This window comes from Monodon monoceros, unplaced genomic scaffold (assembly GCF_005190385.1).
Source record: "Monodon monoceros isolate NGI ecotype Baffin Bay Population unplaced genomic scaffold, NGI_Narwhal_1 Super_Scaffold_16, whole genome shotgun sequence".
NCBI classification, from domain to species: Eukaryota; Metazoa; Chordata; class Mammalia; order Artiodactyla; family Monodontidae; genus Monodon; species Monodon monoceros.
The window spans coordinates 87173991-87318169 of record NW_021703772.1 but is presented as its reverse complement, the minus strand read 5'-3'; the positions used below and the strand labels follow the sequence as shown (position 1 = coordinate 87318169).

General features: G+C 35.6%; 1 long non-coding RNA gene across 2 annotated transcripts; it reads right to left on the bottom strand.

Annotated features, from left to right (window-relative positions):
- Positions 1-43475: 43475 nt before the first annotated feature.
- Positions 43476-116244, bottom strand: LOC114897274. 2 transcript variants are annotated; one of them, XR_003794041.1, is made up of 9 exons: positions 115822-116244; positions 108656-108750; positions 93187-93268; positions 69697-69848; positions 58854-58899; positions 57393-57524; positions 50245-50431; positions 44114-44292; positions 43476-43618 (listed from the first exon to the last, which is right to left on the bottom strand). It is a non-coding gene; the product is annotated as an uncharacterized LOC114897274 (long non-coding RNA). The 2 variants fall into 2 exon arrangements; XR_003794042.1 differs by lacking the exon at positions 108656-108750.
- Positions 116245-144179: the final 27935 nt, after the last annotated feature.

The following is a 144179-nucleotide window of genomic DNA, read 5'->3' as shown; positions in this document are numbered from 1 at the left end:
TCTTAGTACTAATCAAGAGAACATTTAAAATATAAGGGCAAGTTAGACATACAGATGGCCAATAGGCACATGAAAAGATGTCCATCATCGTTAATTCTTAGAGAAATGCAAACCAAAACTGCAGTGAGGTACCACCTTACACTGGTCAGAATGGTCATCATTAAAAGTCTACAAATGACAAATGCTGGAGAGGGTGTGGAGAAAAGGGAACCCTCCTACACTGTTGGTGGGAATCTAAATTGGTGCAGTCATTATAGAGAACAGTATGAATATTCCTCAAAAAATTAAAAATAGAGTTGCTATATGATCCTGACATCCCAATCCTGGGCATATATCTGGACAAAACTATAATTCAAAAAGATACATGCACCTCTATGTTCATAGCAGCACTATTTGCAATAGCCAAGACATGAAAACAACCTAAACGTCCATCGACGGATGCTCAGATAAAGATGTGGGGGGTGTGTGTGTGTGTATACACACACACACACACACATATATATATATATATACAATGGAATACTACTCAGCAATAAAAACGAATGAAACTGCCATTTTCAGCAACACAGATAGTCCTACAGATTATCATGCTAAGTGAAGTAAGTCAGAAAGAGAAAGACAAATACCATATGATATCACTTATGTGTGGAATATAAAAAATATGACACAAATGAACTTATCTATGGAACAAAAACAGACTCACAGATATAGAGAACAGACTTTTGGTTGCCAAGGGGGAAGGGGTTTGGGGGAGGGATGAAGTGGGAGTTTGGGATTAGCAGATGCAAACTATTATATATAGAATGGATAAACAACAAGGTCCTACTGTATAGCACAGGGAACTATACTCAATATCCTGTAATAAGCCATAATGGAAAAGAATATGGAAAAGAATGTATGTATGTTTAACTGAATCACTTTGCTGTACAGCAGAAATTGACATTGTAAATCAACTATACTTCAATAATAAAATAAAATAAAATATAAGGGCAAGTTATATGTAAACTACATTTCACTTGGAATCTCTAGTCCTCATTACATGGCTACCAAATTTGCTCAAACCCCCAGTTTCATGGCTTATTAAATCCGGAGCTTGACTATCACTATTGTACATCTGCGACCTTCCTCCGATGCCTCATCTTCCTACACTGTCGCCCACGCCTATTGCTTAAATTTTGTTCCACAAGATGTAGTATAAGCTTTTTGCTTTCACGAGATACAATACAAATAAGAAGAAGAGCAACAAAAAACCCCCAAAATATCCAAGCCATGCATTTTATAAGTTTAACTTATCTGATGATTTTGAGTGTCACAAAACTATGAAATTATGCACTGCCAACATTTCATCCCTGAAACAATTCTTCCTCCTTTACTCCTGACAATTGATATCTCCGGCCAAAAGCAGTTCCATGAGAGCCTACATCAAATCTTTATGCCAACTTCCATATTATTCTGTTATTACTGCTAAAATTCTAGTATGTATAATTTTTTCTCTGCCATCCCTGTTAGGAATTTGATCTTCAGTCGTCAAGTCATTACTGAGTAATCCCAGCCCTGTCAGCATGTTTCTGGTTAAAACTACCCTGTTAGATCTCATTCCCTTATAGAAGCTGAAGCACCTCCCTTTCTACTTCCTACCAAAGTTGCTTGACTAACAGCCACAGTTTGGAGCCAGATGGTGGAAAGAGAGTGGCCTTAGCCCTCTGTTTTCCCTTAAGAGTTATGCTGTTCTCATAGCAGCCACTTGTTCTCACTGGCCTCATTTTTTGGCATATGGTGGTATACTATCTTGCTTTTTGAATTCCTATGAAAGTGTCTTGAGTCTTTATATTTAAACATAAAACTTTTCTTTCTCCTGTTAATGTTAACTCATCTTCATGTGCACAACAGTCCACAAAATAAAAGCTGTTGTCTCTCAACCTCTTCTTTTTCCCATTCCAAAGTTGCCTTAATTTATAGAGCATAAAGTTTGGTCTTAATGTGTTCATGGCAAATGTCTTCTATGGCTCCTCTGGGTTTGAAAGTCTCCCTACAGCTGCTGTTGGGAACTGGAGAATCTGTGTTGCCTTGCACCCAGAGCTGCCACCATGTGTTCTCTTTCAGAGCCCAATATGATATGAGGCTGGCAAAAATCATTCTTTGTATAATTTGGTGATACACAATAGATTGTGATACTTATGTGGAATTATTTGTTGGAACTGTAGTCCAGTCTTAGAAGAGGACTACAATATAAAGAGAACAAAGTTGCAAGTTCAAGCTAATTTTTACTTTTTTTTTCAGTACATAAGAGAAGACATTTCAAGACCTGAGTTTGCACTAGGGACTCTGTCCATAGTTTCCTTGCCTCTTTCCTGCCTTCAAGAGTGTGCATTTACTCATATCTAGTTTACATGTAAATCTCTAGTTGAAATTATTGCAGAAGGAAACAATGTACAAGTTGAAGGCTAAGTTGAAAAAAGAAAGGATGACTTTGGTAAGTGATCTATAGCAGAGAGACAAAAGTGAAATTTGAATTTAAACTTTATTATGGATATGTCATAGAAGAGGTGATATATATGCTTAAGTGGTTGGTGATCAAATTCTATGCTCTGGTCTTAAGGTGATGGTGGCAAGAAGGCAGCTGACACCTGGGGAAAGAATGTTTTAGTGAATATGATCAAGGGAAAATAGACCCTGCTCAGACCAGTACTGATACAAGGCCTCCAAAAGACATCCATTCAGTCCACAGGAAATATCTTTGCCAAAGATATCAAGTCCTTCTTGTAAGAAGTTTACAAGTATTTAGGCAAAACTACTAGAATGCCACCCCTATTGTCAAGAGGTTTATATGTTTATAAAAACAGATGGCCTTAAATTTCTGCAGTTAACAGAAAACAAAATAATTACACAAAGAACATGGGAAAAGTATTATGAATTAAAAGGTATATAGTGAAAAAAAAAAAAGGTAGATAAGTAGGGCTCTTATGCAGGGATTGCACAGACTGGAAATAGGTTATAAGTTAGGTAATAAGTGACAAAAGCAGAGTTTCTCTAATCTCAGCAAGATGTTAGTGTGACTAATTTAATCTTTTCAGATTGACCTCTGTTGCCATAACCTAAATGGTTATGCTGTGATCCATTTTGGTCAGTTAAATGAGAAAGCCAAAGTCATCCCATCAACTGTGTCAAGATGGAGAAATATAATCAGATAAGGTTTATTATAAATATACTTGGAGAGAAATTTGAAAACAAGAAGATATTTTGGGCACAGAGGCTGTAATTTGAATAAATCAACAAAAGAAGGTACAGTGGATCATCTTTGGAGTATTTATTCTACTCAGGGTGATTCTCATTTGACCTCAGATACCAAATGGGGGAACCCCAAGTCATGTTTGTATTTTTTGAGCACTTGATCACATTAATTGGGCCAAGAGTTGGAAATCTGAGTAAAACAAGAAAATTGGTGTTCATTTTCAAGAAAACTGAACTTAGTAGTAAAAATATCTGTCCCTTTATGCTGTTTCTTTAGTGACGTAAAAACGTGGTACCGTTGCATGACCATCTTCTGCTTGCCAGGTGGGCTGAATAGCAGAAAAAGTTCACCGATAAAGAGTGAGTCAGAATCATAGAAAGCAGTGGAGGTGAGAGATTAGTACTAATCCAAGTGCCTGACACCTATGCATTTTGAGGTTTCATTCTTCTGGTAACGGACCGCTTTCCTTCCTTTGTTTCCTGAAGAACAACTAAGTTTACTTCTTGCAACAAAAAGTCCTAACATAGATGAAGCAAATGAATTAGATGGTTAAAGGAGGTAGGCCAGGAATAAGTAGAAAAAAGTGCATAATACATTCCAAGCTATAGGTCCTATATTTATTTCTCATTTACTTGCAAAATGACTCTTTCTTAAAATGCCACAGCAGTGTGGTTCTACCTTTATAACTATATTGGATATACGAAAATATTGGATTGAGGAAATCAAAGCTCTCTTTCACTATATATAGATAGATATGGCAAAGACACATTTTACTTAGCATTTCACCCTCCGTAGTGTGATACAATTAGACTTTGCAAACAACAGCAAATAAATGATTTGGCAAGGAATACACATTCTCATGTGTTTGATGATTAGCCTCAGAATCAGCTCTGGCTCCTGTCCTCCTCATCTACTGCTCTATTAGTATGATCACTGCATGGCGTTTCTGAAGACTAAAACCTTTTGATTGTTTCTCTTTGCAGCAGATTACCTCTTGCTGTACTTTTAGTATTCTCTCTTGCTTGTACCAACAAACAGTGTGCAGAACATCAAATAGATGGTTTACAGGCACTCAGTGATGAACAAACTCTCTAATCAGGATGAAGAGTAAAAATCTCACAGAAGTCATAGGAAAAGCTTCGGCTATGGAATTTAACAGACTTGGATTCGATGTTTACCAGCGATGTGACACTGTGGGAGTTTATGTAACCTTTCCGATCCTCAGCTGTCCCACCTGTAAGTGGGGATAATAATGTTCATATGATAGGGCTGTTAGGATTATAATGAGTTGGCATGTGTTAAGTATAGGACAGGAACTCTGTCACATCAGACACAAGTACAATGAATACTATTATTGCTCATTAGAGGGAAATCCCCTAAACCCTGATTCTGAACTTAGCCACATTATTGATGAGTCAAATCCACTTGTATTCCTTATGCATGCAGAAGCTTTCAAACTTTATTTCCAGCTACAGAGCTCCACTCAGGTAATAACTCAGCTAAAGAGACTTTTTTCTCTTGAATGAATTATGCTTCTGCTATGCTAAATTTTCTCAAGGCAGTCAACCATAAAAATTATATTATGTATTTCTCTTGTGTAACTTGTGTGAAAGTAGAGTTTGTCAAAACTGGCTGCTCAGCATTTAATGAGACCCTCCACTGCATTTGATCCAGAGGTCAAGCTGTATGTAAAAGAGGGTAAACAGGAAGGTCGCAGAGGGAAGTTAAAAGTAACAAAATAAGGCAATAAATAATAAGGGGAGACTTTTTAAAAATTTAAAATGAAGAAATTACTGGAGAAAGTCAACAAAGTGTCACCACCGTATTTTATAAATGAAAGGTGAATTTGCTTTTGCCTGCCAAGACCTAAAATTAGGGAACTTCATTTTCATTGAAGACCTTAATACTCACTGGTGAAACATGAAGCAGATGTCTCCCTGACCTCTACCTAATTGAACAGCAATGTCAGAGGGAGGTGAGTCATCAGTCTCCAGGTTGTCTTAGAGAAGGTCCTGAGGATTTTCAAGAAATGATTCCATTATATATAGACTGTGAAAGAAGATTATAAAAATTGGGAAAAAATACTATAGCACCCCTGCCTTTTATAAATCTAGATTTAGAGCCTATGGGTTTCACTATTGAAAACATAAGGAAGTTACACTCCTTGTCACTAATCTATTGCAATGTTAAATGTTATATCCTAACATTTATTAAAAGGTAATTCAAGATTCTGAGCTCATCTTATTTTCCAGCCACCTTGCTTTGGGGGCCAAATGCTTATCCACAGTCCCTCCAATGCTTGCTCTGAGATAGAGCTGTGATGCATATCAGAATGTTTCTGAGTGGGTTGCTGCCTCCTGCAATCACTGTAACTCGTAAATACCAGTACCACAGAACATGCTGCACTGCACTGGGATGACCATCTGCTTGTCTACCTCACCTACTAAACAATGAGAAATTATGCCTCTCAGCGCTTGTTGTGTCCTGAGCACGCAGAACCATCTTCAGTCCTACTCTTTAGCACATTAACCAACCATCACCCACCTGGGTTGTTGCAACAGACTCCCGAAGCATTGTCTCACCCTTATCTCACCCTCTTCATACCAAACAATCTTTATAATCAGCAATAAATGGTGTCACTTTTTTGCACACATTTCTCTAATGGTTACCTGTTGTTTGGAGAAAACAAAATTAAACCTTGCACTGAACATTCATATAAGTTTGTTAATAAGAATAATAAGAATGTTCGGAGAAAACAAAATCAAACCTTGCACTGAACATTCATATAAGTTTGTTAATAAGAATGATATTATATTCCAATTTTTGCATTTCTTTTAACTACATTCCAGTAATGTGAGGCCTATACCCCTCACTGTGAGTATCTCTCACAGTTTTGGAGCACATACTGGTTTGTTGAATAACTAATAGCACAATAGTAGATCAATGACAATGTAAAATCCGTGGGATAGCTTGGGACTATAGCCCTGAAGCAGTGTTCTTCAGCACGGCCAGAGAATCACCATGTCCACCTTACTTGTTAAAACCAAGTTCCTAATCCCCAGCTCATAATCAAGCCCAAAATAAAGGTCTCTGTGATGTACCATGATATTGCCAACTTTAACATGCTCCATGGTGATGTTCATGCTCCATTCAGTCTGAGAACCACAGCCTCATGCCATAGATAAATATTCAGTGTGAGAGGCAGGTTGCAGGAGTGAAAGCCTATGATGTTGAACTTCAGTAGCACCTAAAGTCCCTACATGTAGTATTCTGAAGGCTAGTAAGAAACATTGAAACGCTTTATGAAACCTTTGTCCCAGTTATATATGATCTGTGTACTGAGTGGCATTGTAAAATTCATTTCTTACTGTGGGTTGTAGTAAAAAAATACTTGAAATCCCTTGCTCTAGTGAAACAAGAAAGATAAAGCAATATAATAGTAATATCTGCATACAGGTATTTATTTATAACAACCTGATTATAATATCTGTATGCAAATATTTATGCATGCTTCTGAAAAGGGTGAACACAGAAAAATTCAGATGGGTCAATACGCAGCTACATCTCTTTTGCACTAAGTCAAGACCTGGGGAGTTGTACATATGCTCCCAATGCTGAATCACATGAAGCTGTGGACCAAGGTCATGTCCCACATAAATTAGATCTCTCAGTGTGTACTATTTCCCAACTGCTAAATCTTTAGCTTCAACAAATCAATATAGTGAAGGAAGGTGGAGTAGTAGGGTGACCAACCTCATTTTTCTAGGATTTCCCCTATTACAGCACTGAAATTCTTGTGTCCTGGAAACCTCCTTAGTTCTAAGTTCTTAGTTCTAAGGCAAACCAGGATGGTTGATCACCTTATGTGTTGTGCAGTACATTTCTAAGCTACTTATCTTTTATTCAAACAAATTTTTACTTAAAATTACAACATAAATCAGTTGCACACAAAGTTGCTTTGCTCTAAATGAGAGATGCTAAAGCTTTGCCCAATCAACCCAACCTCATCATTTCTAGCTCTTTCCAAGGACTCTGTGAGGCCTTGTGATTGCATCATAGCCTTCCTGCCTTGCTTACCTTATTCATTAGATTTCATTGAATATGATAATTTCTCTGATCTTTGATTTCCTCATCTGGAGTATGGAAATAATATTTTTTGTAGGTTGGTCATTATATCCAAATTTCTCCCACTTCGGGCCAATTTGATTTCCAGACTTCTTATACAACAGTATGCATCATAGACTGAAATTCCTTTAGTGCTTTTCTATGGAAAGAAATTGCAAAGGACAATCACACCTGCTGAGTCACTTGCCTTGCATGGACAGATTTATACAATAGTATTTAAAGACTGAAATTTAAGTAGCAAATGTAATAGAATTAAAATGTCAAAAACAATCGTAGTAGATGCCTGAATTTTAATGTGTGGATGCTGCAAAGTCACCAACAGAAAGATCAGCAATCTCTGTATCATACAATTATGGAAATTAAAGATTATTGGCCAAGCAAACTTTTGGGCAAATCATAGACTAGTAAAGTGCCCTATATCACTCATAAGGTTGAGCATTCGTGGTTCTGGTGTTGATATGTGTTTGTTACTCCTCAGGGTTGGGCTCCCATGGGGCAAATGGTCATTTTACTTCTACTACTCCTTCAAAAATGAATCTATTTTTAGTTGGTATCACAAACTTACACTTTGAAATATCATTGGAAATAAAGATTTAGCAATAAGTTTAAATGCAAGAAAAATTCCAGGGACTTCCCTGGCGGTCCAGTGGTTAAGAATCCACCCCCAATGCAGGGGACGCAAGTTCGATCCCTGGTTGGGGAACTAAGATTCCACATGCCGCAGGGCAGCTAAGTCTGCCCGCCACAACTAGTGAGCCCGTGCGCGCTACAGCCTGCGTGCCACAACTACAGAGAAGCCTGCAGACCGCAGTGAAGAGCCCGAGTGCTGCAACTAAGACCCGACGCAGCCAAATACATAAATAAATATTAAAAGAGAGAAAAATTCCAAATTCTTAGTGATCACAAGTTTAAAAAATTCTTAAATTAACTGTAATGGTCATAATTCCAGAGTATACACCATCATCTTTCCATAAATAAATATAATTTTATTAACCTCAATGTTGTACATAAGTCCATATCAAGCTTATGTTCGCCCCAAATTCTTTTTACACACATGAAGATTTGTTTTAGATTAACGTGTTTTAAAACAATCTTCTCAGAAATCTATAATACAGAAGGGTGGTGTGTCTTGACTCTTCAAGGTGGAATGTGAGAATTGTGAGGAAAATATTCACCATGGGATTAGAAACCATTTTAATCACCCTCTTCTCAGGAACATCTGGCTGAAGCTCAGACACTTTAGGCTTACTTTTAAAATGGGAATTGATTCCTGGAGAGAAACCAACTCCATCCACAATAAAATCCAGTGCTTTGTGGATGAATTCAATTAGTCTCCTTGAATACAAAGAGAAAAAGATAAACTCATGGTTATGTATAAGGTCCTACAGTCTCATAGTTTTGCCTACTGCAATCAAATGGTTTAATAGCCTTCCCAATTAAATAAACTGTCAGCTGCAGGAACATGCTAGAGCTTGTTTAAAACCGTTTCTAGTGATGTAATCTTGGATCAGATAAATGTTACTTACGGGTGTTCTAGTTGTGTGGCACTTGTAATTCATGCATGCCTATGTATCATCTTTCAACTCTATTCTCAACGTTTAATCTGAAAATGACTTTCTGCAGCTCTCCAGTATTCCATCAGGATCTGGACAAAGAACCGTTAATCTGTGTCAATTTGCAGACAGTCACCTGTGTTACTTTGCTCCCTTTGCTTTCTCTCTCTGCTAATAGTTGCTTAGACAGTGAGTCCTACAGTAATGAGATTTTCCTAGACAACCTGTCTTGCTGGCAAGTCTCAAGGGGTGAGGGGTAGGGAGGAGAGTACAATATTTTGGGTCTTCAGTGTAGGTCACCCTGATGAATTTCAAAAAGTGATCTCACAAAAGCAAAATTTAATTAAGAATTAATGGCCATTCACTTTGTCTTTTTCTTTAAAAAAATTACATCTGGACTTAGAAATGAGAGCAGCATGCCACTTCCTTGAAAAAGAATAAGGATCTGTACAGGACTGAGTAAATTATCATGGTGGTAGGGTATACTAAAGGGAATATAATAGCGTTAGTGGAGAAAGCAAACATGTAGGCAGGGTGATAAATAAGTGGTTTTTACAGTGAATCACATTTGGCTTTTGACACTGACCAAAATTCATTCTTCAAATAGGTCAAGTTTTATTCATCAGTTACCTCTTCCTTTCCTTTTCATAGGCCTCCCTGAGGCCTCCTGTGCAACCTCCCGCACCACACACACACACACACACACACACACACACACACACACTTCCATACACAAGGGACACACAGGATGACTTGAGATCAAATAACAGCACATAGAATGAAGACTAAAAACCACCAGCTGTCTTGACTTATTAGAAAAAATATTTTACGTATAATTTTAGAGCTTCTCTTTTGTTTTTTTTTAAACATCTTTATTGGAGTATAATTGCTTTACAACGGTGTGTTAGTTTCTGCTTTATAATAAAGTGAATCAGCTATACATATACATATGTCCCCATATCTCTTCCCTCTTGTGTCTCCCTCCCTCCCACCCCTCTAGGTGGTCACAAAGCACCGAGCTAATCTCCCCGTGCTATGCGGCTGCTTCCCGCTAGCTATCGGTTTTACATTTTGTAGGGGATATATGTCCATGCCACTCTCTCACTTTGTCCCAGCTTACCCTTACCCTTCCCCGTATCCTCAAGTCCATTCTCTAGTAGGTCTGTGTCTTTATTCCCGTCCTGCCCCTAGGTTCTTCAGAACCCTTTCAATTTTTTTTTTAGATTCCATATATTGTGTTAAAATATGGTATTTGTTTTTCTCTTTCTGAACTACTTCACTCTATATGACTGACTCTAGGTCCATCCACCTCACTACAAATAACTCCATTTCATTTCTTTTTATGGCTGAGTAATATTCCATTGTATATATGTGCCACATCTTCTTTAGCCATTCATCTGTTGATGGACACTTAGGTTGCTTCCATGTCCTGGCTACTGTAAAGAGAGCTGCAATGAACACTGTGGTACATGACTCTATTTGAATTATGGTTTTCTCAGGGTATACACCCAGTAGTGGGACTGCTGGGTCGTATGGTAGTTCTATTTTAGTTTTTTAAGGAGCCTCCATACTGTTCTCCATAGTGACTGTATCAATTTACATTCCCACCAACAGTGCAAGAGGGTTCCCTTTTCTCCACACCCTCCCCAGCATTTATTGTTTGTAGATTTTTTGATGATGGCCATTCTGACTGGTGTGAGATGATACATCATTGTAGTTTTGATTTGCATTTCTCTAATGATTAATGTTGTGCATTCTTTCATATGTTTGCTGGCAATCTGTATATCTTCTTTGGAGAAATGTCTATTTAGGTCTTCTGCCCATTTTTGGATAGGGTTGTTTGTTTTTTTGATACTGAGCTGCATGAGCTGCTTGTAAATTTTGGAGATTAATCCTTTGTCAGTTTCTTCCTTGCAAATATTTTCTCCCATTCTGAGGGTTGTCTTTTCGTCTTCTCTATGGTTTCCTTTGCTGTGCAAAAGCTTTTAAGTTTCATTAGGTCCCATTTGTTTATTTTTGTTTTTATTTCCATTTCTCTAGGAGGTGGTCAAAAAGGATCTTGCTGTGATTTATGTCATAAAGTGACATAAAGTGTTCTGCCTATGTTTTCCCCTAAGAGTTTTATAGTGTCCACTTTTCCCAGCACCATTTACTGAAGAGGCTGTCTTTTCTCCACTGTATATTCTTGCTTCCTTTATGAAAAATAAGGTGATCATATGTACGTGGGTTTATCTCTGAGCTTTCCATCCTGTTCCATTGATCTATATTTCTGCTTTTGCAACTGTCTTGATTACTGTAGCTTTGTAATAAAGTCTGAAGTCAGGGAGCCTGATTCCCCTGGCTCCATTTTTCTTTCTCAAGATTGCTTTGGCTATTTGGGGTCTTTTGTGTTTCCGTACAAATGGTGAAATTTTTTGTTCTAGTTCTGTGAAAAATGCCATTGGTAGTTTGATAGGGATTGCACTGAATCTGTAGATTGCTTTGGGTAGTACAGTCATTTTCAGTCTTGGTTCTTCCAATCCAAGAACATGGTATATATCTCCAACTATTTCTATCATCTTTAATTTCTTTCATCAGTATCTTATAGTTTTCTGCATACAGGTCTTTTGTCTCCTTAGGTAGGTTTATTCCTAGGTATGTTATTCTTTTTGTTGCAATGGTAAATGGGAGTGTTTCCTTAATTTCTCTTTCAGAGTTTTCATCATTAGTGTATAGGAATGGAAGATTTCTGTGCATTAGTTTTTTATCCTGCTACTTTACCAAATTCATTGATTAGCTCCAGTGGTTCTCTGGTAGCATCTTTAGGATTCGCTATGTATAGTATCATGTCATCTGCAAACAGTTACAGCTTTATTTCTTTTCCAATTTGGATTCCTTTTATTTCTTTTTCTTCTCTGATTGCTGTGGCTAAAACTTCCAAAACTATGTTGAATAAGAGTGGTGACAGTGGACAACCTTGTCTTGTTCCTGATATTAGTGGAAATGGTTTCAATTTTTCACCACTGAGGATGATGTTGCCTGTCGGTTTGTCATATGTGGCCTTTATTATGTTGAGGAAAGTTCCCTCTATGTCTACTTTCTGGAGGATTTTTATCATAAATGGGTGTTGAATTTTGTCGAAAGATTTTTCTGCATCTATTGAGATGATCATATGCTTTTTCTCCTTCAATTTGTTAATATGGTGTATCTCATTGATTGATTTCCATATATTGAAGAATCCTTGCATCCCTGGGATAAACCTGACTTGATCATGGTGTATGATCCTTTTAATGTGCTGCAGGATTTTGTTTGCTAGTATTTTGTTGAGGATTTTTCATCTATGTTTGTCGGTGATATTGGTCTGTAGTTTTCTTTTTTGTAACATCTTTGTCTGGTTTTGGTATCACGGTGATGGTGGCCTCATAGAATGAGTTGGAGAGTGTTCCTCTCTCTGCTATATTTTGGAAGATTTTGAGAAGGATCAGTGTTAACTCTTTTCTAAATGTTTGATAGAATTCGCTTGTGAAGCCATCTGTTCCTGGGCTTTTGATTGTTGGAAGATTTTTAATCACAGTCTCAATTTCAGCGCTTGTGATTGGTCTGCTTGTATTTTCTATTTCTTCCTGGTTCAGTGCCAGAAGGTTGTGCTTTTCTAAGAATTTGTTCATTTCTTCCAGGTTGTCCATTTTATTGGCATATATTTGCTTGTAGTAATCTCTCATGATCCTTTATATTTCTGCAGTGTCAGCTGTAACTTCTCCTTTTTCATTTCTAATTCTATTGAGTCTTCTCCCTTTTTTTCTTGATGAGTCTGGACAATGGTTTATCAATTTTGTTTATCTTCTCAAAGAACCAGCATTTAGTTTTATTGATCTTTGCTATTATTTCCTTCATTTCTTTTTTCATTTATTTCTGAACTGATCTTTATGATTTCTTTCCTTCTGCTATCTTTGGTTTTTCTTTGTTCTTCTTTCTCTAATTGCTTTAGGTGTAAGGTTAGGTTGTTTATTTGAGATGTTTCTTGTTTCTTAAGGTAGGATTGTATTGCTTTAAACTTCCCTCTTACAACTGCTTTGCTACATCCCATAGGTTTGGGTCATCATGTTTTCATTGTCCTTTGTTTCCAGGTATTTTTTGATTTCCTCTTTGATTTCTTCAGTGATCTCTTGGTTATTAAGCAGTGTATTGTTTAGACTCCATGTGTTTGTATTTTTTACAGATATTTTCCTGTAATTGATATCTAGGCTCATAGCGTTGTGGTCAGAAAAGATACTTGATACGAGTTCAATTTTCTTAAATTTATGAAGGCTTGATTTGTGAACCAAGATATGAACTATCCTGGAGAATGTTCCATGAGCACATGAGCAGAAAGTGTATTGTGTTGCTTTTGGATGGAATGTCCTATAAATATCAGTTAAGTCCATCTTGTTCAGTGTAGCATTTAAAGCTTGTGTTTCCTTATTTATTTTCGTTTTGGATGCTCTGTCCATTGATGAAATTAGGGTGTTAAAGTCCCCTACTATGATTGTGTTACTGTCAATTTCCCCTTTTATGGCTGTTAGCATTAGCCTTATGTATTGAGGTGCTCCTATGTTGGGGGCATAAATATTTACAATTGTTATATCTTTTTATTGGATTGATCCCTTGATCATTATGTAGTGTCCTTCTTTGTCTCTTGTAGTAGTCTTTATTTTAAAGTCTATTTTGTCTGATATGAGAATTGCTACTCCAGCTTTCTTTTGATTTCCATTTGCATGGAATATCTTTTTCCATCCCCTCACTTTCAGTCTGTATGTGTCCCTACGTCTGAAATGGGTCTCTTGTAGACAGGCTATCTACGGGTCTTGTTTTTGTATCCATTCAGCCAGTCTATATCTTCTGGTGGGAGCATTTAGTGCATTTACATTTAAGGTTATTATCAATATGTATGTTCCTATTACCCTTTTCGTAATTGTATTGGGTTTGTTACTGTAGGTCTTTTCCTTCTTGTGTGTTTCCTGCCTAGAAAAGTTCCTTTAGCATTTGTTGTAAAGCTGGCTCGGTGGTGCTGAACTCTCTCAGCTTTTGCTTGTCTGTAAACGTTTTAATTTCTTCGTCAAATCTGAATGAGATCCTTGCTGGGTAGAGTAATCTTGGTTGCAGATTTTTCCTTTCATCACTTTAAATATGTCCTGTCACTCCCTTCGTGTTTGCAGAGTTCCTGCTGAAAGTTCAGCTGTTAACCTTATGGGGATTTGCTTGTATGTTATCTTTTGTTTTTCCCTTGCTGCTTTTAATATTTTTTATTTGTATTTAATTTTTGATGGTTTGATTAATATGTTTCTTGGCGTGTTTCTCCTTGGATTTATCCTGTATGGGACTCTCTGTGTCTCCTGGACTTGATTAACTATTTCCTTTCTAATATTAGGGAAGTTTTCAACTATAATCTCTTCAAATATCTTCTCAGTCCCTTTCTTTTTCTCTTCTTCTTCTGGGACCCCTACAATTCGAATGTTGGTGTGTTTAATGTTGTCCCAGAGGTCTCTGAGACTGTCCTCAATTTTTTTCATTCTTTTTTCTTTACTCTGCTCTGCAGTAGTTATTTCCACTATTTTATTTTCCAGGTCACTTATCCGTTCTTCTGCCTCAGTTATTCTGCTACTGGTTCCTTCTAGAGAATTTTTAATTTCATTCATTGTGTTGTTCATCATTGTTTGTTTGCTCTTTAGCTCTTCTAGGTCCTTGTTAAATGTTTCTTGTATCTTCTCCATTCTATTTCCAAGATGTTGGATCATCTTTACTAAGATTATTTTGAATTCTTTTTCAGGTAGACTGCTTATTTCCTCTTTGTTTTGTCGGTGGGTTTTTACCTTGCTCCTTCATCTGCTGTGTGTTTCTCTGTCTTCTAATTTTGCTTCACTTACTGTGTTTGGGGTCTCCTTTTCATAGGCTGCAGGTTCGTAGTTCATTGTTTTTGGTGTCTTCCCCCAATGGCTAAGGTTGGTTCAGTGGGTTGTGTAGGCTTCCTGGTGAAGTGGACTAGTGCCTGTGTTCTGGTGGATGAGGCTGATTCTTGTCTTTATGTTGGGCAGGTCCGCATCTATTGGTGTGTTTTGGGGTGTCTGTGACCTTATTATGATTTTAGGCAGCCTCTCTGCTAATGGGTGGGGTTGTGTTCCGGTCTTGCTAGTTTTTTGCCATAGAGTGTCCAGCACTGTAGCTTGCTGGTCGTTGAGTCGAGCATGGTGTTGGTGTTGAGATGGAGATCTCTGGGAGATTTTTGCCATTTGATATTATGTTGAGCTGGGAGGTCTCTGGTGGAACAATGTCCTGAACTCCAGTCTCCCACCTCAGAAGCACAGGCCTGACACCCGGCTACAACACCAAGACCCTGTCATCCACACGGCTCAGAATAAAAGGGAGAAAAAAAGAAAGGAAAAAGAAAAAGTAAAATAAAATAAATCAAAGTTATTAAAATAAAAATAATTATTTAAAATAAAAAATTTAAGAAGTAAAAAAAGAAAGGATAGAGTAACCAAACTAATAAACAAATCCACCAATGATAACAAGTGCTAAAAACTATACTTAAAAAAAGGGGGCAGACAGAACCGTAGGACAAATGGTAAAAGCAAAGCTATACAGAGAAAATCACACACAGAAGCATACATACACACTCACAAAAAGAGAAAAAGGAAAAAACATATATATATCGCTGCTCCCAAAGTCTACCTCCTCAATTTGGGATGATTCGTTGTCTATTCAGTTATTCCACAGATGTAGGGTACATCAAGTTGATTGTAGAGATTTAATCTGCTGCTCCTGAGGCAGCTGGGAGAGATTTCCCTTTCTCTTCTTTGTTCGCACAGCTCCTGGGGTTCAGCTTTGGATTTGGACCCACCTCTGCGTGTAGGTCACCTGAGGGCGCCTGTTCCCGTCCAGATAGGACGGGGTTAAAGAAGCCGCTGATTCGGGGGTTCTGGCTCACTCAGGCCGGGGGGAGGGAGGGGTACGGATGCAGGGCGAGGCTGCAGCGGCAGAGGCCGGCGTGACGTTGCACCAGCCTGAGGCGCGCCGTGCGTTCTCCCGGGGAAGTTGTCCCTGGATCATGGGACCCTGGCAGTGGCGGGCTGCACAGGCTTCCGGGAGGGGCGGTGTGGACAGTGACCTGTGCTCGCACACAGGCTTCTTGGTGGCTGCAGCAGCAGCCTTAGCTTCCCCATGCCCGTCTCTGGGGTCCGCGCTGATAGCCGCGGCTCACACCCGTCTCTGGAGCTCCTTTAAGCGGCGCTCTTAATCCCCTTTCCTCGTGCACCAGGAAACAAAGAGGCAAGAAAAAGTTTCTTGCCTCTTCGGCAGCTCCAGACTTTTTCCCGGACTCCCTTCCAGCTAGCCGTGGTGCACTAACCCCCTGCAGGCTGTGTGCACGTCGCCAACCCCAGTCGTCTCCCTGCGCTCCGACGGAAGCCCGAGCCTCAGCTCCCAGACCCACTCGCCCCGGTGGGTGAGCAGACAAGCCTCTCGGGCTGGTGAGTGCTGGTCTGCACGGATCCTCTGTGCGGGAATCTCTCCGCTTTGCCCTCTGCACCCCTGTTGCTGTGCTCTCCTCCGCAGCTCCGAAGCTTCCCCCCTCCGCCACCCGCAGTCTCCGCCCGCGAAGGGGCTTCCTAGTGTGTGGAAACTTTTCCTCCTTCACGGCTCCCTCCCACTGGTGCGGGTCCTGTCCCTATTCTTCTGTCTCTGTTTTTTCTTTTTTCTTTTGCCCTGCCCAGGTACAAGTGGGGAGTTTCTTGCCTTTTGGGAGGTCTGAGGTCTTCTGCCAGCGTTCAGTAGGTGTTCTGTAGGATGTGTTCCACGTGTAGATGTATTTCTGATGTATTTGTGGGGAGGAAGGTGATTTCCGCGTCTTACTCTTCCGCCATCTTGAAGCTCCTCCTACAGCTTCTCTTTAATTCTCATAGTATTCAAGAGAACATTATATTGTCTTGAAAGTAAAAAAAAAAAAAAAAAAAGAAAATTTAATCTACATTTTATTCTAAGTACCTTATTTTATGCACACATTTGTGTGTTCTGTTGTAATACTGGCTTCTCATTCATAGGACCTTCAAAGTTTCACCTTCAGAATCACTAGCCCAAGACAAATTTGCACAGTAAGAAGTGATAGTTGCTCTGTGTGACTCAAGTGGAAAAATAAACATTATTTCTTTCTAATCTGCTGAAGCACATTTGACTTGATTCCCATGTCGATTTTCATTCTGACAAGATAGATGGGAAGGGAAAGCACAGTTGTATAGATTTGCACAGTTATTCCCATTTTCAAGGCATGAGTGAAGAAATCTTTCCTGGTTGATGACTTAAAGTGTCCTGTCACTCTGTTCTTAGGTATGAAAGTATTTGGAAATCAGGATGCTGTAATATGCCACAGCAATATCCATTAACTCACTGGGCTGAGCAGTACTTTGAAGTGTTAAGGGCAAAGAATTCTAATTCAACTGCCACAGATTTGTTACATACACCAATGAGTCAAGGCACACTAACACTGGGGGGTTAATTTTAAAAACTACCTTCAGGCTCAGGAGGAGAAGAGCTCTTATCATAGGAGGGATGGATTTGTCCAGATCCCCTGCCACTCTCTTCACTAACTGTAGCCAAAGCATGTGCTGACAAGCAAGCTGCTGTTAGAACTGAGAGAGAAGACTGGGACTGGGAAAGATTTTTTCCTTTATGAAGTCACATTTCTTATGTCTTGATGTCTTATGTGATATGATTATTCAGTTATCAGGGAAACTCTGACAACCAAAAGAAGGGAATGGAGTTTTTAAAACTATTTTTTACAAATCCTCCCTTTATTCAGGCTAAGAAATATAAAGTTACCTTTAAAAAGCCTACAGACTATGATCCAGTGTATTTTGAAATAAAATTTAAAAAATCAAGAGTAAAGTTTTACATTTGGGAAGAAACATCCCATTTTTTTTTTTCTGAATTCAAAATCTACATTTCTTGGGTGATGGATACGCATAATTAGTGGATTTTATTCTCCACAATGTCTAACTTCACTGTCGGATTTTTAACATTGTCATGTGTCATAGATTTGGGATCACAGGACTCACTTAGATCTTTTATCTAATAACCACAGACTACAGCTATAAATCTTGCTGGCCATCTTTATATACACTATTGGTGAAAAAAGTGGAGGGAAAGAGGATGACTGGCTATGTGAAAATCTGTCATGACTTTAAAAGTCACTTCCAAATTATCACTCTCAAACTGGAATTGATCCAACACACTTTATTTACACTCTTATTATGAATAAGAAACTATAGTAAAACTTATGGAGGACTCAAACAATTGATAAGACACTATGCTTACCATCATAAAGTTGACAAAGTTGTAGGAAGCAACTTGATTAGACTTGATTCTATAGGCAACAGGCTGTCATTAAAGACTTGGTACCTGCAGGCATGATTTCATAAGGTAGATAGACTTTGTTTGCCATGAAATGGGTGCCTTTGGAAGCATGCTAACTCTCATTAATGGCCCACTGGGGCGATATGTGAAGTGCCAAACATTTTTAGGCTGCATAACAAGATTCCTGGATGAGTAGACAAGTACTGAAGTTACACTCAAGTACTTTTGGAATAAGTTATTCATTGGAGTTTTTAAAAGTAATTTTAGCTCTTGTGCAATAATCACATGAAATATTTTTGGATCAGTTTTCATTTGGAAACCACCCACTTGGTTAATTGTAGATAAGAGGGTGAAAAGCCTCAACAACTTATTGAAAATGTCAGCTATTTTCGTCTATATCCCTGTGGGTTAATATGAGAAATGTTTATCAAGATTTTTATTGGTACTTTTTCAGTCATGACTTTCATATTTATTGTTTTAGGAGCAGGTGTGTTTTAGGAGCAGGTGTTATATTATTGCATATACTCCAAGATTTATTTGTGAATATTCTCCATAGATTCACAGTATAAAATAATTAGAGGGAATAATAATAAGAAATCCTCTGGACTTGGTGTCAAAAAGATCATGTCCTGGTGGTAGGACTTATAAGTTATCAGCCATGTGACTTGGACAAGTCTCAGATTCTTTGGGCTTTATTTCTTCACCTGTCAACTAGAAATGATAATATATAATGCCACTTCTCAAACTTAATATAAAGGTCAAATTAAATGCTGAATGTCGGAGTACTTTGTAAAATGCAAAAACATATGCAAATAACAGTCATTATATTATGATACTCTGACTATTTCAATATGCTATATTTCCCATGTTTGGGATCAAGAGAGGTGAATAATTCATATTTGTAAGTTTCACTGTGCCAAACTCCTTTTAACTGCACTTCCCACCAGTTTGTCGTTTATGTTATAAAAGAGGCATGGAAAAACTGTGAATTTTACTCTGAACACTTTTTTCTCTGTATTGATTTCCAAATAAAGGTGTAAAATAACAAAAGGAGTAAAATCCTGGGAAAAGATGTAAAATTAAAGGATTGATTCATCCAAAAAATGAATCATGGAGGCTTCTTTCCATCAAACTGACTACAATATCTTTCTCTTTACCCTCCAGTTCAAAATATAGCATTCTTTCATAACTCATAAACATTCCCTAATGATGTTCTCAAATGAGAGAAAGGATTATAAATGAGGTAGTGCATATGACCCATGAAAAGAATTGAAGAGCTCTTTAAAAAATGTACTTCTAAAGAAATGGATTCCAGAATCAGGCAGTTGTCCTTAATTCCCAGAAGTTCAAACCCAGAGATTAGCAAGGAAAGCCAGAGGTGAAAAATAGATTTGTAAAACCTCATGGTTTTGGTGAAATTTTTTCAACTGAATAAATGATTAAAATGGCTCAATGAAAATCACACACAAAAGGGTGAAATATAATGACCATCTGATCTGTTAAGAGGAAAAAGCTTTTAAACTAATCAATCTTTTCCACGACAATTTATGATATAGCCTTTTAAGATGATCCCATCTTAAATGGGGCAGTGACAAAGAAATATACATCTAATATACTTGCTCAATGGATAGATTTTCAGTACCCTAAGAAAATGCATTTGAGAGCTTTCATTTTTAAAGGAGACTACACATTAGATTTTTGTGGATGATCTGATGCTTAGTTTTATCCTTGTTATCGCTAAGGGTTAGAAAAGTAGGAAATTGAAACCAAGACTTTTTTTGTCAGGCTTGATGGGCAATCATGTAGCAATCATTTAACCTCCATGTGCTTCATTGTTGGCATCTTTCAAAGGAGTAACACTAATGTGTGTCACACTAATGCTTGCCATCCATCTACTTCATGGATACATTATAAGGGTTAACTAATACGGCTGATAAGCACTTTGCAAATTCAAAGCACAAAGTAGAAGTGCTAAGTAAGCTAAATAGAAAAGAAAAGACCTACCTTATGGTCGACTGATTTGAATTTTCAATGATTATGGATCTCGGGAACACTTTCTTCCACTCTTTCAATAAGGTAAGCCATTTTGGTATTTTTTTAAAACTCACTTTGAAGACATAAGGAATAAACACTGTGTGAATCATTTCTTACATGAAAAAATGTTTCATGTTATTCAGGTTTCAAGATATACTACAGTTGTGCATCACTTTTTTATACAGGAATTATAAGGTGTTTTTGTATTCCTCTGCTGTGATATTATCTTGTGGTAGAATATGTCATAATGACAGAAGAAAAAAGTACTCTAATTGGTCAGAAAACCTGGATAGCAAAGGACAAGTTTCCCTTGGCTTCTGAGGAAAAAATATCTCAAACATGGGAAAGAAAGATAAGCTCTAAGGAAGAGAGCAGTTTCTTCCGTCTTGGTTTAATATTCAGTCCTAGTCATACCTACTTCAGCTGTCAGAGAGGAGACTAATTAGTGCCAGTGTGATGGGAGTTTTTGTGATGCCAACTTTTGTCTTTTAAGAACTGGATTAAACTCAAAATCATTTCCCACACTTCGCAAAATGAAATGCTTTGACTATGTCTCAGCGAAGTGACAGATGAAATCATTTCCATCAGACTTTGACATTAACGTTACAACTAGACATGAACAGTGAAGTGCAAAGCAGGGTAATTATCTAAGGTAATACAGACCAATCACACTTTGCTGTATTGGTCTGCCTGGGCTACCATAACAAGATACTAAAAACTGGATGGTTTAAACAACAGGCATTTATTTTCTCACATTTTGGAGGTTAGAAGTCCGTGATCAAGGTGAAGGCAAATTCAGTTCCAGATGAGAACTCTCTTGCTCATTTGTGGGCAGTTGCCTTCTTGCTGTGTCCTCACATGACCTTTCCTCTGAGCTCATGGAGAGAGAGAGAGAGAGAGAGAGAGAGAGAGAGAGAGAGAGAGAGAGCTCTGCTGTCTCTTTTCTTACAAACAATTCTATCTGACTAGCCCCCTCTCCCCCATGATCTCAGTTAGCCTCAGATACCTCCATGAAGTCCCTATCTCCAAATACACTCACATTGGGGTTTGGGGCTTCAAAATACAATTTTGGGGGAAAAAAATTCAGTGCATAACACTACGACACATTAGATAATTTGATGTTCAAATGTTCTTTACTTCATTGCTCTAGATACTTTCAGAACTATAATATTCCTGTATGCTTTATAAATGCGTAGTCTAAGCATTAAACCAAATTATTCTTCTTGTGTTAATTTCCGTATACAATGTTTGTTCTATATGAATAACAATTACATAGTGAGAAACAATATATTAAAGTTATACTGTCTCCAATCTATAAGCAGTTGTTGAGAGGCAGTAAAAAGGCTCCTCCTTTATCCCTCTCAGGATCAGTCATAAACTTAGTAATATGATTTTAGGAAATTCACTTTTCTCGCTCTGATAAGCAACACATAGTACCTGGTTTTCTTGAAATTCAACCAGAAAGAACATAATTTCAGTCCATAATTATTTCAGTCCATAATTATGGACTCCTCAGACTAAAATAAAACCTTTTTTTGTTGTTTTTGTTTTTTGCGGTACGCGGGCCTCTCACTGTTATGGCCTCTCCCGTTGCGGAGCACAGGCTCCGGACGCGCAGGCTCAGCAGCCATGGCTCGGGCTCAGCCGCTCCGCGGCACGTGGGATCTTCCTGGACCAGGGCACGAACCCGTGTCCCCTGCATCGGCAGGCGGACTCTCAACCACTGCGCCACCAGGGAAGCCCCAAAACCTTTTTTTAATGTAAAAAGTACCGCCCTAAAAACCCTGGTATGGAGTTAAATTATGAAAGATGTAATCATACTATCCATTCTCCAGCTTTCCAGACAAAGCAGCATCAAGGGCCTTTGAAGAGGAAATTAAGTTAAGGATCTTGAGATGGGGTCATTCTGTATTAGACTGGTCCCCGAATCCACTGCCAAGTGACTTTATAAGAAGAGGAGGAGACAGAGAGGAAAAGGTCATGTGCAGATGTAGGCAGAGATTGTAGTGATGAAGCCACAAGCCAAGGAACGCATGGAACCACCAGAAACTGGAAGAAGCAGGGGAGAATTCGTCCCTAGAGCCTTCAGAGGGAGTGCAATTCTGCTAAAACCTTGAGTTTGGATTCCTGGCTTCTAAACTATGAGACAATAAATTCCTGTTGTTTTAAGCCTCCAAGTGTGTGGCAATTTATTACAGCAGCCCTAGGAAAGTAATATAATCAATAAACTAGATAAATGATTTGGTAATAAATACCATGGACATGAGCCATGGATGAAAGAGTCCAGAGGAGAACTGCATCATTCCTGTACCCAGGAGCCAGGCTGGATCAGAATCCTCATTGGCCAGTTAACTAACTGCACAGGTGTCAAGTGTGTGGGAACTCTGGCTTTTGACAAATGGTCTCCATGAGGAATACCCAGGTGGGGCATGCCCTTGTTCCAGATTTTGAACTTTGCTTCACTGCTCTCTATCACCAGAGTATGGATGTTTAGTAGAAGTGTAATCCCAAAGTGTCCTGTTTGCAATGACCACATACTAAACCAGCTTCTCGGAGCTGCTTCAGTACTTACTACAGCAAAAACCAAGAACAGTCTAAGAGATAAAAGTTAAAAGGATATGTACAAGAAGACAATATGAGCTATGGATAGCTACCAAGAAACTGAAACTTACCAGGGGAAATATTGTACAAACCTGTAAAGTATTGATCCTTTGAGGTATCACGACAGGACAGATGGACTGGAACTTGGCTATATGAGCTCAAGAGTGGCAGAGAAGAAGTATCTTTGAATAAATAAAAACATCACTTTAAGGTCAGTGGTAGGGGCATACCCTGGTTATCCAGACCACCAACTCGCTTGTTCCTACATTCTGTGGCTCTGCTTTAAGATAGTAGTTGGGAGGGATGGGGAATAATCTCAAAGGTAATCTGTTAAAGAGGTCTGAGTATTAGAGGACTTTTGCAAAAAATATGTGCCACATTCACATTTACTAACTCAAAAGAATATTTTTGCCCTTCTTTATGTCCTGGAGACCCATTAAGGAATGACACACATGCAGCTGATTTCCTCCTAAAACTGTCTCTACATCTAGACTCCTAAAAAGTTAACTTCTGTTTAAAACCTGTAAAGTTAATCTATTTGTGACCCATGGTTTTTGACTTTGTTTGGTTCTATATAGCTGCTGTTCTGGAGCCTACCGCTCATTTTATGCCTCTTGTATGCCTTCAAAAGGCATAAAAAAGCCATAGGGCTTGTTTTTGTCCAGAAATTATTTTAAAGTCTATGAAATGTCCATGTTGCAGCTCAGCTGTACTCCCAGCACTGCCCTGAGGATGCAAGGAAAAGAGGCTTCTTTGTCCCCAAACTGATTTCACCCAACTCTTAATAACTTCCACCTGTCTATAATATTTTTATCTTTTTAAAGAAACTTTCAGGTTTGTCTCATTTCATACTCACAAAGGGTCAAGTTACAAGGCCAAATTGTTCTGTACACTGCCAGCTGGCTCTTGAATTTCTGGCTTTGACTTCCCTATGTGCCACTAAATATTGAACAGGGAAGTTAAACAGGGACTTCCTGAGACCATATTTCTGTCCCAGGCAATGGCAGCTTGCATTCTCCTACAATTTATTCTCCTCCCATGTGAGAAAAGAAACAACTTTTGCGCATCAAGGGAGTCCTAACTTGGACTTAATATGTCAGATAATCAATCTGATCAAGAAACACAAGTAAATATATAATATGACATTGGGAATGATTCTGCTGTGAGGAACACAGCTTGCCAATTTTCCTATTACTCTCTCTTTTCTAGGGAAAGTCGTGTCTGGGATCTTGACTTGCCATTAGGGTGAATAAAGACAGGCATCATGTATCACATTTTCAGGAAGCAGGTTGCTGTTACATCTTGAAACATGCTTGGATGTCCTGGATATCAGAAGACCAACCAGAAGGTCAGAAACTGAAAATTGTTTTGCTGAATAGTTTGAGTGAATGTCTTAAGGTTATAAAGGTAAAATACTGTTAATATTTTTTTATACAGTTCAACCTTTAGAAGTGAAAATATAATGGAAATGAAAGTAGAGACAGCAGTGAAAGTCTGATTTAGCCTTTGCATTGGTGTGTTTTAAGGACTCTTCTGAAAATCTTAAAACTGATATTCTATAATGTTTCAAATGAAATAAAAGATTTTCAAAGTTTTCTTTTTTTCTTAAAATTACAGATATATGTAAAGATAAAACTTAGCATTTCCCAAGAAGTTGTTTTGTCAAGATAACTGAAATATTATTGATTTATATTGGTATAGAAAACTGCAAGAGTCAGAGTAGATGGTACATATTCAAGACCAAGATACAAAATAACTCAAAGATTTAATAGTTAAAAAAATAAACGGCATAGAAATAACCTTATAAACAGAATATAGAAGACAATATGTTTTTCAAAGTCTTGTGATACAAATGCTATGAAATCTATCTAATCAAATAGATATGCTTTCTCTACACTGGACACTTACTAGGTAAACTCTCCAAAATGTAATTCCATTTAGGATTAAGAAATAGGCCAGAAATGGGAAAATATCTCTCTTCCAATTCTTGGTGAGAGCATAAATAATGACTTTGGAATGAAATTTAGCAACACACATCAAGAGTTCAAAAAATGTTCATGCCTTGACACCCAGGAATTATCCTTCAAGAAGCTAATCACAAAATAATCCAAAATATAATTAGGAACTGAAAGCCTTCTGAATATCCAACATCAGGGAACCACTTAGCACTTTATAGTACATATGATATAATTATATAATTATATATAATGGAATATTAAAAAGTATGAAAAACATGCTTTGAAACTTCTAATAATATGACCAATGCTTATAACATAATATTTACAAAAATATTAGAAAGTGAAATTGCATGAAACGTATGAATTTAGATACAATATTTTCACAATTTATATTTGTGATAATGGTATTAAGAATGACTTTTGGAAACTATTGTTTTTACTTTTATTATTAAAGCTTTCCAATAACTTAATTTGTAAAATACTTTAAAATTGTCTGGAAAAATGAATTTTCATGTAAAGAAATCCTTTGAGAGTTACACTTACTGAATAGTGAGAGTAAAGACAACTCATGTTAACATACATTAAGTAGACTTTTGAAATATTGCTTTAAATCCTATAGAGAATTGAACTCACCAAGGGGATTCTCTCACAGAGTGAAGCAATGGTTCATAGTGGCCTTTTATTTCATATCTCATGTCTTTCAGAAATGGCAAATATGTCAAAATTTGTGGCTATGCCCCCCCCCACAAAGAATCATTACGTCTGAAGAATAATCTTGCTGTGAATATTCAGGAACCTAGTGCTCGCCACAATGCAGGAAAGAACTGCGTTGACTGTTTTCCATTTGCAGTACTTTGCAGTACTTTCCATTTGCAGTACTTTGCAGTACTTTCCATTTGCAGTACTCAAAAACTGTCCTTAGGCTTTTGAACACGAAGCTTTCACAATACAGGAAAAACTATCTGATCTGATATTCCAAATGGATTATTTTACATTATTAAATGACTCATAGATAAACAAAAGACTCACTAAATTGAGCTAGTTAATATTTCCCTTATTAACTAAGTCAGAAAGTTTCCGGGAAGGAAAATAACTATGTGACTGGAAGAAGGTGAGAAGCCAGGAATTAGAGGACCGAGGCTGAGCTCCTTAGCTGTGATGGTGGAGGGACACCACAACATTTCGATCTAGATTGTCATGTCTTTCCTTGCTAAAGTGCTATCATGGGATACATGTGGCTCACTGTAATGGAGAACAGATTGAATCAAAGCTCTTGCTGGAAATAGTTTCCATATCCAAACAAGGAAATTGGGAAGAAATTACAAGGAAAACCAGCAAGAGTTGGTAAAGAACCTAGAGTTAGTAACAATGGGGAACGATTACAAACTCTAAACTTGAAGCCAAGAAGAAGGAGTAATTACTTGGGAATCAGAGAATATAGCTATCAGAGAAGGTCACGTGATAGGAGATAGAAGCTATCACCTGCTGTGATCTGTCCAGGAGGATGGGTAATCTAACCTCACTCTTCCCTGCCTCTCATTGACCAAATCCAAGTCCAAAAGAAAGGTAATTTGTTGATACAATCCACAAAGTTTAGCCTCAAGGGCACAGAATAAGATGGAGAAGGGGTGGAGAGTCAATCTGAAAAATGAAAACTATTCAGCACACATATTTTTAGTGATGATATTCTTTTAATTTAATCCTTACCCTCTTTCCTCAGTATAAGTTATAACTATCAATATGAATAAAAATCAAGTATTTTACCTGGGAAAGAAGGAATATGAGAACATAGGAAGAGAGGGTAAAAAGTGATGTTGTTGATATTTTATCTATCTCAAGAGTCCTGTGGGCAGGTCTGATCTCTATGGTTGGAAGTAAAAGAGCCAGAATCCGGTGGAATCATTGTTTACAGGGATTTGGTGAGATTTTAGACACAAGCAGAATACCTTCAAGGACCAGGTGACAAAGTGTAGCTAAAAGTTGTGGACCAGCGCCTTCTTAACATCTCTTCTTGGAACCCAGACAGTACTTTGGAGGGTTTCATACTCCACATGGATGCTGGGCTTTTCATGGCAAGCAGAGTCAACAGTGAGACTTCACCAGTAGTTTAGACAAGGGGAAGACAAGGCATGGAATGAAGAAAAGGGCAAACAATAATTGATGACTGACTTTGGCAAGAGATACCACTATAAAAGAGCAGCAGCCAAACTGAGTATGTCAGAATAGCAGGAATAGAAGTGACTCAACTGGACTTTTGCAACATGATTGGTTTCTGGAAAAGGTAATTCATTTAAAATAATACTTTAAAAGCATTGATATATGATGGGATATTTGCACAAAATTAATAATTTTAAAAAGTAATTTTAAAAAGTACATAAATGGAAAAACAATGACAAAGATAAAGGAACTTTATTAATGGTGTGCTAATTAGTGAATATGGATCCCAAGCTATAAACAATTCAAGTTTTGAATGCCAAATATATATTGATAGCCAAATCATTATATCTTTCATGTGAATGAGGAAAAATTGTCTTATAGGAGGGAAATGGAATCTAGGTTCCATTTTGTGGTTTCATGTATAAGAGCATGTTTGGGAGCATAATTTAGTTTATTGCTTTGTGGGTGTATGTTTTCAAATGTATATATATTGGGGACTAGGAACTAATAGTTTCCTAAAGAATTTAAAAGACAAAACAAATGGGCTAATATGCTATTATAAAAGCAAGTTTATATTTATCATGATGGAAAGTACTTTGAAATCATTTTTTTAAATATTGCTATGTATGGATCCTCCAGCCACTTGTGTTACAAATCAAGGAATTATATTCTTACCACTGAAGCAGTTTTTATACATAGTATACAGAGATATTCACAAAATATTAACTGATCATTTTTTGTCTTCATTGATCTTGTTTCTCTTTTCCAAGTCTTCAAAAATATTATATACATTGCCAAAGATTTGTTTGGGTGACTGTGTGGGAGGGGGTGGGTAAGTGGTACGTTTTACTCTCATTCAGGTCTGCTGCATTCTTTTTGGCTTATGCAGAGGATGTGTAGTAGCAATACAAAATTATCTTAAAGAACAAATTTTCCTCCATGACATTTAGAAAAAGAGATGAAAAAATTCTGATATTTTAGTAAATTTTGGGATCTTCATAATGTCAAGAACCACTGTACTCAGACAATGGAAAGCAAAATGCTATCAAGGCATCTTGGGCCCTCTGTAAATGTAACCATCTTTGTCAGTCCCTCTATTTCTCTTCCCTTCTGTTCAAATCTTTAGAGAAACTGAAGGATTGGGAGTCTGTAAAGTAGTTCTTCAATACCTAAAAAGTGATAAAATTTATTTACTAAAATCTAACTTTTCTTTTTCTCAAAGTAGCTGAGTCCCTAAAAGTTTGAGAACAAAATAATTGACTGGATACTTCAATATGTTATAAGGTGTTTGACAACTTATAGAGGAGCTGAAAAAAATGTTTATCAAATCTTGGCCTAATAGTCACCTCAAGGGTATATATAAAGGGTGGTGATTATAAAAGAAAGTCTAAAAAGACTATTTCTTAGGATAAAACTGTTTGAGTGCTGTGGAATTTTTCCCTCTCCCCTCCCCGCCCCCCAAATGAAGTGGAAGAAACTACAATGTGATGACTCAGAAAGCTTGGTATATATTGATACCTCCTGGTGTTTGCAGGACACGGAGTCTTGGTTTCTACTCTGTTCAGAGAAGCTTAAAAGCTTAAATGTACAATGCAATGCGTAGACTGTGGCTAACTGTAGAGATAACAGTGGAGTGTGTGCCTGTGCATGAGAGAGAGAGAGGGGGAGACAGAGAGAGAGAAGGAGGAAGAGAGAAGCGAGATTGACCTATGCTTGTGTTATGGGCTGAATTGTTTCCCTTTCAAAATTCATATGTTGAAATTCTAACCCCCAACTCTTTGGAATGTGACTATATTTAGAGATAAGGTCTTTAAAGAGATAATTAAGCATAAATGAGGTTATTAGGATGGGCCCTAATTAAATATGACTGATGTCCTTATAAGAAGAGGAGATTGGAGGGGGGAAGAGGATATTAGGACAGACACAGAGAGGGAAGACTATGTAAGGGCACAGAGAGGTGGCCTCACTCTTTACAAGTGAAGGAGAGAGGTCTCAAAAGAAACATTGACAACCTTGATCTTGGGCTTTCAGCTTTTGTAACTGTGAGGAAATAAATTTCTGTCTTTTAAGTTACCCAGATTTTGGTATCTTGTTATGGCAACCCTAGCAAACTAAAACAACTGGAAATTGGCTAAATTTCTACTTTACATATGAGAAAATAATATGTGGCTATATTTCATGAAGGAATATAAGCCTCATTAAAGAGAACAGACTTCGTTCCACTTTAAATCCTTTTGATGAACCATACCCGAAGGAGCTGAAGGATGAAATCAATTCTACTTGTAACAGTTCAATTCAGTGGGGGTGCTCTCAACGGAGGAATCCTGGAGAAGCAGAAACTATTCCCATGAGAAAAAGAGTCAGCTTAGAAAATCCACCAAACTTAGAGAAAGGTAATGCAAAATGACAGTAGTATATCATTTAGGACATTTCTTGCCCCTTACTTTGCCTTCTTTTCTAACATGTCCTCAAACACTGAAGAAGTCAGAGCCATGGTCAGCAAGTCGGTGGACAGGAGGGGAGAAAGGGATCACTTCTTCCCCAATCTATTGTCTGACTCAGAGGGAAGACAGGAGAGAGCCTTACCTTTGTAGTTGGAAAATTAGATTGTGTAGATTGGATATTTTACCTACTGAACAACTTGTGAAATGAAAGATGAACAAAAATCTATTATTTTATAGAAGTGACTTGAAAAGTGATAGAACCAGAGTGAGATCTTATCCAGTGGTGAATAACTTAGGGGGAAAATAAAATGTTTTTTTACTTACCCTGGGTGAAGTCCCATGTACGCAATGTTAAGATTATGTTCAGTATCTACCTTTATGAAAGTTTATTCCAAACATGATGCACTGCTCTTAATAAGTTCTTGAGAAATTCTTAAGAATTGAACTGACAGAAGATATTAGTCCCTTTAAAATATATATGCCATTAAATTCTCTTAGAAGCTCTGCAAAATCTCTATTTTGTAATTGTATACAATCAAGATAACCCCTCAATTTCTTACAACTTGTAAATAAAAGAGCTTGAAATTTGAACCACGGTATGTCTGCTACTAAAGTCCAGATGCATTCAACTATGCCTGACTAATCCCTCTACCACTTAATAATTTCTCAATAAGCAGTTTTAAAATGAAAGGTCATTTAAAATTACTCCGTAGGTAAGAATATTAATCAAACAAAACATTAACAATTATTAATAAGTTGACTACTTTAATTAATTCAGAAATCAGTGGGCCACCTAGTATAGTTTGTTTAAAGAAGAAAATACAACCATTATCATCAAAGGACTCACAATTTAAGATGAAAGAAATTTTACAATGTGAAACATTTAAAGAACAGCTCAGATAACCCGTAAAACACTTCTTTGAGGAATATTCACAGGCACTAAGACAAGAAAAGGTCTAAACTGGTTAGGAAGGCATGGAAGATTTATCAAAGCACCTGATAAAATATAGAATTGATAATAGAATGTCTAGATATTTGAATATATTGGAAAATATTTTTAAAAAGGAGAATTAAAAGATATATTGGACATTATAAATATCTCAATCAAGCATTTGTATTTGAAAGCTGAATATAGGTTTTGTGCTTTTCAAAAGGTCATTTTCTGTTGAATTAATACATCATTTAGGGATAGAAAAATATTTATTTTTGTCTTTGACCTCTTTCTGCCGTATCTTCTTTAGTTTTCAAAACTATAAAATAAGGCCATGTACATGTCAAATATTACCACACATATAAATATTTACATTCTAATAATATTGAAGCTGAGAAATCACTATATATGCTGTTGTATAGCAATATAACAAATGTGTATTTATAACCTTCAAAACTGTATTTCCTAAATTGTGTTTTGAGAAATCAGTACATATACTGATAGAGGTTAGCAGGTTTTATATACTAAAAATTCACTGAAAGATTTCAGAGTCGGGCTTCCCTGGTGGCGCAGTGGTTGGGAGTCCACCTGCCGATGCAGGGGACACGGGTTCGTGCCCCGGTCTGGGAAGATCCCACGTGCCGCGGAGCGGCTGGGCCCGTGAGCCATGGCCGCTGAGCCTGCGCGTCCGGAGCCTGTGCTCCGCAACCGGAGAGGCCACAACAGTGAGAGGCCCGCGTACCGCAAAAAAAAAAAAAAAGATTTCAGAGTCAATAATTCAGGAGAAATTGAATTAAACAAAGTTAAACAAGTGCATTTCTCACATAAATTTAGAGTACTTAACATACAAGTGTGGACTGTGAACTTCCCTGGGAATGTGTCCTATGCAGCTTTTCAAAACATCATGTGAATATGGATAATATTTTTGTAAGAACTTTTGCTATCATAAGGAGTTTAAATGTACCTTGGATCACAGTTTTGAAAAAAAAAAAATAACTGAAGTAAAGGGTCAGTGTAAAACACATTCTAAACTTAAGTATATTGATCAAAGTGGTAGTCTTGCATTCCACATAAATTATAAAGTAGTTTATCAAACGACATAAAATGTCACTATAATGACATAACTTCCGCTGAGGACACAAGCCTAATTATTTGAAGATCCTTGGGCTAAGATGGCTAACAGTATCATAATGCCCAAGACAAAACAAACCAGAGTTATGGAATTTCATAATACTCTTCACAGTTAGTAATACTTAGAATAGAATTTAATGTAACATATAGAATAAATTTAATCATTCTAATAACCACAATATATCATTCTTTGCAGGCTATGACTACAGTGAAAATGAGGTGCCTGAGGTGAAAAGTTTAAGGAGGTGTCAAAAACTCAATAATCAGAGGAATCATATTTTAATGAAATATTTTAAAAAGTTAATTTGAAAGTCTATAATTAAGAAAATATAAAAATTGTAAATAAAAATAGAACTAGCATTACTGAATTTTCCTTTTGCCTTAGGCTCTAGTATGACTGATAATGGTACTGGTTCTTTGCCATAGTTTCCTCCATAGTTTAGGTAAGAATGACCTAAAATAAATTGTTTTAGTTACAGTTTTAAACATAAAACCAGTTTCATGGAAAATAGCATAAAATTGTGTTGGATTCCTCATTGGTGATCTTATTTATTTTTATTATTATAATATATGGGAAGAATGCAAAACAACAATAAAACTCTCTGAAAGTTTTGGGGAAAAATTGACAAATCAACCATGTCCACTGATTTTTAGAAAGTTTCCTTCACTTTCAAAGACTTCTTTCCCAAAGATATTTGTGTGTTTTCAAACCAATATGCATTAGGGAAATATATTTATATTGGGGGGATAAAAATCTACTTATTATCTAGAATCCATCTTTTGTGGCACAAATTATTACAACCGCTTAAGCGGTTTTGACAGAACATTTAGGCTGTTTGGTAGATAACTAGAGTACATGGAAAATTCCTTCAGCAACATTTGGTAGGTCCCTGGTGGCTTTAAGGAAAAAAAATCTAGAACTTATCAAGGCAGTTATTTGCAATTTGCCTACTAGAAAAATCTGTTTTGTGCAGATTGTGTATTTATTTGAGCAGTATAACAGATGTAGAGTATATTTTGCCTTGCACTATTTTTCTCTATGTTTAATTGTAACTTACAGCCAGAAAGAAGATGTAAAATACAATCAAGAAGGAGAGAAAAACACATTCAGAAAAGCAATTTTGATCATAAGCATGTGGTATCTATAGAAACTGTTATGTTGGAAGAGGGTTTGCCATTTCAGTGATCAAGTTAATGAAGGTATCATTTGATCTCTATTTTAACACAGCAATTTCAGTACATATTACTATGCAGCTTAGCTGCTATACTCTATGCAGCTTAGCTGCTATACTGCTAATGTAGCTTTTCAGACTATTGGAATCAGAAATTCTTTTATTTCATAGGAAACAAAAGGAATTCTTACTATTTGAAATAAACTCTTTTTTTTTTAAATTTAGAAACAAGCTACAGTGTTGTGGAGAGAAATTTTGACGAACAGATTCCTCAGTGAGAGGTGTGTGTTCTACCTCTCCCAGGAAAGGCGAGCATAATCCATAAGTCTAACAGACCTGGCTATAATCTGGAGCAATATACAGGTGTTAAGTTATTTAGAGGAAAGGTTCTTCAGTTCCTGAAAGCTGAGCACCATATGGAATATTACAGTATTTCTTAAACAATCATAAAATCTAAGGGGGGAAAAAAGAAAGAAAAAAACTACATGGTTCAACTCCAAGTTGTTTTCTAACTGTTATTCATAAACTTCCGTATACCATGAGAACAATTTTCTGGGGCTATGGATTAACTAACCCTTTCTTCAATTTGTATGCAAAATTTCCAGAATCTATTATGCATGATCGTCACTGCTATTTAGAGAAGAAGGATTTCCTATGCCACAGCTCTGTGTTTTCTAGGTAGTGGTACTTGAGGGCCTGAGCCCTGATCTACTACTACCCATCTTCCCATCCCACCCTGACTATAATCGGCTAGGTAAAAAGATGATGCTTATTGCATTATTTTATCCTCCCCTTTGGTTTTCCTCAGACCAAACACAAAGAATGATTTTTCTAGAATGCTAAATGTGTTTCTGCCTTCAAATTAAACTCCATTTATATCAATCGCCTTTACCATTTTCTAGGAAACATTTTGGGGTGAGCTGTAGCTCGACCTGCCATTTCAATATAATTGTGCTATCTATCTAATAAGTTACCTATGGTTATCACTGGCCGAAAAAGGAAAAGGATATCTTTTCAAGAATACTGAAGGAATACAGTCGGTTTTCTGTAGCCTTGGCTTCTGCATACTTGGATTCAACCAACAACAGATGGAGAAAAATATTCAAAAAAATAAATTCCAGAAGTTCCCAAAAGCAAAACTTGAATTTGCCACACCAAGTATTTACATAGCATTTACATTGTATTAGATATTATAAGTAATCTAGAGATGATGTAAAATATATGGGGAAATATGCAATAGGTTATATGCAAATACTACACCATTTTATGCAAGGGACTTGAGCATCTTAGAATTTTGGCATCAGTGGGGTATTGTAACTAATCCCCCACAGATACTGAGGGACCAACATACTGAGAAGTATATTTTCCCACCCCTGTCTTCATTTCAAAGGGTCACTATAATCTTTAGAGAGATTTGCATTGTTATATATATTTTTCCTCTAGTTGGCACCTCCCCAAAAGAAGGCATATTCAGCAAGTCATCAAGCTAAAGCATTTACATGAGCACACTGCATGATCTAACTTCAGTAACCCAGGCTACATGTGAATGAGAAACAGAAAAACAAAATAATATGTTTCAAGTTTAAAAGATCCCTTGGGCAATATGTCCCAAGTCAGATTTTCAATCCTCCTGGTGCTATTTCTGTTCCTGCTGTGATCATTTGGTTTTTCCTCTCCCCTTCTCTGTAACATTCAGCTGCTATCTCTTGATTTCCTCTGTTACATCTTCATATGATGGCCCATCTAATGTTCTAGTTGTACAAGATAAAACAGAGCTTCTCACTCCTCAGCAAACTCTATGAACTTTTTATTTAACCCCAAGTTGTCTTTAGGAAACTTTATGTAAGATAGCTACCACAAACAAAGGGTACACATTGTCTGGTGGTCTGATTTATTGTTCTGACTATATAATATATCCCTACTGTGCAAAGAAAAAAACTGTTCTACACTCTTTTCAAAAGAAAATTTGTGGGCACTCTGAATGGCAGACACTGAAATATTTCTAGTCATTATGGACTGAAATTGTAACAATAACAAGAAGAAATAATGAGGACTGAAAATTTAATATATAGAGAAGTATACTTATTGATCTAACCATTTACTGTGCCAGGCACTGCGCTAGGCTATGAAATATAAATTTAATTAAGCCACCCTCAAGGAACTCAGATTTTTAGGGAAAAGACACATACAAAAAGCATGTATTGGTTAGGGTCCTGCTGGAAATAAATGCCACAATCAAAAAAGCAAATGATGAAAGTTTAATGAAGGGACTACTTAAATGGGAACGAACAGAAGAGAGAATAGGTGAGTGCAGCCAATAAAAAGGAAGCAGCTAACACCGTGTACTGGACGGACTGAATAGAGAGTCAACTTGGAGGGGCAAAACGAAAATACCCACGACATCAGAAAATTATATGGTAAGTAAAATAAGAGAAGTCCTAGGGAATCTTGGAGTCACACAGGATTGGTGCGGGGGGGACTGAGGAGGGGATAGAAACAGATGGGAACAATATCATTGTATGATGGTCCCTACTATCATCCATAATACTTTGTAATAACTTCGCTTTTGTTCAGGAATGAGGTGGTAATACTGCTCAAGACTGTGAGTTGCTTTATGTTAGAACAATAGAACAAATAGTATTTGTACTTTTTAGAATATACAGGGTAGTTATTTATAGGTTAGATTGTTTCCTTTGTAATAAACATACCCAAAAGAGTAGATGGAATAGCTTCTCACACAGCTTCCATCTACCAGAGCCCCTGTTGTTCCCTTCTCTGAGCAACCCTCTTCTTTTGCCACCCTGAGGGGAATACTTCTTTGGACAATGTTAAGTGATAGCATGGGGAGTGATTTTAGTTTTAGTTAAATAGTAGTTCACCTCTTTCGTTCTCTGATTCTAAAGGCATTACTTAAATAACCTGTTATGGACTGAATGTTCGTGTCCTCCTCAAATTTATAGGTTGGAGTCCTAACTCCAAATGTGACTGTATTTGGAGATGGAGCCTTTAAGGAAGTATGAAAGTTCAAGGAGGTCATAAGGGTAGGGCCCTCATTTGGTAGCATTAGTGTATTTTTAAGAAGAGGCTCTAGGGAACTTTACCTTTCTCTCCCTCTCCCTCCACCCCCTTCTCTTTCTCTCTTCACCATGTGAGCACACAGTGAGACAACAGCACCTGCAAACTGAAAAGAGAGCTCTAACCAGGAATCAAATCAGCTGGTACTTTGATCTTGGACTTTCCAGCCTCCAGAACTGTGAGAAAATAAATTTATGGAGTTTAAGTCACATAGTCTGTGGTATTTTGTTATGGCAGCCTAACCTAATATAGAACCAAAAAACTCCTTTAATATATTGTCTTACATTCTCGATTATCTTACTAAAAAGGAAAAGATAAGGAAAAAAAAAAGAACCAAAACATAAACCCTTAACTAGAATTTGGATAAAAGTCAAATGTGCTCTGATTAGGGGAAGTTTCCTGGAGCAGGTGATACCCTGAATTTCAAAGAATGAAAAAGAGTTTAGTTAAGCCAAGATAAAAAGGAAAATCATTTCATGAACAAGGGTCACATGAAGAAGACATAGAGGTGAAAACCATGTAATGGCTCATAGAAAACAAGAAGTTGATGAAGGAAAAGGTTTGAAACAAAGATGGATGGGAGATGAGGTCATTTGGGGGCAGATCAAGTGGCTAAAGATTCTCTGAAAAATTGTCATATACATAACTAAGGAAAATCCTCCTTTGAAATATCTGGACCTGTGGGAGTGTTTGCTCTTTGTGTGTGCTCTGATCACAGTTGTTTATTTGGAACCAAGAGGGCTCATTAGGAAATACTATCATATAGTTTCTGTTATTAAAGGGTTATCCTAGGTTGACCTTTGTCACAATTTTTCTGTTCATTTTATAAAACAGAAAAGCCTTGGCACACAAGAAGGTAAGGTTCAGATTTTTCCTGTGTAGTTATTTCAGGAGACATCAAAAACTCTCTGCAGATTAAAACATGGTATATAGAGAAGGGATATATAGGGAGGAGGTATACAGCAGTAGAAAATAAAACTTAATTTAGTCTTAGGCTGGAAAGTTAGCCAAAACTCTGATCTTGGTTTTTATTTTTAAAAAACAGTCCAGGATGATAATTTCCAATGACTGAATTATTTTAACAAATGAAAACAATCCAAAATGTTGTGTTAGGTAATGAACAAACAAAAGTGCCACATACAAGGATGTTTATCTAGAGGTGTGGTTCCTCCTTCAAGAAATTTGTGTGCTTACCTTCCTGGTTAGAAAAAAATTAAATATTTAGTAACGTTTTATTTATACTAATAAACACATATTTTCACATTTAAAGATCTCTGGATTCAAAAGTATTCTTAAAATTGATGATGGCTGACCAGGAAACAGTCACAGTGTAGTTGTCATTGCCTCAGCAAGCCTGAAATGAACCATAGCTGTTCATATTGTCCTCACATCAATTGGATTATGTGCATTATTTGTACTGAATGTGTTGTGCTTAATTGCTCCTTAAAATATCCTTAAAAATATGACACTGTGATTCAGCATGGAAACAAAAATGTGTGTGAGCAGAATAGTATGGCAACACAGCAGGTTAATATATGACTAAAAAAGAACTCCATGGCAAGATAGAAGAAAAGTTCATTAGCAACAGTTGTAGAAAACAAGTTTCGAGTGATTTTTTTAAAAAAGCATTGTATTACATGTGAATTAGCTATATTTCTTCTTTCTCGATGTTACTTAAAATAATGGTGTGTCTTACAGTTGATGATGTCTTAGATGCACTGAAGTACAAGAGAGAGATTTATTTTTTTCCTAAACTGCGTTAATACAAAAAATACTGCCAGCTTTACAATGTCTGGGGCCATGTTTGAAAATTTTAAAATGGATCTTACCCTATGCAGTTGGTCTTAAGAAATAACAGAAAAATATCCAAACCTATTTTTACATTGTAATACAATTCTGGAGCTGCCAAAATAAACATGAATTTAGCAATGATTTTAAAATCAGAGGACTAGTTAAATGGTCTGGTTATGCCATAGAGATGAGCAATGCTTAGAGAAAATAAAATAGTGAAAATTAAGAAACAGTACAAAGAATGAAATTACACTTTAACACATGAATCAACTGATCCTTTTCTTGGTAGACTGATCACCTATACTTGCATTGATTTATGATCATATCTCAGCAATGTGGAATCATAGGATCTAGCCTGAGCAGGTAAATGTCACATGGTTTTTCACTATCTCTACTTTCTCTCATTACAAATCTTAGTTAAAACAGGTATATACACTACCAGATGTAAAATAGATAGCTAGTGGGAAGCAGCCGCATAGCACAGGGAGATCAGCTCAGTGCTTTGTGACCACCTAGAGGGGTGGGATAGGGAGGGTGGGAGGGAGACGCAAGAGGGAGGAGATATGGGTATATATATATATATGTAGAGCTGATTCACTTTGTTATAAAGCAGAAACTAACACACCATTGTGAAGCAATTGTACTCCAATAAAGATGTTTAAAAAAAAAAAAAACAGGTAGAAGAGAGAGTCTGTTACCAATATATAAAAGTGAATACTGGGTCTTCCCACAAATATCAGCTATAAATTCTGGATCGATCCTTATGAAAATAAGAGTTATATACTCTGAACAAAATATATTAAACAAGTACCTAAGGGCTCTGGAATTTTTAAAAATAAAGGTAGTCAAATATTGAAAGTAAGTCAAAATTTGGAGTAACAAAAATATTGAAGTGAATTCCCCAGTTTTATTTTTGTTTCCCTGAGGGTGGCCATAGATATGGCTGTGATGGCAGTGTAGGAGGGGCACAGTTCTGGAAAAAGAGTCTAAATCTATCTTGCTTGAGAAATCAAGGAAAGGAAGTCAGGGCAATAACAGCTCGCTGGTGATTGAGAGGAAAACCCTAAAAGGAGAGACCCCAAAAAGAGGAAAATGTCCACGTATAGACTCAGTCCAGATTTATAGCTGATGCCAACTCTGCATGGGGAAAACCGAAAGCAGCTTTCAGCTAAGGCTGAAAGCACTGAACTGAGATCTGAACTGCTATAGGTCACTGTATGTCATTTTAAAGTTTGAGTCTAAGCAATTTAATTGCCCAATAAAACAAAAACACACATACTTTGAGGGGCAACATTGAGAATTCATGGTCTATATAACATAATATATAAAATGTTCAGGATAAAATTGGCATCCTTAACATATGGGAAGCAAGATCATATTACTCAGTTTTAAGAATAGGCAATAAAGTGGCACCAGTCTTGAGATGACCTAGATATGGAATTATCAGAGGATGGTATAAATGTTTAGAGGTCAGGTAAAGTAAAATATGCTCATTAAAAAATAGATAGGGATATTAGAAGAGAAGCAGAAAATATCAAAAACAACCCAATGCAATAACTAAAGTAAATTTTGGAACTGAAAAATACAGCATTTAAAATAAGAAATCGACTAGTTTTCCTTATTAGCGAAAGGTATACAATAGAAGAAAAAGTAAAATTGAAGGCAGATATATATAAATCAGCCACTTGGAAGAAGAGATAAAAGACTGCAAGATGTACAAAGCTTCAAAGACCTGAAGGTTAATATAAAAAGTTCTCCTCTCTTGAAAGGAGAAGAGAGAGAGACTAGAGATGACAAGACATTTGAAGAAACAGAGGCAGGAAACTATCCACAGGTGATGAAACACCTAAATTCAGACTTAAGAAACTTAATAAAACCCAAATAAGATAAATTTGAAAAAATTCACACCTAGGTACATAAAGTCAAATGCTGAAAACTAAGATGAAGAGAAAAATTTTGTGAAACATAAAAATGCCCAGAGAAAAAATTACATAGTAAATATAGGGAAAATACAATCGAAACTGTTCCAGACTTCTAAACAAAAACATGAAGAATAGAAGACAATAGAAAGCCTTTTAAAGGACTGAAAGGAAAACAAAACAAACAAAAAAAGAAAAACAAAGGTCATCAAATAATTCTATGTTCAGTGAAAATATCCCCCAAGAATAAAGGCTTGGAGGCATTTTTCATATAAACGAAAAACTAAGGGAATTTGCCACCACCATACCCATACAGAAATACAGGCTAAAATAAATTCTTTCGGTTGAAGGAAAATTATAGCAGAGGACACATTCAAGAGTGAATGAAGAACATTAGAAATGGTAAACATGTGGGTAAGTAAAGCTATATTTGCTCCTAGTTTATTTAAACACATATATTTGAATAAAAAAGTTTTAACCTACCGTTTGGAGTTGATCACGTATGAAGGTATACTACGTATGCAAACAGCAAGATAAAGAGAGGCAAGGGAGTGTTAAATGGGCCTAGGTTGAAATGATTCTACATTTAAGTGATAAACCATTATCCTAAGTAGGCTGTGAAAAAAAATAAAGATGGGTATTGTTATTTTTATAATAATCAATAAAAAATGTCAAGAGGAATAGCTAAGCTGCCAAAAAAATTAAAAAGGAATAATTCAGAAGAAGATGAAGGAGGAAACAGAAGAAGAAAAATCAAAGAAACCAAACAGGAAAAAAAATAAATTTCTAGGCTTAAATTGAACAAACAATAATTATGTTAAATGATAATGAGCTAAACACTCCAATTGAAAGTCAGAGATTATGAGAAAGGAATAAATACACAACATACCTATCTGTTGTCTACAAGAAACACATTTTAAATATAGTTAAACAGATAGGTTCAAAGTGCAAATAGTAAGCATAAGAAGGCAGGAATGAACTATAATAATATAAGATAAAATACTTGAAGATAAAAAGTATTACCAAAGATAAAGAGGCACATTCCAGAATCACAAATGTTTATATTTCCTATAAAATAGCCTCAAAATCCATTAATCAAATTTGACAAAATTAAAGGGAGAAATAAAGAACTACTAAATCACAGGAGATTTTGATGCCCGTCTCTCAGCAATTGATAGAACAATTAGTCAAAAAATATATTTAAAAAGATGTAGAGCATTGGAACACCATTCTTAATAAAGACTTGACCTAACTGATATTTATAAAATATCATATGGAAAACTATAGATACACATTTCTAAATTTCTAGTGAAATTTAGTTCAAAGCTAAAAACCTTCCCACAAAACAAACAGAAACAAACAAACAAAAAAACCCCTCTAAACTCAGATGATTTCACTGGCAAATTGTGTAAAATACTTAAGGAAGAAATACTATACAAACAAAAAAGTGTTTTACACAAACTCTTCCAGAGAATAAAAAGGCAGAGGAATATTTTCCAATGAGTTTTATAAGAACAACATTACCAAAAGCAAAGAACTTACAATTAAATAAATCTGTAGATCACCAATATCCTTTATAAACATAGACACAAGTATCCATAATAAAGTATTAGCAAATCAAATACACAAGTATATATGTATATTTGAAAAAAGATAATGGCCAAGTGGGATCTATCCCAGGAATGCAAATATTAGGCCAATTTGAAAATCAATCTAATTTATCATAATAATAGAATAAAAGATAAAAGTCTTCTAATCAATTTAACAGATGTAGTAAAAACCTTTTTTAAAGATGCATTAAAATATCTCTCAGAAGAGTAGTAATTAATATAACTTACTAGTTTGATAAAAAAGAATTTTTAAAAAATACGCAGGCACAGAAACACAGTCATAGAGTTACTATAGTAACACCATTTTGAACTCAAATACTAACGATAGAGATAGAACACTTGAAATACACTCACCTTGTCTCACAGCTTTCCTTTGTGTACTATGTTATGTTAGTCTACTCAGAAGCTAACAATTCAACTAACAAATGCTTATACCTCTGTGTACCCACACTCTACTTCCTTTTCCTCACCTGTAAAAAGATAATAAAAATAAATTTAAAAAATTTAAAAAACAACACTTATGGAGTTTTTGTAGGATGAAATGAGTTAATTTATGTGAGGGGCTTAGAATAGTACCTGACACATAGTGTTTTGTGTGTTATTTATTATTAAAAATATAATATCTTATGAAACTGCTAATTATTTTTGTATCACAGAGTATGGATAAGAATCCCACATATTATGTTTTAGTAAGATTGTTGACATTTTACTGTCTCCAAACCGTTGTTATTTTGTGGGGATTTTTCTTCACTCATATTGGTTTCATTTAAAATGATGACTTTTATTTATTGTAATATGGGGATCTCCTGAATAAAACTTCAGTGTCACCACTTCCCATATTCATAATATTTACATTTAGTTGGTTATCATTTGAGCTGTAACAAACATTTTGTGGAGCCCAATATCATAGTAGTCATACTTTCAACAATGGCTGACAGAGAAGATTTCATAATGGCAACAGACCAATGTTGAATACAAAAACATATTAATGAATTTTCATTTTATTCATCAAAACATGAATTTTTAGATAACAGTAGAGTATTGATCAGTTATAAGAAGTGCTTACTCACCTCATACAACAAGTATGTGATGTAAGGATTGTTTTCTGCATTTTGTGGATGAAAAGATATAAGGTAGGTAAACTTGAATAATGCATCTGGGGCCTAATGAGTTTGAGAGGAAATGGATTCAAACTCAGATCTGCTTGATTCCAAGTACATTAATATGTTGTGTCTCATAGTAATGTGTCAGACATATTACTTAGAAACACTGTGACCAAAACGCGTTGCCTGTGCAGGACCCCTGCAATAACTGCATTCCCCAGGTGCCTGAGTCACATAGTCTGAGAACTGGTGTTTTACACCACTGAGCACTGCATGCTTTACCCGACCATACATTATCCATCACAGCTCTATAATAACACACATGGCTCTCATTTTACTGGCTTCCTGCACATTGGTAAAAGTGATCCCTGAAAGCCTGTTTACCTCTTATTCATTTGAGAAAACCAGAATATTTCCCCCTTCTGAGCTATGCTTACTATTTTCTGTTTCCTCACAACAGTTTTCATAACATATATTATAATGCCCCAGTTCATTAAGTCTATTGCTTGGAAACTAACTGCATCCTAGCAGCAGGTGCATACCTCACCATTGATTATTTCCCTCCCTCTACTTCTCTGTGATTTATTCCAGTCATGCTTGTCTTTAACTAAGATTTTTAAAAATTATTTTAAAAAATTTCTCCTCTCTAGACACACTCTGACAATCAGAGATGCACATTTACTCCCTCTAGCTGACAGAATGCAGTACATGCTTGAAACATGCGACCTTTTTTTTTTCTTTTCAAATTAGAAGTACATTATTTTACTTATAAAAGCAATTCAAGCAACTAATAGAAAAAAATTTAAACTAGAAAACATAATCCCCTCCACTTCTTACTCTCACTCCACAATAAGTGCCCATTTAAAATTGGAGAAATATGACTAAATTTCTATCTCAGAGTTTATATTTATTTCACTAACACACACCATGAATGAGAGTGCCAGATTCTACACATACTTGATTGTATTTGTCAGGGTTCAAACAGGAAAACCAAAAACTCTAAATTTGAAACAGGAAATTTGTGACAGATAACGGAAGAATTCAGAAACCAAATGGGATGGTTAGGTAATCTTGAGATTAGTAACAGCAAAAGTCACTGCTATCATTCCCCAGATGGGACTGATAGCATACCAAGTGTGGAGTGGCGGGAGGAATACATTCGGAATGATGGCCTTGGTGGGAGGAATGTTTCTTTAATGTCACCGACATTGTTTAGAATTGCTAGCACATGGTTATATAAAAAACAGACTGACCTTTAGTTGGTTTCAATCTGGCTTTTAAATTTTCTTCACACAATGTACCCCCTGATTTTCTGCAACCAGTTGTACTGTTGCTGCCATGTTGTCCATTGGGTATGACATGGTGGAGACATGATGGGTGCAAGAGATGTTACCAGAATTAGGAAGCTGGAATTATCACCTGGAATTATGTAGAGATAAGGAGGCAGTGTCACTCAGTGAAGTTACTGCCGTAAGGAGAGACAGGGGGAAGAAATAACCTGAGTCTCCTACCCATTCATTCCTTTGACAAATTCATCTGGAAGGCAACTGACATGGGTATCTTAGAGTCAGTACCCTTACAATGAAGAATGAAGAGAAGAAAGAAAAGGAATGGATTTAAGAGCAAATAGGCAAATAACTAGCACACTTCAGATACGAGATATTACCCAGCCACTCCAGCACGGAAGTAAATACTGTTATCCTTTGATTTGTAGCTCGTTCAAACAATTTAAAATGTTCTTTGGTCGTTTGTTGTTTTTCTTTTTTTCTGGAGTGTCTGCTTATATTATTTCTGAATTTTGTGGGGAAATGTTTGTGGAATCTTTTGAACATTTTTGGTAGAGTTTCCTTATCTACTTTATCCACTTCTTAATAACTCTTTGTCATATATATGTAACAATTTCCCCCATTTTACCTTTAAACTCTGTCATTTCCATTCAGAAGCTTTAACTTTTATCTTGTCATGTATGTCAGTCTTTGCTATTATGTCATTCTTTGAAAGGTCTTCTGCACCCCAATAGTATAAAAACTGTCTTCTTATATTCTTTTTGTACTTTAATGGCTTCATTGTTCCTGCTTAATTCCTTAGTCCTTCTGAAATGGATTTGGGGACAGTGTCAGTTAAAGTTTAAAATCAATGTTTTCTTCAAGTAAGTATCTAATTTTCCCAACAGTATTTATTAATTTATCCTTTCTTCACTTATTTGAAATGATACCATTGACATACTTAAATTATATTTTAAATGTTAAAGGTTAATAAACTTAACCTGCTAATTTCCTTCATTTTATAAAGGTAGTAGCATTAATCTTTGGAGAATTAAAAATAATTCCAAATAAGCCAACATGTCTTCGATATATTGATAATAATGTTAATTTTAGTTTCATATTTCCATTCTTGATAAACTGGCTAGCATTTTTGTCATTAGCTCTGGATTGCTTTGACTGTTTTCTTTCTTTATCTTTTCATTCTTGCATAACTGGACAAAAGTTATACTTAGTGATGCCTTATGACTCAAATATTAATACAATAAAATTCTGATTATGAAAATGACATTAAACAAAATTATTAAAAATTACTATGGTAATTTAAAAGATGTTCACAACAGCTAACATCATACTTAATGGTGAAAGACTGAAAGTTTTCCTCTAAGATTAAGAGCAAGACAGGATGCTAACTTTCACTACTTCTATTCAACATAGTACTGCAAGTCCTAGCCAGAACAATCAGGCAAGAAAATGAAATAACAGGCATCCAAATTGGAAAGGAAAAAGTAAAATTAACCCTGTTTACAGACAACATGATTTTATATGTGGAAAATCCTAATGATTCCACCAAAAACCTGTTAGAACTAACTAATGAATTCAGCAGTTGCAGGACACAAAATCAACACACTAAAATCACTTGTTTCCATACATTAACAAATGAACAATCTGAAAAGGAAGAAAACAATTCCATTTACATTGCAAAAATAGAACATTCCAATTGAATCTACAAACTCAATGCAACACCTATCAAAACTCCAATGACATTTCTTGCAGTTTTAAAAAAAATCCTAAAATTCGTATAGAATTTCAAAGGATACCAAATAGCCAAAACAATCTTGAAAAAGAACAAAGCTGGAGGATTCACACTTCCTTCCTGATTTCAAAACTTATTACAAAGCTATAGTAATCAAAAGATTCTCAAAATCACTAATTGTTAAGAAAATGCAAAAAAAAACTGCAATGAGATACTACCTCACATCCATTAGGATGATAAATAAAACAGAGATAGCAAATGTTGGTGAGGATGTGGAGAAATCGGAACACTTGTGCACTCTTGGTACAAATGTAAAATTGGACAGCTGCTTAGGAAAACAGTACGGCAGTTTCTCAAAAAATAGATAATTAACATATGATCTAGCAATTCCACTCCTTGAAGAGATATTTATACATTCACATTTGTAGTGGCATTATTTGCAATAGCCAAACGTACATAATGTACCTAGAGTAGTCAAATTCATAGAGACAGGAAGTACAATGTGGTTTCTAGGAGCTGGGGGGAAAGGGGAATAAAGGGTTATTTTTAATGTCAAAGAATTTCCATTTTGCATGATGAAAAGAGTTCTGGAGATGGATGGTGGTGATGGTTACACAAAATGTGAATGTAGTTAATGCCCCTGCATTGTACACTTAATATGCCTAAGATGGCAAATTTTATGTTAGATATGTTTACCACAATTAAAAAAATATTAATAAAACCATGTTAACAAATTCTTTGATACTGCTCCTATTAAGAAATGGAGCATCTTTATTCTCCATTTGAAAATATGCTGGCCTTAATGAGTGACTTCTAATATATAGAATGCTGCAGAAATGATGCTGTGTGAGTTGAGACAGACAATCAAGCTTCCATCAGGCTTTATTTTTGAGATACTCACCTTTGGAACTCTGCTGCCATGCTCTGAGAAAGCCCAGGTTACAGGAAGAAATCATGATTAAACATGTTGTCCATGCTCTAGACAACAGCTGGGCCTCTGAGAAACCTTTTGTGATAATACCTGCCTTAGCCACTGTCTGAGTGAAGTCATACGAGAGACCCACAGAGAACCACTTAATTTTGCCTGGTCAACCCCCAGAACCATGAACAGTAATGTTAATAGGTGATTATTGTTGTTTTACACCACTATGTTTGTGGCAGTGTATCATGCAGCATTATACAATCAAAACTGCCAAGAGCAGAGTCTATGGAATCAGAAGGACTAGTATTTGAATTTCAACTCTACCACTTACTAGCTTCGTGTGACTTTAGAATTGTCACTTTATGTGTAATTTGAGAATAAAAGTACTTACTTCATAAAACTGGTTTGTATATAAATGAGATGTATATAAAATATCCCTTACAGTATATGGAGCATAATAAGCCTTCAGTATTTTATAATAATGGTTAATACTGCTCTTATTATAATTACCATAAAACTCTGAGTGAATCCTTGCTAAAATAATTTACATGTGCATTTCTGTTACAACCGCCCTTCCTTAATTAAAGGAATTTAAAATTTCTAATATCAATCATAATTCCCAAATTTAGTCTGGATTCCATTCCAGTTGAAGACAGGATTTTCAAATAATATAATTTTTCTACATTTGCAAGGCACAGAACTAAATTAGGTTTTATAGATTCTCAGTCTCTATTTTCTGCAGGATGTTTAGAAATTCTTGGATGTCTGAATTTTCCAAGAAAGCAATTCACTGCTCTTTGTGGACACCCGGACTTCATTAGCAAAATCTTATTCCTCTTAGCATTAAACTTTGCGATATAATTAGAGTTTCATCCATTTAAAAGTTGGCCATTCATTTAAATTAGGAGCAGGGAGAAGGGAAAGGTTTTCCCTAGAGCAGTTACATCGTTGTAGGCATGGAACATTATCAAGCTCAGATTTTTTGAAGGCTTGTAAACTACAGAGCCACTGAAATTACTGCCAAGTATATAGAAACTGTCTTTGTAAACAAAATCTCTAAAGATTGAGGAGTATCTTTCTGGAACCAATACAATGCAAATGTATCTATTTCCTTCTAGGTTTTCTGTTAAAATATGAGATGGTTTCTACCACTTTCTTTACAAGTGGAGAAAATCATCTATAAGGAGCTCAACTATAAAAAGTATAATCACCAGCAAATTTTTCTTTAGCATAGGAAGCACTATTTTCTAGTTTCCTGCTGATGATAAAAGACTAGAATTGAAACACTACTGTTTCTGTGTGATTATGTAAAATGTTATGCCTAAAAATCCTATTAAAAATGCCTGGGGATTGCATACATTAAATGGGTTTGTGTTGTTCCTTATACTTCTCAGGCTTCCATGTCAAATTTTTAGCACACAAAAGATTCTTTATTATACGATCTCAAAAAAAGGGACCTCAAACGTATTGCACGATAAGTCTATTTTTGTTTTAATATTAGAGTTGAGTCTGTGCCATAGTGAGAGAACAAGGAAGTTCCATTTATATTTCAGAAGTAATATTTACAAACACACAGACATTGAAAAGAGAAAAATGGTTGAGAAGCTGTATTCCTCCTAATAGTGTTTATGTAAGTCTGGTTGAACACATTTACCTTTAAGAGCCACGTAAATGCTTTGCAAACATCTGTAAAATTCAGTAGAAAATCTCAAAGCCCTTGTTATTCTTGTGACAGTGATAGGTGAATGATAAACCTCTTTGCTATGTAAGGAACTCTGAAGCAAGAATAAAGTCTCGACCTTTAAAAAACCATCCTTTGCAGACATCCTTTGCTGTTGCTCATGTGCAAGCTATCACATCTGCCAAATTTGTCCTCAAGGTATGGCAGTCCCATGATTTCGCTGCTCAGTTCATTCACCACTATCTAATTAACAGCCATTCTTCACTTTTCTGGCTTTTTCTTACTGCATCTTGCTTTCTATAGCACAGCCCCACATAGTCAGCGACCCCGTAGCAAAGATCAAGAAAAGGGCTCCAACAGGTAGTGTGAAAGTCCTGAGACCAGTTAGCTCGTGATCCATCCTTCCCCCACCTTTGACCAGAGCAAGGGCTGAAGACTGCTCCCTCCTGCCTTTATTCCACAGTCCTGGTCATGCTTGTGGTCTTTCAGGATACACAAACCACTAATCCCTTTCCATTATGCCTTTAAACTAGGGAGGAGACAGTAGAGAGAGGGATGGAAAAGGCCATGATCAAGAGGAGGTACACATGGTAAGAGATAACTGCTTTCTCGAATCCACTGCAATTATAATCTCTAGCATTGCCTTTAAACATTTAGATTGCTACAATGATTGTTATTCAAATAAGTTTTCAGAAGAATGACTTTGAATATCTCCAATTGTGTATAATAATGGAATCCTCTGGGTTTTTCTTTTTTAATAATAGATTTTGAAAATATCCCTGAAATTCTTTCTAAATTCTAAGAGGGCAAACAAAAACACAGTAAATAATGTGTTTAATGTTTTTGGTGATTAGTAGGTTTGTTTTCTATGGTTTAAATTTATTGTGGGGTTATATTTTTAAGTATACCAATATTTTCATAAATAGGGGCTCCTTATATAACTAATGTTTTTAGTATATTTTGTGTTTACTTGAAACAGAGCTAGAAAAGTCTGTTAATACTGCTAAAGCCCAATCTACCTGCACATCTCTAGGGATTTAGGAGGTTTTTCCTTTTACTACAGGAGTTCTTAGTTGGAGAAACTGTTTCATGATACATGCAGGCTTCTGCAAATCTATATTAAGTGTGACCAAATGGCATAAGGTCAGGTGTCCATCTTCATCTCTCAACAGAGTTAACCTTAATTCTACGTGAATCTCATGAGGTTGGGAAAAAGACACGTGTTCCCTTCCTCTGTACTAGCACTGAGGGGCATGGGGAGGGGTATGCCCTCATTCTCGAACTAGCTGGTGTTACAGTTGCTATCAAAGTGTCTACAAAATAATATATCCTAACTCCCTGATTAGAAGCTTCAAATATGTCATTTTAACGTCTGTTCCTACATTTAGCACATACTTATTAAACATCCCATACAGCAAGATCAATATCATAAGTCCAAGGATTTAGTGGCACAAGGATACATATTTCCCATTGCTAAGCATTTCATGATCTACTGAACTTTCCAATAGTTTTGGTTTCTAGAGTGTAGTTGCTCTCACCTCTTTTTTTTTCAAGTTTGTTGTTGCTTACAGGTATATAAATGATATATGAATATTAATTTTTAAAATTTAAACAAAAGAGAAGTGCAACTTCTAAATGTTCCTTCCTACTTTTACCTTCAGCTACATGTAAGAGAGAACCAACTCAAAATGGATTACATAATGAGAAGAAAATTTATTATGCCCTAGAATAGGGTACACAAGTGAGAGCAACCCTAACGCTGACAGATTTGTCAGCTCACTCACATCCTTAAAGGCCCAGGTTCTTTTCATCTGCCAGCTATGCCATGTTAGCATGACGCATGATGGTATTAGCACCCAAGTCAGCTCCAGCATCACACCTATCACACACACATCCAGACAGACCTGACAATGTTCCCCAGAAAACTGACCCCTCATGTGTATCTTCTTTGTTTAAAGTTCATGAGAGTTTTTACTAGAAGTCCTCATTAGACCTCCCTTCATACCCCATTAACCACTCCTAAACCAATTGCTGTCACACTGAATAGGATTAACATGTTTAGCACAGAGTAATTAGGATTGAGGAAAAGGGTTGCCTTCTCTGAGCAAAGAGCTGTACTTAAGAAGATGGAGGCCTGAAATAAAAAAATGCTGTTACGGATACTGTCAGAAAGGGCATTGGTAATAAATGATTGTTCACTCCAACTGGGTACTTTGAAAACAGAGTTAAATATGGGGACTATTTACAAAGGTATGAATGGGGCTTAAGAAAACAAACAAGGCATAGTGCAGAACCTAGTGGCTCACAGTAGCAGGGAACTGTTAAGACCCCTAAGCCCAAAAAAAGAGGAATAGGAATGGTTACTGGAAACCAGAGGCGGTGTCTGATTGAAACTGTGCCTCTTATTAGAGAGAAGCATCTTACCTCCAGTGACTTGGAAAGGAAGGAGTCAACGTAATAAACATCCCAACACTATTTTAATTTGCCTTTGATCATTTCCTGGCAAGACCCAAAGAGAAGCAAAGTTCCAAGATGAGGTCTGTGGTTGTAGTCCTACCACCTTAGCCTCCCAGGTCCAGAGCAGACTGGAAATGGGTGATGATGAGTGGATCTGGAGGAGAAATGAAGACTACTCAACACAGATATCAATAATGGTAATTATTATTATAATTTTAGTAAATCTCACACAGAACCTACTTTGTATCTTATATAGTGTCTGCTATAGTATTTATGCATCATTTATTCAAAGTTACATTTAATTTTTAACTTTTATAAAAATACGGCAATTATATATGTGAGTCCGTTTTCTTCAGTTTCTTGCTGAAACTTTCAAATATTGCTAGATATTGCCAAATTGCAATTTAAAAATGCTTTTAATTTGCATTAATATTGGTGTTTTTTTTCATATTTTTTATGTAAAGGTTGACCATCTTTTTATTTGGCTGCTTCTGTTTATCCCCAGTCTGCTGTTTATTTTATTTTTTTGTTTATTCTTATTTCTCTTCATGAAATTTTTTTCAGAAATTTTAGTTTATATATGGTCAGATTTGTCAGTCTTTCACTTTCTAGTTGATTTATTGTGTTGCTTACAAAATTTCTTCTCCAAAATTCTATAAAGCTATTCTTCCATATTTGGTTATTTAAAAATAATTTCTTTAAACTTTTGCTCTCTAATCCAAATGGAAGTTACAGCAAATGTAGGTTAATTTTTGTTTTTATGTGTATAATGTAAATTGGACAACTAATGGTTTATTCTGAAAGATAATCAATGTACATCAATGTAATTTTTAATTTCCACACATTAGAAGAGCCACTTTTTCATGATTCTATTTCTTGGCCACTCATTGTTTATTACTAATCTATTTGTTTATTTGTTTGATTAAAAGTTTGATTGCCACAATTTATAGAATATACTCATGTTATATAAAATAACTATGCAATTTTTTGTCATCAATTATTCATAATTTTCTTGGATATTGTTATGAAATTGCACTTTTAGGTTGGACATGAGGATAAAATTTTCAAATATTCTAACAATACCATGAATTTTAAAAAAAGATTGTGTTTAATTAGTTATTTAAAATAGATTTGATACTTTTACATTTGCTTTGCACTTGGTTAGCTTTATAACTAACTTTTTTATTGACTCTACAATGTTTTTAATTGTATTTTATCTGATCCTTTTGGATTTTCTTGAAGAAAATTCTATAATCTTCAAATAATGATGATCCTATTATCTTACATTTTAAAAAATACTTACTAATCTCATTTTTCTTGTCTTAATGCTTATTTTTACCTATATATATTTGGCTATTTTCTGTAGTAAAGTATTACAATGGTGATAGGCAGACATTCCCACTTTTTAGTAAATGACATTTTTTGGTAATTCTCCATCACTATAGATTCTGATTAGAAAAACTTTATTACTCATTAAAAAGATTTTTATTATTCCTTAATCTCAATTGGCTAAAATATAGGTAAGTTTATGTAACTATATTCTCAATCACCCCAAACTGTACTACTTTCAAGAGCAATACAAGCACCTCCATTTCTAGATTTCAATTATTCACAAAAGAGTTGCATAAAAATAATAAAACAGAATAGGAAAATAATTGAAATGGCTAATCTGTATTGAGGTGTTGTTCTAAGAATTTTATATGCATTAGCACGTTGAATCCTTGTTCCATGAAATAGGTACTCTTACTATCTCCATTTTATAGGTAGGAAACAGAAATAGGAAAGCAATACTGCACAAAAATTTTAGAGGTGGGAAATGGTTCCCAGAATTCTGGCTTCACCTACCATATCCTTAGATACCATAATTTGCTGCATAAACTCTAAACTAATTAAAAATTTGAGGCTAGAGCTTTCTCACATTATCTTTTCAAGTTTCTGAACATTAAATTGACCCTTTCATCTCTGTTTGACCAAAGCTCAAAAAAGCTTTCTTTTTTAAGAGCCAGGCTGCATTACCTGGATTAGTTATGTGACTTCCACATTGGAAGGACTTTCCTAGAATCCAGATTAGAAATATAAACTTCTTTTCACCTCCAGCTCTGCATAAGTCTCAGAGCAATCAGGTATTTTCTGGTCACTTGGGAAATCCCCCATAGATTGATCCATGTAAAATTTTCTTTATCTGACCATTTTGATGATTGATACTTCCCTACGTGAATGCACAACCACTGTAAGACTTGGGAATAAGGTCCTTTATGTGAGCTTACTTGATTAAAAAAAAAATCATGTACTCTACCGATGTCTTCTGAAAGAAGATAGCAAACAATGGATCTCTGTTTATGCGTACAACCAGATAATCACATACAGGCTTTGAAGACAGAAAGGATGGAAAATAACCACGATGTATTAAGTGCTAATCTGTTGTGGGAATTGTGACAAGTGCTTCTAGAAATATATGCCTTTTATTTGTGTCCTCACAACTCATTATCTCCATTTTTCACATGAAGAAATTGAGTTTGCAGAGATATCTGAAAACATTTTACCATAAATTACACTTGCCATACCTTCATTCTTAAAATAAATCCCTCTTAACACATCTGTAACTGGAAGTCAACTCACATACTCCCTTTTACCGTGAGGGAGATTCTTACCCAGTATATATTTTACTGGATAATCTGAACTCACAGCTCAAACACACTACCGCTACATTTTCAAATTTTAGTAAATTAGGAAACCCTCTGAATTTAATATAAATCTGGAAATAACAAGTAGGTAACATAATATATCTTGCCAAAAATAAAAATAATAATGCTATGTACATTTGCATAGTGTTATAACAGTCTATCCGATGACTTGATGACTTGGATCAAGATCTTTTTTTTTCTTCCATTTTCTAGATGGTAAGTCTAGACTTGAGACTTCTGAATTCTAGTACACTACTCTGTCTCTTCTAGTACTCTTAAAAGGTTCAAATTTTGGGCCCATGATATCCCTAACCATGAGAAGCCAATCAGCCCAGTTTTAGTATTAACATTAACCTTTTAACCTTAAAAGGTGATATCTAAATCTGACTTTAACTGACCAACAAATCCTGAGGAAGTTTCCACTCCAGGAGCCTGATGGAAAGAAGTAACTGAAGTATCTCCAGAGAGACTAAAGACCAGAGAATATATATAACTCCATATCTCTTCAGGGTCTTTGGTAAAGTGATCCAATTTATGAAGACCAGCGTATTTGAAGAACTATTTCCTACTACTGTGAAGAGTAAAACCTGCTTTTGTATCTCTCTCTTTGAATGTTACAGGATTATATAGTAAGATGCAGTTACAAAGGCACAGTAACTAGAAACCTTCCACACTGAAGACTGAAAAGCAGCAATCTTGTAGGCTTACTATACGTTCCTCACATTATTTACTCTGAAAGCACAGCAACAGTCAATAAATAGTGATGAATTTTTAAAAACTCTTCGTCCCTAATATTAAAACAAGTCCTGCCAATTGTGAGTGTTCCATAAATATCTGTTGAATAAATGAGTGAATTGAAAAACAACAGACAGTTTTGCAAATTCCTAGTTAGATCCACTCTAGTGAGAAATGGACATTCCTCACTTTCCTTTCTAGCAGAATCTGGAATAAAAGTGGTAAATTTCCATTCTTTGAGGCATCTTGTTTATATCTGGCAACTAGTATCTATTTTCTACAAAACGGTTCTCATAATCTAGCTGTACATAAAATTCCTCAAAAATATCTGAGCTCTGCAGGTGCAAGAGCTAACAGAACAGCTGCCAGACATGATATCTGTTCAGACAAACTAACTCACTTGTAAATAACTTCAATTGTTAGATTTTTGTAATGGAGTTTGGTCTAAAGTAATTGGACCATAATTAGTCTGGGAGTACAGAGATTTAGAATCTAGTCTTACATTTATCACTAATTATATAGTTAATATTTGGCAAATAATTAAACTGGGTTCAAATTCCCTCATGTTAAAATTAGGAAACTGAACTCTGATCTTTAGGACAACTGTAGCTTTGAGATACTATGATTACGAGGCCCTGTGCCTTCTATTCAAATAATTTTGTATTTCCAAGGTTGTAGTGTTTTAATTTTATGACATATGTTAGTTCATAGCTATTACAAGAAAAATTTTTGATAAGAGCATAACGTCTACACACAGCCTTGTTTCTGAGGAAATGCAACTGATTTTATGGCCATCTGCTTTATGATGTAGATTTAGGAAATGCAATTTTGCAAAAAGTATAGCTTGCATACGATAGCAAAGCACCACTATGTTTGAAAACTAATACCTTTAAGTGTTTTTTTGTTTTGTTTTTGCCCTACACACTGTGTGGGGTTGCACTGTATTTTCTACTAGGTTGATACACGTGTTATTCACACCTGTTTATACATTCCAGCCATAAGTGCCTGCTATTGTCAATGACTCTCTCTGAAGGTAATAAAAAAATATAAAATGCATCCATCAAATAATCACCTAAGTATGCTATTAAAACTAAATGAGGGGCTTCTCTGGTGGTGCAATGGTTAAAAATCTCCTGCCAATGCAGGGGACACTGGTTCGAGCCCTGGTCTGGGAAGATGCCACATGCTGCGGAGCAACTAAGCCCGTGCACCACAACTATTGAGTCTGAGCTCTAGAGCCCGTGAGCCACGACTACTGAGCCCACACACCACAACTACTGAACCCCGCGTGCCTAGAGCCTGTGCTCTGCAACAAGAGAAGCCACCGCAATGAGAAACCCATGCACCATAACAAAGAGTAGTCCCTGCTCACCACAACTAAAATAAGCCCACACGCAGCAACGAAGACCCAACACAGCCAAAAATACATAAACAAAAATAAAAATAAATTTAAAAAACAACTAAATGAGGTCATCTCTCACTTATACTTAGGAAGACACAAGGCTGTACATTCGTTCTATGCACTGAGGCAATTTGGCAAAATAACATTTCACTGCATGGCCACTATTATATTATCAGAAGAACTTTTAAGTGGGTAAGATATTTTTAAAAACTTGCTATAAGAAAGGATGACCTATTTGGTTTGTTTCCTGGCTTTTACAGGAAGTTTGTAATACTACATTTGGCTAACTGAAGATGAAATGAAGTTGACACACTGAATATAACAAAAGCAAACAAAATGTCAGTAGTCCTCTAAGAGATACATGCTACCACAGCAAAGCAAGAAGTGAGCCTTTCTAACCAGATTCCAAGCATATTCTGTCATATTACTGTAGTTATGAATCTTTATATCTCATGAGAAGGGCATGCAATTTGAAATCTTTTTCTCTGAATAGATGATAGGTTAATTACTACAAAAAAGAGGGAAAATTGAATCTTAGGCAACTACTATTGTTTTAATTGTTGCATGTAAATCTTTTCATCTACTAAAGGAAGTTAGACTAAAGCTTTCACTCCCTTGAAATCAATTCCTTGGTTAATTTTAATACACGTTTTACAAAAGGCTTTTGCTTGTATTTATTTCGACCCTCACAACAGTTAGATAGGTGCAGTATTAATAAACCAATAAAATAAATGAAGAAATTCAAGAGAGTATAGGAGACATGCCAAAACACAACTTGTTAGAGACAGCACTGAGGTGCTCCCATGTGGGAAGAGGAGGAATCCTCATTAAAAATGTCTCCTAAAACTTCTACAGATGTTGTCATGCTGTAATTTGTATGGAGTTAAGCACCATCACTCCATAACTAAAAAACCATGTTTTCTTCAAGCTACATTCTTTTATTCAATTGCCAAACCCTTACTGACCACCTGCTATTTACAAGGTCATACTATAAATCCTGTAGTAATAAAGATGAAAAAAATATAATAATCTGCCAAGAAGCTAAAATAAAAATCTGAATTTATATTATTTCTACATATGTTATTTGATTTTACCTTTCCAACAACACATTGTGCTTATCAGAAAAATGGGAAAACAAAGACTCAGAGAAGATAAATTATCTATTCTCTTTTACCTGTTAAATGCAGAATCAAAAATCACAACTTGAACCTCTATCTTTCTTGTAATTAAATGCACTTTCTACTATGTAATTCAGCTTGCTAGGCTGTTGATGTTACAGATATTTATAGAATATGTTGGTTACATGGTTTTACATATATATATATTTTTTTGTTTGTTTGTTTGTTTGCCATAATTGGCTCTTGTTCCTTAAAAAAAGGAACCATGATTAAATATTCATTACATAAAAGATTAAGAAAATTAATTCAACTAAATAAAATATTTTATTTGGCTTTGGTTTATCAAATTGTAATTAAGAAATCAAATGTCATAAATATTGTTAATAGTTAATAAATATTATTAAATTTTATTGAATATTAATTATGTCTAAGAACTGGGGTATTTGTTGGGGCAGAACAAATGTGAGGGGATTATCAGAAATAATAAGAACTAATACTTTAACTTATAACAGCATTCAACTGAGTATTGTTTGCATGATTCAACAAATCTTAACTTTGATTAGTTGTATTATTATGGCATCAGTAGAAGTAAAATTTCTTAGGAGGACATTTTGGTATGCAAAAATTATTATCATAGAACATTACTTAGTAGACATTATTTTAAAAATGGAAGTGACCTTATCTTTAACCACAGGTATAACTTTCACTGACTGTACCTTTCTCTGATGTTTGAATTTAAATGGATATTAGAGCAAGTAATATACTGTCTGACCTTTTTGATTCCTCTTTTCTTTTAAAATTTTCATGTAAAATGCAATTTGGATATTGTGCAAAAAAGAAATTCCAGTATCTTCACCTTAACTAAAAACTCTTATTATAACAGCAGTAAAATAAATCCAGTGTTGTTGGCATGGTCTTTCTAATGACATATATCTCTCCATGTGGAAGCTACAGTATCTATAGTAAAATATTAGGTTAGATATATCAGTAAATTATGTGTCATCTATTGGAATACTCTAGTTATTGTTAGAATTCATCATGAAATTCAGACAAAAAATTTAATTAAACACTTTTAGAAACCAAGCAGAAATCAAATATTATTTATTAATATTATGTGAGGCACTGTGGGGAATATAAAGAACTATAAAGCCAGGTCTCATCCTTCAAGAAACTTACAGTCAATCTTCCAGGTAATGAAAAAATATCTGAATAACAGTCTTCAAAAGTGGCTGCTACTTCATTGCTGTAAGCCAGTGTCATTCGTTACATTAGGAAGTGGACTTTATTTCTCTTCCTCTTGAACCTTGCCTGGTTTGGATAAAGAAAAAGCAACAGAACTGATATTCTGGAACTATGGAGCCCAAGCCTTAAGAGGATTGGTGGTTCAGCCAATCCTTGGATTCCAGCCCTGCTGCTGGAGGAAAATCCAAGTTAGATTACTGAATGATTAGAGGCTATGCTAGGGCCTGGGGATGAGCCAGACCACCCTCACATTTCTCATCTTCTATTTTCTCTGCTTCAGCTGAGCTTAAATCCCTTCCAAGAGGTGAAATGTTAACCTGCAACTTTTCTAACACTATACAGAAATAAAAACACTGGAAACTGACTTAAAAAACACACTTTTCCACTAATATTATATGATAATAATTTCTGGTTCCTGAGAACTTTTACATTCTATATAAAAGTATCTCTTTAAAATGGGTATATCTTTTTCTCTTTCTAAATAAAATTTCTCTTTAACTTTGTTATCTAGAAAGCTCCAAGTATCAGACATGCAGAGGTCCAAGTCTTTGACATCAATGGTCCAGTCTAATAAAAACTCAAAATGTTAACGTGTATCCTATTTTTAAACCCAACAAAAAATTTGTCTTGAGGAAAGCCAATATATATCCATCTCAACATCATTTAAGAATACAGCTTGTAGTAAAACAATTTAAATATGCAAGAACTCAGGGAGCATTGTACTCACACACTGTGCTTAAGTCTTCTACTAGAAAAAGCACATCATACAACATCCAAGATGACAGGGGAAAATTCAGCCCAATGTGTATAGAAGCATAATAAGATGATATAAAAGGTGGCAGGATAGGTTGTAAATCTTATATGCCTTGGACAAGAAGAAATAATATAACCAAATAAATGGGTTCAAAGAACAGGAAAAAAAATAAGCATTTAAAAAATATTCACAACAGGTTGACATGAAAGGGTATCATTTAAAGCTATTCAATCAAATGATAGATACCAAATGGTACTAATGTCACTATAAAATGTATTACAATGCTAACTACCTAAACAGAAACACAAACCTCTGAAAATACCAAAATAATTTTTTAAACCAAAATGTAAGGAAAACCATACAGGAAATAAAACATAATAAACAGTAAAAATACAAAAGATAATAAGACAGAATTATGGATAAAAATACCAACTAAATAGAAAATATAAATGTGCTTAATTCACATATTAAAAACTTATGAATGCTAAATTAGAGAGTGAAAATTTGATGAGGTATAAGATATATATAGTCACAATACATCTTCTCGCGAAATTTGTCAATTAATAATAGGTGAAAATACTTTGCTTTGCAGAACAACCTGGAAGAAACAAATTTAAACAAATGAATAAAGTTAACATTACCAATAATCAGCCAAAACATCATGTGCCTTCTTCTTTGCAGAACAACCTGGAAGAAACAAATTTAAACAAATGAATAAAGTTAACATTACCAATAATCAGCCAAAACATCATGTGCCTTAACATTACCAATAATCAGCCAAAACATCCTTCTTATAAGAATAAGAGAAAGAGAAAGAAAAATATCACATTTGTGGTATTTTGGCTAAAAATGTAGGTATATAACCATGAGGAAGCACTGAACAAACCTGAGGAACAGCATACAAAACATTGGCTGATACTCTTCAAATACGTCCACATTAAGAAAAACAAAGAAAGGTACAGGAAATATTCCAGGTTAAAGAAACTAAGGAAGCATAAAGAAACTAAGGAAACATACAATGTATGATTTTTGGACCAGAATTTTTTTTTTAATTTCTTTTTCCTCTTCATTACTTTTCCTGTTTCTCATTTTTCCTCCTATTAGTATCCTCCTCCTCTTTCTCTTTCTTTTCCTTTTTCTTCTTTATCTTTACATTTTTTTTCTTCATCTTCTTTTATTATGAAGACATTTTTAAGGTAAATGGCATAACTGGAATAAGATGTATATGTTGTCTATTGGCATTATATCAGTGTTATAGTTCCTGATTTTGATAATAGTACTAGAATATCGTTATCCTTAGTCAATATACACTGGAAGGATAGTCTTTTCAACAAATTGTTTTGGGGAAATTGTGTATTCAAGTGAAAAAGAATAAATCTTGACCTTGACTTCTTTCATTACACAAAAATTAACTCAAAATAAATCATAGATTGAAATTTAAAATATAAAAATATAAGACTTTTAGAAAACAGGTGAAAATCTTTATGACTTATATAGTAAGCAGAGAGTTCTTAGACATGACTAAAAAGGCATGATCCATAAAGGAAAAAAGTAAAAATAGATTGTACATTACCAGCATTTAAAGCTTTTGCTCTGCAAAGGACCCTATTAAGAGAATGAAAAGACAAGCCACAGGCTGAGAGAAAATAACTGCAAATCTCATATTTTCAAGACAAAAGACTTGTATCCAGAATATACAAAGAACTCCCTAAATTCAATAGTAAGAAAGACACTACACCTAGAGGACATGTGGATGGCAAATACAGACATGAAAAAAATGTTTAACATCATTAACCATTAAGGAAATGCAAGTAAAATTTTAGACGAAATATAACTATACATCTATTTGAATGGCTAAAATTAAAACAAATCCCTGACTACACAACGTACTACTGAGGATATGGAGCAACTATACAGATGTCATATATTGCTGGGGGGTATAAAATGTTACAGCCACTCTGGATAACAGTGTGGAAGTTTCGTAAAGTTTCATACTTGCTGATGATCCAGCAAACATAGTGCTGGATGTTTATCCTAGAAAAATAAAAACTTATTTTCACAAAAAATCTATACATGAATGTGCATCGTAGCTTTATTTGTATTAGCCCCAAACAACCCAAATGTCCATCAACAGATTAATGATTAAACATTAATATATTAATATCATGAACGCTATTCAACAATAAAAAACAATGACTGTTGAGACATGCAAACACTTGAATATATCACAAGGGAACATACTGAGTGAAAAAAATAAAAGCCAATCTCAAAGGATTACATTTCATATGATTCCACTTACACTGGGTTGGCCAAAAACGATCGTTCAGGTTTTTCCATAAGATGTTATGGAAAAATCTGAACGAACATTTTTGGCCAACCCAATAGAATAACATTATATTAATGAGAACAACTGTTGCAGGGGATAAAATTAAAGGGAAGATGTAACTATCAAGGGGTAACAGAGGAAGTTTCTATGTGATGATGGAACAATTCTGTACGCCAAATGTGATGATTTGACATTTATACATGCAATAATTTGATCAAATTTATATATGCAATATTTTTTTATAAAACATACAACTCCCTCCAAAAAAAGAGTGCATGTGTAAGCTGGTGAAGTAAAAATACCACCTGTATGTGAGTTACTAATAATTTATTGATGTCAATTCCTTGGTTTTGACAGTGTACCATGGTTATGTAAGATACTATCATTGTGGAAAGGAGTGAAGTACATACAGAAACTCTCTGTATTCTTTTTACAACTTTATGTGAGTCTTAAAACATTTGAAAGTGAAAGATTATGTTAAAAAAGGAAGTAAAAGGTGGGAAATGTCTCTATTGGTACTTGTGCTGCAAAGGCTTTTGATAAAAAAATAAACATTTTTTGATTAAAAAATAATAATATAGTAAGATTGTACACACACACAGCCCTCAGCCCCAAATTTTACTAAATTAAGGAATACTTTACTAAATAAAGGCTATCATTCATAGTCATTATAAAAATGTCCCACTAATTCCATGGTAATTTAATATTTTATTGAATACATTACCCAATGTAATCAGAAAAGAGAAAACAATTAGAGGCATAAAAATTGAATGAAAATTATTTTCACATGTAGGTGATTTGACAGTTTACCTAGATAATCTCGGAAAATCAATGACAAAACTAACACAATGGTAAAACAGTGTTAAAGGATCCAAGTACTTAAAAGGATCTAAAATTAACATGTAGAAGTCAGTAGCTTTCATATGTACAAATAATGGTCAGTTAGAAGATGTAATGGAAAAGAGAACTCCATTATAAAAAAAATAAAGATTAAATACTTGTGAATAAACTTGATAAGGTATTTGAGAATCCTACAACAGGAAACCTTTGAAAACACTAAAAAAAGAAATCCCACAAAAGTACACTTAAATAACATCTCATGTTCTTAGATATGATGACAGAACATTATAAAAATTCCATTATCCCCAAGTTAATATAAAAATCCAATAAAATAATTACTTTTGGAGATATGAATTATATTAAAATAAATATGGAACAAACATTCAACCAAACCTAGGCAGGCTCTAAATAGGATATCAGTGAGAGGAAACTAGGCCTATAAGATAATAAAACATACTTCAAAGCCTCAGGAATCAAAGTAGGATGTAACTGACACATGAATAGGTGGACTAGTGGAAAATACTTGAAAAAAGTTCAAAAATAGATTCCAATATATAATAAAATTTTAGTAATATGAGGAAGGTCACAGCTCACATTAATGAGAGGGAGAAAACACTAAGAAAAGGTGTTGAGACAACTGGACAGAAATTTGGGGAAATATAAACAGGCACCCATAATCCAAATCACTCAACCACAAAGTTCCAAAGGGATCAGAGATCTAGATGTAAATTTTTAGAAAAGTATACCAGAAAGCAGGGAAAAACCTTTCTAATTGTGACTTAAAATCCAGTTGTACTAAAAGAAAAACACATTTATTTGGTTACATATACAATGACAACCAAAAGACCAAAACCAAAAGGCAAATGACAAAATCAAAAGACAAATGACAAGTTAGAAGAAAATATTTGTATTATATATAAAAGATAAAAGACTAATCTCCTTAAGTTATAAAGAACTTGAACATTGCAGAAGACCAAACATCTGAAAAAAAAATGAAAAAAAGACATGTACAAATATTTTGGAAAAAATGTGTTCAAATGGCTCTTAAACATATATAAAATACTCAATTTTATTCATAGTGAGATAAATAAAAATCAAAACTATGCTAAATATTATTTCTTGCCTATCAGATGTAAAAAAAATCAGAATGCTCTATTGCAAAGTCTTTGAGAAAATCTTATTTCTCAAAATATTGAGAAATTAGTATTAACATTTGCTAGATTTAAGTAAACAACATATGGGTTTCTAATGCAATATTCTTTGAAAGTTTTTCTATAAGTTTGAAAATTTCCTAAATTAAAAGTTGGGAAAATTCAAATATAAATAGGTACTGAAACCTTTCAAAATTTTGGGTTGTTTTGATTTTGATATTCACTGGATTTAAGTCAAAGTTATTTCAAATGATAATTGTCATCAAGAAAAATCTAAAATTGGAGATATCATATAATAAAGAATTGTAAGATTCTCCTGATTCAGTTTCAATAGTCTGCAATAGTTTTTTCAAAGTAAACATACATTTTATGAAAATGACATTAGTATTCAGATTGGAATTTTTTAAACTGTAAATTATTAATGTACTTATAAAATGTTATATTTTAATTATATATTGAATTAATTAATATAATTAATTTATTAATTTAGAAAGCATTTTTCATCTGGAATTTTCTAAGTTTTTCTATGCAAAGTTTTGTAAATGTGTGGTTTTCTTAGGAAATAAGAGCCTATTAGTCAAAACACCTAGGGAGTCAATATTGAAATTATAAAGGCAAGTTTTATATACTTTTCAAAGCAAACTGCATTTTATGCAGAATATACTCTACATAATTGAAGGATTTTCAATATTTTCCAAAATCAAGGCCTTTTGTTTTTGTTATATTATGGTACTCTCTATGAAGATTACTTGCTTGTCAATAATTGAGCAAGTCAAAATTTATTTCATCGTAACTCCAAAGTATGAAATTTATTGATTGTTTAACTACTTGTAGAAATATCTAAAGTGCTCAGTGAACATCAATTTGTGTTTTATAATTGTAACATTTTTCTGTAGAGTTAAGTATTTCAGTGTTTCCTGGATATAATATAAATGGGTTTCCATTTCCTATTATTCAAAATTGCCTAGTGTGACAATTTTTTAAATGTTGAGGATTTATTTTTTTTTTAATTATGGACTTATGGAACACACACACACGCGTGCACACACACTGCACAGTACTGTCATATTATCCTACTTTAAATAAGTGAGAATTGTTCCAGACATGTTTTGTTCTCACATGACCTCCTAATCATTGTGTATATTACCTTATGTAGCAAAAGATGTAATAAAGTAAGGTTCTTGAGAGAAGGACATTATCGTGGACTATTTGGGTGGCCCCCAACTACAATCACATGCATCCTTATACCAGACAAGTAGAGAGAATTTTGAGACACACATACAGAAAAAATGGTATGTGAAGATGGAGGTAGAGAATGGAGCAAAGCAACCACAAGCCAAGGAATGTCAACAACAGCTGGAAGAGGCAAAAAAATGTAATCTCTTCTAGATCCTCTGAGGTGAGCACAAATCTATCAACACCTTGATTCAAACTTCTGACCTCTGGAACTGTGAAAGAATAAATTTCTGTTGTTTTAAGCCATCCAGTGTTTAGTAACTTATTATAGCATCCCTGGGAAACTCATATAAATGGGTAACCTAACCAGGATAGCTGAAACAAAATGATACAAAATGTATCAATGAACATGATGATAAACCAACAGAAACTATCCAACCTGGAGAACACAGAGAAAGATAATTGAAGAAAAATATTTACAGGTTATTTGGAAATTATCAAGCATTCTAACATATGTGTAATTTTGGATCCCAGAAAGAGAAAAATAGATAAAGGACAAGACTTTTTGAAGAAATAATGTCTGAAAACTCTCCAAATTTGGTTTAAAAAAATTACAGATTTGGGCTTCCCTGGTGGAGCAGTGGTTAAAGAATCCACCTGCCAATGTAGGGGAGAGGGGTTCAAGCCCTGGTCCAGGACGATCCCACATTCCGCGGAGCAACTAAGCCCGTGTGCCACAACTACTGAGCCTGTGCTCTAGAGCCCGCCAGCCACAACTACTGAGCCTGTGTGCCACAACTACTGAAGCCCGTGCATCTAGAGGCCATGCTCTGCAACAAAAGAAACCACCACAGTGAGAAGTCCGTGCACTGCAACGAGGAGTAGCCCCTGCTTGCTGCAACTAGAGAAAAGCCCATGCACAGCAATGAAGACCCAATGCAGCCAAAAAAAAAAAAAAAAAAAAAATTTTGTTTAAGAAAAACAATACAGATTCAAAAACCTTAATAAACTCCAAGAGGGTAAATATAAAAAGAAAAACTCCTAGACACATTTAAACTATTAAGAGTAAAATCAAAATGAAAAATCTTAAAAGCAGAGAGAAAAATATGATATATTGTATACAGGGAATAATGATTTTTTGACTTTTAACAAAAACAATGAAAGCCAAAAGGCATTGGAATTACATAAAATTCTATCAATCAATAATTCTATATTTAATAAAGCTATCCTTAAAAATTGAAACTGAAAGACATTTCGCTATAAACGAAATTTATCTCAAAATGGATCACAGACCTAAATGTCAAAGTTAAACTATAAAACTTCTAGAGGAAACTGGAGAAAATATATGAACTGTGTATTATACAAAGACTTTTTAGATAGAACACAAACAACTTGAACCGTAGGAAAAAAATATTCAAATCTGACACTGTTAATTTACAATTTTTGTTCTTTGAAAGAAACATTTAAGAAAATGAATAGACAAATCACAGATTGGGTGAAATTAATTGCATACCACAGTTAAACAAAGATTTGTATCCAGAATATACTAAGCACTTACACAACTGAAAAAGGAGAAAATAAACTATCCAATTAAAAGATGGGCAAAAGAGTTAAAGACAATTCACAAAAAAAGGTTATGAATGTAGCAAATAAGTTTATGAAAATATGTTCAGCAATATTGGTCATGAGGAAAATGCTAATTAAAACCACAGTAAGATACCACTACAAACTCACTATCTAGAATTAGAAATAGACAATACCCAAATATTGTCAAGAATGTGGAGGAACTGGAACCCTCATACATTGCTGGTAGGAATATATGTATATAAATTATACAGTCACTTTGGAAAACAGTTTGGCAACTTTTAAAAATAATGAACTTACTCTTATCACATAATATAGAAACGTAATTACTAGGAAATAAGAAACATGCATCCAAAGAAAGATTTTTATGTGGAAATTTACAGCAGCATTATTCCTAACAGCCAAAACCTAAAAACAACCAAAATGTCAAGCAACATGTGATGGATAAGTACAATCTTGTATATCCATACTCATGGTAACAACTGAACAACTGTATAATTGTTCCTTAAACTCATCAAACTATAAATTTATGACATAAATTTTATAACAGGTAACCCAAAAATAAATTTAACTTGATAAACTGTCATAAATATACTCTTCAAATATTCTAAGGTTTTGTAACTAGTAAACTTTCTCACATGGCAATAATCAGTCAACATAATTTAATGAGTACCACAAATATATATGTAAAGAAGTCTTCCTTCTGAACATAAAAGAAAATGTATGATGTTATCCCCTACATCCAAGGCACATAAATATTGTTTTTCCTCTTGGTTTTATTTTAACCCTCTCAAGGAGGAAGGAACTGCTTTTCGTGTGAAACTTTTATATGACAGGTACTGGTTTAGATTCTTTACATGCATTATTAAGTTAACATTGACTTTTAAAAAACGTGCATGTTATAATAAACATTATATGTCTGGTTTCAGAATATCAATGAACCTGTTGATGGTCAGATAGAAAGCAGATAAACTGGAATTTGAATCAGGGCTTCAAAGTATGTGGTTTTCCTTCATTTTGGCTTTTTTTTTTCCCTTACATATGAGACTAAAGATACACTTGTTCACAAAACGTAACTATTAGGACCCAAAATTAAGACCATCTGTATTGACATGGCTTAACTGTTTGCTTCAGGAAATTACTGTAAACCAATTTATCTGGACAAATAGTTTACTTCTGGGCAAAACTCTCTCCTATCAGGACAATATATTGCTCATCTGGTCAAACAACTCACTTTTCAAATACCAATTTACTTATTAGGTCTCACTTTGAATCTTTTGATGCTGTGTATTCAAATACTGAACAGTTATATCACAGATGTTCCCCATCTTATTTACTCATTCTAGCCCAGAACCCAAAATCCTATAAATATTACCAACTGCCCCATTCTAAAACACTTCCAATGCTCTTTCAATGTCATGTTTTCTCTTGCTGTAGTAGGCAGTCCTTAGAAGACAAACTTTGGCTTAGGTCTTCTATTTAAATTATATGAGAATTTTCCTCATTTTTGTTTGTTTGTTTGCTTGTTTGTTTGGTCTCTGAGAGTGTGACTTAGTGATAGATCCTATCACCAAAATTTCCATCCGCTGGATTTGCTGGATCTTAAATTTCAGACAGCTAACCAATAGCATGGGAGCCTAAGCCATGAAGTGTCCCAGCAACATATATATATATATAATCAACCATTGCCATTCTTTCAGGATTGCTTCTAGTTTTAAGTGTATGTCTCCTCCAAGTCAGATGCTGGCTTTTTAAAAAACATGTATTTCACATCTTAACTCCAATTTTTATATTTCTAAGTGACAAAATTTTATCAAAGATAATTTTAAATTACAGTAGGATTTAGGGAACTTTCAATATAAATAAAATTGTTCATTGGAGAAATATCTTAAAACAAAAAGGGAACAAAATTCCAAACGCCTAGTGATCTCCATTTCTTGATTGGTTTGAGGAAGCTCCTAAATAATTTTTTATAACAACACTGCATCCTGAACATCTCCCTTAAACAAAACAAGTAAAATCTGTGAAAATGTAAAACATTATTTGAGACCTTCCACATTGTAACCTGAACGTGACTTTTATCCTACTCTTGCTCTTCCCTTATTATATATATATGTCCCTCCACATACTCTTCCTTTTTTTAATGAATTTATTTATTTATTTTTGGCTGCGTTGGGTCTTCATTGCTGCGCGCGGGCTTTCTCTAGTTGCGGCAAGGGGGGCTACTCTTCAATGCTGTGCACGGGCTTCTCATTGCGGTGGCTTCTCTTGTTGCAGAGCACGGGCTCTAGGTGTGCGGGCTTCAGTAGTTGTGGCTCACGGGCCCTAGAGCGTGGGCTTCAGTAGTTGTAGCACACGGGCTTAGTTGCTCCACAGCATGTGGGATCTTCCTGGATCAGGGCTCGAACCTGTGTCCCCTGCATTGGCAGGTGGATTCTTAACCACTGTGGCACCAGGGAAGTCCCCATGTACTCTTCCTATACTTCTCTTTCTAACCCACTTCCTTTTAGTTCTGGGGGACCAGAAACTCACAAAGATAAATTGTCTCTTAAAGTTAATGCTAGTTCAGAACAGAGCAAGCCCATTATGATTGATTTTAAGCCTTGATCTCAGTCTGAGCTGAAAACCATTGTTAAAGACTCAAAGCCTAGATAAGATAGAAGGAAATTTACAGATCGGTGTAGAATAGATCTGGAAACATATAATCAAGGGTTCCCTGATCTGTATCGATTGGTTCATGTGTTATTAGGAACCTCATATGTGAAAATGTATACAGGAAGGAAATAATGAAGGTGACCTAAGAAACCCAGATTTGATTCTTTATTTTGTACATGAACATCTCATTGTTCTAGCACTGTTTATTGAAAAGACTAGCCATTTTCTTTGATCTTTGTTTAAAAAAAAAAGTTGATTATATTTATGGGAGTCTGTTTCTGTTGCCTTGATCCATGTGTCTATACCTCACCAATACAATGCCATCTTGATTACTGTAGATACATAGCAGAAAACATATTTTTAATCCTAACTTTCCCACAGATTAAAACCCTGTAAGTTTAACTTACTGAAGTTTTCCCACACAATGTTTGCATATTTAATTTTTCCCTGACTGGTTTCCTTAGGTGGAAATTAGTTATTAAGTTTAGCTTGCGTTCCCAGAATGTACTGAATGAAACTGAACCAAGAGGAACCATCCTTCTCTTCGGAAGGTAAGTAGGAACATATTGAAAACATTTGCAAGCAATCATAGGACCATATGGTGGGGGGAAGGGAAGAGGAGAAAAAGAGCCATTGTGGGGCATTGTGAGAAAAGGAGGTAGGTGTAATTTAGCATGTGCAATATGGACAAGAAGAGGAATAGCACTGCGGTAAAATATTTTATTCTCCTGGCATCTTCGCTCTTCCAAGGTTAACCTATTGACGTCTAACCAAGCAAGTTCATAGTGTGGATGAACATAAGACACATAGGATGCAACAAATTCTTAGAGTAACATTTCCAACCAGAGTTTTCTTATGTAAAAAAAGATTCATGAAATATAAAAGCTAAGATTTTAAATGGTGCTTTTTCCACAAACATAGCAACCAGTTTTCAGAGCTAAAGTCCTTCTGTTCCATTGATAAATGTCCCTTTACAGAGATTTGGCTACCAGATGGTCATTCTATCTCCATCACCCACTTCCCCAAAAGAAATAATACTAGCTGCTGATTTTTTTTTCCTCTCTGAATATATTTAGCTTTCTTTTGCAGTACTTCAAACTGAAAGTCTAATTCTGAGTCAAGCTAGAACAGCCTCATCTCATTCATTTTGCCTGAGTCTCATTTTCTTTTTTATTAATCTTAAGGTAATTTGGAAATACTTTTGCAATCATTTCACTTTTATGATAAACAGTTTTGTAATAGTTTTCAAAGAAACAATTACAAACGTCCTTCCCCCCCACCCCTGTTTCTTCTTTTAGCCCTATTCTCTTAAATCAGCATAGCTTGAGTTTGAGCACAGATTCCATTTCTGCTGAGTTAATATCTTCAATTTGGACCAATTTAATCCCTGGACAGTCTTTTTTTCTTACTTATTGTGTAATTATTTTAAAAGACACTAGTTTTTATGATTCTAGGAATTTTCAAATTGTCCTAATTTTGAAATCAATGTATATCTGATAGCCACTGGCTATGGACCCTACTTAAGTGCTGAATCTTAAGTGTGCTGTATGTGTATGTATTTGCTAAGCTTGCATCCTGCTAAGCAGAGTACACGTCTAATCCTACTGATTTTAAAACTCTGTGCAGACATCACAAAATGCCCAAATAAAATAAATCATGTTACTATAAAACTCTAGTAGTCTACAGTTCATAGCTTTTGCAGAGTGTCCCGTTATCATTAGGATTTTAAAAGTTATGAAAGATACAGCCCACCTGAAGTACACAATTGGATCAGGAGATCTTTGTTCGTTTAGATGTTCTCTCTCTTCTGGAGTTTTTTTTCCCTTTATATTTCTTTCTGCTTTCCTTCTTTCATTCCTTCTTTCCTTCTCCCTCCCTCCTTTCTCCTTCCCATGTATCTTTCTCTACAAAAAAGAAAATACAAAAAGCACATTTGTAGTTCTAAATGACGTGTTACCAGCTCTTCCCTTAGAATTACATTGGATGTCACTGTTTCTTCTGTTCTGATGGCCTGTTCACAAATTCAAAACTGTATAAATTGAGCCAGAGATCAACTTAAAGAGTAAATTCAATACCTAGGACAAATGTATGAACACTCACATATACATACACATAGAGAAACGTTAAATTGGACATTCCAACATTGTTCCTAAGAGAATTGTAAACAAAATGAAGATATCTACAATCTTGGATATACCTACTTTAATGATAAAGTTAACTTAGTAAATCTTTCAGAAATATCCATTGTCTGTCAAATTCTGGTTCCACAAATGGAAACTACAGTTGATCTGCTACATTGCCTACCAGAAAAGGATGTTCCATAGCATTGGACTTAGAAGCACTAAAAAATTCTTCCTGGTTTATCATTTCAGTGGTTATGTCATTTTTCTACAATGAAGATATACTTGTATTTCATAACACTGATACATTTTCTTGGACTGTTGTAGCTGTGTTTATGTCTTTGAGGAATCAGTTACCATAATACCTACTATAAAGGCATGTATAAAACAATAGAGGATTCCTGCTCCAATCAGGTATGACAATTCCACAAATACTTCTGTATGAATGTTAGAACTATGCCTTTACAGTTTGTTTTGACCTCAAGCCAATTAAGGCAATTTCTAAAGAATAAGAATACACATTATACTACTGCATAATGTAATTCAGTGCTAAAGTCTTATGCTTCACCTATCGTTTGCCCTCAAGCCCCAGTGAAAATTTTAGTGCCTATGCCCTGAACTCTCTGATCTTGAATTTTCAAAAGAAATTTAAGTGACTCAAATAGAGGTTAAAGAATTTATTCAGCTCTTGTGAAACAGAGCATCTGAAGATGTAGTAGCTTCCTAATTGAAGCAGTCAGTTTTGACAGCATAGGGAGAGCTGAGTAGCTGCCTTTATGGTTTTGATTTAGGCTGTGAGTTTTGACTTTAAGCAAAACTCATGGTTGCAGGTCATGTCTTTTGCTTGGGTTTACAATAACCATCAGAACAGTTTTTCCCAGAATTATTTTTCCAAGCCTTGTGGTTTATAAGCAAGTCACAGTTCCTAAGGCAAGATGTTATCTAACAGAAAGGAAAACAAAGTGAGTATATGGGGGCCGGGTGGGAGAGGGACAAAAGCTAGAAGGCAGGAAGGAAAATGGCGACGCTCTATCTCTTTTGTTTAATTCTTTTACATCTTATATTTTGGCCCTCTGCTGCAAGTGTGGATGGGCAAAGACTCCGTGGCATACCTCCCCATTTTGATCAAATCGTACATTTAAATGTCTGGGATAGTTTACTGATGCAGACCTTTAAACGGATAAGGGGGAAGTGGCCAAAAAAGACACCTCTTAAGTTAAGTATTTCAAAATGTTCCCACAAGTAGTCAGTTGAATTATCTCACTAGAAAAAAAAAAAATTATATGGGGGAATTACTTTGCTATGTAAATTTCACTTGTGTTAGAACCCTCGCCCCAGGACACACAAACAAATTTCAAATTTATAAGCAAACTGTAACCTTTTATAAAAACTGCATTGAAGTTAAGAAAGAGAGGAACACTCAGAGGGAGGTGGGGAACTATTTTTCTTTCTCCAAGATGAAGGCAATTAAAGGAAGCTTCCCAGAACTGGTTTGTGACATGCCAGGATGGAGAGTCCTCATGGTCCTTAGCTAAGGAAGGGAAACTTCATGAGTCTCCGATAGAGGAAATGAGACCTCATAAACTCAGCAGGGGAGGGTACATTGAGTAATATACTTACAAGTTAACCCCACTTCAAAAAGTATATTTTAAAAGGAGTATTAATGATATATAATTAAAATTGATCGTTATATTTATTCTGCTAAATATTAATGATTTATCATATTTTGTCTTTAAATAATGGTAGGTAGCACTCTGTTTTTATGGAAGGGATGATATGTCATGTTATTTATAGCACTTACTACCACTTGATGTATATATATTTATGTATATGTATATAAACATATATATATATATATATATATATATATATATATATAATTTTTGTTTGCTGTTGACTCCTCTGAACTAAAATGTGAGGTCCAGTATTCAGAGGTTTTTTTTTTGTTTATTTCTTTTACTGCTATGTTCCTAGGACCCATTATAGGCATTCAATAAGTACTTTTTTAAATTAATGAATAGCAATCATAATATCTTGATCACACTACATGTATCACATCCAAGATTTATTTTAGTAAAAAGCAAACCATACGCAACACTTTCTTGTGTATGAAAAGATGTGTAGATGCCTTGGATAGGGCTCCAAGTTATTCTTTCAGGATGGATCATTTCAGAAGAAAAATTGTATTGGGACCTCAAAATGTCTCAGAGTGTTGCACGTATTCTCAAAGTACATCAGAAATCTGTTGCACAATCAGACCCTTGCATCAGGTACTGGGAATACAAAGATTCTAAATTAGTATCTATTTCAAACAATGGTCCTAAAATTGCCCCAAAGGGATTAAAATAATCTGTGAAAAAAGAACTATAGGTGAGTTGTTATCATATTTCATCACCCTCAAGCCAACATATTGAAAAACAGATATGGATACAACAAATGACCTAAAGCAGATCTTTGTAAGAAAACGGCTATCAAAATTCCTCTGTTCCACTCAGAGAGAAAGAACTCTCTGGTATCTCCTTCTCTTCTTATAAAGACATCAGTCTTATGGGATTAAGGCCTTGCCCTTATGACTTAACCTTTCTTACCTCTGTATAGGCCCTGTCTCCAAATCCAGTCACAGTGAGGATTAGGGCTTCAACACAGGAATTTTGAGAGAACACAATTTAGTCCACAGCATACTCCGTGGTGAAAAGAAAAGAGTTAAGTGTTTATCTACTTCTGCTCTAAAAAGCTCCTGATATGCATATAGGAGACTGGACTAGTCTTGTCTTTGACATTTGGGTAACCTAACGTTTCTGCTGTAAGTGGTTTTTCCAGCACAAGGCCCAGTAGGGTTACCGTACAACAACCCCACCACAGGCACAGTGGGGAACACACTCATGCTTAACACACCCCAAACTGTCAGACTTTAAAGGAAAATCTGTTTTTAGTTTATGAATCATATGAATGTGTTATCTATTCAAAAAATCTATTCAAACAAGCAAACAAAAAACCCTCCATAGAAGGGTTCAAGCAAGAGCAAGCTCTATGTCCTATTAGTTATTATTAAGAAAAGGGCTACTAACGATGATCAGGAAAATTAGGATGTCAGGCTGTGCTATAGAAACAGATTCTAAATCTCAGTGAATTAACATAGCAAAGTTGTGTTTCTCTCTCAAGATCTTATATGGGTTAGGTAACAATATAGATTAAATGTCCATCTGGTAACTCAAGAATTCAGATGACTTCTATATTTTGATGCTGCCATTATAGGGCATTAAAGAGTTCCTGGGGCAAGGGAACAGAGAACAGGGAAGACTCATTATTCTCAAGCAGTTGAGACCGGAAGTGATACACTTTACTATCTTCTCACAGGCCATTGTCTACAGGCAACTAATTCATAGCCCCACTTTAACTGTAATGGAAGCTAGAATAAATATGGAAGCATACAGAACATTTTGGGCACTCTATAATCTATGCTGAACTGGGTTCCTTATAACTGCAAATACCACACTATATTTAATAAAAGGAGTCATCTCCAGTAAATCATTAATGTAATAAGACTGTGGCTTTTCCTCAATCATTTTAATCAAGACGTTTCCCCCAAAATAAAAGTCACAAAATACATTTGGAAGACTGTTGTTTCCACTTAATCTTTATTCATCCATAACACAAAGTTATTATTTCCTAATAGTGATAGAGTTGAACCAAGGTGAATTCCAGACATTGTAATTGAGGTCTAGGAACCTATCCTTATAAAGTCAGTCTAAATACCCTCATTAACTCAATAGTAATAAGACTTAAAAGGATCCCTCCCAGGGCAACAGACATATCATGTGGAGAGAGCCTTGCGATAAAAAAAACTCCCGTTAGGATGTCAGCAAAGAAAGGAGAGTTTTTTGTTGTTGTTTCGGATTGATTTTCTTTTTGTTTGCTTTTTGTATTTACAATTTATTAGAAGTTTTGTAAAAATATTTTAAAGGATGGGATATTTTAATTAGGTGATTCAATTTTGTTTTTTGTCCAATTTCCTTTAAGAAACAGTTATATACTGCAGTGATATACACACATTTAGTCCAAATTAGTTTTTGCCTTCATAAAGAAAAATTAAAACTAAATTACTACTCTCAAAATTTCCTTCATTATTACCCTTTAAAGGATTGGTGCCCAAACATTAAAGAGCTTCAGAATCATTTGACATCCTGGTCAAATACAGATTGCTGAGATCTACCCTAGAGTTTCTGATTCAGTTGGCCTGGGGTGGCATCTGAGAATTTGCAATGGCAGCAAGTTACCAGGTAATGCTGATACTGCTGGTCTGGGGACCACACTTGGAGAACAACTGTTCTAAATTATAAGCTATTATAATTACATGATATCAGCTCATTATTTAAAGATTCCTGTAAATCAGCTGGCTCCTGTACATGGCATGTCTTTTCAAGAAAGGGCCATTTGTAATTTATTCTTTTAATCTCAGCGCCTAACAGACACACTGGAAACATGATAGATATTGAATAAGTTTTTAATGAATAAATAAAGTATCTATTCTATATCCTCATATCATATTTTAAATATATATGGTTAACATTAAAATTTATTTCAGTTATTCAAAACAATAGATGAGAAAGCAAGGTTCCCACTGCGCTATGGTTTGTTCATCATACTAGACTCAGCTAGTCCCCAACTTTATTCTTTTTCATGAACTGAAGGTGAATTATCTGCATCCTCATCAGGATAATCTATCAACTATAAGCTATTAGGATCAACACTTCCATGAGGGAAAGGATGGAAGCAGTACTGGAAAAAGGAAGGAGTTGGTGGCAATGCAATGTCAACATAGGTCTTAGCCAAAACCACAGGGAGCCCTGAAATTTGGGAAGTCCTTCAGAGGTTTACCGTATTGCATAGAGGGGGCTGAGTACTGTATTAAGCAGTCATTAGATTTAAGCTGCCCCTGAGAAGGGAGAGTGCCTTGGGCAAGGCTGATGTCTCTAATTAAGGGCAATTTCCAGAGAGCTCAGAATAAACACTTCTGTATGTGTGTATATATACATATATTTTTCAGCAATATATATTATTCTTATTTAATATCAAAATAATTATTTAATAATAAAATTTTAACATATGTAATTAGTAATTAATGTTCAGATATATAATTATATTTTAAGTTGAGATATATAACTATACTTTAACTTAAAGGAAGGAAAATGCCTTCTATTACTTACAACTGTGTTTACAAGAAGTATTTTTGTTGATTGACTACTTAAATATTGAAAATTAAAAGCTTGATATATTCCTTTTCAGTGACACAATGGACATTAAAACAGTAACACTGCATTTTTTTACAGCTATTAAAGCTCTCATGCACATGGTGAAAATGTGAAACATTCTCACACTCGTCATATTGTCTGCCAAATCAGTGATGGTTTTATTTGCTATCTAGAGTTACTATTGGCTGGGGATGGATCATGGTGTTAAACAGGAAGTGTCCCGTAGACACTGAGAGAATAAACTATTTTGGGTGCCTACGTTAAGTGGTCAATATGATGGCTTCATACCAAAAGTGGACTCAAACTTCTCTAGCTTAGTCACAATAGACAGAAGAACATGAATAATGGATCATCTTGGGAATAAGAGTTATAGAATTAAGAAGCCTCACTATCAAAGAGAAAGCGGGATGTTGAACATTACAACCTGACTACTTAGGAGACAAGAAGGATTAGATGGACTGTACTTCAGTGTGCCTATTAGTGTAATGAGAAGTATCAAAACAAATGTCTCCATACGGAGGTAGGTGTAAATGTATTCCCTATACTAACACTTAACTCATTTACTTATCACTCAGACTCTTTATTCACTTACCAGCATATGGTTATTGGATGTGTGCTACTTATTGAAAATATTGTGGAAAAAATTTTTATACATAGGTGAACAGAGACATCTCTGGATATAAAAACACTAGAGTGTTTTTAAAAATGTTTTCACATGTCTATTTTTGTTGTTGTTTCTAATCGAAAAGAAATAAATCAAACATTAAAAATCTTCCCTGGTTCAAGTTCTCATCTTATACATGGACTATTGTAACATTCTTTTAACTAACATCTGTCTTCCACTTTAATGTAAGTCTTATGTGGACTCTGGAACACACGTTGTATCTTATGATTATCCATGTTCAAAATGTTCAGTAGATCTTCATTGCCGATGTGATGTTAAAATGTTTCATTTCCAAGTACTTTACGCTCTCGTGTCTCCTCATGCTCCCAACCCTTAATCCCACTTAACCTTCAAGTGTGGTCATTGCAATGTCAAACCATGTCATTCTTTTGCTCTCTTATAGCTCTTTTGCTGTTGTTGTTTGTAATAATTTCTCCGCCAAAAATGTTTCCTCTAACTTTTTCCCCTCCAAGTGAATGGTTACTTATGCTTTCTAAACCCATCTCAAATGTTAACTTCTCACTGTGATATTCCCTTACATCCTTAGGCTTATTCAGTCAGGTCCCACCACTCTGTTGCCATGGCATGCTGTACACATCACTCTTATAACACATGTATGTTTGTTTTGCCCAGTATATCATAAGTTCCTCAAGATCTGGACCATGATTTACCGATCTTCGGATCCTTAGGCCTATAGTTATTGCCACCATGTGCACATTATATATGTCTACTGAATCAAGGTCACGTAAAATACTGAAAGTTTGTGATTTAACACATTTTGATTAATTAAGCTCATATATAGCAATTACAATATTCCTGAGAACTAAAATTGTACATTTGTTCTTGTTATTCTTGATTAAAAACTTTGATTGCCTATGTGTCTCTCTGGGAAGGAGCTTATTTCTAAGTAGCAGGCAGTAATAGAAAACTACAGAGGAAGGTAAAATTGAAATAAAGGAAGGGTAGAGCTTGGGGTTCAATAACAATTCAAAAAATATTCGTTGAGCACCAGTTACGTTCAAGGCATTGTGCTAATTTCTAGTAGAACTTAGTCCCTGCCTTTAATGTGCTTATAAGAGATCTGATAGAGAGTGAAATTAGGCATCTCAAATATAAAAAAGTATATTTTAGGGCTTCCCTGGTGGCGCAGTGGTTAAGAATCCACCTGCCAATGCAGGGGACATGGGTTTGAGCCCTGGTCCGGGAAGATCCTACATGCCACGGAGCAACTAAGCCCGTGTGCCACAAGTACTGAGCCTGCACTCTAGAACCCATGAGCCACAACTACTGAGCCGGTGTGCTACAACTACTGAAGCCTGTGCGCCTACACCCTGTGCTCTGTAACAAGAGAAGCCACTGCAGTAAGAAGCCCCAGCACCGCAACGAAGAGTAGCTTCCACTAGCCACAACTAGAGAAAGCCCACACACAGCAACGAAGACCCAACACAGCCAAAAATAAATAAATTTAAAAAAAAGAAAAAGTGTATTTTAAAAGGCCTGATATTAGCAGGCAATGCAAAACAAAAATGATGCAGAAACCATGAAGAAAATAAGCAATCGTTTAAATATTTTATAATATTTACCCTCATTTATGAAATATTTTAAAATATTAAGTGAATGGGTAGTTGTGACAATTTTAATTTTAAATATAATGATCAAATAAGGCTTTGTATATGCATATATCAGGAAGATAGCATAGGTTAAAGTTAAAAAAGGTTAATTTGTATCAACCTCAGGCATCTCAAATAAAAATATGAAATACCTTCAACTGTATATCTAAAAATATGATAGATCATTATTGTATTCAGCATTAATTATTATGTTTTTCAGCAAAACAAAGAAGCAGCAGACAGGCAATTCTAGACATAAGTACATTCCTTTTCTTTTCATTCTTTTTGAAGCGAGAGTTTAATTATGAAGAGATAACTAGAAGTGTTACGAACTGAATTGAAATTAATATTTGATTAAATTTCATAAGACAGCATGGAGCTATAACTGGAATGAACAGTTTGATGAAATTAAAATTACTTAGTAATAGATATTAAGCTAGGTAACTATTAAACTGTTTATTTCTTAGGGTGTAATAGCAGGTGCCAGAGGAATAGTATAAATTTTCCACAAACACAACCCTGGTAGGCTTTCAGAGACTCGGGACTGTGTGGCTGAACAATTCTTGATCATAATTTATATTAGCTGTACCCCTTCAGACATGTGATGATGTTTTATATACCTCTGCAAGTCACTAATGGTACTGAAAACACAAGTAGTTAATGTTCCTGATCTACATTTTTAAAGGCTAAAGGGATTAAAGTTATACTGAAATCAGTTATGTGCTACAGAAAAACAAAAACAAAAGTATAACCTTTATCATTTGCAAGTGTGAAAGAAACAAATACATGGGAAACAACTGGAAGAGACTCATTCTGGGCCAGAGGGAGGAATCCCTAATCAGCAGATCATAACAGACATCCTTAGCAGAAGGTAACCTTGAGCAGGAGAAAAGAGGCTGGGCTGGGGATTCAATGGTAATTCACACTGTTAGGTTCAAAACACTGTGCCAGTTGCTACAAGAGTGCGGTCCCTTCTTCAGTGTGCTTGTGAGAGAGTAGATAGCTAGAAGTAGGCTGCTAAGTGTAACAGAGAACATGGTGAATGCTCTAACAAAATTACAATCTATAATTTACTTTAAGACATATCTCACTCTATGAGCAAAGGGAAGAGATGAGCAAAACCTCTAAGGAGGGAGGTACCTTTGAGATAGTCCTGGCAGCACTGGTTCAGACATCAGTAGTGATGAACAGGATAAAGGCCAGGAACAAGTCTTTCGGCTAGAACAAGTACTTTGGTTGATGAGTGTGGAAGTAGCCCTGAGAACTTATTCTGGACAGCTAAGTTTTGATCGTCACTCCACCAACTATCTATTGAATTATGGGTGAGTCACTTAGCCCTTCCAGACCTAGTTTTCTCAGTGATGCATACAAGAAATTGACCTGGATAATCATCAAGATCATGCCTGTTCTAAAATGCTCTGATCTAAGAACACATTGGTTGGTTCCTGTTTTGAATGGCTTAGAATGCTAAGTTAATAAATTTCTTTTTAATTTGAAGGCAACTGAAATTTGCCAAAAGTTTTCTGAGCAAGGTAGTAGTATGATTAAGAATATATATTTGGCTTCTTTTTATGGCTGAGTAATATTCCATTGTATATATGTGTCACATCTTCTTTATCCATTCATCCGATGATGGACACTTAGGTTGTTTCCATCTCCGGGCTATTGTAAATAGAGCTACAATGAACATTTTGGTACATGACTCTTTTTGAATTATGGTTTTCTCAGGGTATATGCCCAGTAGTGGGATTGCTGGGTCATATGGTAGTTCTATTTGTAGTTTTTTAAGGAACCTTCATACTGTTCTCCATAGCGGCTGTACCAATTCACATTCCCACCAGCAGTGCAGGAGTGTTCCCTTTTCTCCACACCCTCTCCAGCATTTATTGTTTCTAGATTTTTTGATGATGGCCATTCTGACTGGTGTGAGATGATATCTCATTGTAGTTTTGATTTGCATTTCTCTAATGATTAATGATGTTGAGCATTCTTTCATGTGTTTGTTGGCAGTCTGTATATCTTCTTTGGAGAAATGTCTATTTAGGTCTTCTGCCCATTTTTGGATTGGGTTTTTGTTTTTTTGTTATTGAGCTGCATGAGCTGCTTATAAATTTTGGAGATTAATCCTTTGTCAGCTGACTCATTTGCAAATATTTTCTCCCATTCTGAGGGCTGTCTTTTGGTCTTGTTTATGGTTTCCTTTGCTGTGCAAAAGCTTTGAAGTTTCATTAGGTCCCATTTGTTTATTTTTGTTTTTATTTCCATTTCTCTAGGAGGTGGGTCAAAAAGGATCTTGCTGTGATTTATGTCATAGAGTGTTCTGCCTATGTTTTCCTCTAAGAGTTTGATAGTTTCTGGCCTTACATTTAGGTCTTTAATCCATTTTGAGCTATTTGTAATGAGGTGGATGGACCTAGAGTCTGTCATACAGAGTGAAGTAAGTCAGAAAGAGAAAGACAAATACCGTATGCTAACACATATATATGGAATTTAAGGGAAAAAATATGTCAGAAGAACCTAGGGGTAAGACAGGAATAAAGACACAGACCTACTAGAGAATGGACTTGAGGATACGGGGAGGGGGAAGGGTAAGCTGTGACAAAGCGAGAGAGTGGCATGGACATATATACACTACCAAACGTAAAATAGATAGCTAGTGGGAAGCAGCGCATAGCACAGGGAGATCAGCTCGGTGCTTTGTGACCACCTAGAGGGGTGGGATAGGGAGGGTGGGAGGGAGGGAGGTAGACACAAGAGGCTAGAGATATGGGAACATATGTATATGTATAATTGATTCACTTTGTTATAAAGCAGAAACTAACACACCATTGTAAAGCAATTATACTCCAATAAAGATGTAAAAAAAAAAAACAAAAAACTGAATCACTGTGCTATACATCTGAAACTAACACATTGTAAATCACCTATACCTCAATAAAAAAATTAATTAAATTAAAAAAAGAATATACATTTGGACTGTTAATCTAATGAAGACACATAGGATTAATTCTTGTGGGAGGATCACTTAGAATCTCTGATGTTCGTAGGTAAGAGGTAATGAGGAGCTAGCAGAGGAAATATATTATAGAAGCTGAATCCATAAGACCTGTCCTCACTATTAATCAATGCCAATAGGAGAGAAAAAAATCAAAACCAAAACCAAAACAAGCAAACAAAAAACATAGCTTCCAGCCTTGGTATCTAAGAGCATTTTTACCAGACCAAGTTAGGAAAATTTTATGTGTAAGGATCAATGCAAGACTTTGGAATGAAGCTGTTCAACTGACAGCTGGAAATGAAGGTTTAGATCTTTTGCTCTCAAGATATGGACTAAAAGAGGGCTTGCAGACTCAAATGCTTACAGGGACTACTGAAGTAACAGGCTATGTTCAAAACAATAAAGCCATGGGGAGTGCAGCACCATGAAAGAATGTGTCTTTCTGAAGGAGGTAGCTGCTGCTCAGCTTCAACAGATTGGTGCCCTTGCAATTGTAGACCCTGCTTTTCTAACATAAGCCAGAAATTTACATGGCTTTCCTTTTTAAATTATTGATAAGGAAACTACTCAGTAAAATTAAGTAACTGTGGGGAATAAACAAAACATGACTCTAAGCCACATTGGTATACAGACTGCTGGATATAAGTTTGGGACTACTATATTAACCTTTTCAGAATTAGCAGAAAGATAACAGTGATGAAAATTGTGGGAAAGGGTACACATTTTCAAAAGAACAACTCTAAGGAGAGAAGTCTAAGAAGAAATCCTCAAATAATTTTTATACTTAAAAAGTCAAGTAAAAGAAAATAGTGGTCCCTATATACAATGAGGTTGCCAGATATGAGAAAAATATGAGGATATACTCAAAGAGAATGGAAGGTAAAGAAACAAGGATAGACACAGTTTCCACCAACAGGAGGAATTTAAAGAATACACAATAGAAGAGACACTAGTAGCCTAAGAAGATAGGATGAAAGTGGAAAGGCATAAATTACCTGCATTTTTCTTTACATAATCTCTATATTTTTTCATTTTATGTTTTCGGAAATCTGCTTCATAGCTCAACATACTTATTGGATTGAATAGTATGCTCAATATATCCACTTTTTCATACAAACACCTGGAGATGTTTTTTGTGGTAACTGGCAACTGTGAAGTTACCATCCATTACAAGAAGACAATATGGGAAAAAAGACTTGGAAGATTTAACTGTTCATTTGTATTATCAGGTAGACAAGTCCACAATCGTGGTTGTATTAAAACATGTATAAGAGAAAGTGGAAAATGAGTTTGATTTAATGTTTAGAAGATATTTTAAAGTGTTCCTACAACCATGCTTTCTTCATTGACTCTGAGAATTCATTAGAAGAGCAAGTAGCTGTATCTTGCTGGACACTTCTCAGTCTCTGCTGGTAAGAAATCATGAGTCTCAATTGTTGAGAAGCTTTATGTTTTCCTTGAAAAGAAACAGTTCCTTGAACAGATGGTTGACTGCAAGATTTTGCCACATTTCTCAAATATTCTTTGTAAACCACCAGCAGCCACATTTAATTTTGTCTATGAGGAAGGAGCAGTGAGTGGATGATGAATCAGGCATCATCAACTGTAATTTAAGAAAAATCAAATGCAACAATGTCTTGAATAGCAATAACAAGATATTAGAAAAGCTTCTTTTGAAAAGATTTTCCAAATGTGCAAAGGACTGTCAAGGAAGTATGAGAATATGACAATGAAGAATATTAAGGTGGGTGACAAAAATTGATATATATATGTGAGTGTGTGGGGGAGGGGTAATTTGTATTTGGAACACACTAGGCACTCAATAATTACTTGCTGTTGCATAACTTTTCTACTCTTGCTGGTCACAGAAATTCAGATCCTGAATTTCTTCTGAGAGTCATCTATAGATCCCAAGACACCTTACCAGCAACTTTTTTTTTCTTCCCTGTTTTTCCCACCTTTCTGGTAGACTCTAGAACCATGCTGTTTTCCTTTTCTGGTCTATTATTAATTCATTTTTTATAACTATGTTTTTTTCTCCTTGGCTTATAAAAGAGCTCAATTTTCCTTCATGATTTAATAAGCTTTTTCTTCTAGTTATCTGCTGCTAATTATTAAACAATATCACTCCCAAATTAGTGGTCTAAACAACAATCATATCATTTTGCTCTGGACTTCATGAGTCAGGAATTCAGACAGGGCATAGCAAGCAGACTTGTCTCTGCTCAAGTCTGTCTGGGACCTCAGCAAGGAAGTCCTGATACCTGAGGGTAACTGGAAACTCTGGAGGCTGGAATCGTTTGGGAGGCATTTTTGCTCACCTTACTGATACCCGTCATAACTCAAAGCCAGGGCTCAGCTGAAACTTTTGACTGGAATGCCTACTCTTGTCACCTCCACATGGACTAGGGTTTCTCATAACATAGTGGATGGGACCTGAGAGCGAGTGTCTAGAGAATGACAGTTCAAGAGATGCAGAAAAAGGCTGCATGACTTTTTAGGACCTAGCCTTAGGAGTCACAGGCTACAACTTCTACTGTCTTCCATTGGTTGTAGAAGTCACAACCTAGATTCAAAGGCAGAGACACATATTGCATCTCCTAATGGGTGGATGTATCAAACTTTTTGTGATCTTTTTTTCTAACTTACCATTTTAAATTACCAAATTTTCTAGAGAAGTCATGAAAAATGTCATGGGAGGGTTTGTGAGTCAATAATGTTAGTAAAACAGCATTTGAAGAGGAGAAAACGAGGTATGTAAGAGATGTACGTGAGCATTCCATGTTTGTGAATCTGCAAGTCAATTACTGTTGGATCATATTGTACAAAACATGTGCAAGCAGTGGATTTTAAAGGGCCATTTTTGCCATGTTAAGAAGCTGCTACAATATATATTAAGTAATAGCAATCACTGAAGAACATTAAGCATGGGAAAAACCTCCTCACTACATGTTAGCCCTATTTCTCTTGCAGGACTCTGAAGAAGGAATTTATTATGGGATGAGAATACAGATAAAGTGACTAGCTAGAAAGATACTGCAGCAGTTCAGAGGAACATGAAGACAGCCTGACCTTCTTTTAGAAAGGGGAGAATCAGAACAAGAGAAATTGAGGAAGTTGAATTAAGGCAGTTTAAAAATTGATTAATCGTTCAGATAAAGTTGGTCAAAGTGAAGGAACACTTTTCAGATCACTATCCGTGGGTGGTTGGTCAATGATTATTATGCTATTTAGCCAAAGTACTGATGATGGACAATTATTTTCATAATATATTAGCTTTAAAACATTTCTGAACTCATTATAGACATATCAGTCTCTTTCTGATAAGTCAGTAATATTGATCTACTCAACCACATGAGGCTTTCTTTATTTAACTGATTATGTAGACACTGATGGCCATGCAGAGATTAGTTAATAATGACGAAGAGAAGTGGTGGCTATAAAAGTACTTAAAATGATCCATAGGTAGTTTTTATATCCATCAATGCCAGCAAATGTCCAGTATCATTCAGGTCTTGAACTTAAACCTACTGAAAAGGTAATAAATAAAATAGTCTAACCCATGGTATCTATTAAGTTTCATTAGCTAGTTTGTCAGGCTGGTCTGTGTGCAGGCATATTGAGAGGTTAGAAAATCATTTTTTGTTTCTGCATTTTTTTAGAAACCTGTTCTTGAATACGGCTGGAATAAGTACAACTTTAAAAATGCAAAGGTTGAGGACTTGGATAGGAAAGGAGGGTAACGTTTAGAATGATAAAGTGAAACTGAAACATAAGGTTTACTTTAATGTCAAAGAATTGTGACAAATAGGAAGTCTATGTGTTGTTTTCACATATATTAATTAATTTTTACAGTAACAATGCTGAATTAAAGCATCCTTATATATAAACCAGTGCTTACTGCTCCTGTGCCTATCAGTAATTTTTCCTTATAGGTGAAAGTAAAAGAACCTTTAATTCTTAAGGTAATACCTTGAAAAGGGGGCTTATCATGGAATGTTCAGGTAGTATTTTCATCACGTTGCTTCTAGCCAAGTGCAGCATGAGCTGTTGCTGCATACGTGAATGAACTGTATTGGCAGCAGGACCTCTAGCTGTTTGATGGTTTTATACAAAGCATGAAACTATTAAAAACATTTACTTAAAGTAACATTTTTTACTCTACTATTAGGTATGTCTACAAAGTCAGATTATGCCTAGAAGTGGGAAGCAATATCTGTTTTCTTAATAGTACAAGTGTTTTATATTCATTGTTTTAACTTCTAGATTTTACTATTATTCAGTTATGGTGAGGCCGACAGATATGGAGACTGAAAAGATGGTTTTTTGCTCACAGTTTCCAAGAGGGGGAGGCATGCCACATGATGCAGGGGACATCTGGGGAAGCAAAAAGTTTAGTAAGGAGGCAGAGGGAGCAGGGGGTAGGAAGAAAGCATGGGCAAAGCTTTCTCTGTGGTTTCCCTGAGAAGGAATGGACAAAGCAGGGTAAGCAGGTTTAGGATTGGCTAGTTTGGATAATTTCAGTGGGTTCCAGGTTGCAGCAGCTCTCTAGCCGTCTGGTACCTGGCCATGGGTGATTAGAGGCAGGGAATAATGGCCCAGACTGTAAGAGCCCTGTGAGAGGCTGATACGAGAGGTGGATTGAATATGGGTTCTGGGTTGGTTGGTTTGTATATGAAAGGCGTACTTACAGGCAAGTCCTTTCCTGTCTCTAGGAACTGACTAACCCTGGGAGAAGCAGTCTCTCTAGAGTCAGCAAGGCCCCAGATGTCAAAGTTTCAGAAATACCAAAAATAAAAAGCCATGATTAATATACTCAGCAATGACAGAGCCTCCATCTTTATTCACCCCAAAAAGAAAAAAACAAGAAAATTAAATCTGTTCTTACTAAAAACAAGCCTCAAATCATTGACAGCCTGAGACTTCTGGTCTGGTGCTATTCTTGTTGCTAAAGCTGAGAGAAACTAGACACTAGAAAATTCATAATTGTCTTTTGCTTGTGTTTTCCAAAGACTTTAAAACATGTCATGAATTCAAAAAACGATATTTAAGGTAAAGGAGTATTTCTTTTCCTGATTATCTAGTGGGCTAATAATATAAGCTAGTATTAAAATCATCTGGGAGAAAGGGAATTTAGAAGGAAATTCAGTTTGCCCATTTTGCCTTCAAACAAAGTAACATATAATCTATAAAAAGAGGAAAATCCATTTCACTCTGAAGCATTATTATATTTTTATTGGGAAGACTATGTGAGGTTGTTTTTTTCTATCTTTGATGGTGTGTGTCCAAAAATACAGAAGGGCCATCTATTGGTCGACAAGTTCAGGGTAAAACAGGCCATCTATAGGCTTAATGTTTGCAACCCCCCACAAATCCATATGTTGAAATCTAACCTCCATTGTGATGTTGCTTGGAGGTGTTGCTTTTGGAAAGTGATTGGGTCATAAGGGCAGAGTCCTCAGCAAGATCCTTCATCCCTTCTACCAGGTGAGGTTACAGCAAAAGGAAGGAAGTATGGTTAGGAAGGAGCTTTCATGAGACACTGAATCTGCCAGTGACTTGATCTTGGACTTCTCAGCCTACAGAACTGTGAGAAATAAATGTTTATTGTTTCTAAATCACCCAATCTATGGTATTTCTTTTAGAACCCGAAAAGAATAAGACAAGGCCCTATATTCAATGTTCAGATTGGAGTTTATAGGATCGTTCTATGTATTTTGATAATGCCTTTGGGTTTTGTAATACAATTATCTTTAAAAATCTTCAAGATTAATTTTATTTGTATCTAACTAACAATTTTCTCATTTTTTGTATTCCTGCCAAGAATGCAGTACTTCATTTCTTTTATTTTTTAAGCTCTATTATGGTATTTTTAATACCCAAAATACACAAAACTGTATACAATGTGATGAGTTTGTATATATGAATATACCTATGATACCAAAACCACAATCCATCACTTTCAGAAGTTTCCTTGTGTCCCTTCATTATTTTTTTTTTTCTGGTAAGAAAAATTAACATGAAATTTTCCCTCTTAACACATTTTGAAATGCACAATACTGTGTTGTTAATTATAAGCACTGTGTTCTACAATAGGCCATCTCCTGTAACTCCTGTCTGAACTACATTTCACATCAAGAACATGGCTTTCGTCTTTAGATGAATCAAAATATCTATAAGCATCCGGCCACTCAACAAGTGTCTGCTGAATTTCAAATTATATTATTTTGTAGGCTTAGCTATTACAGGCATAAAATGATCAATGCTCATTACAAGATCTACAATTATCCCTGTAAACATAGAAGACCACTTTTAAATGTACATTTCAATTTGGTTGTCCCTGAGATAAGATTAGTAAGATATCGTCATAGGGTTTTCAGGTCACAAACATACATCTTAACAGTGCACATTACAGCCTAATCCTGGAGCCAATTAATAAATTGGTTGAAATAGCAGTTTGATTAAAATCTCAGATGTGCTAATTCACTTTCTTAGTGCCCTTCAATTAAGGCTTTAATAGAGCCTGCAATTACCTGAAAAGTTTTTTCTTTGTCTTAAATATTTGCGCTTCTTTCCTTAACTTTCAAAGCTCCTTCAACTCACCAAAGCACAAGAACAATCACTCTAAGAAATTAAGTTAAAGCATAAAGAAAAAACAGCTTTTCCTTTAATTGGGTGAACAAGTACTGTATGCCTTTAAAATGTCTGTGGAAATTTAAGTTGCAAATGGGTATATTACTATAAGTTATGATATGTTTTTTGTTGTTTTTGCTATTGTTGTTGTAAAAAACATTAGTTTTGGTGAATGAAGCACTACTCTGTGGACTTTTTCCACGTAAACTATCTTGACCTTAATTGAATTTTAATATAGAATACTTAACACTCAAATTTATGTCTTCTGTGTTAAATTTTGATTTTATTAAAAAATACAACTTTATCTCACCTCGCTTATAACTACTATATTTTGAGCTTTTTTTTCCTGTATCAGGCACTGTTCAAAGTGCTTTACATAAACTTTGTCATTTATTACTCCAATAACTGAACTCAGTAGATGCAGTTGTTATCCACATTTTGAAGATAAGTGAATTAAGAATTACTGCTTTGGGGTAACTGGTCAAAGTTACATGCATGTAAACGGCAGAATTGCAACTGAGCCAGGTGTGTTTGACTCTGAAATTTGTGGTCTTAACTGTACTAAGCTTATCTCAGTTGTTTGAATTTATTGGCTTATTATTAACTATACCAACATTTGTGTAAAGTAAAAGGGCTCATGTTTAAAATCTCTGGTGTGTGATATGACTGTTTCTAACAAACTTCCAAATACAAAGACGAATTCGTATGATTTGTAATGATTACTTATTTTAAATGGAAATATAGATAATATCTTGATATTGTTTTGTGGTGAATCATGCCTCCACTTTGAAAAACTTCACTTTGAAAAAAACCCCAAATCTCTCTTCAGAAACAAACAAATGAGCAAGTACACCACAGACCTCAGTCTCAGGCTTTTTTTCTATAACTAAATATCTACGCATTGAAAACATTGCAGCAAAAAACCCACCCTGGATTTGACTGCCATCCAAAAACAAATCCCCTCCCACCTACCTTCAAAAGTGTTCTTTCAGAGAAGGATTGAGTCTGTTGCTAGTAAACATGTCTAAGATTGATTCAGAAAACCTGAAGAATGCTGTAAAAATATATGCTATGACACATACTGAAAAGTACCAAAGAAATGTAAAAAATGTAGTTCCCAGCTTAGTTTAGAAGTTGTGTAAACTACCAAAGATTCCAAGTTTGGGGAGTCACCACTTGAGAGACATTCTAGCATATTCATTGATTCAGAATAGAAAATGTGTATCTCATATAATATACAGACACTAGAATTATAATTGATAACTGATTGAAAATTTTTAAAAATATGCTTGTGTATTTTGAAGTCACTTACATAATGTAGAAAATTAGGTTTAAAAATGCACTAATAGTTACTCTTGCATATACTCTTGAAGTAAACTCACTGCAACACTATTACTATAGGAAATAAAAAGAAGATGAAGAACAACTTAAAAATCACTTTGTATAGGAAAATATATTTAAAACTCACTTGTACCACAAATTTTTTCACATATGTTAATATTTTTTGAAATCGCAAAATTATATATCCCATAAAAATTGGAGGCCAATTCAAATCCCAACAGCATTTGAGGATCACGGGTTGGTGAAAAGAAGTTTGAAAAATGATACCAATGCTCAATATGGAGAATAAATATTGACAATAACAAGAATCTTTCCAACAAATACTTAATAAGAAGTGGCTTGTCTGTCTAGGTATTCAACTCATACAATAATTTAAGCAATATGGAAATGTTACAAAGATTGAAAAATAAAACAATGGAACAAAATATATATTTCAGAAAAGATCTAGTTTATATAAAAATTAAAATTTTTATAAATATCTGCAAAAAAAGAAATTACCTGCCTCTTAGCTTAAGTTACTTAGACCATATTTAAATAACCAGGAAAATAAATAAAATGATAATTCCTAATTTGATCTCTTAATACACAGAGAGTAGATATTTGGATTACTATATTAAAAATATTTATAAGTGAAGCAATTAATTTTAAAAATGTTTATTTTAGATTTATATGGTGATACCTGACCCTAACCAACAAAAATACCTATCATTTAAACATTTTCAAATGCTTTTCTAAAGAAGAAATAAAGTTTTCCAGAAAACCTTTTCTATGATGATTAAACTAGCTTATAAAATATTAGTAAAATCCTGGTGCTAGGGCCTCAGAGAATATACATTATCTGATAATTTTCCTATCTCTGTCCTCTCTCTCTATTTGCACACTTGTTCTCTTTCCTTTTGTCCTACTATTTCCCATTTTGATTGTGCAATTCATTGCGTTATATCATTTTACTTCTTTATAATTTCAGGGTCTTTAAGAACAAATAGATGCTCTCTTCTCTTGAAGTGCTTTCCATGCAGCTGATCCATCAGCATATTTATATTAAATAATGGGAAAGTAATAAAAAGATGACATCATATATTTGAAACCACATTTTCATGCTGAGGGGTGTAGAGTCAGTGTGATTAGGGAGGTGAATATTTAGGTAAGAAAGAATTCTTAGAAAATGTAAAATTTGGGGGAATTTGTAGACCATCTCTGTGGAGGCTTTAAAAGAATTTATAAATGCCCGTCATCTACCATGGGCATTTGTTAGAATGTACTGACTTTTTCACAGTAGGCAATGTGTTAACTAATATATTTTGATATACTTTTATAATCCTCAGCTCATTTGATGTAAAAATTAGGCATTTCTACATATCCTCTTATAATTAGGATATCTTGAATCTCCATAAATAGAATTATGTGTAAAAAACTTATAAAGAAATGCGTAATTTGGTAACACTGAATCTAGTAGTTGGAACTAAATTTCATTGATAGCAATTTTAAAGTAAGAACAGGTGATAAATTCAGAGACCCTCCTCTTCCTGATAAGTTTTATGAGTTTATAAATGCCAAATATCAAAAATGATATTTTACCAGGAATAGGGGCAGCACAAATACTAGTTGACTGAGCCAAGGAAACACATTCTTAGATAAAAACTTTTATTGTGCTTTGTAAAGTCAGATCTGTGCAAAAGAAGAAACAGCCTGGATTATTGAAAATTATGAAAACTAGAATATTTGGTAGGTGGATAGGGAAGATTACAAGTTACAAAAACTTTAAAGAAGGAAGTTCAGAAACTTTGGGTACACTTTAAGAAAAAGAGCAATCATGAGCAACATGGAATGAGCACCTCGAATTGGCAGAAACAAAAAAACCCAAACTAGTGAGAAAAAAGATGATAAGGAACAAAGAGATGTTATTACCTTGTCAAGGTGCTGACTGAAGAGAGAAACTGTATATGTTTTGATTAATGTAATTAGGTTCCCCATCCCCCATAACAAAATCATTGGGCACATCACCTTTAGAAAAGTTAAACTCCTGATGCTGCTCATTCTTCTGTAAAATAGAGATATATCTAGAACCCAATATCCCATGTTTAGCTACCAGACATGCTAGAAGAATCTGGCTTCCACATGATCACAATTAAAATGAAAGACTATATACCAATTATTCTTCAGTGTGAATGCCAATTTCCCTATTTAGAAGGGAAACAGTACAAAAGTTTTCATATCTTCCCTAACTTCTCCTTCTATTGAGAACAGCAGTAGCAACTGCAATTAACATGTCTAGCCTGCCTTGATTCAGCCCTCACCATCCCTCATCTGGACTGTTGTAAGAGCTTGCGAACAAGATTCTCTGCCTTCTTGTGATCTAGACAGTACTCTTCTGCTGTGTAGCCCTTCTGAAACAGAAATCTGAATAAAATCATTCACTGCACAAAGTAAAACTCCTGAGCACAACATCCAAAGCCTTTCACAATCTGTTCATTTAGCTCCTAGTACATTTGCACAATCTTGTTTTCATCTCCTCCATTTGCTTTGTGTTCTAGAAAAGCCAAAGTTCTTATCCGTTGCCAGGTGTCATGCCATTTCCACCACACTGAAAGGGCAATTACTGCTCATCCCAGCTCCTGGCAGGACTTCCCATTCTCCAATTGTCCATCTGGGGAACACCAGCTTCTTGTGGTCAAGGACTTAGTTTAAATGTTAAAGACTCTCCTCTGCAGAGTCTTTGCTCACCTGTCCTAGCAAACTTTGGTGCATCCTCCTTAGGTTACCCCCATCTCAAATTTTATACTAGCAAGTATCAGTTCCTATAATTAGTTACATGACTGATTTAAATTAAATGTTAGTACCTGGAGGACAGAATAGTTCTTTTTACTGTATTTTATATGAATAGAGCCTAGCATATGGTAGGTTTATAAGAACTTTGTTGACTAGGTAAATAAATGAATAAGACAACATTTATGAAAATTCTGGTGACATCTTTTTCACATATTATGAAGCTGATTCAGACTTCAGAAAATTTTATAACTTTAATTCTTTATGTAAATTTCAGCAACAGAACTTTTTTATTCTGAAACAAAACTAAACAACTCTACTGCCCTGCAAATTATTTTAGCTATAGTTATAATTCTGTCTAGAATTAAATGATCACAGTTGTTTACCCATCAAGAAATAGTTGAGAACCAGCCTTAAAAACTTTTCCAGTTAGCTAAAATTTGTTCACAAATTAAAGTTTCTACCCTTCACAGGTAGAGAACAGTTCTTCAGTACTTAGTTCTCACTTAGAATCCATTTGCTCTAAACACATACTTCTATCCATCTGTCCAGTGATCATTAAGCTGCTGATATTTAAATTTAGTGAGGGATAGCAATGTTAAAATTAATACTAACTTTGCTGTCTAGGAAATGATGGCTTAGACTATTAGGTATCTTTTCCATTTCATAATTAAACAGAAACAATAGTGGCTCTACCTTTCATCTCCTCTCCTCACAACAGGCCCTATAATCCTTCAAACGTACCCTTGTATAAAAAGATACTGAAGACCCACATTGTCATGACCTTTCCACTTTTCAAGTCCTCAAATTTTAAAAGCCCCTTCTTAAAACGAAGCAGCTATAAACCAATGCAAAGCACTGATACTTTGACTTCTCCACTTGAAAATACAATTTTTTTTTTTTTTTTACTATTTATAAAATGTGCTTCAGACAGCCCTAAGATTTACTTCATTCTTAATCCTTATCCCTCTCCTGGAGTGAGACTCAGAAAGGGTAGATTCTGCCTAAGATGTCTGTTGCAAATATTACCTGCTATTTTTTGTAATAATTCAATAGGAATTTTTCCCTTTTTTTATTGCCTGTATTTTTTTCTATTTTTAACACTAGCTAGAAAACTCTTACGATAATCAAGTTTTAGTGCTTATATTGTGTACCCCTTTACATATTATCTGACTGATACAGGAAGAAAAGGAATTATCTCCTCCTCTCCTAGGTTACATTATGCTTCTATTAATTCATCCTAAGACTGAAATAGCCTTTTACTGGCAACCATAATTCTTATTGGTTCATACTTAATTTTCAGTAAAATAAGACACAGTTTTTAAAATGAATAATAATTGTTTTGAAATATAAAGACTTTGGTTAATCAAGGAAAGCATGCATTCTCTTCAGTATGCTCTGAAAGTATAACAAAGTAAGTGTTTCCTTTTCAAAATGCATTTCTTCAGCCACTGATTTATTCATTAGCCACTTTGGAGGCATCTATTCCATGTGTCTTGCAGAAGAATTTCTTTACAAAGTGGTTAGACAGCTAAGTCAGATAACTGAATAAAAACATTTACTTATTCAAGGGAGAGCTTTTATTTTGTTGTGTATTTTCTAGATCATTCTCTATAAGCAAATAGAATTCTAGGTAATATTTAGTATTCTGAATAAGAATAGAGTTGCTTGTGTTTAACATGGTACACTCCATGTAAATTATTTCTCACAGTCTTTACATTATAGAGTCTTTACATTATAGAGAAAGCTAATAAAGAAGTTATGGTTAAGAGGAGAGGCAAAAGAGCAGTTCAGGGATGATAAGCTATTGAAAAAGGAATCCAGTAGCATTAGAGATACACATTAAAGATAATCTTACCAGACAAGAAGGCAAGGATTGCTTTCCTTTCTTTCTTCCTTCCCTCCTTCCTTCTTTAGAAGATAACAAACCTTCTGTTCAACTGTAAAAACATTAAAATCCACAAATAAGGCTGTTTAAGTCTTCCTTTCTGATTCCCACCTTCCACCTTTCTCTCATTCTAATATTTATTAACCTGACCTAGTCTATCTGTTCCATCACTATTTATTCACCACAAACTTAACCTGGTTCTGCAGCAATGGCAAAAGTATGGCCATATATCTATGAGCAGGAAGTATTGTAGATTAAATAAAAAGATTTTGAGATAGGTCTGAATTATCTGATTTATTAGCTCTACAATTTTAGACATGTGGCTTTACCACACACACACACACACACACACACACACACACACACGCACACAATATATATATATATATACACATTTCTTAATCTATAAAATTGAGGGATAACACCAACTCATCAAGTTATTGTGAAGTTTAAATAAGTGCTTAATATATAGTAACCATTTTAATTATTACTATTATTATCATTCTTAATATCCAGTGTAGGGAGGGCATTTATTTTGTTGTCTCCTTGGCTTTTTATGATGCCTATCTCGTCAATAAGCTTCACTATGTGCACATCTATTGATGTGTTGTCTCCCTTGCTCCCATACTTCTCAGGCTAGCATGGCTCTTCTCAGATCTGCCATTCCTGTCATTTTCATCACAACTTTTCTCCGGGAGGTGCCATGTTCTTACGTGTCCATGGCCACATGGTCACACTTAGTTTAACAATAGTAATCTGAATTATGTTTAGCAACTCATCTTAAACCATTGCAAATTACTTCGAATCTTTCAGCTTTTTTCTTTTTTGGTTTGAGTTTATGAATCTAGAAGAGTACCATACCTAGTGTGTCCAATAAGCATTTTATATTTGTTAAATATTTGTTAAATAAATGATTGAACATATTGTTAAGTATAGCTGAAAAGAATAAGAAATAAGTCTTAGGATCAGGCAATTGGCTGTGCCTTGTTACTTTTTATTCTTCTATACATTCTGCGAATTTGTAGTAGACTTCTTTAGCTAAAACAATTTTCTCCTTTATCACAGAAATGAGTGAATCACATATTACACTAAAATACAATACTTAGAATTTTACTTGTACTATATAAACTACATGGTAAACAGTAAAGAGCTCAGCTTTTTTCAAATTATAAATATTTGACTTACTTTCATATTAGGCAAGAATGATATGAATTGTATGGACAAGAGATTGAAGACACAAGGAAATACTGGGATAAAGATGAATTTCTAAATTTTTGTCTTGCAGTCTGTTTTACTCAAAATGTTGCCTTTTGTGTACTTCATTTACAAAAATAAGAAAGGGACCGAGGTCCATGAGGAATCTGAATGAGGTTGAGGTTTGACAGTCTTTTGATTATGACTTATTGGTGACTTTATTGTACGCAATTTGATCACTGTTTTCCAGTTCCCACAATCTGCATGGCCAGCTGTCCAAGGAATGCTGCTGAAGTAGACTGTCTCTGTTCTCTCTCCCACCTGCTGTTTTTATTTTTACTCGCTAATTATGAAATTAGGTCTAGGAAAATGAAAAAAAATTAATATGCTACAGCTACAGTTTTTCATCATTATATGAGTGGTTGGTCATACAGTATAAGAGCACTGGGCAAGATTTCATATGACCATGGTTCTTATTCCTGTTTTATTACCAGTTAGCTGAGTAGCACTGGTCAAGTAACATGTAATTCCCCTACTCTGTAATTACATTACTTAAAAGGGCTAACTTGGTGCAGATTATGGATAAAGCAAAATATTAATACCAGATTTTAAGAAATTACTCTCATACAGGTCTTATGTTACAAAACATGTTTTTTAAAAAACAATCTGCCTAAATTTGGTACAGGCATAAAGACAGACATATAAGCCAATGGAACAGAATAGAGAGCCTAGAAATAAATCCACACATATACAGTCAACTGATCATTGACAAGGGAGCCAAGAATATACAATGGGATAAAGACTGTCTATTCAACAAATGGTCTTGAGAAAACTGGATATGAAAATGCAAAATAATGAAATTGGACCCATATTATACATGATACAAAAAAATAAATAAATCAACTCAAAATGAATAAAAAAGGAAACATAAGAACTGAAATTGTAAAACTCCTAGAAGAAAACTAGGGAAAATCTTCATAACGTGGTTCTTGGTAGTGATTTCTTGGATATGACATCAAAAGTACAAGGAACAAAAGCAAAAATAAACAAGTGAAACTACATCAAACTAAAAAACTCTGCACAGCAAAAGAAACAGTCCACAGTATGAAAATGCAACATAGAGAGAGGGAGAAAATATCTGCAACCCATATATCTAATAAAGTTTTAATATCCAAAATATATAAAGTAATCCTAAACTCAGTAGCAAAAAACAAAAACAAAACAAAACAAAACAAAAAAACCCCAAAACCAACTAGAAGAAAAAGTAAAAACAACAAATAACCATTAAAAATGAGCAAAGGGCTTGAATAGATATTTCTTCAAAGAAGACATACAAATGGCCAACAAGTATATGAAAAGATGCTCAACATCATTAATCATCAAGGAAATGCAAATTAAAATCACTGTGAGATATCAACTCACATCTGTTAGGATAACTATTCTCAAAAACAATTAAAACAAAACAAAAAAAGTGTTGGTTAGGATAGAGAAAAATTGGAACCCTTGTACACTGCTGGTGGAAATGTAAAATTTTGCAGCAGCTTCTGTAGAAAATAATGTGAAGGTTCCTCAAAAAATTAAAAATAGAACTATCAGATGATCCAGCAATCCCTCTTCTGAGGATATATCCAAAGAAAATGAAAACAGTATCGAAGAGCTATCTGCATCCTCAAGTTCATTGCAGCATTCTTCACAATAGCCAAGATGTGGAAAAAATCTAAATGTCCATCAACAGATGAATAGATAAAGAAAATGTCGTACATATATATGATTGAGTATTATTTAGTCTTAAAAAAGAAGGAAATACTGACATACCTGACACCATGAATGAACCTTGAGGACATCATGCTAAGTCATACAAGCCAGTCACAGAAGAACAAATACTGTATGGTTCTACTTGTATGAGGTATGTTAAATAATCAAACTCATAGAAACAGAGAGTAGAATGGTGGTTGCCAGGGTCTGGAGGGGAGCGGAATGGGAAGATGCTATTCAATGGGTATAAAATTTGCAATATGCAAGATGAATAAGTTCTAGAAATTTGCTGTATAACACTATGCCTATAGTTAACAATACTGTACTGTACACTTAAAAAGTTGTTAAATAAATAAATACTAGGGATGTAATGTACAATAGGATGACTATAATTGCCACTGTTCTATGATGTATATGAAAGTTATTAAAAGAATCAATCTTGGGCTTCCCTGGTGCTGCAGTGGTTGAGAGTCCGCCTGCCGATGCAGGGGACACGGGTTTGTGCCCCGGTCCCGGAAGATCCCACATGCCGCGGAGCGGCTAGGCCCGTGAGCCATGGCCACTGAGCCTGCGCGTCCGGAGCCTGCACTCCGCAACGGGAGAGGCCACAACAGTGGGAGGCCCGTGAACCGCAAAAAAAAAAAAAAAAAAGAATCAATCTTAAGTGTTCTCATTACAAGGAGAATTTTTTTTTCCTTTTTTCCCCCACTTTTATCTATATATCTATATAAGATAATGGTTATTAACTAAACTTACAGTGGTAATCATTTCACAAGAAATGTAAGTCAAATCTTTATGCTGTACCCCTGAAACTCATACAGTGATATGTCAATTACATCTCAATGAAAATGCATAAAAGAAAAAAATATAAAAACATTCTTAAGAAGTAAATCTTGGGACTTCTCTGGTGGCACAGTGGTTAAGAATCTGCCTGCCAATGCGGGGAACACAGGTTTGATCTCTGGTCCAGAAAGATCCCACATGCCGCAAAACAACTAAGCCCATGTGCCACAGCTACTGAGCCTGTGCTCTACAGCCTGCAAGCCACAACTCCTGAGCCCACATGCCGCAACTACTGAAGTCCCCACTCCTAGAGCCCGTGCTCCAAAACAAGAGAAGCCACCACAATGAGAAGCCCATGCACGGCAACGAAGAGTAGTCCCCACTCTCTGCAACTAGAGGAAGCCTGTGCTTAGCAACAAAGACCCAACGCAGCCAAAATAATAATAATGATAATAAATTTTTAAAAAAGAGGTAAATCTCAAGTTGTGTCCTTACCACAACTACTTAAAATAAGAAAATGGAGAGTAAACCTAATGACACTAGAAAGTGCTCAGGTTCAAAATTAAAATTCTGCCTATACAAACAACTAAATTAAGGTCACGTTAATTAATTTCATTAAAAAATTTTAAAGTGCTATCTCATATGCTAACAATTTACTACCACGCCTTTTCTAAGTTATTTTGAAGTCACAAAAGAAGTGAAAAACAGACTAGAGCTTATCAGAATTACACAACATCTTCCTGTCCTAATTAACACCCCTCCCAAATACAACAGACGATAGAAAACATGGTGTACTCAGCCACTTGCCAATAGACTCAATTAGGACATGGTGTTCACAGAACAAATAGAGCAGTGACTGTCAGGGGACCAGATAGTGAAGGGCTTTGGGTGCACTAGTGAGAAATCAGAATTTATCTTGAAGGTAGTCTGGAATCATTAACTAGTTTTTAAAGTAGGGGGATAACAGAACTAGTTTACATTTCAGAACCACTGTTTCACTTGAAAAAACTAGAAAATATGTTGCAGAAAAGACAACAATAAAATTGGAAAATTAGATAGCAAGAAGTTCTTATTAACCCTTGCCTTGTAAATCCAGGCAAGATGTGATGATGTTCTGAACTGAGACACTGAGACACTGGGATATGTAGAAAAATAAGGAAAAAAGAGAGAGTCATAGGAAGCACAATGAACAAAACCTGATGATTTATCATTCTTAGGTTCGATTTCAGAATATTCTCTGTTCTCTCATTCTTCCTTTGAACTTTAGTTATTGATATACACTTAAAATCACCTTGATAATTATTATCATGTAAATTATTCCAAAATATATTTTAAATTGATGCTTATTCTGTCAAAAAACTGAATTATCACTGACACAAAGAAATTTTGCACTAAGGTGCTATTACAGGAAATGTGTTCTTCACAAAGTAAAGACATGATGGACTTCCCTGGTGCCCCCAGGGAAGAGCAGCCCCTGCTCGCCGCAACTAGAGAAAAGCCCGAGCACAGCAACGAAGACCTAACGCAGCCATAAGTGAATAAATTGAAAAAAAAAAAAAAAGTAAAAACATGATATTAAACATTAGCATGCAAAAATGAAGAAGAACATGACTGACTGAAAAAATTGTGATGAGCAGTTCTGGTAAAATTTAATCAAAGCAAAACCAAAAGGGAGTTCTATGGTTATACTATGGTGATAATGAGTGGGATCTTTTAAAGCTGTAAATGGTGAATTCATATTTAGTATGTGACTAGGAATCATTGAAGGTCCTTGAAATACGTTGAAAGTGATGTTTTTGGAAGAACATTTTCAGTACTTGCAAATAAGGTTTGCCAAGTAAGAGTCGACTGTATGTTAAAGACTTACCCAGTTTTACCATAAATTTTATTAGAAGATATAAGCTGTATATAAGAAATTGAAATTGAATTTATTTTCCAAAATGGAATTGTTTAAAATATTGCCTAGTGAATTAACCTCTGACTATCATTATCATAATAATATTTATGTTTTCTGGGCCAGGGAATGTAAATAGCTGTGCTTCCTGCCTTTTGGAATCATTGGGCCTAAAATGGATGACGAAAACAATAAACATAACCAGAAAAGCAGCCAAATGAATCCCCACTACACAGAAATCCTGAGAGGCAATACCTTGAAAGAAGATGTTGAAAGAAAATAAATTCAATAAGGAAGGGCTTTTAATTTTATATGTGACCCTATGCCAGAAATTAAATACATATAAGCAGAAATGAGACAAGAATTGGAAATGTTCTTTGGGTATTCCTTTCAACATTCCCAGTGTCTATAATGATATTCATTGTAGAGCACTTTCATATGTATCATCCCTCTTTTTAAATCCTTCAAGTGTATTAAAGTTATTTACATATTATACATATTTACAATCCAACTCCCATGAGCCAATCCAACAAAGTTTCTACAGAAATTGAATATCAATTACCTAAACCTGAAAAGTAGATGGCAAAAGTTTGTTTCTCTTTACTTTTTTTAATCCTCCCATTCTGTTTTACTAGTTATTTAATTAATTTATTTCTGGAAAGTTTGTCTCTAGGCATTTTATTGCATGTATATGCTACTCAGAGTGTTTATTCTCAAATTCTAATTAGCATATCCTTCTTTTGCCCCTTAAATATTTTCTTTGTAATGTAGTTTATTCTTCTATTCTGTTAAAGTAAATAGGCCCAAAGTCATATACTCTACCATGTTCAGAGGTTGAATTGTTTTATCTCCTCTCCCACACAGTCCCTGCAATCTTTCTCTCAAGCTCATACATTTTCTTTAAACCCAAACTTTAGGAAGGGTTTAAGAAGCCATATACCATCTGCTGGTCTTAGTTGGATTTCCTTCCTCCTCTTAGATAGGTTTTAAAGTTCAACTTCTTAACATCATTCTTTTCTAACTGCCATCAATATACAAATTGTGTCCACTTCCTCCCTCCTTTTACCTTCTGCTTTCTCAAGACCTCTCTCAAACGTTGTGCTTCTTTGCATTCTAAACTTTCCCTTTGGTGGAATACTTTCTTCACCATAGAATTAACACGAGAAGAAAGAATTATGAACTTACCCTTTAGCCACTGTCATCTTCTTTTTAAATGTTGAAACATGAAAGTTAATCAACTGCGACAGAAGCTTGTATTAAATCTGCCTAACGCTGTACCTGCAGTGTCAGGCACATAACCCTGGACCTGCAGTGTCAAGCACGTTAGCTAAAGCTTGCTTGAGTTTGCCTTGCCATTCTAGAAGGAAGAGTCTGCAGGACTCTGCATGGGGTGATACTCAACACCCACAACTAATATTCAAGACAATTAATACTTCTCTGTGTCTGAACTAGTAATACTCTACTTTAAAAAGCTCAGCATGCTTTTCTTTTCTTTTCCAAATTTACCTGGTTTCCCTTTCCTATCAACATGCATAAGGAGTATGTTTACTGCTCTATCTTGAACTTCAATAAATCATGTGACTTTTGGGTATCAAATTTCTGACCTTCCATTTTCTTCTGTTGACTCTCACTCAAATTCTCTGGCATGATTGTTTATATATTTTAAATATTCTCCCCTTTCTTTTTCTCAATTAGGCAGAGAAATGTCAGCACAAAGTTATATCATGAATATAACCTGCTTATTACTTTCTCTTTTTCATCTTTGCACTATACTACTTTCAAATGTGGAATCCATTTCCCTGAGAGGGTGTGTTCAATCCATAATCAGAGTGGAAGCTAAATGGGCTGCTTGACCTCACTCGCTCCACTTGTCACTTTCATTTCTCTCCCCATCTACCCATTCAGATGCAGGATGCCTGTTACACTGGCAAGTAGAGCATTTTAGCATCCAAGACATCATGCAGCACATCTTTGTATTTCCTTAAAGAGAACATAATTATTTGTTTGTCCAGATGTAATAAATAGTCATTCTATGTTCTCCTTTAGAAAAAATTGAGATTTCTCATCAATTGAACATCTACATTTTTATTCTTGAAAATTGACTGCTTCTACTCTAAAAGTCCTTCAGTGGAACAGACTAACAGTATGGGGATATAATCAAGATTTAATGATGCTAAATGAAGCCTTCTGATTCCAAATCTTCCCTTTCTGGCCCCTTGAATTTTGACAATATTTCAAGCGTATATCCATCCAATAGGCTTCAGAAAAATCTTATCAGAGACTTTGATGTCTCCCAAATGGGCATCTGGAGCTGTAACACCTAGTACCAAGTGTCTTCACCTGCCATCAAAAATCGCACATACAGCCAGCCTCAGCTCAAGCACAGTTCTGATGTTTTCATACCTGAGAGTACACTTCCCACTTTCAAGTTTTTCTCTTCCTAAATTTCTTTACATAGCAATATTAATGTAGCACTTTCTAAAAACAATGTTCCAAGCCCTTTAGAATATCTTGTGAGGTAGATCCTATTATTATTTTTACATCACAAATAAACCACAACACAAGAGAAGTATTTTAACTTGCCTATTGTAAGCATCCAGTGACAAAAGACATTTGAACACTGAGTTGTGAGCTTCTTGTTAAATCCTCTACTTTGTGTATGTAGCAGAAAGTCCTTAAATTTTAGTAAATACAAATAACCTCAAATCCCAGGAATCTGCATCAGAATGAGTTTGAATTTTATTTGCTGACAAAAAAGAGAATCTTTTCTTTCATTACAGAAATTTCATTACAGTATACTTTCATTATCAAATTGATATACTTAATCTTGCAATATTGTTTTAAGAGTTTGTGTCTTTATTATTTTTTCTCTTTAGATATGTAGGATATGATATTTTTCTGTTTTCTTTCTTATTTGATAGCTATAAAAACAACTCTTTGTAATTCTACTGGAGATTACTTTAGCATTTTGAAATAAAAAACGAGCCTACACTTCTCTTATTATCACAGTTAAACTGATATGCTATATATTGATTCTTTTCAAAGAAGAAAGATTTAGCACACATTTATTTACCTTTTACCCATAATTTTTTCCATTTTTACTATAATGTCATATTTTTACTTCAGATTTACTTTATTTTTAAATCATGTATCTCTTTGTCCAAAAATTATTGTGACATTTGTGTTCAGTCTGTTTAACCGTTAATTATCTTAACTCGACATTTAACTGACTTCATGTTGACCATAAGAATTTTCTTATCATGATTACCATATTAACTTCTTTACTTTGATGCTCTTTTCAAACAGCTGCATATTTCAAACAGGGCTACGTCTGTGAAAGCACATGAAAACCTGCTCAACATCACTAATTATTAGAGAAATGCAAATCAAAACTTCAATGAGGTATCACCTCACACCAGTTAGAATGGGCATTATCAGAAAATCTACAAACAACAAATGCTGTAGAGGGTGTGGAGAAAAGGGAACCCTCTTGCACTGTTGGTGGGAATGTAAATTGATACAGCCACTATGGAGAACAGTATGGAGGTTCCTTAAAACACTAAAAATAGAATTACCATATGATCCAGCAATCCAACTACTGGGTATATACCCTGAGAAAACCATAATTCAGAAAGACACATGCACCCCAATGTTCACTGCAGCACTATTTACAACAGCCAGGTCATGGAAGCAACCTAAATGCCCATCGACAGATGAATGGACAAAGAAGTTGTGGTACATATATACGATGGAATATTACTCAGCCATAAAAAGGAATGAAATTGGGTCATTTGTTGAGATGTGGATAGATCTAGAGGCTGTCATACAGAGTGAAATAAGTCAGAAAGAGAAAAACAAATATTGTATATTAATACATGTGTGTGGAACCTAGAAAAATGGTACAGATGAACTGGTTTGCAGGGCAGAAGTTGAGATACAGACATAGAGAACAAATGTATGGACACCAAGGGGGGAAGCTATGGTGGGGTGGGGATGGTGGTGTGATGAATTGGGCCATTGGGATTGACATGTATACACTGATGTGTATAAAACTGATGACTAATAAGAACCTGCTGTATAAAAAAATAAATAAAATTAAATTAAAAAATTAAAAATATAAGCAAAATATTGCCCAAAAAAGTAATATATATGAAAATACCAAAAAAAATCAAAAAGTTGAAGAATATAATTACTTAACTAAAGAAAGTGCAATAGAGGGATTCAACAGCAACAAGATAAGTAGAAGAAATGATCAGCAAACTGAAGACAGCATAGTGAAATCCATCCAATAAGAGGAGCAAAAAGAATAAAAAGAGTGAAAACAGCTTATGGGACTTGCATTCTAGTACTCTCAGAAGAAGGAGAGATAGAAAAGGAAATAAACTGTATTTGAATAAATCATGGCTGAGCACTTCCCTAATCTATGAAAAGAAACAGATATTCAGATCTAGGAAGCCCTGAGAATTCAAAATAGGAACCCAGAGATCTATACCATGACATTATAATTAAATTAAGAGAAAAAAAAAATTGTTACACAAAAAAGGAACACCCATAACTATCAGCAGATTTTTCAGCAGAAGCTTTGCAGGCCTGAATGGAGACATAATATATTCAAAAAGCTGAAAGAAAAAAAAAAAAAACTGACATCCAGGAATACTCTACTCAGCAAAATTGTCATTCAGAATTGAAGGAGAGATGAAGAGCTTTCCAGACAAGCAAAAGCTGAATGAGTACATCACCACTAGACTGGCCTTACAAGATATGTTAAAGGGATTTCTTCAAGCTGCAACAAAAGGACTCTAATTAGTAACAGAAAAATATATGAAAGTATAAATTTCACTGGTAAAGATTAATATACATGTAAGTTTAGAATATTCTAATGTTGTAATGATGACTTAAATTGCAGAAAGATCTGTTTTGATCCACCTCCTAGAGTAATGAAAATAAAAACAAAAATAAACAAATGGGACCTGATTAAACTTAAAAGCTTTTGCACAGCAAAGGAAACCATAAACAAAATGAAAAGACAACCCACAGAATGTGAGAAAATATTTGCAAATGAAGCAACCATCGGGGATTAATCCCCCAAATGTACAAGCAGCTCATGCAGCTCAATATCAAAAAAACAAACAACCTAATCCAAAAATGGGCAGACCTAAATAGACTTTTCTCCAAAGAAGACATACAGATGGCCAACAAACACATGAAAAGATGCTCAATATCACTAATTATTAGAGAAATGTAAATCAAATCTATGAGGTATCACCTCACACTGGTCAGGATGGCCATCATCAAAAAATATACAAACAATAAATGCTGGAAAAAATGTGTATAAAATGGAACTCACCTACACTGTTGGTGGGAATATAAATTGGTACCACCATTATGGAGAACAATATGAAGGGTCCTTAAAAATCTAAAAATAGAACTACCATAAGATCCTACAATCCCACACTTGGGCATATATCCAGAGGAAACCATAATTCAAAAAGATACATACACCCCAATGTTCATTGCAGCACTATTTCCAATAGCTAAGACATGGAAGCAACTTAAATGTCCATTGACATAGGAGTGGATAAAGATGATGTGATACACATACACAATGGAATATTACTCAGCCATAAAAAAGAATGAAATAATGTCATTTGTAGAAACATGGATGGACCTTGAGATTGTCATACTGAGTGAACTAAGTCAGACAGAGAAAGATAAATACCCTATGATATCATTTATATGTGGAATCTAAAAAAAATGGTACAAATGAACTTATTTACAAAACAGAAATAGAGTCACAGATGTAAAAAACAAACTTATGGTTACCGGGGGGGAGAGGGGGAAGGGATAAAGTGGCAGACTGGGATTGATATATACACACTACTACGTATAGAATAGATAACTAATAAGGACCTACTGTATAGCACAGGGAACTCTGCTCAATACGCTGTAATGACTAATATGGGAAAAGAATCTAAAAAAGATTATATGCATAACTGATTCACTTTACTGTACACCTGAAAATAACACAACATTGTAAATCAACTATACTCCAATAAAAAAATTTTAAATAAATAAATAATTATTTAAAAAAAGAATTAATACAAAACTTTCTCAAACTCTTCCAAAAAACAGAAGTGGAAGGAACATTATTAAGCTCGCTTTACAAGACTGCATTATCCTGAGACCAAAACCTGATAAGAACACTAAAGGAAAAGAAAAATACAAGCCAATATTCCTGATGAACATAGATGCAAAAGTCCTAAAAAATACAAACAAAATGAGTTCAACGATAGATTAAGAGGATAATACACCACATCAAGTGAGATTTATTGCAGGGGTGCAAAGAAGGTTCAACATTCACAAATCAATGAAATACAGCACACTAACAAAATAAAGGATAAAAATCATATGATGCAGGAAAAGCTCTTGACAAAATTCATCATCTGCTTGTGATAAAAACTCTCAACAACCTGGGTATAGAGAGAAGTTACCTCAATATTATAAAGACTATATATGACATGCCCATAGCCAACTTCATATTCAATGGTGAAAAGCTGAAAGCTTTACCTCTAAGATCAGAAACAAGGCAAGGATGCCCACTCTTGCCAATTTTATTAAGTATATCACTGGAAATCCTATTCAGAATAATTAAGTAAGAAAAAGAAATAAAGGCATCCAATTGGAAAGGAAGAAATAAAACTATCTCTATTTGGAGATGACATGATATGATAAATATAAAGCCCTAAAAACTCCACCCCAAACTGTTAGAACTAATAAATGAATTATTAGCCATTTTACAGTAACATTGCAGGAGACAAAACCAATATTAAAAAAATATGTTGTGTTTTTACACACTAATAGTGAAATACCAGAAAGAAAAATTTAAGAAGTAAATCCCATTTATAATTGCATCACAAAGGTCAAAATACCTAGGAATAAAGTTAACCAAGGAGATGAAAGATCTGTACACTAAAACTATACGACAAAAATTGAAGAAGGCACAAATGAACAAAAACATATTCTGTGTTCATGGATTGGAAGAATTAATATTGTTAATCTCCATAATACCCAAAGCAAACTACACATTCAATGCAATCCCTATCAAAATCCCAATGGTGTTTTTCACAGAAATAGTATAAATAATTCTAAAATTTGTATAGAACCACAAAAGACCTCAAGTAGTCAAAGCAATCTTGAGAAAGAAGACCAAAGATGAAGACATCAAACTTCCTGATTTCAAACTATATTACAATGCTACAGTAATCAAAACAGTATGATATTGACATAAACACAGACATATAGCCCAGTGGAACAGAATAGAGACCCCAGAAATAAACCCATGTATGTATGGTTAGTTAATTTATACAAAGGAGCCAAGAATATATAATGGGGAAAGATAGTCTCTTCAATAAATGGCGTCCGGAAAATTGGACAGCCACATGCAAACAAATGAAACTAGACCAATATCTTACACCATGCACAAAAATCAACTCAAAATCGATTAAATACTTGAAAATAAGACCTAAACCATAAAACTCCTAGAAAAATAAATTTTTAATGCTCCATGACATAGGTTTCTTTCAATGAGTTTTTTGGATTTGACACCAAAAGCAAAGGCAACAAAAGCAAAAATAAACAAGTGGGACTATAACAAACTGAAAACTTTTGTACAGCATAGGAAACCATTAACAAAATGATAAGGATACCTACAGAATAGGAGAAAACATTTGCAAATCATGTATCTTATAAGGGATTAACATCCAAAATATATAAAAAGCTCACACAACTCAATAACAAAAAATATCTGATTTAAATATAGGCAGAAAATCTGGATAGACATTTTCCCAAAGAAGACATACAAATGGGGAACAAGTACATGAATAGGTGTTCAACATTATTAATCATCAGGGAAATACAAATTAAAACCACAATGAGCTATCACCTCACACTTGTCACAATGGCCATTATCAAAAAGACAAGAGACAGCAAGTGCTGGTGAGGATGTGAAGAAAAGCAAACCCTTGTGCACTGTTAGTGGGAATGTAAATTGGTACAGCCACTGTGGGAAAAAGTATGGAGATTCCTAAAAAATTAAAAATAGAACTACCATATGATTCAGGAACCCCACTTGTGCGTATGTATCTAAAGAAAATAAAATCACCATCTTGAAGAGATATCTAAACCCCCATGTTCATTGCAGCATTATTTACAATAGCCAAGATATGGAAACAACCCAAGTGTCCATCTATGGATAGATGGATTAAAAATTGTGATATATCTCTATCTGTATCTATATCTATAGATACATAATAGACTTTTATTCATCTATGAAAAGAAGGAAATCCTGCCATTTGTAACAATATAGATGAACCTCTAGGGCACTACGCTAGTGAAGTAAGCCATACAGAGAGACAAATACTGTATGATCACACTTATATGTAGAATCTGAACTCACAGAAAACAGACTGGTTGTTGTCAGAGTTGGGGGTGGAGGGTGGAAGAAATGCATGTAGTAGGTCAAAATGTACAAATTTCTAGTTATAAAATAAGTAAGTCTTGGAAATGTAATACACAGCATGGTGACTATAGTTAACAATACTGTATTGTATATTTGAAAGTTGCTGAGAGAGTATAGATCTTAACAGTTTTCATCAAAAAAAAAAAAAAAGCCCTAGTGAGGTTACGGGATGTTAACTGAACTTATTGTGCTTCATTTCAAAATATGTACATATATCAGATCATTATGTTATACACCTTAAACTAATATAATCTTTATATTATATAATGTATATATTATGTTATATATTATATATATATAATATATATATATTAGATCTCAGTAAAGCAGGAAAAATTATTAATCACATCTTAGAGCTAGTGATTAGTAGAATTTAATATTGTATTCTATGTTTCCTGATCAGTATTTTTCCTTTAAACCCATCTGTCTTTTAAAATGTGTTTCAATGGTATTACCTGTATTAGAAAATCAAATACAGTTCTGAATAAGATCTATAAACTCCAAAGCAAGAAGTCATCATTTTTAAAAACAAAAGTTTTTAAAACAGAAGTTATTAACTGCCTTTGAGCATAGCTGTTATCCATAATATCTTGTTGGACTATATTTGATTGATACTTATAAACATTGTATAGGAGAGAGCTCTGTTTTAATCTTTAAAGCTTAATGATTAAAATTTCTTTCTTCCATGTTCTGAATAAAGACCAGAAAAATTATGCTACTTGGTTTTATTAAGGAAAATATTTCCTTCTGTGAAGCAACACGCAATCTAACCATCCAGACAGAATGATATTTTGCCTACCTAAACGCCTCCTGACATTTTCATTGGTTAAGGAATTACTCCTCACTTCATGACACAAATTTGCTTAGTGCTTCAGTAAAAACAGCTGCTGAGTATCTTTCCTGAAGTGACTATTTGAAAATTACAAATAAAAAAGTATTTGAAAGTATTTTGTATGTCCATTTGTAAATTATTTGGAAGTTTTAGATGAAAAAGGTAGGCATTTTATGAACATTTTAAGGTTCTACATATTAGATGTACTGTTTCTCATCCCCACAATGTTTAAAAAATTCAATGAAAACATGTACTTTGTAAGAAAAATCACTCAATTAATACATAAATACGTTCTTTTGGGAAAAAAAAGATACAATCCCTTTCAGTAATCTTCAATTCCATCCATTCCTTTCCCCCAGAAATGAACACTGTTTTGGGCTTGATGAGATCCTTAAAGAACATTTTCATATATTGATTGAATATAAAATATATACCTATAGTGTATTTTTACTTAAATACTCACATGATACGTTCTGTGTCACAATTCGCTTTTCTTCTATTAACTTTCTTTTCAACTGTACACAGTATGAATGAATTGTAGGTTCTTTAATTATTCTTCTGTTGATAGAGATTTAAGACATTTACATACTGTTGTTTATATCTGACATGTTTTGAAGCCTCACACTGTGCTCTTATCCTAATTGGTTTAAACAAACTGACTAATTTACTTTTCACAAGAATTCAATATATCAATTCAACCAGGAAATCTGACCTTTTGATACTGCTATTTCAAACTTTGACTTTCAACTCTCAAAGGACCACCAAGAAAATCTGTAACTAAGCAATGGTAAGTTGATTAGATTGACTGTAGTAAGAGAGAATGTCAAGCTGACAGAGTTTAGGAATGTCCCAGAGAGGGGGATCAGGGTTTTAAGACCTGGGCAGGGTGATTTTTTAAAGAAAGTCTTATATGTTAAGGAACTGGGTGGGACTGGGCAGAATTCATATGTATCGTATACCTTTGGACTGGTGGCAGAGAGAGATGAGGAAGCAAATTTTGTTAACAAATCTGTTATTATTGATAAGTAACCTGTTATGGTTTCTTCTTAGTCTTATCTTCCTAGAACAAGTACCTAAGTTATTTTGCCAATTTTCAATATTGTTTAACAATGGAACAGGAAGGTATGTTTAAGTTCTCACCAATACCGCTACAGTAAATATAGTTTTGCATGACTCCATGTATGTGAACGATATTTTTCTAAGCTATATCCCTAGAAGTGGAAATTCTGGGGTTTTAGGTTTGCACATTCTTTTAAGAGATACTGTCAAATTGTGTTCCAAAAACCCTAATGTTAACTATTTTCAGCAAAGGCATATGGTACTCGATTTCCATACCCACACTAACACTATATCTGATAAAGCTATCAATTTTACCAACCTGATAAGAGAAAAATGCTGGTTTGCTCGACATTTTAATTACAATTTCCTTGATTTTTTCCTGCATTTTCCTAGCAAAGTTGAGCAGCGTATTTCTTATGGTGCTCATTTGTTTGTTGTCTCCTGTGATATATTTGTTCATTTCCTTCGTCATTTTTTCCCTATTGATTTGTAGGACCATTATATGAAAATGCATTTCTTGCTCATGTATTTAAGAGATGGCTTCATCAGCTCTACTAAAGGCTGCTGTTAAGTTTAGGTCAATTCCACCTGTACCAATTTTGGGCTTTGGTTGAGTGGCAGCAGTTACTTGGAACATTTACTTTTCATGGAAGAAATGGAAGCTTTCTCCAGAGAGGTGAGTGGAAATATGGGGTTTCTCTTAAGGGTTAATATACTTTAACTTCCATCCATATTATACTGTCCAAAACAAATCACATTGCCCAGCCCCAAATCAATAGGAGGGCTAAATTTATTCTTTTCATGGATGTAAGGGGAGAAGAGATTAAATAACTGTGAACAGAAATCTCATCTCCTCAATTCTAGGTAAAGCTCACTCTAGCTTGAACCCTGCCAGAAGATAGTCATGATGCAGAATTTGGTGACTACCATTGCTATATATGTATTTGTACCTACTCAACAAATATAATGTATGTTCCACTAACCATAGTGTATATACTGTTGTATTTTAGATTTAGCCATGTTTATAAAAGTAATTACTAATAATCACATGAACAGATAATCTGGTAATTAGGAAAATATAAAGTAAAATAATAGGATATGGGGCTTCCCTGGTGGTGCAGTGGTTGAGAGTCCGCCTGCCGATGCAGGGGACACGGGTTCGTGCCCCGATCCGGGAAGATCCCACATGCCGCGGAGCGGCTGGGCCCGTGAGCCATGGCCGCTGAGCCTGCGTGTCCAGAGCCTGTGCTCCACAACGGGAGAGGCCCCAACAGTGAGAGGCCCGCCTACCGCAAAAAAAATAAAAATAAAAATAATAGGATATGACATTTTCATCTTTTATAAAAATAAGTACGTATGATAACACCAAGTGTTGGTGGGTAAGTATGAAATGAGAATTCTTATTTATTGATGGTGAAAGTATATATAGAGTGATAGTGACTGGGTTTTGACTCATAAAGCTGAAGTTGCATATGTCCTACAATAAAGCAGCTTCCCTTATTTTTATGGAAGAGATTATATAAGAGGGGAATTTTCTATTCCTTTAAAGTTTTGGAAAACTCAGCCACATAACCTTTGGGAACTAATATATGTTTTGGTACAAAATTTGAATCACATTTTCAATTTTCTTTCTATAGTTATTATGCTATCCAGATATTTTAAATTGATTCTTATCAATTTAGATAGTTTTTATTTTTCCAGTAAATAGCATTAATTTTATTTAGGGACTCTGTTGATATTTATAGTTCCCCTGTGGATCCCTCCTTGTTTTCCAGCACTGCTATGATGTATTGCTACTTTTTTAGATCTCTTAATTTCAAAGTTTGGTGTTGGGATATGAGATAACCTGTCTGCCAAGTTATCAACCTGATTTCCTGTGTGCATTACAACAATGAGCTTGGTTAGACAGCATAGTAAATATAGGTTCTCTCTGACATGCCATACCTTCAAAATTTCACATTAAGTATGCATACATTAAATTTCTGATAACTCAGAGGGCAAATGCAAGAAAATCGTTTCCAAGAAAATGTAGTAACCTCCAATAAGCCTTGTTATAGCTCTTGACCATGGTTATATCATAGACAATCTCTTTGACCTAGCATCTTAGCACAGAAAATCTCTTTGATTTGGCATCTTTTTAAAAATATTCTTTCAGTTAGTATTTGGCAAGAAATTGAAGAAGGTGGTGATGCCATCAGTTCTTACTCAGTTTTCTCTCTAGTATATATTCTGTGTTTCATTGTTTTTAGTTTAATGAAAATTCTTCATGTTCACACAACTCAGGGAATGTGGTCACTTTTCCAAGTGAAATGGGATATAAGAATCCAATGTTACCTGGTCAATTCAGAAAATACTCTTAATTTTGAGATTCCTATTTGGACAAACTAAAGCTACCACATTCTGTATAATTAAAGCTTATTTGAAAATTGTCTTTACACACACTTCTTTTTAACATAGGTTTTAGTAAATGTTCTCATGGATTATTGCAATGTGCTATAGAGATTTTATAAATGGTCTATTTTATTCTATTTATATCATATTATCTGGAGCTTGGAGTGTCACTTTCTTTTTTCTAGAACAGATAATTTGAGTTTTATTTTATGACCTTGACCGGAGTTAGAAAGCTAAAGATATTATATGAGAAAGTTAGAAGGTTGAGCAATCCTAAATTAGAAATAACTGAGGTATTGAACAATTTATAGAGTTAGCTCTTCCAATGAGTTTGCTCTTGCCCACAAGATCTAGTAGAAATCTGCCTAATTAAAAAACTTTAAGTTGGAATTAGTGGCAAAACAATGATCACAACAAACCTGCAACACCCAAAATATACTCATTAACACTCAACAATTCATCCAAAAATCTTTCCAAATTCCTTAGTATGAAAATTTTAACAAAATATCTCTATATATAAATATGTATTAAGACTGCTGTAAATACCTTAGCCCAAAGTCATTTGGTGAGAAGGTAAGTAAAGAGTCAGAACTTTAATTTAGTGAAATATCTTTCAGAATACTCACTGAGTAGCCCTACCAATGCCAACCAACTGGCCCATAATAATGTAGCTTGCTGTCTAATACATTTCAAAAATGAGATACATATTTTAATGTAACCCCACATGTTCTTTTTTATAAATAGGCAAAAATCTCATTTTCAAATTCACAGTTTGTATATATCAAAATTAAAAGGACATAAGTGAGATTTTAACATATCTGAACAAATTTGGAGGTCTCAAGCTGTAATCCTGTTTTAAAACTTCTTTGTATGAACAAAATTGCTATTGAAAATAATTGCATTTCTCAAATAGAAATATAATTCCTAACATTAAAAAAATTCAACACATTTCTCACTCATTATGTGTGCTTCAGGCATAGTGCTGTTCGTATTCTAATTAGTCATTATCATGTACTTTCTAATTATCTCAATTCTAAATCATTAAAAATTACAAGATCAAAGTTTTAAATGATAGCAGCAATGAATTAGTCACCAAGAGTAGTGAGAGAACTGAATTCAGTATAAGAAAAAATCTATTATTTTTAAATGTCATTTTTTACTTTATAGTACCTTGAAAATACCACTTCCAGTAATTTTAGAAGTAAATTGAAAGATCTAATTATTGAGAGGAAAGATCAACTGATTAACAAAATAATATTTCAAAAGGCTCTATTTCCTCTAATGACACAAAACTATAAAATGTTAATATATTTTTGCTGCCTAAACATCCTAGAACAATGTGCAATTTTCTAAATGAGCTAGGACTGGTAAATAACCTGTGAGGTTTTACAGAACAGACTTCAACAAAGTGCATCATCTTTTTCTTTGCCACAGAGGTGATCACAGGAGATCAAACTGAATTAAAAATTTATGTAAATATCAATTAAAAGACCAGAATGAATCCCATTTTAACAAGTAATCAAAGTAATCAAATCAATGACAGTGCTGTTAGGTAGCTGAGGAGGGTAACATTAAAAGTTCTTTAGATACATATAGTCTTGAAAGGTAACATAGCAGGTTCTTTTGAAGATTCACCATTTGAGAATGGAAAGTATATATTTAAGTTCATCTAAATAAATAGTTTTTTGAATAATTGCTGAAGGTCAATTTTAAATTCAGAGAATGCAAACTCAGAGAGGATTTATGTTAGAGCAGTGGAAACAGAGCTAATTTCCATGCTGATATAGACAAATGTGTATATTTTTGTAAGAAAAAGAATATACACAGTAATAATATGTGAGGCAATTTAAAACTGGGACAGACAAAAAGAAGTCATGGTTCACTGTGAAATTTTAACTGGATTAATAGGAAGCACTGGCACTTTAAAACAACAAACCAATATGTAGGAATAAAAGTTAACTCTCCATCACACTCAAATGGGTTTAAAGGATGTTTTGCCATCAAAAGCACTGGTGTTAAGAGCAAGGTTCAATTAATGAGAGGTTCCCAGCAAAAGACTTGAGCTCTGCTGAAGATAATCAGGGAGGAGTCTTATTTACATAAACAACAGAGTCTTAAATTGTTATGAGGGCTGTTGGTGTTATTTTGTTGTACATGAGGTAGAGAATATAAAGGATGAGTTGGAGGGAAAAACAATTCTCAGAGAAAGAAACAAAAAAAGAAACAAATAAAAAGATCCTGGAGGAAAAGAGGTGTGCCATATGAAGAAAAAAAAAGGAGCATTGCAAAATAATTGCACTTTATTTTTCAGGGTGCAGCCCCAGGCCAGAGAATTGGAAAACAAAATTAAGATTATAGATTTCCATGTATACAAGTATAAAATGTATTGATACCTAAGGGACTAGATCTCAGATCTAAAACATAAAAATGCTTTTTTTTTTTTTAAAAAAGCACTATGTTACCCAAAGAAACATAACTGAGTTCGAAGTTGAGTTAAATGAGGAATTTTAGGAAATGGATAGGCCATATTTGGATGAGACCAGGAAGAAAAGAGAAATAATAATATTGTGGTAGTGTAGAGAAAGAAGGTGTTGGAGAAGGAAGGTATTGGTGCCTTCCATGGAGAAAGAAGGTATTGGTGAAATTTTTTCTAGTAGAATTTATAGACATAATTCAGTGGGAAAATGTAATAGTGGTGGTAATACAGAGATGTAAGGAATGTTTCACTTTTCTAACTTCAAATTTCTATGAAGCCTTAATTTGCCTTGCTGATCCCTAAAAAAATAGAGGAATGCTGAGGCAGTGCTTTTTGAGACTTCTTCCATATCAACAAGGGGGAAGAGGTTCATAAATCTAAAGTAGTAAAAATTGTGGTAGGAAACGATCATACTGCTCCAAGTTATAATACTGAAAGACAGGAATAAAAGACATAGTCACATGCAAACTAAAGACTGAGTTGTTTCCTCCTTCCTGACTGTCTAGTCATAAGAGCACAATTACACTGAGCTGTCATTATCTGTTGATATCCCATCTTCCCAGGTAGACTTCAAAACTTTCAAAATCAGCAGTAATTGTTACTCATCTCCATATCTTTAATGCATAACATAGTGTTTTTGTTTAGGAATTTAATACATTTAATCCTCATTATTCATGGATTCTGTATTTGCAAATTTGCCTACTGGCTAAAATGCATTTATAACTCCAAAATCAATACTCATACTACTTTCACAATAGTTTAAAGGCATGAATATGTACAGAGAGGTAAGAAATAGGAGTTCCTCAACACACACTTTCCCAGCTTAGGTGGAACAAAGAGAAGGTTGTTTTGGCTATTGTACCATAAACAAGTATATGTTTTGTGGGCTATTTAATGCCATTTTTTTTGGCTTTTTGTTGGTGATGTCTCTGTTTAAAATGGCCCCCAAGCAATGTTGAAGTACTGCCTGTGTTCTAAATTAAAAAAGGCTGTGATGTGCTTTACTGAGAGCACATGTTTTACATAAACTTTGTTGAGGCATGTTATAGTGCTGTTGATAGTGAGTTCAATGTTAATGAATCAACAGTATGTATTAAATAAGGTGTCAAACAAAACACACATAAAATAAGGTTATGTGTGCAAAAATGCTGTGGCCAAGGCTTGCAGGAATCTAACCCTATATTTCTTCTAGGAACAATGATTCAGTATTTGTTAATTCAGTGTTTGCAGCAACTTTGTAGAACATAACTATAGTGAATAACGAGAATCAAATTTGTATGTTTGTTTTGAATGAGTTATTTAAAAGATGCATCTATTATTCATAACACTAGTTAGACTAGCTTTTTTATAAATGCAATTTTATATATTTTCAAAAAATACAGCTAATCTGCAAATTAAATGGATTCAGGTTTTTAGATATTTAACAGCTAAAATTCCCAGATTTAACTTATACATCTACCAGTCGCATTCCAAGTGACAGGCTGTAACTTTACGTTGTCGCTAACTACTTGGAGTCTCTGCCCTCAATTAAAAATAATTGCCTCGGGAGCCTGATATGAGACCCAAAGAAGTAATGTGAAAGAAAATATTTTTCTAAACTCTAAAATGCTGAACATTATTATCCTTTGATTATATCAGTTGTATCTATTGAAACAAATTAAACTTACTTAAATAATTATTACTAGTTTACACATTTTACTCACCTTTAAAAAACAACTGTAATGGGGGCGCGGCGAGCACAGCGTTAGCCCGTGGTCCTCAGCCCGCGGCCGTTAGTGCGCAGCTGTTAGTGCGCGGTCCTTAATGGTCCCCCTCCACCAGCGGTCAGCATCGCAGTGCGCCAGGCGGCGGTCACCCTGGGTCGCTGTGCTTGTGACCCGTCGCCTGTTGGGGGGTGCGGAGCAGCCTGAGGGCCGGCTGGATCCTGGACGTCCTGCTCCCTCAGTGATGATGGCTGGCCGCAGTTTGACCCAGAGGGCGCTGCCAGCTGAGATCTGCCTCTTCAGCTGCACCTGGACACTGGTGGGAGCACCCAGACTGGATGCTGGATGAGTGCTCCTGGGCAAGGGTGACCGGCCTGCGCAAGGAACCCCTCTCAGCCGGGGCCTAAACCTCGGAGGGGGAAAGTCGATCCTTGGGACCCTGGACAAGTAAAATGAGGGGTAATGATGTCACTTTCCTCACAGGATTTGTTAAGCGTTAGAAGCCGCGGTCGTATAATTGTATTGTATAATACAAGCCGAACTGCATAATTCTCAAGGCTATTACCTTTAAGAGTATGACACCTTTAGGGCTTCCCTGGTGGCGCAGTGGTTGGGAATCTGTCTGCTAATGCAGGGGACACGGGTTTGAGCCCTGGTCTGGGAGGATCCCACATGCCGCGGAGCGGCTAGGCCCGTGAGCCACAACTACTGAGCCTGCGCGTCTGGAGCCTGCGCGTCTGGAGTCTATGCTCCGCAGCGGGAGAGGCCGCGACAGTGAGAGGCCCGCGCACCGCGCTGAAGAGTAGCCTCCACTCCCGGCAACTGGAGAAAGCCCTCGCACAGAAACGAAGACCCAACACAGCCAAAAATAAATAAATACATTAATTAATTTATAAAAAAAAAGAGTATTACTACACCTTTAGATAAAAAATTGCCTTTGTTTTGAAGGTTTACAGGAATATCGTGGCCTGTGACCTGACCTACATGGACAGCTGCAAAAACAAAGGGTCCCTCACCAAGACCTTTGCAACAACTAACCACGCCCCTCTCTCACCTTTTCTATAAACAGGCTTTGCTGAAAGCCTTCCAGGAGTTCAGGGTTTTTAAGGCATGAGTAAACCCTCTCCTGCGTGGCGCTGCAATAAACCTTTCTCTGCTCCAGACTCCAACGTTTCAACATTGTTTGGCCTTACTGTGCATCAGGCACACGGAACTGTGCTGGGTAACACAACTACTAGATATTTGAAGTCATCATATTTGGGGCTGTGAGACTGAGGAATGTAAAAAGTACAAGTCTCCTATACTCAAAAGAGCTTGTTGTAGATGTAAAAATTTGGCATTCGTATTTTTAATAGCAACATAAGCAGTGTAGAATAAACATATAAAAAATCAATTTCTATTAGGACACTAAAAAGGGTGAAACCGAAAATAAAACTTCCCTCAAAGAGAGAATGTAAGTGAATCACAGTTCCCTCATGTGGGAATAGGAGGAAAAGTGAAAACGTTTATGTTATTGGCATTTTATTTTCCTTGATTTAAATAAAATTATTTAAAATACATACAAAAAAAAGTTCCTAAGAAACATTCTTGTGCTGTAACAATTTTTACCTAAATATGAAGTACAATATGCTTGATGTCAAGTTTGTTCCAAGATATGATTTTGGAATTCATCTAATGAACTTTTTTTCTTGCAAAAAATATACGTTTTTCTAGACTTGTTATGTGCTTTAATTATGTTTGCTAGTTATGACATGATCTCTGTTTACACTAATTACTAACTGCTTGTAATTATACAAATCATGCCTATACACACTAATTTACTTAAGATGATATGTAAACAAAAATTTATCTTTTTCCTGCCTGCAACAGGGGAAGATGAGGTGCTGAGATTTTTTTTAAATAAAGAGGATCAAAAACCACAGAGGCATCATCAGCCGTACAAGCAAGTTGGGGCAGAGGTGGGGGGAGTGAGGCAGGTATTCTTTATTTGTGCTGAGTGGCTCTGCTTGTCTCTAAAGCACTTTCTTATCCCTCAATCAGAAGTGTGAAACCCACAAAAGCCTGGGATCAGTTAAGAAGGAATTATCAGTACCTTAATGGATGATGTAGCAATCCCGCCCAGATACTATTTCTTTGTAACCAGACTCTATGTACCTATTAGATCCTTGCTTCTCTAACATAAGGTTTTGCATTTTGCTCAGCACATCTATAATCAGCAGCTACTGACTGTAGAAGGAGACGCCTGAAAAACCTAGTCCTCGTTTATGTTATTCGTCAGAAGTGAAGGGAAAGATTACATACTTTACTTTCAATATTCCACCTGATCGTCGTAACAATCTGATGAGATTATAGTTAGTTAGAAAAAGTAAGCCGATTCAATGAATAGTTTTCTAAATCTACACGGTTAATAAGTGGTAAAATCGCTATTAGAACCCTGACTCTAATCTGTTCTATTTTATGTTATATCAATGGCAACTATAGAACCCCTGTTAGAATTCTCTTGAACCATAGACACACAGGCCTCTTCACTCAGACACAGCCTGATTAACAAACAAGTATAAAAGAAAAGTTCCTTTTTTCCATGATGACAGCTGCTTAATTGATTAATGTTTGCTCCATTGTTTTTTTCTTTTTTTTTCCCCTTTGTTCTGGATCATGTTTGCCTGAGCCTGTAATTCCCCGAGGGCTGTGGGTCCCTGGCTCTCAGTGCTCTGCTGTTCACTTCCCCATTGCTATTGATATCCCCATATCCTGGTTAGCACTGGACAGAGATCAGTACTTCATTAGTCCTCTTGATAAAACTTCACCCTTGAGTTGGAGGCAAAACATTTAAATTTAAAACAAACTCCCAAATATTAAAATGGACTTTATCTAGAAGCCAAGCAGAATTCAACAGGTTGTTTGGTTTGGTGGTTGATGTCAAGAAGACAGAAGAGTGTTTTTAAAAGAATTGAGTTAGAAATTGAAGAGTGAATAGGAAGACATGGATAATTGTGGAATATGGGTTAAGTGACCCATGAGGAATTTTGAAAAAATCAGCTTCTCCTATAAAATCTCATTTTATATAGATCCCATACACATATTTTAAGAATCAATTCAAGTTTTCTTTCCCTCCAAAGCTTTTTGTGACTTTCCCAGTTTTTATTGCTATTCCTCCCAAATGTTTCCATGGTATCTTTACATCATAAATCACAGGAGTTATACAGTTAACATATTAAGAACTCTTCCTTTTAAATTTTGTATCCCCATCACAAAAGGCGTATTTTGTTTGTTTGCTTAGTAAAAATGTTCCTGGAACAAGAATATACTTAGTATGTTAACAGTCAATCTGGTTGCATATAGTTCCCATTTTAAGTGGTATAATGTATTTTAAACTTTGGTTTGTAACTTTTCACTTGTGAAGATATATGGTATGCATGGGTGTTACTGTGCTACCTGTATGCAAATCGAGACTTAGTGAAGTGTGACATTCTTGCAGCTATCAGTCAAGGCAATGCTAAATATAGCTTTTTGCATAAAGGTATGTCTGTTCTTTGTTTACAATGGTTATTGAACAGTGACTGTAAGATCATAATGGTGGTTTTCTTCTCATATTTGAAGCTTTATATTGACCTCTATAAAAATATTAGAAATATGTGATGTTTTTCTGAGCATAGACGAAAGATGAAAATCCATTTCTAAAGGAAATAGACTTAATGATAAAAACATAAGCAGAAATAAGGGAGCAAACTAGCTGAATTTCTTGTTTTAAACTGCATGGATTCTATATGAGTGTAGGTCAAGCTCATTTTCAGGAATAGTTTTTTTTTTTAATATTACTGAGTTTTAAGTCACAACTTAAGCATTATAGATATTTTTAAAAATGAAGTAGTCAAGGAATTATCTGACATAGAAATGGAACTCAAAACAACATAGGAAGGTAATTTAATCTGCAGTTGTTAGCATAAAATAACACAAAACCTAAAGATAATAGTGTTTTTTTCCTCACCATTAAGCCTCATGTTTATTTTAATTGTACCAAGCATTTAAAAATGTGTATCCTCTTGGGCTTCCCTGGTAGCGCAGTGGTTGAGAGTCCGCCTGCCGATGCAGGGGACACAGGTTCGTGCCCCGGTCTGGGAAGATCCCACATGCCGCGGAGCGGCTGCGCCCGTGAGCCATGGCCGCTGAGCCTGCGCGTCCGGAGCCTGTGCTCCGCAACGGGAGAGGCCACAACAGTGAGAGGCCCGCGTACCGCAAAAAAACAAACAAACAAACAAACAAAAAGTGTACTCTCTTTTCTTTCATATAATAACTCTGTGAGATAGAGAAGTTTCATATTGTTACCACCACTTTATGGAAGCCCAAAGCAAGCGTTTCAAGGTGATATAAACAGACATCACAAATACAACCTAATCACACGACCAAGAATTCTGAACCCTTTGAGGAAAACCAACAATATAAAAGAGACACAAAAGAATAGAAAAACTAGCATTTGAGGAAACAGACCTAACAGGACAAACAGTAATACTTTAAATCATGATTATTGCCAAAGCTCTGTCAGCAGCAGTGATTGTACAAATTTAAACTGCTATCAACAAACAAAACTCTGAAAATCTATGCTTAACATCATAATTGACTATAGTAGTGAGCTAAATTTTTGAATAGGGAAAGATGCCCATGCATTAAAACAAACAAAAACAAATAAAAAAAGAAAGAAAGAAAATACCAAAGAGAGACTCAGCAGTCCTAAGATTTGTTTTTTAAAAATGTTACAGAAGATCTGAGGAGATAAAAGGAGGGGCCAAATGTTCTTTAAAAATGGGGAAAAAATTTAAGTAGGACTGAAGAATAATAAGATTACTAAATTGAAAAGGCTTGCCATGTATTGAGTGGCAGGAATTTTAAACACACAGATACACAATTATATATCACTAGACACATCATTGTGGTAAAATTTCTGAACTCCCAAAATTAAAAAAAGAAATCACTTTAAGATGTAGACACACTACAAGAATTAAATGACATTGAAAACAGACTTGTTTTGGGCAGTATTTCCTGCAAGACTGTAAACATATTTCTTCAGAATTTTGAAGAACTGATCTTGAACATAAAACCTTAATTTATCATTTAAGGGAGAGAACATGCAAGAACTCATATTTTATTTTTAAAAAAGTACCCAAACTGTAAGAATTATAAGAGAACATGCTCAAAAGAAACAATGCAAAAAAAAATTCAACCCAAAGGAATAAATAAAGCACATTAAATATGAGTAAGTTTGATCTGCTTAAAAATATATACAATCCTATAACTCAAATCCCAGAGTAATTTATTAAATAGAAGATGATGGTTTGGGGGATGGAAAGGGATAGTGGAAAAAGAAGATTGACTTTTTTTTCATTTTGCTTATTTTAGCTTTATTATGTAGAATAAATATCTAAAGTTAATAATTAAAAGATATATGTCTATATATCTATATCTATCTTACAAACCATTATAATACCAAGAATGAAACAAAGAGAATTGAAAAATTTGAACAAAGGCAGAAAAGGAGAGAATAATGAGAAAACATGGAAAACTGAAAAACAATATATATAGTAGAAGTAATTGCAAATATTTTATTAATGAAAATATGTCTAAAGTCATATTGAAAAGACAGAGACAGCCTCTTCAATAAGTGGTGCTGGGAAAGCTGGACAGGTAGATGTAAAAGTATGAAATTAGAACACTCCCTAACACCATGCACAAAAGTAAACTCAAAATGGATTAAAGACCTAAATATAAGTCCAGACACTATCAAACTCTTAGAGGAAAACATAGGCAGAACACTCTATGACATAAATCACAGCAAGATCCTTTTTGACCCACCTCCTAGAGAAATGGAAATAAAACCAAAAATAAACAAACGGGACCCAATGAAACTTCAAAGCTTTTGCACAGCAAAGGAAACCATAAACAAGACCAAAAGACAACCCTCAGAATGGGAGAAAATATTTGCAAATGAAGCAACTGACAAAGGATTAATCTCCAAAATGTACAAGCAGCTCATGCAGCTCAATATCAAAAAACAAACAACCCAATCCAAAAATGGGCAGAAGACCTAAATAGACATTTCTCCAAAGAAGATATACAGATTGCCAACAAACACATGAAAGAATGCTCAACATCATTAATCATTAGAGAAATGCAAATCAAAACTACGAGATATCATCTTATACTGGTCAGAATGGCCATCATCAAAAAATCTAGAAACAATATATGCTGGAGAGGGTGTGGAGAAAAGGGAACACCCTTGCACTGTTGGTGGGAATGTAAATTGATACAGCCACTATGGAGAACAGTATGGAAGTTCCTTAAAAAACTACAAATAGAACTACCATATGACCCTGCAATCCCACTACTGGGCATATACTCTGAGAAAACTAGAATTCAAAAAGAGTCATGTACCAAAATGTTCATTGCAGCTCTATTTACAATAGCCAGGACATGGAAGCAACCTAAGTGTCCAACAACAGACGAATGGATAAAGAAGATGTGGCACATATATACAATGGAATATTACTCAGCCATAAAAAGAAATGAAATTGAGTTATTTGTAGTGAGGTGGATGGACCAAGAGTCTGTCATACAGAGTGAAGTAAGTCAGAAAAGAAAAACAAATACCATATGCTAACACATATATGGAATCTAAGAAAAAAAAAAAAGATCATGAAGAACCTAGGGGCAAGACGGGAATAAAGGTGCAGACCTACTAGAGAATGGACTTGGGGATGTGGGGAGGGGGAAGCGTGGGCTGTGACGGGGTGAGGGAGTGGCATGGACATATGTACACTATCAGGCGTGGAATGGATAGCTGGTGGGAAGTAGCCGCGTGGCACGGGGAGATCAGCTCGGTGTTTTGTGACCACCTAGAGGGGTTGGAGGGTGGGAGGGAGGGAGACGCAGGAGGGAAGTGATGTGGGAGCATGTGTGTGTGTATGACTGATTCACGTTGTTATAAAGCAGAAAGTAACACACCTTTGTAAAGCAATTATACTCCAATAAAGATGTTAAAAAAAGAAAAGAAAAGATAGAGCCTCACAGATTCATAAAAAACAAAAATCTGTTTATAAGAATAACTAAAAGTTACAGAACTACTATCAATAAAGACATATAAATATTAGAAAAAACTTAAAGGGATATTAAATATGGAAATATTAATGAGCCTTAATGTAATTACTGATGCAAAACATTAGAGGGGAAACCATTTATATTGATTAAGATATGAAGAGATTGTATTTGTTAGGCTAGGTATTATGCAACAAATGTTTATTTTTCACTCAAGTCACAATCTGATATTTAATGGTAGGTTTCCACATTGTAATTCAGTTATCCCTGATCTTTCCATTTTTGCTCCTTCCATCTTCACCATTTCCCTGAAGAGCCCTCTTCCTCCTCTACATTTTGATGAATGAAGAGAAAGAGCAAAAATAAAAGCATACCTATATACACATAGTTAAGTATGAGTATATATTGTGCATACACACATAAACACATATGTGTATATATAAACATAGCTTATATTACATTGTCTCAAAATGCAAAAACCACTATTATCTATGTTCTGTCACTACTGATATAATTGTTATTACAATCTTAAAGGTCAGTGAAAGCACCATAAAAACTGTTTATAGAATCCTATTCGAGTCAAAGTTACAACTCCAGTCAAGTGTTTTGTTGCTGTTGGGTGGATGGTTTTGCCTTAGAAAAAAAAAAAAAAGAAGTTTGAAAAGCATGAAAAGAACCTGTTACAGTAGGTGAGATTTAGGTAAGTATTTCTAATTAAAAGTATTTATAGTCTTTAAAATAAATAGCTTAGTAAGTTGTCACATTTTCCCCCAATATTCTTAGAAATAAACAACACTAGTATTTTAGGCTTCATTTTACTGCATTTGTATTCAGGTTAGAGGGCTTGAATGGATGAAATTCTCTAGCATTCTGATTATTCAGACAAGTATTCTAGCTCATGGAGAAGGAAATGAGATGTTATTACCTCATATTTCACCTTTTCATTGCTGGCAGAAAAACCTAAGACATGCATTGAGCTTATCAAACACAACTCGCACTGTTTGTTTTTCTGTTTCCTCATTTATGAGCTTTTTGAGGAAAAGCCCAACTTTTTAATATCTTCGTACTTCAAGTGCCTAGCACAGTACCTGAACATAATGGATTTTGGAATCGTTTATTTGGTGAACTTCATATAAGAAGATTAGACCAAGAACAGGGGACATTTTTTAAAAAGAAGAAAAATGGTCTCTTGACTTCACCTTTCCTCCTTACGACATTTATCCCTACTAGAACTCCTAGCCCTTGGCTCTTAAAATACATTGGTCCTATTTCATCTAACATTAGCTAAATCTTTATTTCAACAAGCAGGAATATCGGTGTCAATATCAACTGTGAAAGTGAGTCACTATGTATGTTAACTGCCAGCGCAGAGGCCGAGGACTGCTAATTTTTAAAAAATGCATTTTTGAAAAAAATTCTTCCTGTTTTATTCCAAATCTGTGTGCAGATATTTCTTACTGTGATGCTGAACCTCCTGACAGAGATGGCATTTTCTTTCTAGTCAACAGCTAGCCTTCTCCTACATGTGGTAAAATACTAAAGAATTTAAGTATTCACACTGATAATTCGTTAATCTGACCTCTAGCAAAATGTGGATTTCTGGAGTTTATCTGTCTCTCCATGCACAAGCTTCCCCATGATTTATATGTTCTGCAATGAATCCTACTTTCCAATCTTCTTGTCACCAATTTTATTCTCTGAGCAGTCTTTTCTGTCGTTCTCTCTGGAGTCTCATTTCAGTCTGCCTCATAAAAAATATATTAGTTATCATCCTAAAAGACTCTCAGCTTCTGTTTCTGTGCCCATCTACATGCAGACTGCTCTAAAAGGCGTCACTGGCTCTGCTAGCTAGAGTTTACTGGGGTCCAAGATTATTATTCAAGGTAGCGTCTCTGGGCCCCAGTGATCCCCTGGCCTTGTGCTAATGGATTTTCTCCTAAAGATGCAAATAACGGCTGCCTGAATTCCTGTCTTAATTGCCTCAAAATGAGGCAATCTGGCATCCTTGCAGAGCCATAAATAATCCTCTGAAACTACTTGCAGAAATGCTCTATCAAGATGTTTTTTTGGGACTTGATGATAAAAAATGTTCAGTGCCAAGTTGCCAGCATAAACCAGATCACATCTGTAGAAGGGGGTTTGCTGAAGGGACCTTCTCCCGAGTCTTCCCTTTTACTCTGGGTGTAAAAATCACCTTCATTTATTAATATTACCCTTGTAGTGATGTGAGGATTCAAACACTATCCAAAGAGCCAATATAAAGTTAGGACTTTATGAAAATGAAAGTGGGGCTTCATTTCTGCTGCAGTCAGATCAACTGTGCTAATTTTTTTTTAAACCGTACTGAGAAAACTACAATCTAACACTATTTAAACTTACTTTTCAAAACTGTCCAAGACCACACTACAAGCGCTTTGATGATTTATACTTGGAATTAGGGGAGTAAATAGGGTTAAATCAGAGTGATAAAGAGTTCCTGACTAAATATTCAATTTGACTACTACCTATTAAATATTATAAAATGTAGCTGACCCATTATAGAAAATTAAATGCAAGGAAAAAGGGTGTTAATGTTAACTAAGCCTAAATATTTATAATTAACATTTACATTTATCATTATGTACTCAGATGTACAGTCTCTGAAACACAGTAGTAAGAACTCAATAAATATTTAACCCATGAATTAATGAATATGACTTTTAATATCATCTTTAGTTCCCCTGATAGTTTCATAGGCATTCACCTAGACAGTAACTTGACATTCATCCAGAAACCAAATTTCTGCAATCTTAGCCATGTGGAATGGAATCAAGAACCCCAAATACTGCTTGTGAGACTATTATACAATTTTTGGTATTCAAAAATGGGTAACTCTGATATCACAAATTTCAAATATTAAACTGTTTAAGAAGAAAGTGTTTAAGATGAAAAAGATGCAAAACAGAACTTCTTAACATTATTGAGTGTGGGCAAACAGAGAAGCAAATTTCAATAATGTAAAATATTCATTTTCACTGAAATTTTATATCATGTTAAACCTAGATATCTAAGTTATCTTTTTCATTAAGAAGACCATGATGAACAGGGAATCCTGGAGAAGAAGACTGCTTTGCACCTACCTAACAAAGCTTAAAAGCAAACCTCAAGAATATTAAACAAAGTGCAAGTAACTTTACTGAAAAAAATGTTCAACACAATTTAAATAAATGCAATTTATTACCAAGAATCCAAATAAGATTGATACTGTCCAGCATCCAAATTTCCAGACAAGCTAGAAAAATGAAATAGGAAAATATGACCCATAACTAGGATAAGATTCAATCACTGCAAGCCAACTCAAAAATTATATGGGTGAAGTAATTTTTAAATTGTAAGTTCTAATTAAAATTTTATTGTTAAAACAGAGATCCAGAAAAGAAAAGTGTCTTATATAATAATGGGAAAAGAAGAGAAAACACAAACCTGGTAAGAGAGATGAGCAATTAAAAAAAAAAAGACACAAGTAGAAATTCTATAAAAAATAATAGCAATATTATTATATTGTAGTGTTTATAACATATGTAGAAGTAAAATAGACATCAACAATGCAGATAATGGGAGAAGGAAGACAGTAGTGGACTAAAATAAACATATCCATAATACCATTAAATGTTTTTATCAAACATAGCTTTTTAGAACTATAATGCCAGCTACATATGGAATTTTAAATTTTGTAGTAGCCACACTAAAATTAAAAAAAAAAGATGAATGATGATATTGAGCACCTTTTCAGTCTTCATCATTTTCTTGCAACTCAATATTCATATTGTTCAAGACGGGTTGCCTGAGAAACACTTTCTTATGGTGATTACTTTTATCCTATGCTTTTCTCAGCACCAAGATTCTCCTGGTGACAATAAGTTATCATGGACAGAGAGGAACACACAGATGGTAACACAGACAGAATACAACCCTCCCTTTCCCTCCACAACTCTAATTTTCATTTTTTAAGTTAGTAAAGCTATTTGTTTATTTATTTATTTTTATACAGGTTTAGTAAAGCTATTTAATATCATCACTTCTGATGTTCTTTAAAATTCCAAAATAATAATGCAAATCCATACATAATTAATTATCCCAAAATAATCAAAAACAACAGCTAACAAAAAATTCTGCTCTGTGAAGTGAATATTGTTCTACTTTAAAAATCACTCACAATGTCTTAATATGTGTATAAAATGAACTTTGTTAAAGATGTGTAAGCAAAATAGGGAAAACATAAATCTTTCCATCTCAGAACATTTGTACAAAACGTAGTTGCTTTTATTAAACTAGACTGAAAAGAACTGTCCTGCATGGAAGCAACCTAAGTGTCCATCAAGAGATGAATGGATAAAGAAGATGTGGCACATATATACAATGGAATATTACTCAGCCATAAAAAGAAACGAAATTGAGTTATTTGTAGTGAGATGGATGGACCCAGAGTCTGTCATACAGAGTGAAGTAAGTCAGAAAGAGAAAAACAAATACCGTATGTTAACACATATATATGGAATCTAAAAAAAACAAATGGTCATGAAGAACCTAGGGGCAAGATGGAATAAAGACACACACCTACTAGAGAATGGACTTGAGGATATGGGGAGGGGGAAGGGTAAGCTGGGATAAAGTGAGAGAGTGGCATGGACATATATACACTATCAAACAAAAATAGCTAGAGGGAAGCAGCTGCATAGCACAGGGAGATTAGCTCGGTGTGTTGTGACCACCTAGAGGGGTGGGATAAGGAGGGTCGGAGGGAGGGAGACACAAGAGGGAAGAGATATGGGGACACATGTATATGTAGAGCTGATTCACTTTGTTATAAAGCAGAAACTAACACACCATTGTAAAGCAATTATACTCCAATAAAGATGTTAAAAAAAAAAAAAAACTGTCCTGAAATCTCAGAACCATGCAATTCTCATCACTTTCTTTCTTTTTTGTAAGACATGAAGGGAAGAGCAAAACCAAAATAATTCCAGACATATTCCAGTTGGGGTGTATGGGGTGGGGAGAGATGGAATTCATTCAACCACTCAATAGAATCCACCCTATCTTAAGGAACACTATGATGTTCTCTAAGGTGAGAAGTTTTATAAGCTTCAAATACCTTTAACTTCAAGTAGATGCTTATATATATTCAAGATGTGACTTCCTCGACAGTTATGAAAGTTTTTCCATAAAACATTTAGGATTCTGTCAGATGATATGCCTGCTAAATGTGACTCTTTCATAATACATAAAGGGCCTACTAATACCGTAGACCAGCCTTAACAAACTTTTCCTGTAAAGAGCCTGATAGTAAATAGTTTAAGCTTTGTGGGTCATATAGTCTCTGTCACAACCTCAGAAGTCCTTGCTTGGCACAATAGGTAGAAAAAGACCAGAAAAGGGACCATGCAAGCTGAAACGATGCAAAGAAATCTTAGTAATTAATGGGTAAAATTGAGATTGTTTTGTAACCTTTAAAGTTTTTGTCAAAACATTAGTCAATTGTAAGTGTATAAGAAAATGAAAAAAATAGTAAAACTAATATTTATTTAGTACACTGTGACTTCAAACATTGAAATCATTGAGAAAATGTTCTACTTCTTCTTAAAAAACTTACCCTGGTTGTGATAGTGTACTGTAGTTTGGGAAGATGTTACCATTGGGTGAAGAGCACTCGGGATCTCTCTGCATTATTTCTTAACACTGCATTTGAATTTATAGTTATCTGAAAATTAAACAAAGATTGATAAAAAAAAAACTTGGGAATAGTTTGAACAATGCTTGCTTTCTTCTTGTTATTGTATAACTAATTATATGGAATGGGCATCTTTTTTGTTTTGTTTTGTTTTTTTAAAGATTTAGGGACTTCCCTAGTGGTCAAGTGGTAAAGAATCCACCTTCCAGTTCAGGGGATGCAGGTTCGATCCCTGGTCAGGGAACTAAGATTCCCCATGCCGTGGGGCAACTAAGCCCATGAGCCACAACTACTGAGCTTGCACACCTCAACTAGAGAGCCCACGTGCTCAGTAGTTGTGGCATGTGGGCTTAGTTGCCCTGCGGCATGTGGGATCTTAGTTCCCTGACCAGGGATCGAACCCGCATCCCCTGCATTGGAAGGCGGATTCTTTACCACTGGACCACCAGGGAAGTCCCAGAATGGGCATCTTTTCTGTGCCTTGGTGGACTGCCATGCTTCTTTCTAAGTTTGTATCAGCTTCCAACAATTCATCCTTTACTCTTTCAAAGTCATAAAATGTCTCCAAGAATTTGCCTATTGTAAAGATTTTGCCAGCATCTGAGACATCTTCCAATTATCCATTTTAAAAAATTTTTTACTGGAGTATATTTGCTTTACATTTTTTAAACTATCACATGAATTCATCACTAGGAAACAGGGAAGCAGCACGACATACTTTTTGTCTCTGTGTGTACTGAACAGTTGATGCTGACTGGTTACTGATTATGATATACGTTTGTTATTTACATATTGATGTGGGGACCAAAGAGCTTGCAGCAAAGTCTTTGATTTATGTAATTACAGTTAATGTACCGTGGTAACTAAAACTTGAACCATGTTCTTGAGAGATTTGTGTTATCTAACTAAATTGGTTTAGTTAAAATTTGTGCACATCAGAACCATGCAAAGCAAGAACCGCCTATACTCAACCCTGCCACACAGTGTGAAAGCAGCTGAAGACAATATGTAAACATATGGGCACCGCTGTGTTCCAGCAAAACTTTATTTACAAAAATAGAGAGCTGGCATGATTTGGCCTGAGGGCCATAGTTTGAGTCTGCTGAGTTATATGGCCCAAGCAGCAAGTCTTCTTGCACTGTTGTTATATTACAGAGTGGGCCTGCTACAACCCCCTTTCTTGCATAGCCCCTTATCCAAAGCTGGCTTCTGTGTCACCAACTCAGTGAGTAGAAGCAGTATTCCCAAGTGTGAAATATGCTGTCTTCATAATCTCAGAAGCCAAACAAGGGCCATGTTTCTTCCTCAGTGTTGGGATGTACTAGCTACAATAACGTGTTCTTTTTTTTTTTTAAACATCTTTATTGGAGTGTAATTGCTTAACAATGTTGTGTTAGTTTCTGCTGTATAACAAAGTGAATCACCTATACATATATATATATATAGCCTCATATCCCCTCCTTCTTTCGCCTCCCTCCCACTCTCCATATCCTACCCCTCTAGGTAGTCACAAAGCACCGGGCTGATCTCCTTGTGCTATGCAGCTGCTTCCCACTAGCTGTTTTACATTTGATAGTGTATATACGTCAATGCTACTCTCTCATTTCATCCGAGCTTACCCTTCCCCCTCCCCATCTCCTCAAGGTACCACATCTTCTTTATCCATTCATCTGTCAATGGACATTTAGGTTGCTTCCATGTATTGGCTATTGTGAATAGTGCTGCTATGAACATAGGGGTGCATGTATCTTTTTGAATTATAGTTTTGTCTGGATATATGCCCAGGAGTGGGATTGCTGCATCATATAGTAATTCTATTTTTAGTTTTCTGAGGCACCTCCATACTGTTCTCCATAGAGGCACCCACCAATAGTGTATGAGGGTTCTCTTTTCTCCACATCCTCTCCATCATTTGTTATTTGTAAGACATTTTAATGATGTCCATTTTCACCAATGTGCGGTGGTACCTCACTGAAATTTTGAATTGCATTTCTCTAATAATTAGCGATATTGAACATCTTTTCTTGTGCCTATTGGCCATCTGTATGTCTTCGTCGGAGAAATGTGTATTTATTTAGGTCTTCTGCCCAGTTTTTGATTGGGTTTTTTTTGTTGCTGTTGTTGAGTTGTATGAGCTGTTTGTATACTTTAGAAATTAAGCCCTTGATAGTTGCATAATTTGCAAATATTTTCCCCCATTCTGTAGGTTGTCTTTTCGTTTTGTTTATGGTTTCCTTGCTGTGCAAAAGCTTATAAGTTTGATTAGGCCCCATTTAAAGACACAGACATAGAGAATGGACTTGAGGACACAGGGAGGGGTAAGGGTAAGCTGGGACGAAGTAAGAGAGAAGCAATGACATATATACACTACCAAACGTAAAATAGATAGCTAGTGGGAAGCAGCCGCATAGCACAGGGAGATCAGCTCGGTGCTTTGTGACCACCTAGAGAGGTGGGATAGGGAGGGTGGGAGGGAAACGCGAGAGGGAGGAGATATGGGGATATATGTATATCTGATTCACTTTGTTATACAGCAGAAACTAACACAACACTGTAAAGCAATTATACTCCAATAAAGATGTTAAAAAAAATAAATAAACGTGGGTGCAGAGAGAGGAGGCAGCTGAGGGGTAGAGAACTCTGGAGAGCAACAACACACAGGCAGCAACACCAAGTAGGTGCTGGGTTGGGGGGTGGTCAAGGGTTGAGGACATAGCAGGAGTCAGCCATGACCTGGGGGGCTTCAAAGCAGTCTTTGTCCGATAGTACTGAGAAACCAAGGGGCTGAGCAGATTTAATAGAAGAAAATGCTAACTCTTGTCGGGATGCTCCATTCAAGACCAGGAGGCTGAAAGCTGACAAGTTCTTGCAGGTGACCTACGGTGCATCCAAATAAACTTCCCATTTGCTCGGCAATATGCAACAAGCCTCTGTGTCTCTGCTCCCAGGAAACAGGAGTTTCAAGAAGATAACTTCTTCACCAACAGTGAAATATCAGAAAGGGAATGTAAAAAACAATACCTTTTAAACTCACACACCAAAAAATAAAATATTTAGGAATAAATCTGATCAAGGAGGTGAAAGACTTATACACTGAGGACTATAAAACATTAATAAAGGAAATTGAAGAGGATTCAAAGAAATGGAAAGATATTCCATGCTCTTGGGTTGGAAGAATTAATAGTGTTAAAATGGCCATACTACCCAAAGCAATCTACAGATTTAATGTAAGCCCTACCAAATTACCCATGACATTTTTCACAGAACTAGAACAAATAATCCTAAAATTCACGTGGAACCGTAAAAGACCCTGAACTGCCAAAGCAATCCTGAAGAAAAAAGAACAAAGCAGGAGGCACAACCCTCCTAGACTTCAGACAATACTACAAAGCTACAGGAATCAAAATAGCGTGGTATCGGCACAAACGCAGACATATAGATCAATGGAACAGAATAGACAGCCCAGAAATAAACCCACATAGCTATGGTCAATTAATCTTTGACAAAGGAGGCAAGAATATAAATGGGAAAAAGACAGTCTCTTCAGCAAGTGGTGCTGGTAAAGTTGGACAGCTGCACATAAATCAATGAAGTTAGAACACACCCTCACACTACACACAAAAATAAACTCAAAATGGCTTAGAGGCTTAAACATAAGACATGACACCATTAAACTCCTAGAAGAGATCATACGCAAAATATTCTCTGACATAAATCGTACCAATGTTTTCTTAGGTCAGTCTCTCAAAGCAATAGAAATAAAAACAAAAATAACTTGTTCTTTCTTAATCATGGTTATATTTTGGCACATTCCAGTCCACTTCACTAATATGGGTAGCTCCTAAATCTTCAGAGGTTTTAAACTTGACTACATGATGTTTGCCAAAGTTGCTAACATGCTACTTCTCACTCATCATATCCAACTAACACAATGCCAAGCATGTAGTAACATTCTACAGAATACCTATCGAATTCTGGCCCCTTTGGACTATAGTATAATAGACATAAGGAGAGTTAACATACCCTAGGGCAAGATGATTAATATATACTCTTGTTCATTCCATGTGAATGTCAACTGCCTCTGACTCACCTTCCTGATAGGAATGAAAAAGAATATTTTCTTCAGATAATGACTACATATCATATACCTAAAGTTATGCTAATGTGTTCTAACCACTTAAACAACAAAAAAAGCAATTGGAGTTACCCTTTAGGTAAATTTCTGATAGCCCATTCTCAAATTTCAGGATCAGTCTGGCTTTTATAGGGGTTACACTAGTAAATTAAATGAGAACATGAAAGAGACTATAACTCCTGCATTCTTTAAGATTCTAAGGGTGACACTGATCTCTGCCATTTCCCACCGGGACGTGACTCTAGGTTTTGATTTACTACTGTGACCAAGTTGTGAAAGGACAGTTCCAGGAACTTCCTTTGACCTTTCCATTATAACTCTTACCTCATAGAAATCAATAGGAGTGTATAGCAATTTTAATACATGGCTTCAAAATTCTGGGCTTCCCTGGTGGCGCAGTGGTTCAGAGTCCGCCTGCCGATGCAGGGGACACGGGTTCGTGCTCCGGTCCGGGAGGATCCCACATGCCGCGGAGCGGCTGGGCCAGTGAGCCATGGCCGCTGAGCCTGCGCGTCCGGAGCCTGTGCTCCGCAACGGGAGAGGCCACAGCAGCGAGAGGCCCGTGTACCGCCAAAAAAAAAAAAAAAAATTCTTTCACCCTCTTCCCATTCTCTCACTTTTAAATCTCAGTAGTTTGTGACTAATTTGACCCAGAGAAGACAGTTGAAGTGATATTATATGTCTTTAAGGGCTAGATATTATATGTCTTTAAGGGCTAGCTCAGAAAAAGACAGGCATTGTCTAACCTGCTCCCCATGGGATGCTTGCTCTGGTAGAAACCATCTACCATGTAAGAAGTCCAAATACCCTGAGAATACCAGGCTAGAGAGTCAGAATGCACTACTCTAGATGATAGCCTCAGCTGAGCTCTTAGCCAAGAGCTAGCATCACCTGCTATCCAGGCAAGTGAGCCAGCTTGGCTATCTAATCCAGCTGACCCTTTAGACGACTGCAGCCTCAACCAACATCTAACTGCACCAGCATGAGAAGTCCTAAGAAAGAACTGCCCAGCTGAGCTCTTCCTGAATTCCTGACCCACGAAACATGTGAAAAATAAAATGTTCACTTTAATCACTAAATTTTGGGATAATTTGTTACATGCAACAATAACATGCCAACTAACAAGGACGTACATTTTAATTATATTTTGGGGGACTTGGGAAATTACTAACAGGTGCATCTGTGGAACAAGTGGAACCAGAGTAAAATAAACCATGTTTATTTATTATCTATTATCTCACCACCATATACTCCCAGGGCATGGTTACTGAGTAACCACAGAGCAAAAATGGGGGAATCATTACCTACTTATGATGTTACTGGGTGTTAGAGACCCAGCCTCGCATTCAGTTTGTGGGTTTGGGGTCTGTAAACCAATTCAAGTTGAACTACCATGGATACTGTTTATTTTGTTTCCTTTTATAAATCAAGCAACATCATTGTTGACTGCCCATATAACTTATTCCCAGGAGCATTGTGTTCTATTTTTAAAAAATATTTATTTATATGTTTCTATTTTATTTGGCTGTGCTGGGTCTTAGCTGTGGCATGTGGGACCTTTAGTTGCGGCATGTGAACTCTTAGTTGCAGCATGTGGGATCTAGTTCCCTGACCAGGGATCGAACCTGGGCCCCCTGCACTGGGGGCATGGAGTATTAGCCACTGGACCACCAGGGAAGTCCCAGCATTGTGTTCTATTAAAAATCACTGTAGAGATGGTTGGTCTGGTCCCTGACTTCTACTCTGACTTTGACACATATTTCAATAATTTCACTCATCTTTCTCCTTACAATTAAACCCTGCCACCTGGTCTCTATTCATCTGGCATTCCATCACCTTCCTTTCAATCAGATAACATCATATTTTAAAATCATTCCTAGCCTACAGAGTATAGCCATCACAGATATTTACACTGCTGGTGCACTCCTCACTCCCATATTTCTTAGCACTTTGCTAAGCGAATTGTACTCAGGGTTCCCAAAAGGTTTTGCAGATTTATGTACCATACGCACTCTAACTGCCTGTGTTGGTGAGCATTTTACCTTTTCCTGCTGTTTGCCGGGGAATCTCTTCATTTGTCTTTATTTAGTGAGGGCAAACACTTTTTCCAAACTTTCACAGGCCAGCCTGTATTATATCAGCATCATCTCTCAATGTCCCTGAAAAAGTGTTTAATTCTATGTTACAGGGGTGTGTTCCCATATGAAGAAACTCTCTTTTAAATCAGTTTTTTAGGCTGCCCTTCTGGATTCAGCACCCTCAGATCCAACTTCACATGTACTTTCCAGGTTCCTGACTGTAATCTTGGCTAGGTCCTGCAGTTTCTTGGCACTTAGTCATTTATTCTCCTTTAGCAGAAACTTCCCCAGCCAATTTATCCTATAATCTGACCCTAGTTAAAAGTCTTCTGGCAAGCAGCAGAAGTGGGAGTATAGCCTGAGGAAGGCACGTGTTGTCTTGCAAGCAAAGGTGTCTGCATCATCATTATGCATAGATAAAATGCTAGTCGTTGACAAAGAGGAGTGGAGCATTTCTGAATGCCCAAAGAGTTTTAGGTGATCTCCGGTGTCAAGGTTCTAGAAACCATTGACCCAGACATTAACACCCTTAATCTCAGGGTTCTACTCTTTCCCCATCAGAGCCCAGATCATAGCATGGCTGACTTGTTGGGATCCCTCTAGCTTTCTAATTCAATCCTGAGCCTGTTCTTCACCTTTTTTCTGCTCTCTAGTATTAGAAAGTGAGTCTTTTTATATATTTCCAAGGAGGCGCTGTGACTTTCATACATAGCCTTAAGACAATGATCAAGCACATCTACCATTGTCTTTTTCCAATACATTGATTCAACCCAGCAAGAGCCATCTAATCCCATACATTATAATATCTACTTCCTGTTTACTTTTTAAATGCCTGAGACATTGTATTGCCCAGTGGAAAGTAAACACATACTTTCCACTTGTTTACCTCTGGTAAAAAGTTCAATAATTGCACTGCTATAGCATACCAGGGCTTATTAGTACTCCCCCGACTACCAGTAATAGGAGTCACGGTGCTGGCCAACCAGCAGGTACTCCAGTCCTAATATCCCACTTTACAGTTCACTCTTTAGGATCACTCTTGGCACCCACTGACTTAGGTCAGCATCCTCAGAAACAATATCGAAGACAGGACTTTGCATTCAGGAGCTGTACTAGGGAGGATATATTGGGACAACACCTGTAAGGAAGTGAAGGGGGCAGGACTGAAGAGAGAGAGAATTGGAATGTGATGCAGATGCAAAGAGGTCTCAACCAGTCCTGCGCCCATCTATGGAATGGGTTGGCCCTTCAGAATTGTCCCAAATTCAGTAATAGTTCCAGGCCCTCCAGACCGCATGCACCAATCACTGAATGCAAATTGACTGCAGCAATGTGCATGACCTTGGGAGAGTCAGCTTCCCCAGGCTGAGGGTAATTTCCAAAGTGATCGAATAATGAACCATCTGCAGCCAATATTCATGACTACTGGATGAATGAATGTCTCCGGACCAAGAGGCATATGCAAAGAAGGCAATGCACATATTCACTGGGAATCTGTTTTCAGCAAGGAACTATAGTTGCAAATGACTCTGTGTCAAAGAGCCCTTATGATGATTGTGGCAGGACAAAAGTATGTAACAATAGAATACAGAGAGCATGTGCAACTAAATTAGAGAGAGGCAGTGCCTGCAGCCGTTCCCAGTAAAAGTAAAGCAATCAACTAAGATTTTGAAGTTTGCTGTACAATGCAAAACTTTGTACTTAAAGGATGTTATTTTGAATAAATGCAAAGGTAAGAATCAAAAGTTGTCTTCAAGTAGTAATAAGGCTCCTACATGCCAGAATAGAACAGTGTGGAAATCAGAAGAGAAATAATACAATGGGCATTTCCAGAGAGAAAAGGTAACCTAACCAAAGCTTTACAGAAATGCAACCCTTATACTTCCTCCCTGATTAGAGCTCTCATCACGTACTTTGTGGAACAGAAATCAGAACCTCACTAAAGGGTGTATCCAAAGGGACATAGTTACTATTCTCTTCCACTCCTAGAGTCTGGACAGATGTAATTATCAATTTATAGTCCATATTGAACAATCCTCAAGTTAATGAATGCCTTTGGAATGCTTAAATTTCTCAACCTTGGCCAGACCAACTCTGCCCGATTGTGGCAGTCAGTTTTCTATGATCCTGAATAGACAAAATCAGGTAGCCTCCACATACAGCTCTAGTTTTCTAAGTGAGTCTTAGCCTTGACTCTGTCTAGATTGGCTACCTGTAAAAACCATTGCTGCAATGACAAGGATTTTGATATATTTAACTCTTAAAAAGATAAAAAAAGCAAGTTGGAATGAAATTGTTTAAAATAAACTACATTGAGAGAATCAGAAATACTTTAGTAATATATAAGTTTATAAAATAATTTTATTGGCAAGAATTTGGAGAGAGGGAACATCAGAATCTTTCTTTCTCTAGGTTATAAGCAACGCAAGGGCAGGGTTTTACCGTATCATGTTCACTTTTATAGTCACGTTAATTAGCGAGTTTGACACTCACTGATATTTGTTCAGTGAAGTTAACACATGCCTCAGAAATATTTCAATATAATTGTCTTATGGGTCTCCAAAGCCTTGTGTCTCTGATATTCTTGATTCTAAAACTTGTTCTGCTTTGACATTTGGCTTTAGGCTTGTCATATCGCTCTCTTCCCTGTTTGTGACCTGACATACAGCTCTGGCCATTTAACGTCATTTCCTACCTCTTATTGCCTGAGACAGGTCCTCCTTCAGTGTTCTTCTGTCCTAAGTTCAGCCAAGGCTTTTTACCATACAACATTGACCTTCAAATCTGTGTGGTGGAGCCCTTTTTCTTCTCTGCTGATTGAAGGCAGAAGGAAAAAAATTTCTACCCTGTCAGCTCTTTGCTAACCTAATGGATTTCCATTGCTTATAACTTTGGCTGTCTAAATTTAAAGTCATGCTTTCAACTCTGAAATTCAAAAAGTGTAAGTGAATGTCCAGGGTCATTTAACTAGTATAGAGAGTTTATGAAGAAATATCAACTTTTGATAATATCAACGTGTAACAACTTCATTTATGCAAACACTATGTAGTGAGTCTCTTAATATTTTGAAATTGTCATTAAATTTATAGTCATTTCTCAGTAATTAGAAGAGTTTTGTTTTGTTTTGTTTTGCTCTATGCGGGCCTCTCACTGTTGTCGCCTCTCCCGTTGCGGAGCAACAGGCTCCGACGCGGAGGCTCAGAGGCCATGGCTCACGGGCCTAGCCGCTCCGCGGCATGTGGGATCCTCCCGGACTGGGGCGCGAACCCGTGTTCCCTGCATCGGCAGGCGGACTCTCAACCAGTGCGCCACCAGGGAAGCCCAGAAGAGTTTTATTTCCATATTTAATATGCTGTTCCATTATTTTGAAAATTTTTCACATTCAACTAGTTTCAAACTTTCTTTCTGCCTCCCACTATGCCAGGTAAAATCTCTTGTGGCTTTAGTGCTTTGAAGGAGGAGCAGGGAGAGGGACGATACGACATTATCACTATTTACACACTCCTTTCCTCCCTTTTCTAGTGCTAGTTATTCGAGGTGGAAGGAGGAATAGAGAGGGAAAATGAGAGTGTTCCTTGACTTAACTGGGAGTGGTGGCAATCTGGTTGAGTTGATTATTGTTGTTTCCCTGGATAACTGAAACTGGCTACACTTATTTGCTATGTCACAGTTACCTAAATGTTGGCTCTCTTGGGAACCACACCTATCGGCTATTAAGAATCCCTTCCAAGGTGGTGTTCAATGGCCCAATTCCCTAATGTCAGAGACAAGGCTCTGTTTAGACCTGTTCCAAGACAACTCTTCCCCCACCAGCATCAGTCTATCCCAAAGTCTCTTCCTAATGAACTCCCTTCTTTCTCTTCAGCAGACATTGCCAAATGGCCAGGGACAAGCAGTGCCACTCAGCTCCCGCCTTTTTAGCTCTGCCATTTCTTTCTAATTCTCTGTCTGCCTGTGTAGTAAAGGAGCACAAAGGCAAGTGAGGGGTCTAAGCAGACAGCCATTGGAGAACAAAATTCTCTCTCCCTTTCTTTTGGAGACTTTTTTTTAAACATCTTTATTGGAGTATAATTGCTTTACAATGTTGTGTTAGTTTCTGCTGTGTAACAAAGTGAATCAGCTATACATATACACATATCCCCATATCTCCTCCCTCTTGCATCTCCCCCCCAAGCTCCCTATCCCACCCTCTAGGTGGTCACAAAGCACCAGGCTGATCTCCCTGTGCTATGCAGCTGCTTCCCACTAGCTGTCTATTTTACATTTGGTAGTGTATATATGTCAATGCTACTCTCTCACTTCATCCCAGCTTATCCTTCCCCCTCCCCGTGTCCTCAAGTCCATTCTCTATGTCTACGTCTTTATTCCTGTCCTGTTCCTAGGTTCATCAGAACCACTTAATTTTTAGATTCCATATATATGTGTTAGCATACGGTATTGGTTTTCTCTTTCTGACTTACTTCACTCTATATGACAGACTCTAGGTCCATCCACCTCATTCTTAAAAAGCCATTCCCTTGGCTTTGGAAAGGGAAATAATCTTCTCCAATAACATTCACAATATTCCCACGATCCCTCATGAGAGCTCACACTTGGTTCCTCTACTTGGGTCACACTTTGGGGAAGACAGGAAGAATCCTACCCAGCCTCACTTGACAATGAGAAGTAAAATCAGCATCATAAGTTTCTAATCCTTTGTCCCTTAAGGGAAGCATGGTGAAGATGACCCACTAGGCATGGGCCAGGAGGGATGGACATGTGCTAGAGCTGACAGATCTTTTTAAATAGATCAAAGTCGAGAGGATTGGCTGAGATCTAGAGAAGTCTGGCCAGATGGCAGTCAAAGCAAGAAAAGATAGTGGGAGATAGCTAATATTAAAGTTAGGATCAGAGTAAGCTGATTCCTACGAAATGTCAGAAGGAAGTTCATCACCTAGGAAAACAATATATATAGCAATTTTAAAATAAATAAAACCCCATAAATTTATGTTTTGAGTACATCTGGATGTTCATATATAAAATGTATTTCTTACGCCACTACAAATTAGGTCAGATAAAAGCGGGGCACAAGTGGCAAGTATACAATAAGAGCATAAATTAAGTGGAAACTTTCTGGCATGTCACTAACTAACTGGAATCTTCACATCCAAGCCTTTCTAGATCTTTCACAGATGGAGATGAAGGGTTCTGGGGATTCCTGTGTGAGGTTTGAACAGCAGGACTGGGTTTATACCACTTTCAGTTCTGTTTAGGTGCCACCTCAGCTGCAAACGTTTCCTACCATATGCAGTGGCATGGCTGCTGCACTGCTCTGGCCCAATGTCTAGGCACATTTTCTGCCACTGTGGATGTGAATATTTAGCATTTCCCTTACAACCGTCACTGCCAATGTAACTTTCTGTGTTTGGTCTTAAAAACATTAGTGCTTTGTGCCCTTTCTCATATTCAGAAGCCTTAGCTATACAACACTTCAACTGCTATAGAGCTAAGGCCTCCCTCCTTCCAAACTTCTTTGTCCTGATCCAAAGGTGCTGGTGTGGGAGAAAGAACAGTATTTGTGGAGCAGTGACAGTGAGATTGTCTTCATGCCCATCATACTTTAGAACTTTTCCTTTCTAGTACACTGTCTGGAGAACTGGGAGTAACTTGATTATAAGGCAGATTAGGTGCATTAATCCTGGTGACTTAGTAATAGGGGATCTACTTAGTTGCCATGGATCATCCTAAAACTGATCCCAAGTGATCTTGTCCTGCAAACCATACAGATAAATTAGATTCTGCAACCTGCGAGACTTTAGGTCTTCACTCTGAGATTTGTGTCTCACATATTTTCAGTTTCCTTAAACTACATACACACATGTGCACTTATACACACAATATAATAAATTTCAGAGGCCAAGTGCATACTCAGTAAGGAAGAAGTCTAAAAATAAAAGTGCTATAAGGCACTGAAAAAGAACAACTAGGCCAGCATATTTCAAACATACTTTTCCCTATAAAGCCTGCTGTCAAAATAATTTCCTACTGATGCTACAAATAAAAATCTTTTTTCCTATTGTTCTTCACTTTTTTGAAAGAGCTAAAAGCCAATTGGCTCTGTTCATTTATAAAGACAATTCTGTCCAATTAACACAAAACTGTTCTAATTAATTAATGTCAATGGGAAATTATTCTATCAAATGAATTAACATCACAGAAAACGGCTTCTAATCATTCCGTGTCATAGAAAGTATTCTTTCAAAGGTATCTTTTAAGATATGTTTCTCTACATGCGCGTATACTGTTGATGTATTGTGGAATATAGTTTCTGCATTTAGTTTATTTATGACATTTACTGGGTGTGACTAGTAAACAATCTGAGACCATCATGTCTGATCAGGATGGAAGAACATGCAGATCAGTTTTGTGAATAAAAATGTCTATTGAAAAACAAATTGGGCAATGATGAGGGAAAGTAATCCTATTTATGTTTAAAGACAATTTTTACTTTTCTTTCCCTTCCATTTCCTGTTCTCTTCATGAAAAATTTAGTCCACAAGCATGAGGTGTGGCTGAGGACAGTAAGTGTCCATGCCAGGGGCAGTGGCACCATGCTCAGAATGGAATGTTGGAATCAGTGTGGGTAGAAGGGTATTCCCAGGTAATGTGGCCCAGTGAAGGGGATGAAAACCAAGCCTGCTGAGGAATGCCCACTGAAGGGGCAGTTTGATGCAGGGTGTCAGAACCAAAGCATGGTAAGGAGGGTATGCACATGGGATTACAGCTAGTTGTAGGATTTATTATTTAAGAAGGGTGGGAAGGTCGTTTACGTGGTGCATAGAGAGTAGCCTGTGTGGGACGGTGGACTCCAGGAGGGATGGGGAGGGTATCCACTGGGAGAGTGGGAGTCTTCAGGCCTCAAGCACAGTGAGCAAGGCATGTACAAGGCAGGGGGCTGCAAGGCGGTGTGACATGGGGTACTGGAGCCCATGGCAGGTAAGGAGGTGGCTAACCCAACGCAGTGTCAGTGTTTGAGTGGCCTAAGGGCGGCATTCCAGTGTGTGTAGAGGAGGAACTTGGCATAGAGTATCAGATCGTGAACAGTGTGAGGAAGATGTGTCTGGAAGGGTTATCTCTTCACTGGCTGTACGAGCCCAAGTGGCTTGAGGAGAGCATCTACATGAGATGACGGTCTAACAAGGGTGTTATGACTCTAGCCAGGTGAGAGTATCACCATCTGGGAGACCATTTCACCAGGAGGTAATGACCCCTAAGTGGGCTGAGGAGGCTGGAGTGAGGAGAATTTCCACATTGTGGGCAATCCCACTCAGGGAGTTGGAACAAAGGTGGGGAGAGAAGGGTATTCACATGTTGGAGGGAGCAGTGCAGCAAGGTATCAGAGCCCAAGTGCGACAAGAAAGTCATCTGTGCATGAAGAGGATGGTAGCAGTATTGTAAGTGCAGTTACACTGAGGGAGATTGATCACATAAATAAATGTTAGGTAGGGATAATGGGAACTGGGTCTCTTACCATCAGAAAAGAAAATTACAGATACAGAAAGGGAGGAAATTAGTGTTAATGCTATGGCATTATATTGAAACTAAAGATGTCTGTGTGAACTCCTGGTTTTCAATATAGAAAGAAACATAAAAATAAATAGAGGTGTAAATATGTGGTTATACATGTGTTTTCTAAATTTTCTATTGAGAAAGCCTGGAAGCAGGGACATCCCAATAGTAATAAATACACCTTAAACCCAGACTTGGTTTCTTAATTCTAGTCTCCCCTAGAAGAGATAGGACTCCTTGGAGAAAGGTCTGATCTAGAGGTAGAGCAGGAAGGGACATGAGCCTAGAACATCATCTTGTACCAGAAAACAATAAAAGGCTCAAATGATGAAGGGGCATGCCAAAAGGACACTTGGAGGGTTTCCATTGGCCAAATCTGGGACAACTGAGCCTCACAATAAATAATGATGTTAATGGATGACAGCCCACTAAATAAAACAGAAAGCCATGGTTCATAGTGATATACAAAAATAAATGAATAAATTGAATATTTGGATGGTGGAGAAGCATGGTAGACATCACTTTCATCAACTGATCAAAGTTAACATAGGACAAATTGAAATCTTGGGCAAACTAACAAGATGCAATAAGAAGAACACAATATTACTTCTGTGATATTCCTGAAATGTACAACCTGAATCTAACTGTGAGTAAACATCAGAGAAACTCAAATTGAGGGACATTCTATGAACTATCTGGCCTGTGTCTATGAAGATGCAGTGTTACAAAAGCCAAGGGAAGACTGAAAATGGTTTCATAATGAAGGGGACTAAAAGATTCAATGCACTACAGGATTCCAAACTGAATTTTTTTGCCACTAAGAACATTTCTCAAACAGTTGGTAAAACGTAGATGACAGTTTGAATTCAACTTTGTTGAGTAAATTGTTGTAATATGTCAATGTTAATTTCTCAATTTCAATGGTTGTATTGTGCTCTGTAGAAAAAATATTCTTGTTTTAAAAAAATACACACTAAAGTACTGAGGGGAGTGCTATGGGGCATCATGTAAAAAACTCTTTCAAATGAAAACAATTTACCTGTGCTATACCTGCAATTTTTCTATAGCTTGGAGATTGTTTCAAATAATAAATTAAAGAATAAAAGTTAAAAAAATAAATACAAGGCTTTACCAACATATACTGATTTAACTGAGAAAAAGAAATAGTAATTGGATGTTCTTTCCACTCTGCATATGATAGTGTGATGGAAAGAAGGCTATACAATAGAAAAATTACTGAATTGTGGGCCAGATAGCTTCAAGAACTTCCTCCAATTTTTATTCACTATGTGAAACTGGACAAGTCTACTTCAGGTCTCAGTTTTCTTCATGTAGCATGTGACATCAATGCTTACATTCTTTACATCAGTTCTTGTATTTGAGCTAAGAGGCTCAAAGGGGTTGTCTGTGAAAACATTTTGTAGACTATAAGGTGGCATAGAAAAGTCAGCATTAGGTACTAACATGGTCAAGCTGGGCTTAACCTGTGCTATTTGAGTCTACCGCAAAATTCCTGGTATGTTTGTTCAAAATCAATCAATTCAATTCTGAATCGATTAGTTCTTCTATTGGTCTGACCAATATCACACTCTACAGCTGTGCCATATGGCTCAAAGCGGGTGTGTAAGAATCTACGGTACTCCTACCTCTGGTCAGCACACTGCACTGAGGTTTCCTAACTCTGACTGTCAGACATTTTTGCACACACTCAGCAAAGCCGAGATGTATTTCTGCAAGTATTTGCTTCAAGATCGGTGAGCTAGCTAATGTCAGAACATTTTTTTCTGGCAAATCCAGCGTA